The sequence below is a fragment of the Cupressus sempervirens genome, chromosome 3, assembly GCF_028749045.1.
Source record: "Cupressus sempervirens isolate cs-2001-9-10 chromosome 3, ASM2874904v1, whole genome shotgun sequence".
Lineage (NCBI taxonomy): Eukaryota > Viridiplantae > Streptophyta > Pinopsida > Cupressales > Cupressaceae > Cupressus > Cupressus sempervirens.
Window position 1 is genome coordinate 101,801,663 of NC_143120.1, and position 144,179 is coordinate 101,945,841.

Genomic DNA, 144,179 nt, shown 5'->3' on the forward strand with positions numbered 1-144,179 from the left:
ATTATTTATGATGTATACACTTTGTGTTAGGATAGTTAAAACTGTATGTTAGACCATGTACTATTTTTTTACTACTTCTTATCATGATTGTGTATGTAGTACATATATTACTATGTTTCACCATGTTTTAAGTATATCCAAACCATTTTCTTTATTTTGACATAGTTTATTCATGAACATATGACACATTTTGTAAGTATATATGCAAGATGAACAATAATTTTAACTATCTATAGAGAATTATTGGATAAATATCACATCAAATTTATGCATTGAGATTCATACAAATAAAATTGACCTACTAGATTAAAAAATTTATTGATAACGTACCTAACAATGTATCATAAGTGATCTTAATGTGTTGTTTGGTAATGTAAGACTCATTATCACCTAATAAGACCTATTATGTGGTAGTAAACATATGAATACCTATAATAACCTATAACAGACATAATGACCTATTAGGACTCCCATGTCCCCTTAAGACACACATGTATGGATAACGTACCTAACAATGTATCATAAGTGATTTTAATGTGTTGTTTGGTAATGTAAGATATAATCAATACAATGAATACAATGAGTAATGATCTTTAAATTATCATGTGCAAGTGACTTGTTTTTAATATTACAATCAATAGTAATTTGAAACTTCAAACAAACATTAATTTAAACATGCTTGAATGTAAAAGTAATGGAACAAAATAGGAGGTCATTACTTAAATTGAAATTAATTTATAATTTATCAATTGCACATACCTTTAACTTTCAAATAGAAGTAAACTCTCATTTTTGAATTAGTTTGTACAACATATTTCACAATATATGTAAGACAATGTCAATGATATATTTATAGTTCAGTGAACTCATTTGAAACTTAAAATTGGTTGAACACATCTCTTCAAATAAGGTCCTGTAAAATAAAAATGTAAAACAAAAATACACATGTTAATAAACACATAAATTAATAGTCAAGGTATCTGAACTATGTAAATATATGTGTAATTTGTATGTACTTACTATGTGAAATTGCACAAGATGTTGATGTTCGATCCACTTTACCATTTAAATTTGCATAAATTGTAATTGAGACCTAAATAAGAGGTATATAAGTTCTCTGAATTGGTATTGACAACACAAACATACATGTAATTAAATTATATAAGTACATATATATAAAAATAATACAATAATGAAAAAACTTACATGTGTTTGATTTAAATGTAGTCATCCCACTGTACCATATGCATCCTCTCTCTTTTGCAATGCATCTATGATTGTCTCATGCTTGTCCATTGAAATTGTCCATAATACCTTATTGGTAGGTCTCCCTTTGTATCTTTCTAATTTGATATTTGTTGCCACAACCAAATGAGAATACTGTAAAATCTTCTTTTCGGTTTGGTAGTCTTCAAATGCTGGCAAACCATTTCTTCTTGTTAGGTATCTACGTAGCCAGATGCTAGCTACAACAATAGACCCGATTGGATACTCAAAATCATCATCGTCTACTTGATGACATGTCAATTTTTTTTTAGGTTCCACACATCTAGCTAGCCAATACTCAGTCTGTTCATCATTATCACTAGGTGCAATAACAACATAAATATGTCCTACAAGATAAGATAAAGTATATAAACACTTTAATAACATGAGTGTACATATTAAAGTTATATAAATTGAAGCATGAGATCACAAAAAATTCTAATTAAATTGTGCATGCTAGGTTCTATGAGGTTTGAAATACGATCATAGTCTTCTGATGCAAAAGTAACATTCTAGCCTTCATTTACTATATCATCTTCAAAATGCATGTTAGTAGGTGCTAACGATCTTTGTTGCCAATCTTCAACCCATTCACCTACAAGACAAAATTGACAAAAACAAGCAATCTCCCTAATCCATATAGTCCAAGTGTTAGAATCTAAACTCCTAAATGAATGCCATTTAGTTGAACCACTAATTGTATCACAATCATATCTTGAAGGGATATTATTTTCTTCAACTAGGTAGAAGAAATGTTTGATTGTAGAGTTTTGACTTGATCCCGTGTATAAATATTTGTTACACCATTCGACAATCTCATGTGCATTTTTGAATTTAGCTTTTTTCTCAAATTTTAATTTCTCTCTACTAAGGGCTCTCTTCATACATGCACCAACACCATCATGTTCTCCTTTACCATGTCCAGCTTCAAAAAAAATTCACACTTGTTGGATGTTAGTTTGCTTATGTGTCCTACTCAACCAATAGAACATTCTAGCATTCTTGAATTGTGCTGTACAATTATTTGACCATATCCAATGTTGTGTCATTTGAATTTGTCTCTCTTTTAAATTATCATAAAAGACCTTGAAACAATATTGGAAAAACTCAGATGAATGGAGTTTATTATCACTTAAATAAAAATGGTATACTCTCAATATTTTTTGATCCTCCTCTGTACTATTAGGTGCATGCCTATAAACTATATGAACATAAATTGTTACTTGCACTGAATTGTAATATTGTGGTTGTACCTCTTCTTGCAGTGTAAGTGTGTAGTTCTCTGCAAAGTCAACAACTGAAAGTATAGTACCAATTGGAAATGTATTCTTACATATGTGAAATTGTCCATCAAGCCATCTAGAATATTGAGAGTGTTTAACATGTTTTGGTATGATCACACTCTTAGACTCATCCATAAATGCATGACAACTAAATTTATCTGTAACTAGATCACACCTTCTTACAATCTTCCCATCCTTCAATGGATATTCAATAGTTTTGAATCTTTTTACCTCAACTAATTGTTGTCCAAAATTAGTCAAAGCATTTTCATGCAAACATTCATCTAACAAAGAAAGATTGCCGCACATATCACATGTACTAGAAAGACATGCATTGAAAAGAAAGTATTGATCATTAGGTGGCTTACAAAACAAAGCTATTATGAAATCTTTTATAGTTTGAGGTGGTATTTTTATACCACATTCTTGCAACATTTCTTTACTATGCATGGTACCACGTATAGATTGAAATACATCATAATGGTAACAAAATTAAATATGAGTTTTACAACAACATGTGATTCTTTCCTTGCTAATCCTTACATACCATGGTTTACACTTTTCAAAAGATCTTTGACTAATGGTAATATTTAATACCTTACCATCTACAATTTTTTTAAACAATTCAGTTTGAGTCATGTCCAAAAGGTGTTTAGGATGTGGATCACATATTTTTGACCCAATTCTCAATTTAAGAACATCTTTTGAATTAGGTGATACTCTTGTATTATCATGCCAAAAATTTTCAATCAAACTTTTGATTTCACTAGTAAGTTTTATATCACATCTTGAGATTCTACCACTAGAAGTCCATAAAATATTTGTTGGATCACATTCAAAGTTAACCCTTCTCTTTATAGCTCTTTCTAAAGTCTTACGATTCACATTAAGATATCCACTTATGTTGGAAATCAATCTTTTATCAGATGTTGATTTGTTAACTAAAGCTACTGTTATTGCTCGTCATGCTGCATTCTTATCTTTAGACTAACTTCCCTTTTCAATAACATCAAAGGCACTAGCAACAGTGGATACAACTTTCTTTAAAGACTCATTTTTATTGTTGGGTTTTGCATACATTCCCAACCTTCTCATTAATTTTCGCATTTTAGACATTTTAATTAGTTGCAACATTAGCTGACATTGAAACTCAAATTTCTTATTATAAAAAAAATGCCTATACAATCTATTAGCATGTGTCCTAATTTGTCTCCATGAAACCAATCCCTCAAGATTATCTAACACATCATTAGGAATATGAAAATTATGTTTAGACACTTTACTATCATCCTGACATGTTTGTTCAGTAGTTGGTGTTTCTATGTCTACATTCATGCAATTTTTATTTTTAGACACTTTACTATTTTCACTGTTATTTGGGATTTGAATATCATTTTCAAATTTTCTTGGTATTTCTTTCAAGGCAGGCATTTCAATTGGAGTATTTTGTGCATGATCGTTTGACAACTGCTTCTCATGAAGAAAATCTAAATTGTTTAAATCGTAACCCGCTTCTAAAAAATACCAATTTCATCATGAAAGAAAATTTGAGGGTTTGGAGACACACCTGTATTGAACACATGATTAGAATGTGCACCTAAATTTTCTTGTATTGGGTTCTCTTCTTTGACCTCTTCATCCATCATGGTATCCTCAATGTCTTTCTCCTTTGAAACATTGTTCAAGTCTCTAATTCTCTGTCTTCTCTCTTGTTGACGTTGTGCTTCATTCTCTTTATTTGCTGCAATCTCCTCATCTGTCAGAACTCTTGCTTTCTTCTTTCTTCGTTGTTTTGATCCCATGTTTACACCAATTTTGAATTTGAATCAGTAGCCTGCAAATTGTATAAGAGGAAAAGAAAATAGAATAAGCATGATGAAATTCTATGTTGCAGGTCGAAACTATTGTTCAATCATTTCAATCATTGAAATTGGGTCAGTGGGGCAGCTTTTGGGCCCCAACGGGTACATTAGAAATGGGTACCCGATTTCTTAAAAATTGGGCACCCATTTATAAATTTGGCACCTGATTCTTTAAAAATTAGGTACCCAATTTTAAAAAGAATCGGGTACCCAATTTTTAAAAAGTCGGGTATAATGGTTCAAAGCAATCGAGCACCCAATTTTTGAATTACAAATCAAGTGCCCGATTCGTGAGACACAAGGGAGAATTTGGTATGGCTCCTGACTTTTGCATGGGGTTTTGCCTTGAGGAAAGGCGTGGCATAGGCTTGGTCCCACTAAGCCATGCCTTTGTGATCCTTTTTTTTTTCTAAGGCATTTAATCAAAAATTTTTGGTATTGTCTTAATTTTTTTATAGTCATTCCTATTGAATTTTTTGACAAGACAAAAACCCATTATAGGTCTTACTGTTCTGATTTCAAAAATGTAAATTTATAGTGTTATTAGTTTATTATCTATTTTTTCATTATTTATTAATCAAAACTATCTCCTAAAAGTTAAAAAGTGACATTCACTAAAACTTTAATAACTTTTTTATTTTATAATTTTTCTTAAATTAATTTATATGTCATCAATCTACATACAATTCTTTTGATGTTTAAAAAAAAAAAATTGAAAAAAAGTGAGATTTTGATCAAATTATGTGGTCCGTACACGAGAGGTTCTAAAATTTACCTTTATAGCCAATTAATAATTAATAATAATAAATTATTAAATAAAAAATTAAGGAAAAATACTGTCATCAATCTTAGGTGTATTAGGTAACTCCCTTTAAAAGGATTTGCAAAAAATCATTTATTTGTGTCAAATTATGGTGTTCGTACATGAGCATGGTATGGTCCTGAAATAGGTATTTTGAAAAAATAGTTTTTAAAGATCCATAGAAAAAAAAAAATCTATCATATGGGTGCACAAATAAATTACATATTCAAAAACTAGATTCTGGACACTAAAATTTTTATTTATGGAGTTTTTTAATATTCAATCTCTAAATACCTCAAATTTTGACATCAATTGACAAAAAAATTCAAAAATAGGAAAACCACTTCCACTTTTTGGCCAAAAGTGAGACCCAACTTCTTGCACTGACCCATCTATTTCATTTCCTATTCCATCGTGGTGGCTATATTTGAGTTTTGGTCAAGCATTTATCGTGTGGTGGTGAGTTTTGTGCTATGAGCATTTTATCCATGTCATTTTGGCAAAATGTTGGATAGAAAGAATTAGAAAATACCCTAATGCACAATGGCCTACAAATATCCACTAACATATTTGATAAGAAGCTACATTAGGTTCCATTAACTCATTTTCAAGAGAATAATGAACTAGAACTTCAAAAACTTGATAGATTCATTGTGCAAAAATATATGGATATCTGGTAGCCAACAAATATTGACCAACCATTTTCTCCTATTTATAATTATAATTTACCCTTAAGAGATTGAAAATAGTTTTAAGATACAATTATCTATTATCTTTGGAAAAAAACCATTTGAATTGCAACAGATTTAGGAATGATGTACTTTCTGCACCTCCTCTCTATTTAGATAAGTCATTATCTTATCTATAATGCAGAGATGAATTTCATTTTTTTTTGCAAAGTCCGATGAGGAATAGTAACCAACCAAATTGAGGTGAAAAAATAGTGTCAAGCAAAATATATGTTAAAATACCTAATTAGGTTAGTTGCATTTAGATTATTTATGTCATCATATGTATCTCTTTTTAGCTACTTTGAGAAAAATTGTTTTTGGGCTTTGATAGATTTTTATTCCTATTTATTAAATAAGATGGAGTGCAAGGTTCCTTTTGAGTTTAAAGGATGAAAAACAATGTGGTGCTAAGAGTTTACCATGGTATGAATCTTCCCCTTATCTCTTGATGGCATTTCCTGAGTTGAAATGTCAACTAAGCATTCACCTAATGTGACATCATGTATATCCACTACATCTCCTCTATTAGTTGTTATATTGTTGTTCATGCCATTAAAAGCTTTTGACCATTTATCATGGCAGTATTCATTCAAATATCTTGAGTTTTTATAGACAGTTTGATTCATTAAGTATGAGCTATCTAATATTAAACCATGTGACCAGACATATTCTCCATTGTTTACACTTATCTCCAAATCTAGAATGGGATTCCCTATTTGCAAACATCAATTTTAGAGTCCACTATATCAATTTTACACAAAGTTGCATGCATATAGGTATAATTGAAACAAACTGGATGAATGATTCTACAGCTTCATAGATTCTTAAGAAAACAACTAGTGTAACCTTCTTTTTAAGTGCCAAATGGATTATCTAAGCTCATGACTGATGGGTTCTTAAAATGTACCACTCATGGCAGATGGTTCATTTATGCAATTCATGTTCATAGGTGATGTATTCTTGTGAATGATTAGTTATATGAATCATCTAATCTCAAAGAAAGATACCTAATTATAATGTATTACAAAAATTAGACCTGATTAGTAAGGCCATGCAGTTCAGAGTGCTTGGATATATACAATGAAAGAAGATAGGTGCATACAAGCAAAGCTCTCTCCTACTAAGTAAATGTCTACATCTTTTAGCTCAGGAAATTTCTCCAACCAACCAACAAGGAAATTCAAATTTTCTTGAGCTATAACATGATACATGTCATTGATTTGTTTTAAGCATATTTTTACAATCAATACTATCATACTGCTACTAGGTATGTACTCAAAACATGTAGTATAATAGCAAGGTGAAAATCACCCATACCAAATTTTGTATCATTGGAATTATTGCCTGCAATAGTATTGGAATATATGAATCCCAATCTAGCAGGACTCTCTACATACAACATGTTTCATTCTGCCCACAAAAAAATTATATATCAGCTACAAATTCTTGCTAGGAGAATAGAAGGTAAATGCAAAGCATTTTCAATGTCACTAGCAAAAGGCTAGACATAATAGTTATGCATTGAACCACACCAATTTCTTTTGCATCTACATTATATGTGAATGTTTTAATTGATTGAACCTATTAGATTGGAGAGATTGGTTCTAATTTGGATGCTTCCTCAGTTGTATTTCTAACATCAAGCATAAATCTCTATAACCAACCATTTATTTTGAAGAAAAACCTTACAATATGCTATACATAACCTTGATTATTATAGGCTATGGAACTTGCCTACACATTGGAACCATGAACTTTCAATTTACAATTCAAGCGTAAACATTAGAATCATGATTTCCAAAATGAAAATTCTATAGAAATGCATGAAAGACAACTTTGAAAAAGAAAAATTCAACAAAATTTCTTCAAAACCCTATTAAGGAGCAAGTAACCTACAGATACTATTGTGTTACTTCTTTGATACCTTTGACACTTTTACTTTTACATGTATGATAAGGTGTGGACAAGATTTTGAATAATGTCTACACCAAACTTGTTTTCATCAAGTAGCACATGGTAATGTGTAAATTTGCATGTACCCTACAATCAAATCATCAAATGAGAGATTCTTGCATCTTAAGAAACAAAATAAAACCTTTTTTATATAGGCATCAGCAAGAGTAATAATTTTATATGTGTATATGTATGTATATGTTATGGCGGAATGAAGATTGAATCAGAAAGAGTAAATATTTTCCCACCAAAAGGATTTCTATTTCATTCCAAATTCATACAGTACTATTCCAACCCCAGACTAGGTTGAAGATAATCAATTTATAGGTCACAACTCTTGGCCTTACAACTTCATCCTTCCATGTTTGATCAAAATAATGATCTAACTATTACAATTCCAGATTGCAAGAAAAATTTCAAAATTAATGCCAAACTTTATAATGTATAATTCATTTGATTTTTTTTGATTCCATATATACCAAAGAGATAGTAATATTTAATTATTTAATTATTGTCAATTATATAAAACATACTACTAATGCTTGTGTGGTAATATTTTTTATAATTTTATAGCTTGAATATTTACTTCTGAAGAAAGTCCACACCTAACAATATGGGCCCAAAACAAAATAAGGTGAAAATTTATATATTTTAGTCTCAATTCAAAAGAAATGGTAATGGAACATGTTATTGTCCTTGCAAAAAATGAAAGGGCTTAAGGAATCAAAGAATTCTAATCACAATAGCTAAGAGACTTGTAGGCAACATGATCACATTGAAGGAGGAAAGGATTATCGTCCTTTGGTTAATGTGAATTTTGAACTAGTAGAACATGGAGGTGTGAATATCAAAGAAGAAGGTAATGCTCCCATGGAATAAGATGATCATGAGGCAGAGAACACAATTGAAGATGTTGGTATTGGTGCAACTGATAATAAGCTAGAGAATAGGATTGAAGAAGATGTTACTGGTACAACTAATGAAGATGATGATAGTCATGCATCTAATGATGATGATGAAGATAACCTTGATATCCCTATAATTGAAAAGGCATACGATCCCTGGTACTAAGGATCCCAAACAACACTTCTTTTTGTTGTATTATTACTGGTAAACTTCAAGGTTGTGAATGGTATATCCAATGTAGCAATGTCATGTATGCTAAGTTATAGTTTCATTTTTGTCATCTTCTATGTTAGCGTACCATTAATGTTCTATATATTAATATCAATTTTTTCCCATAGCTTGATAGGTGAGTGTTTCAAACATTCTACCTCACTCTTACCGAGAATTATCAACCATTAGGAAAGATATTGGAATGGAGTATCAAACAATACATACATGTCCCAATGATCATATTATATATCATAAACAACATGAATTTGCAGAAAAATTCCCTAATTGTCACATAGTAGATATTGATTAGATAAAATAACAAAAAATGGGTCTCACAATGTTCTTCGGTACATTTCCATTATTCCACATTTGCAATGATTATTTAGGTGTACTAGCTTGGAAAAATTTATGGATTACCATGCATGCAATAGAAGTCAAGATGACATTATGTGAATTCCTATGGATGGTTCTACATTTAAGGACATAGAAGATAGGTGGCCAATTTTTAAACAAGAACCTCATAATCTGAAGCTTTCATTGGTACTAGGCGGTGTCAATCCATTTGGAGAAATGAGATTTGTTTGCTCAGTCTGACTTGCTTTTTTTATTAACAATAATGTTCCTCCTTGGATGTCTATAAAGAGGGAGCACATACTGTTATAAATTATTGTACCAGGTATTTTTCCATTTAATAGTCATGTAACTTAATTTATATACATAGTATCAAAATGGTCATAATACTTATGTTTTGTTAATGTTCATTCAACTAGTTAAGTACTAAGTGAAAGATATGAATGTATATATTGAACCCTTTCTTGTTGAGTTGTTGGAGTTATAGAATGGGGTCACTATGTATGACATCTCTAGACTAATTGTGAAAGACAATTTAAATGCTATGCAATTCTTATATGGACTATAAATGATGTCCCTAGACTAACACATTTTTGTGGTATGTAAAACTATTAATACATATTTTTCACTGTATGTTTAAGTTGCATGTGATAATTGTAAATATGAATCTTATAGTACATGTGTAATCCAATTATACACAATCTTGTAGGTCTTTAGACAAAGAGAAATTTTGCACGTCCAATTTGAGGTCCAAAGATGAAATATCACCATTCAAAAAGTTTAGGAAAGTAGATGTTCAATGAGCATAAACACTTTCTCCACAAAAATCATAAGTATCAAAATTCTAGAAAACATCTTTTAAATGGGAAAGAAGAGACAACATCAAAGTCACAAAGAATGACACCTCACATGTGGAAGTTAGAGTACAATAGAATGAATCATCAAGGATTATCATTCTATTTGATGCAGGCTTTTGTATGAAATTTAAATTTAGATACTGTCTCTTTTTACTAATGATATAATTGATGTTTGTGAAGGTCATCAAGTCATCGATGAGAAACTTCTAAAAGGACTTAAAAGCTATCCTAGACAATTTAGTAGGTTGTCGTACTACAAGCACCTTCCAATCATGCATTTTTTTGATGCTATGCATATTGGAAAGAATTTAACAGACATCATGGAAAATATTGGATGGAAGGCATGACAAACAAAAAATGGTCAAAATTTGCAATGATAGTGATGAATACAATCATGCATTGAAGTTTTTTGTTGAATCAAATAGAGATGGAAACTAGATTAATACGAGTGCCATTCCTTGGTTATTAAAGCAACAACAAATTGATGCCATATATGAAGCCATAAAAAAAACAAAATTTCCCATAGGATTTGCTACAAATATAAGCATTCTAATATCAAAGAAAGGTGATTTTGGTTTAGAGTTGAAAATGCATGATTGATATACCTTCCTCAAGGTAAGTCATGTTCTTCTATATTTACAAAAAGATTGTAAAACATCACGCACTTTTGATTGTTCTATTTTATAATATATTGAAAAGATCATTTTATTATTACTCTAGTACATTCTACCTCTATCTCCCCCACACAACTTTGACAACATGAGTGTCAAACATGTTATATATGATCTTGAGAAATACATGAGGTTAGAAGTGTTATTTGTTAGATTTGTGTATACAAGTTTTATCAGTCTTGTTAATATATTTTTACATGATGAATATCTTCTAGGTGGTTGTCATCTAAAGAAATTGATAAAAAAGAAATAAAGAAATGGAAGAGAAAAATTTCTCAGCTTTTGTGCGAGATGCAAAAGTGTCTAACTTCAACTTTTTTCAATGCACAAGAACACTACCTCATACATAATAGGTCAAATTTGATTGTTGAGAGGAACTTAAAATTTTTGAAGGGCTTGGTTCGATAAAGAGTATGTCCTTAGGGTTCCATCATCAAGGGATATATGGTCTACTAGACCATGGTTTACATTAGTGAATATCTTCCCAAATTAGCACCAAAGATGCATTTAGATCGCATTTGGGATCCCAAATCCATTAATAGATTCAAATGGGAGTACTTGATGGGGAAAGGTAGATTGAGGAAAGTGAGAGGCAATTATAAGATGTTATTGTAGTTAATTAATTCTTATCCATCATCAATATAAGTTGTTTCTAATTGGTCCATTTATTTTATAAAGTTTCTCATGAGTGGGATGCACTTCATTTGTATATTACAAACAATATTGATTGGATGATTCTATGGATTGAATGATCTCAAAAAAATAGTCACTCATTAACATGGGAAGGTGTTGGTTCATTGGTTAAAGAAGATCATCGTAATGGAGATCCCAATGTTACGCCAATGGTAATTGATCTAGAAAATGGTTTAGAGGTAGAAAGGTATGTACAAGTTAATCTATCATGACTCAGTTGATTAATATCAACTCAAGGATAGATGCAGAATTTTGACATGTTTGAAAGATAATAAGTTAAGCACCACAAAGCTATGTACTACGATGGCCATAAATTTGCATAAAAAAGGTAGACAAGACTAAGAGAAATTGTGATTCTAGGATAACTACAATGTTTGAAGTCACCAATATTTTGTCTAGAAATGACATGCATCCTCAAAAATATGAAAATAGATATGGCATTTTATATCATATAATTGAGTGCGATATTAATTCCTTCAAACAAGTTCTATTCGGTGTCAATTAATGGTACAAGCTATGACTGAATCAAAATGATCCTAATAAAATTGTTATTGAACATGATAGTGGATTTACAATGATTAATACAAGGCCATTTGAGCCAGTTGAAAATGAGCCCTATTTTCTTCCAAGCCAATGTGAGCAAGTGTTTTACTTTGGCATTCCACATAAACTAGGTTGGTCATTTTTTGTTAGACACGATCCAAGAGGAAGACCGGTAAAGTATAATGTGATTGAAGAAGAAGATGAAGGAGGAGATGATGATGATGATGATGGTGAAGATGAAGGAGGAGATGATGATGCTAATGATGGTGAAGATGAAGAAGGAGATGATGATGATGGTGGTGGTGGTGGTGGTGGGGGAGAAAATGATGATGGTGGTGATGGTGATGGTGATGATGATGAGAATGACAATGGTCATTCTGACGATTTGGATGATGATGGCAATAATGATGATGTTCATGATAATGAGATGGACAAAGAAGGTGATCAATGACATGATCAATGGAAATATATTAGGTGTTGATTACTTATAATATATTTTTTGTAGAGGTAACTAATTGAAAAATATACAATGTTATGTTTTTTGCGATGTATACATATTGTTCATGTTATGTTCTATGCATAATTTATAGCATAAGTATAATGTAATTTTTAACTAACTTAAGACAAATGATTTACATATGAAGGAAAATATACCCCTTTAATGAGGATCATACAAAGTGTCATGGATTGGGAGGTATAAGTTTATTACATGCTTGCTTTCTCTTTGCCTTCAACATTAACTTTACGCAAACTTCATCAATATTAACCTTATTTTATATCCTGATATTTTGCTTCTTCAACTATATCTCTCATTTGATGAGCTCCAGGTACCACCAAATAGGTATCTATTAGCTTTGTCTTCCTCAAGTGAGGGAAATGCAGGAATAGAAGAGGATAGTGAGATATGTACCAGGTCTATGAAAGAGAGACAAACTAGAGGGCAAACGATTAGAAGAAAATTCAATAAGCACATGCAATTTTTCCTTTCTCAAGGGGCGTCATGATCTTATGATGATGAGATAAAGGGTGACATCAAGGTTCCCTTGAGGTACACACATCTTGAGAAATAATGGGTACCTAATGAATGACCTCCAATTAACAGTGATTTTTGTGTTAACGAGAGGATATATTGCCTAGCTCCATCATCATTACATGGTTTGGGCCTACTTTCCATGGAGGGCATAAAGGTTAGTTATAACAAGGTTGTTGAATTGATGGAGTATGTAGGACCTTGTTACAATTACAAAAATTGGATGTGATTAGTTTAATATAAAAAAAGTATGCGTAGTTATGCACTATCAACAAATTATGTACAATGGAAATAAAATGATCAAAGTAAAAGACTTGATGTGTACATTTATGGAAGGCCAAAAGAAACAAGGAAAATTGTAGGTTTTATAAATAGTATGCATCCTAGGTCAACTAATAAGCGACCCAATTGCATTTTCAAAGCACGTGAGGGAAATCATATTTTTGTATGGGTAATAAAATCAATAAGTTTAGGGGAAGAGTTTCTAATAGATTACAATTTGAATCACATAGATACAAAGAAAGTTACTATCATGGGACTTATAAGTACTATATATGTAAAATTTAAACTAATTACTTCCAATTAGAACTCTAATATACAATATACCATTTTAATAATAAGTTTTTTTGCTAAGTGGGCTATTCCTTTGATTATTTTGATGTTTTTATATATATTCCTTGTCATAGGGTGATACAGCCAAGCCATCAAATGATAGAGGTTGGGATGTTTCTCCCACCCCTTCTCTAGTGCAAGTAAACCTTCTGTGCAAAAGTTAATGCAATTGTAATTTTACAAAATGTCAAATTATTATGTTACTTTCATGAAGGTTTTGAACTTGTTTTGATTTTTTTTCTCATATTTTTTGTCACAATTTGATTCTTAGGAAAAGGGAAAGGAACAAATTGCACAACAACAATTACTTGCTGATATAGAAGCCACTATATTATGTGATGATGACATGAAATATAGCAGTGATCCTATTAGCTTGTGTAGAAAGACCCTAAAGAATGTCAATTTGCAAATTATTGGGCTTGTGTTGGATCCACATCCAACAAAAGAAAAAGAGGCCACAAAAATTAATTGTGTCGTAGAGCACACTGCCTAGAAGTAAGCAACAATGAGTCTTTTGCTAGGACAATAGTTCAATAAAGGTTTATGTTTTATACTAGTTTATAGATCATGAACCACAATATGTATGTTCTGTTATAGGATTTTTTGAGACCACAGGGTACCAATGTACATCCTACAGGTATGTGATTTCAATAATCAATCATCAGAAGGGACATTATTTTCTTCATGATTATTATTGATAGTTTTATATTACTGTTGTCATATTCACTCTTCTCCTTTACTTAACTAGTTGTATTCATTCTTTGATACTTAAGAGTTATGCAATCCAAATTCCATATGCCTACTTCTACGAGGTTGGCTAGCAATCTGAGATTGTCGACTATAGGATTGGAAATAAGGAGTATGAAAATGTCCACACCTGTTGCAAGTAGAGCTAGTAAATCCTAGCTTTGCTACAATTTTTTATGTGTTAAATATGATAATATTTGTACTTTATTGTTCATTTGAGTATATTATGACATTGATTAACTTTTTTATGTGACAAGTGTTAGAATTCTTTTAGAATAACTGAGAGGGGGGGCAAATCAGTTATCCAAGGTCCAATTATGTCCAATAAAACTATTTCTTCAAATCTTTAATGACATATAACTGAAATTATCATGCATGCAATTAAACATTAAACAACCATGAAAGAAAACATGCATCACCATATAAGACAAAGGATTTTGGTGACCCAAAAACCCTCTAGGAATAAGAAGATAAAACTGGGGTGGGGATGACACCCACAAAATAACTGCACAATTGATTTCAACCACTTCTGATGGTTTTCCCTGTTAAAGGCCTGCCCTGTTAAAGGCTTTACACACTATCAGATGTGACTCTATTAAAGGATTTCTACACCCTATTAGGAGTATGCCTTGTTAGAGGACTTAAGAACATTCAACATAGAATGTCACCTTGTTAAAGGATTTAAATAGAGCTGTTAGGCCCACCCAAGTCCATGGGATTTATAGTCACCTTCTCAAAAGAATGTTTTATCCCTTTCTAAGGATCTCCTATCCTTCTCTTGAGGATCTCTTATTCTTTTCCTAGGGATCTTCTATCCTTTTGCTGAGGCTTATACACCAAGCTCTTAAGCTAACCTAGCAATCTAGGATTTCAATGTCTAATACAATGATAAGAAAGTATTAGAGAGGTTTTGACTTGATAAAGATTGCAACTCTAACCTTGCAGATTTCAGATCACTCTTCAGTTCTTTTCTTTTTGCTTGGATTTTCTTCCTTGTAGTGCTAACAACTTTTTCACCCTTCAAGATCTGACTCCTTGAGTTCTTCCACTCGTTATGCCAATGCACTCCATGGTCACCTGAACAACTCAGAGTCTTGACGCTCTATACTTACTCCTCACTGTGTCCTCCTTCACACTAGCCTTCTCTTGGCTTCGACCACACTTGTGACCAACTCCCTCTCTCTCACTATTTTATTTGCTCTCTGACCTGTACCTCCTTATAAAGAAGTTTTTTCCTACATTTTTCACTCAAGTCTTCTCACTCATCAATTTGAACTGATCTTTGAGAAAATGATATTGTTTTCCCTCCTAATTATTTCTTCTAGAAACTTCATGATAGATCCATCAATATTCACCTTGAATTGGTTTGCATGGTTTACATAAAATTTAGTGAAATCTACTCCTCATCCTTATCATCCAGCTAATTCTAAAAATTTGATGTAACAAACATATCGCTTCTGATCTGGTGAATCTTTGACTTAACAAATAATGCAGCAACTCAGCATCATTGGTTTACTCATGCTCGACACCTTCTATGTTACTCGGCTTCTATTATATTTACTGATGCTCGACTCCTAAACAATCCTGTGTTACTTAGCACTTGAATGATCTTTCTCGACACACTGAAGTTGAACTTGCTTGGATTTAGTTGAGAATTTTCTCGGCACCAACTAGCTTGCTCAGCTCTCACAAATGACTTAGTTAAACCTTCCATTTTGAGTGTATCTGATTGTGTTCATTCCCTATGTCTTAGAGTATGTCATCAATACACTATATCATCAATGGCTTAGCTGATCCTTATACTTCATTTCAACATCATAACTTCAACCTTTCTCTAGGTGATCTAGTTACATCTTATTGATTGCCACCTCCTTGTCAATCAACCAATTGATAGTATTTGGATCACTTAAACACTTGTAATTCCTGCAAGTAGCAAGTTTGACATCAATGAAAAAAAAATGATTGAAAAAATTCTTTACCAGTTCCATTATTCTTCATTCATGATCTTTTCAATCATTTCCAACAACTTCCGTCTTTGGCATTGATGGCAAAACAAACTGATCAATTCATTGAGTTGATCAGCTTAGTTACCACCAAAATTACATACATTTTATGTTTGGTATATAACCCCCTCTTTTGCTGATACAAACTAAATCCTTTGTTTTGCTTCTCCCTCTTACATTTCATTGATCAGTTTCTCATATCTCCCTCTTTGACATAAATGCCAAAGATGTAGCATCTTCATGTTTTTTCCCTCTATCACCATGCTTGTGACTGATCTGTAATTGTTGTTCCTATTGTCATCCTCTACATCATTCTTCTAATATTTCAATAATCTACTCTTTTTGATGTAGGGAAACTTCTTTGTTGCTTTAGACTGCTTGAGTTAGGGGCATTACCCCCAACTTGCCTCTAAGATATTCATAAGGATCCTTGGGCAATGGTTTGGTGAAGATATCTACAATTTGTTCTTTTGTGTGAATGTACTCCATCTTCACTTGTTTGTCTTCCACCAATTCTCTGACATAGTGATATTTGATTGCAATATGCTTGGTTTTTGCATGCAATACTAGATTCTTGGATATGTTTATAGCACTTGTATTATCACAATATAGTATCACAGGTTTTGTTACCTTTTCTTTCATTCCTTTCAATAGATGTTTAAGCCACACAATGTTTGTGCAATTGACTGCTGCTGCCACATATTTTTCTTTTGTAGTGGATTGAGATGTGCATGTTTTTTTCTTGCTAATCCAAGTAACTAGCCTTTTACCTAAGAATAATGCTCCTCCACTTGTCCTTTTCTTGTCATCAATGTTGCCTCCCCAATCTACGTCTGTGTATGCATTGAGCTCAAACTTCTCATTATTTTTGTAGTATATGCCAAAATCATCAGTACCTTTGAGATACCTCATTATCCTTTTTACTGCCATGAGATGATTTTCTTTAGGATTAGCAGAGAATATAGCCACTATTCCAACTGCTAATGCTATGTCTGGTTTGCTATGTACAACATATTGTAGTTTTCCAGTCATGGATCTATACATTATTTGATTGACTTCAGCTGATTCATCATTTTTGGACAGCTTATGTCCTATTGCCATTGATGTGCTGATAGGTTTGGAGTCTTCTAATCCAAAATTCTTGAGTATCTCCTTGATGTACTTTGATTGTGTCACAAATATGCCATGTTTTAGTTGATGTACTTGCAATCCTACAAAGAACTTAATTTCTCCAAACATAGACATCTCAAACTCATGTTTCATTTTGTTAGCAAAAATTTTACAAAGCACTTCCTTTCCTCCAAAAACTATATCATCCACAAAGATTTTAGATACAAGGATATCCTTACCTTCTTCTGGTTTGATGTACATGTTGTTGTTATCATCAGTTCTTTCAAATCCTATTTGCACTAGATACATCTGAAGTCTCTCATACCAAGCTCTAGGGGCTTGCTTTAATCCATATAGAGCCTTATGCAATTTGCATACTTTGTTTTTGTTATTTTCATCAAAAAAACCTTCTGGTTGCTCTATGTAGACTTCTTCTTCAAGTATACCATTCAGAAATGCTGACTTAACATCCATTTTATAGACTTTAAATCCTTTGAAGGTTGCATACGCCAGTAAGGTCCTTACTCCTTCCATTTTGGCAACTAGAGCAAAAGTTTCTCCATAGTCTATTCCTTCTTCTTGTGCATACCCTTTACAAACTATTCTTTCCTTATTCCTTCTAATGTCACCATTCTTATCTAACTTGTTTCTAAACACCCACTTAGTTCCAATCACATTCTTCTTAGCTGGTCTTGAGACTAAGGTCCATGTCTTGTTCTTTTCAATTGGTTTTATTTCTTCTTTCATAGCATTATACCAGTCATCATCTTTTATGGCTTCACTTACTACTTTTGGTTCCATTTTTCTTAGCAGACATGTCTCACTTCTAAGTCTATTCCTTGTCATTGGTCTTGCCTTTTTATTTCTAATAATTTGATCTAGAGGATGATGTCTTCTCACATACTTTGCCAATATTGGTTCTTTCCTTGTTTGCATATTGTCTCTTTCAAAATCTAAATCTTCATGTATATTTTCATCAGATATTTCTTCATTTCCTTCATGTTGATAGTTCTCAAAATTTGAATGAACATTCTCTGCATTCTACAGCTTGGCTTCTGAATGTGTCTGCTATTTGGCATTCACTGTATGTGACTCAACAAATACTGGATTTTTTTGTTGATTGTCATTTTGAGTTGCAATTTTGCCAATATTAGGCATACCTTCATAAAATTATACAAAGGTCTTGTGTTCTTCTTCTTTCCTGGTGTCCTCAATACTTTGAACTTCTGCAAGCTCATCAAATTTCACATTTGTGCTTTCTACTACTTTGTTAGTGTTAACATTCAAGCACTTATAAGCTTTGCTTCTAATAGAATAACCAAGATATGTGCCTACCTCACTCTTTGCATCACACTTTCCATTTCTAGACTCTTTATATATATAGCATTTGCATCCAAATATTTTGGAATGTTTTACAGTAGGAGAGTGCCCATACCACAATTCAAAAGGTGTTCCATTTTTACCTTTCTTGACTTGAACTTTGTTGGGTGTGTAGACTGTAGTACTTACAGCTTCTCTCTAGTACTTGAGTGCAAAAATTTTCTCCATCATTAAGGTTCTGGCATAGTCAATAACTGATCTATTGCTTCTTTCTGCTATACCATTCTTAGGTGGAGTCCTAGGTGCTGATGTCTGCCTTTTGATTCCTCTTTCATTGCAAAACTCTTCAAATGTGAATTCACCTCCTCTATTAGATCTGAGACATTTTAGGCTCTTCCCAGTCTCTTTCTCTACTCTGGCCAAGTAACATTTGAACATTTGAAATGCATCTGATTTTAGTTTCAGGAACATGACTGTCATCATCCTTGAATATTTATCTATAAATAGCATTATGTATATGTCACCTTTGTAACTTTTCACTTCAATATGACCACACAAGTTAGTATGAACTAGCTCTAATACTTCATTATAAGTATAAGCCTTTCTTTTGAAAGTGTATTTGGTCATCTTCCCTAGTTGGCATTGTTTACACATGGTGTTATAAGGTTTCTTCAACTTTGGTAGACCTCCAACTTTCTTCAATTTGTTGATGCTTATTAGATTGTCAAAATTTACATGACATAGCCTCTTGTGCCATAACCATATATAATTAGTTTGAATAATGAGACAAGAAGCATCTTCCATGTCTAGGTAGAACAAATTACTCCTAGTCTGGTCACCTTTTCCTATTAGACTTCCTTCAGAATCATAGATCTTGGCAACTCTATTTTCAAATTCAACCTTACATCCTATGTTGCCTAACTGTGAGACACTTAATAGGTTATAATTCAAGCCTTCAACATAGTATGCATTATCACATGATATCTTTTTAGTAAGCTTGATACTACCTTTCCCTTTGATATGAAATGGTGCATTGCTACCAAATCTAACACTATTTCCTTCATATTGAGTAAAGGTAATGAACTTACTTTTGTCTCTAGTCATGTGATGAGAGCATCTGTTGTCTATGATCCATTTGTCATTCTTGTTCATGCAGGTTACCAGGGTAGTTGCTTCATCTTCATTTGATTCATCTTTCATAGCCACATAGACTACTCTATCATCATTCTCATCATAGTCTTCTTAAAAAATGTAGCATCTTTTTCCTTTTCCTCTATAGTCCTTGTTGTCTTCTTTCTTGTTCTTGAGGTTGCCTCCATCCTTGTAATTTTTCTTTTGTATGCATCTAGCTGCAGTGTGACCAACTTCATTACAATTGAAACAAATGATTGGCAGCTTACCTTTGAATTTGCCTCTTCCTCTGTGAAATATTCTTGCTATTAATGCCTCCAATTTTTCTACATCATCTTCATCAATGCTGTTGTCACTAGATACATACTTTCCTTTTCCCCTCTTTTTCTTTGTTTGCACCTCATCATTGTCTTTTATTGTCATCTTGGCTTCAAATGTAGATTCAAAGTTTTCTGGCTTGTAGTTGTCAATGTTGGATAGCTCAAAGGTAGTGAGTCTTCCAATTATTCCTTCAAATGACAATGTGTTGCCTGGTACACACCTTAGCTCTTGGATGGTTGATACTCTTATAGCATAGATAGAAAGAAAGGTTCTCAAGTATTTTCTACATACTATTTCTTCTGATAACTATCCTCCTAGGCATCTTATGGCACTTACCACTTCTTTCATCCTTGCATTGTATTGAGTAACATTCTCTCCTTCCATTTTCATATAATCAAAATTTCCTCTTAGAATCTCTCTTTTGGCTCTCTCGACATTATCATCTCCTCCATAGATTTTTGATAATGTTTCCCACATCTAATGTGTAGTACCACATCCTTTGATGTCATCGTACTCGACATAGCTTAGTGCTGAAGCAATATCTAACATTACTTGATTGTGCTCCTTCTTGCTCATGTGTTCTGTAGTGAGGGGTCTTGCAGGATCTACATGATCAACTATGATTTAGGTCTATGCATAGTCACCTATTGATCCAAGGTGTAACTTCATCAGACTTTTCCATGCAACAAAGTTGTCTTTGTTTAGCTTGGGAACTTCTCTCTTGGACATCTTGATCTTTTTGCTGCTAGTACCTTGAAACAAATCAGTAGTGTGCTCTAATACCAATTGTTAGAATTCTTTTAGAATGACTAAGAGGGGGGGTGAATCAGTTATCCAAGGTCCAATGATGTCCAATACAACTTTTTCTTCAAATCTTTTATGACATATAACTAAAATTATCATGCATGCAATTAAACATTAAACAACCATGAAAGAAAACATGCATCACCATTTAACACAAAGGATTTTGGTGACCCAAAAACCCTCTAAGAATAAGAAGGTAAAATTGGGGTGGGGATGACACCCACAAAATAACTGTGCAATTGATTTCAACCACTTATGATGGTTTTCCCTGTTAAAGGCCTGCCTTGTTAAAGGCCTACCTTGTTAAAGGCTTTACACACTATCAGATGTGACCCTATTAAAGGATTTCTACACCCTATTAGGAGTGTGCCTTGTTAGAGGACTTAAGAACATTCAACATAGAATGTCACCCCATTAAGGGATTTACATAGAGCTATTAGGCCCACTTAAGTCTATGGGATTTACAGTCACCTTCTCAAAAGAATCTTTTATCCCTCTCTAAGGATCTCCTATCCTTCTCCTGAGGATATCTTATCATTTTCCTAGGGATCTTCTATCCTTTTCCCAAGGCTTATCCACCTAGTTGTTAAGCTAACCTATCAATGTAGGATTTCAATGTCTAATACAATGATAGGAAAGTATTTGAGAGATTTCAACCTGATAAAGATTGCAACTCTAATCTTGCAGATTTTAGATCACTCTTTAGTTCTTTTCTTTTTGCTTGGCTTTTCTTCCTTGCAGTGCTAACAGCTTGTTCACCCTTCAAGATCTATCTCCTTGAGTTCTTCCACTCATTATGCCAATGCACTCCATGGTCACCTAAACAACTTAGAGTCTTGATGCTCTATGCTTACTCCTCATTGTGTCCTCCTTCACACTAGCCTTCTCTTGGCTTCGACCACACTTGTGACCAACTCCCTCTCTCTCATTGTTTTATTTGATCTCTGACCTGTAACTCCTTATAAAGAATTTTTTTTCTACATTTCCTATTCAAGTCTTCCCACTCATCAATTTGAATTGATCTTTGAGAAAATGATATTGTTTTCCCTCCTAATTGTTTCTTCTAGAAACTTCATGATAGATCCATTAGTATTCACCTTGAATTGGTTTACATGGTTTACATAAAATTCTATGACATCTACTCATCATCCTTATCATCCAACTAATTCAAAAATTTTGATGTAACAAACTTACTACTGATCTGGTGAATCTTTGACTTAACAAATAATGCAACAACTTGACATCATCGATTTACTGATGTTCAGCTCCTAAAAAATCTTGTGTCACTTGGTACCTAAATGATCTTGCTTGGCACCTGAAGGATTTTCTCGGCACACACTAAAGTTGAACCTGCTCAACTTCAACTGAGAATTTGATCGGAACTAACTAGCTGCAACACTTGTCATTCCTGCAAGTAGCAAGTTTGACATCAATGAAAAAAAAATGATTGAAAACAGTCTTTACCAGTTCCATTATTCTTCATTCATGATCTTTTCAATCATTTCCAACTACACCTTTGATTATTGTGATGATAGAACTTATACCAGTACTGCTGATAATTTACTAGCCTTTCCTTTAGAAACCCATGCTACTTGTATTGAATCATTAGAGGCATCATTATTGATGGCTAAGAAAGATATGATCCCCTTAAAATTGCCTAAGCTTCTAGGTACTTGAAAATTGTAATTATTTAGAGTGTAATTATACTTTACTTATTCATAACTCATTTTTGAGTAATGATGTGGTAAATACTTTGTAGGAAACGATCTTTCTTATGAAACTTTTTATGATTTAACATTGAATATATTTATGCCCACATTATGTAAATGGTACGTGTTGAAATCTGATTGAAAAGAGATCATTGAAGAAGCAAAATTATTTTTAAAGTATGTTTTCAATCATTATTTTTTTATTGATGTCAAACCTACTATTTGTTGGAATGAAAATTGCTTATAAGATCCAAGTACTATCACTTAGTTGATTGATGAAGAGGATTTAATCAACAAGATGTAACAAAAGCACCTAAGGGAAAGGTTAAGTTATGGTTTTGTAATGAAGTTCAAGGATTAGTTAAGACGGTGGTAGAATGATGTATTGACAATATACTTGTACATATGGAGGTTGGCTACACTAGGAAACTCTAGAAGAAAAAGTTGTAACAAAATTGTCCACAAAGCTTGACTAAATTCATTAGTGGGTGTTGAGCAAGTTAGTCCATGCTGAGCATATTTCTAGTTGGAGCCGAGAAAATGAAAAATTTAGTGTGTGTTGCGTGAAATATCAGGAGTCGAGAAATTTCATGTGCTGAGCAAGAAGTAGATGTCAAGTAAGAAACATGTGTCGAGCACCAGTAAAACTTAGTTGATGTTGAGTGAATCCATAGTAGATGCTAAGTAACATAGTATGTGCTGAGCATTAGAAAATCAATAGTGCCAAGCAGCTGAATTATTTGAAAAGTCAAAAGATCACTAGATCTAAGCCGACAAGTTTGTTATCTTGAATTTTGTGAACCAAGTGGAAGATAAGGATGATGAGCTGGTGGCACAGAATTCTAGGTGAACCATTTTTAGGTAAATTCATGTGGATTTTTCATGAATTTTTTAGATGGAACAAGATAAGGGGTAGATACATTGTATCCTACCTAATCCATTCTGAACCCTAAAAATTAAAGAGTGGGAAAGTATTCCAGACTTCTATTTAAGGAGTCATAGATCATAAAGTAGAAGGTTGGTCAGGGAGAGTATATGGTGTCGAGGTGAAGGCATTTTGAAGGTGGAATAGAGTACATAGACTTTTCTTCGATAGATGTCCACTGAAGTGATTAAAATAGCACAATGAGCATGGAGACTGAAGGGGACAAAGATTGAAAGGAGGAAAAGTTGTCAAAGCTATAGTGACTAAATGCCAGGCAAATTGGAGAACTGAATAAAGATCTAAAATCTGCAAGTTATGTTCTGAGTTGTATCAGATCAAAAGCCCTTATAGTTACTCTCTAGAAATTGTATCAGTTAGGGATAAATCCCATGAACTGAGGTTGGTTTAACAACCATGTTGTAAATCCTTTAACAGGGTGACATTCCAAGTAAATGTTCTGAAGTCCTTTAACTAGGCTCACTTCTAACAGAGTGGTTAAAATCCCTTAACTAGGTCACATTTAACATGGTAGGCCTTTCATAGGGCATCACTTTAGAAGAGTGAAAAAGGAGTAGCATGTTACTAGTGGTTTTTCCTATATTGGGTTTCCACGTAAATCACTGTGTTATGTGTTGATCTTTCATGTCTTATTCCTGCATGTTGATTTTTCAGTAATCTATTGTGTTGAATGTTTAGCTTGGATGCATGGTTAGCTTAATGGGCTTACCATACTTAGTGAAAAAGTTTTATTAGGACATATGGACCTTGAATGACTAATTCACCCCCACCCCCACTCTCAATTATTCTAAAGCATTTTGAATAGTACGTAGCTTGATATAATTGGTTGGTAGATTTTTTCGTTCATTGTGGAACTAATTTTTTTATGTAAAAATTTTTTGTTTTGTTTTAAGCTGGATTGGCCAAGCCACCAAATTAAAAAATCATCTCATAAAAAATATGGAGGAGTTCTTTGGTCAAAATATTTTGAATAGAGCCCAACTTCTAAATTTATTTTCCAAACATCTAAAGGCTATATGAGACTAGTATAGAAGGGATATAAAGCTCAACCCAAAGTATGAGAATCCTCCTATGGTGCCATAGTTGGAGTAGAATGAAATCATTAAAGATGCAAAAGAGAAGAGACTAAGGGATAAATGAATTAACCCACCACCTGGAAAAAAATAGGTATGTGTCTCATAAACTATAGTCTCTCATCTATTCCATCTTTCCAAGAGAATCTTCAACATCTCATGAATGCATACCAACCTTCAAACACACATGCACACCAAAATGAGGTCTCTATCACATTTTTTTTCAAGAATGCTGATTTTTTTGTTTTTTCTTGCAATAATAGTTAACATGTTGATTTGTGGTCAACTCTTCACAAGGAGCAATGCTTATGATTCAAACCCATAAGATAACTATCAAGACAACCAAAAAAAAATTAACACCTTCCCTAATCCTCATATAATGGGAATCATACAATCAATGTATTCTTTATTTTGAATTTGCATAGTATTTACTATCTAACAGTGAGAAGTGAGGCCTTTTACCATTACATGTTATTTAAAAGAAGGTTAGTGCATTGTCCTAAAAGAAGTGTCATGATGAACATATGTAAATACAAGGATTTGGAGACATTTGGAGTTAGAAAATAGTGTGGTGATAGAAATGCCTATCCTAGAGCTTCTCCAACATCCCAAGGAGGTTCTTGATCATTTTTTATGCCCTTTCACATGACCCATAGGCATGTTTGAGGAACGTTGCAGTAGTCAAAGGTATGGAGTGAGGGAAAAAGAAGTAGATTCATTGAGAAAAGTGTATAATTGCCGAAATTTCATAGTAGTGCTAGAATATAACATAGGAGTGAAAGATCATGTATCATAGCTAGTCATTAAGGCATGGAATAATATCATGATGATTTCATACTAAGAAAGGAAAATTGAGCCATTACTTTCTTTCTTTTTACAATTTACATCTTTAATTCATTTGTGGATTTATATTTAGTCTAACATATTTCTAGAAGTGTGATTGTGGATTTATATAATCTAACATATTTCTAACATATTTCAAATTTTACATATGCAAGTTGTAGGACACATCGAAGGAAACACAAGCTAGGAAAGAGAAGGTTGGTCAACACCATCTTCGCTCTAGTGGATATATGAAAATTCACTCATACCTTGTAAGTAGCAATAAATGAAATTTCATATCAATTTTTTAATATAAAATTACAAATAAGAAATACAATAATTATTGATGATATTATGCAAAAAATGTAGGGCATTAAATTTAATCTAGTGCGCATAGAAGAGGACAAACAAATTGGCTTCAAGCAAGGCTATAAAGCAGTGATTATTTTCCACCGTACAAATTCTAGTGGCCAAACAGGTGTAGAATATTCTAGTGTAGCAGTTGACACATAGGTAAATAGGCCACATGGATAATAATAGTAATTGAGAACTTCATGACAAATAATCTATTTGATTCTTATTTTGAACAATGATTTATAACAATGCATGCATGAGATTTCACTGCAGCCTACTACTCTCGACACAAATCTTAATCATGATGACGAAGGGATGGAGCCTACACATGACGAAGACCTCAATGTGCATCATAATGATATAGGTACATATTTAATTTCTATTGAAAATTAATCATTTAATTATTAATAAAATTTGAAATCTTAAATTGCAATTGGTGTAACCTTTATGTGATAATTTTTGAGTATGTATAGCATGATGTTAGTGTTGAGTATGTTTAGGTTGGGCCTGAATAGAATATGACTGTAGATGATGTGGCACTATTAGGTAAAAAAAATCCCTGTTATGTTCTTTAAAAATATGAAATATATATAACATTAAAAAAAAGTTTAGAATTAAACCCATTTATTTCTTATTGTAGGGGCACATCAACCTTATCCTCAACAAAAGAAGCGAAGCCTCATGTCATAAGATCATAACCACAAGAGCCATAGGATGCCAAAGATAGTTAGGATGTTTCTATTAGCCTTTATCTTCAAAAAAAGAAAAAAGAAAAGAAGAAATTAATGTTAAAAACCTTGTTTGATGATGAATGTGTTGATGGATATTGATGAATGTTGCTTATTAATGGATTTTTATGATGATGAATGATTCTTATTAATGGATTTTTATGAATGGTGCCCATTGATAATGAATATTGATGGATTTTTATGAATGTTGATGAATTTTATGTCATGTTATTGAATATTGTTATGTGATTATAATGATTGACGTGTTTACGAATTATTGATGAATGTTTATAGGTATTAATGAATTATATGTCATGTTAATGAATGTTATGTGAATATAATGATTTATGTGTTCACAAATTATTGATGAATGTTTATATGCATTAATTAATTATATGTTGTGTTAATGTATGTTATGTGATTATAATGATCAATGCTATACTTCTAAAATGAATGAATGAAATACTTACTTAGAGAGAATATGAAAGAATTCTCGAAACCAAGTGAAGCTCAAACTAAACTTGTTAAAAGAATTTTAGTTACAACTTGTTTTTTTATCATGTCATTATTGTCTCTCACATGCATTATTTTCATTATTATTTATCATGGGATGCTCAAACTTTGAAGTCTCCAACATGGTACTTACTTTTAGTGGGTGAACATAGCAGGTTCCAAGTGAATGCCTTAAAATGCCCTTAACATAAGTACTATGAATTACAACATGCTTCTTTCTCTATAAATTGTATGCAGATTATGAGTTATTATTGATTACCAATTGCTTCTCTGGTAGAAATGGACAACATCTTTCTTTCTCTATAAGTCGTATGTAGACATGGAGCTACTCTTGCAAGAGATTGTATATCACACTTGTCCACTAAGGAGGAGAAAGTATTTGATTTTCAATATTAAGGTTTATTAATCTTCTAAGTTTACTAGCTTTAGGTTTCTTGTACTATCTTTCTTACTGTCAACATCTAATAGCAATAGTTTCTTAAGACGGGGAATGTTGGAATATCACAATAGTAATAGTTTTTTTTCCTTTGATCTCTTGCATCCTAATGATGGATCATGTAGTGTGATCTTAGATGGTTTTTTTGTTTTTTTTGTTTTGGTAAGATCTATGTAGGGGACAATACCCTTTACATATATTATTGAGAAAATGATTACATCAAAAGAAAGAGCATACTCTCCAATATAGAACCACTTCAACAAAAAAAACCCATCCTACTACCTTAATGAAATAGATAACCTATCCCATTTCCAATAGAGATAAGCCTTTTCTGACACTTCTAATGGAAACAAGTTCACGTTCGAAGAACAAAAAGCCTTAGATTTGCTCATGTTGAACTCCTCTACCACACATATCTAAAACATCTTGTAAGCTTTTTTCATCAACTTTTTCTTAATTGCCTCTTCCTTAAAAAACAAACTTAGAATCCCTCCACCTGATAATCTTGTATCAATCAGATCAATTGCAATAGATACCTCCATATAAATATCTTCTACCAACATTCTATGAATCATACCATTAACACACATTGGGTGACCAAACACTTGGAAAATAGTTCAAAAAAGATCAAAAATTAGTTTCCCATCATGCACATGCCCAACCAACCAATAATCCGCCCCCAGTCGATCAATAATGGTAACTTTCTCTTGATCATTAGCTTGGTTAAAGTCTCACAATTTTCTCCTCTGGAGCCTCTGCCAAGTCTACAACCTACATACTTTTTCACCTTATCCCTAAAAATTCCACTAGATCAATGCAAAAGAAAGAGAGGAATTCCTTCAAAAAGGAAACAAACTGACCATCACTAGCTCTTAAGCCAAGATTAAATAAGGTATTTGGTTAAAATTGTTGCTGGGAAGCTGAAACCTTCTAGAAAAGTAGTGGACCAAAACTAAAAAAGCACTAAGTTCATGAGAAATACTCCTTTTAGCCTATGATGTGACTTCTTTGACATTAACCTATACCCTTTCTCATGAAGGTATGGATATCTTCTACAATAATCACCTACAAGAACATTGGCAAGAGATCTACATAATCAAATGTTTTCAACTCTTTGATTTCAATCACCAGATTTTCCAGTTTGTCTGTCGCTTTAGTCCCTTCTTGATATACAAGCTATATTTGGACTTCTCCAATAGATCTCAAATGCTCCTCAATTCACAGAATCCACTCAGCCAATCACCATGCTGGAATTAGAGAATCATCTCATGTCTGCAACCATGTCTAAAATCTTCCATTAATCAATTGAACAACTTCTTTAAGCATGGTCACATCAATATCTCCATTGAGGAGTAGAAGAATCATATTTTCTAACATTATATGTGTTACCACATATCTTTCTTGATCATTATATAACAAAACCTCCTTTACTTTTAATAAGGTTTTGGTCTCAACCTTCCCCAAGTTTGTTCAAAAAGAAAACATGAAGAATTTTTTTTTCATTCAAATCTTACAGATACATCATCCTCAATATCCAATTTTATATTTGATTAGAAATATAGGAATGGTCTCTCAACATGTGAAAAATTTAAACAATAATCATAAAGCATATCAATTATTGAACAAATAATTGTGAAGAACAATAGAATTTTTCTTACTATTTCTTTATTTAAAAAAAGACACTCTATAGGTCATTGATAGTTCAATTGATACTGCAGTTGAGAGTATCACAAATCCATCACAACATATCTCCATGTAGTCGATCATTTGACACCTACCACTGTCGATGATGCAAACTACCTACCGAACCATCTTACATATGCATCGATAGTTTGACATTCTAAACAAGTTGTTTGGGGCCACCATGGGACAATGATGGCAATAATTTTTGATAGTTTTGTTTGTTGATATATCAAAACTCTTCTTGGCTATCAAACTTTTGACTTTGGTTTAGGGATAATGATGGCAATAATTTCCAACGATTTTGTCTGTCGATATATCGACACTTATCTTGGCTATCGAACGTTCAACTTTAGTTTAGCGATGGTAGTTTTTGAAGTTTTGTAGTTGTAATTTTTGACATAAAAGTGTCAAAAAATAGGTCAAATTTACTAGTGACTGGCTTTGGAATTCTCATTCTATTTTTCATTTTAACTTTGAATTCTTCAAAGTAGTTGTCCATTACTACTTCAAAATTCTCTCCTAGCCTATTGATTAGGTCACTTAGTTGCTCCATAGTAGTCCTATCCCTATCCCATCCAACTATTCTAATGGTAGGAAAATAATTTTTTACATAGAAAAAATATGCAAACTAATTGGGAACCAAACTTACAAGAGGTGTTCTTTTCTTTTCTCACTGCCTCTAGGTTCTATGAAGTTAGTGTACTTGTAACTCAACAAGATCACATAAATGATCCTTCTTCACAATTTTGTAGCCTAAATCAACTGCAACACAGGGCACGTTGTTCAATTTGCTTAATTGATAGAATTTGTGTACAATCACACAAAAAACAAATTCAATTAATGGGTCCTCAATGTCATCAATTGACATACCACAACCATTCCACTTCTCCTTGGTCAAATTTTCAATCTAATTCTTTGTTCTACTCCTTATGCTCTTTGGTCGATCCAATTTAGGGTACCCAGTAACCCTATGAATGATTGCTTTGTTAAATTTTGATCAGCCCACCTTCCAAAAAAAATTAATATCATGAACTTGGTTGAGCACAATCTTGATCTATTCAACCTTGAAAACTTTAGGAAATCCTAGGGAATAGGTAAGCCCTTTCTCTGTAATGATGTTGAATTTTTCCTTTAGGTTTCCATCAATGTATAGCTTCTCATATACTGCTCGAATCTTGAAATCTTCAATTTCTCCAACTTTGCATTAATAACATGATATTAAATCTCGAATTGTCAAAACTTTGGGTGAAATTGATGATAATGCTCTAATATCATCAACAATGTTATCAATGTTAACTAAATTTATCAAGTTGGGTGGGGGACTTTGATCATTCCTAATGATTTGAAAACTACTATCCTTCACCATTTCACTTCTAGATACCATTTTGACCTAGGATTTAAAAATAAAAATTCACAAAAATCTTCATTGAATATTTTACTTAGCACTAAGAGTGATACTTACTTTGCTTCATAAATTTGTTGATAATCTTCTGAGATTCTTTGCTTTGTTCGCTAAAATCACTTTGATTGCCTAGAAATCTTCTCTTGATCTCTTTGATTTATTGGTTAGTGAAAATGAATCACCAAATTTGATAAATATGTTGAATCTTACATTTTTAGGTCTCTAGTTAATGACTTCATACTTAGTTGTTGTGTGACAGCTAGCTCGACCTTCACGTTAGCTTGGTTAAGGCTACTCAATCAGTCATAACCAACTCACTCAGTCAGTATGTTACCTTCCTTAGTCACTCAGTCTATACTTCAAGGCTCAGTCAATATAGACTATACCACTAATGCTTAGTACATTATGATTCTCAATTTTTAATAGTTCTTAATGCATCTTTATTTATGCAGATATGACTTTTCATCACTTCTATTCTAGGAACAAATGTAAAATATAGCCTTGAGTATATAGTTCCTACATACCTTTTTTTTTTTAGTGATATGTGATGTGATGACCTAATCCATCAAATTGGGTCATCACATTTTCCTCTACTCTACTACTTCTAGCTCTTACTATCTCAACCCGTGTTTTCTTTCCTTCATGTTTGTCATTTCCATTACCTGGTCTTGGTGCTGGTGTTCTGGTTTTGTAGTTCCTGCTGATGTGTCCAATTTTGAGACAACTAAAACATACTATCTCTCCATTTAACCATTTTTTGTAGTTTCCTCTGAAATCTTTTTTGATGCAATTCTCTGGAATATGTCCATACTATCCACAATAGTGACAACTATACCATGTATTGTAATCCCAATTGTAGGAATTGCATTTCCTTGTTGTATGTGTTTGTTTTTCAAGTGACCAATTTGACTTCTTCTTAAGTCTATACTCATGAGCTCTATGTCCTTTCTTTTGAAAATTATAGCAGTGACCTTGAAATTTAAATACATTTCTAGTTGCATCATTGTTCTTTGATTTAAATTCATGTGCTTGATGTTCTTTTTTCTTGCAATTAAAACAATTACCACTTGGTTTAGATTTACGAATTTTCTTACCATTTCTAATTTTTTAGATGTTGGATATATGACCAATTTTCCTATAGTAATGACATGTAGGTTTTCCTTTTGATTTTAGATTCCATTTTTCTCCACTTTTGGATGTTTCTTCTTCTTCAATTGATGAAGATTTCTTGTTGTATCCAAGTCTAGAGGTGTCTTTTGTTCTAGGTGACTTCATCATGCCTTCAAAGTGCTTAATTTCTTCATTTGGTTTTTTCATTCTCTCCACGAGTTCCTTTCCATGCCTTAACTCAATTTTCAATTGCTCATTTTGTAGCCTTAGTTTTGTGATCTCCACATCTTTTTTGTTTGCTTCCTGACTTGCAATTAGTAATTGATCTATCATGTCTAGCTAGTCATTTGTAAGCTTCTATACTTCAAATGATCTCTCTTCAAGTCTACTAGACATATTCCTTTTCTCTTCTTTAGCCATGAGCTTTCTTTCTTCTTTTATTCAATTGCTACACAAAGTGCAACTAGTTGAATTTCTTGTTTAGTCTTGAGATCATTTACTTCTTTCACTAGGGAACTATCCTTCTCTAGCAACTCTATCATTGCTGCATCATTGTTACCAGTCTTTCCACTGTCTAGTTGCCCTTTAATGTCAACTTCTTTGTATTGAGTGTCATTTAGTTGAATATCTATCTTTCTCCTTCTCTTTAGGGTTTTCCTTAACTCCTCTTTTGCTACTTCTAACTGTAGCAACACAATCTAGATTTCAATCATATGATTATCAATTCTTTTTCTCATCTTATACACTTCCATGTAAATGATGTGAACCTCTCAAGTTGTTAGGATTCTTGAAAACATAATTGAGCTCTAATACCCATAGTTGGAATATGTATTTGGGAAACAAGATAATCGAGATCTTGAACTTCTAACTCCAAAATTAATTTCATTTATTTATACCTAATTCATCTCATATATCTCTCATTAAAACTGAAATGTTGAAACATGAATGAAATACATCACATCCATAAAGAGTTCAACACATAACACAATAATTTGGTTACCCAGAAACACTTCAAGATGAAGGTAAAACTGGGGATGGAGATGAAACCCATTAATCTTCACTATTGCAACAATAAAGTTAACCTATTCGGGTTGTAATGGTTGATCATAAAATATTATCTACACTATTAAAAGCTTAAGAGACTACTTGGTATCACCTTGTTAAAGGATTTTACACTCAGACTGAAGTAAGGACTCTATTAGGAGGTTTACATAGGTCTATTAGGACCACTCTATTAAGATAGTTACCCTGTCTCAATTAAGATTAATTGATTAAGTACCTAACCCTTAGTTTTCTCTACAAGCTTATCTTGGGTCTCCTCTATGCTATAAAAATGATCTGATCTTCTAATTTGATAACTCTATTCAGTGCTTTACTACTTTCATTTCTCTCTGTCTTCTTTACTTTTAGACTTTTCCTTCACTCCTTCATATGCACATAAAGATACTTGTCCTTATCTTTTCTTCCTTCTTTGTTCCTCAACACCTTTGATTCTAGTGTTAGAATCCTCCTTAAATAGACATTTTGTGAAGGTTCTAGATCTTGATCAATGACTTACACTTCACCATATTTTTTCATCTCTTTACATTTTTTTGATTGGTTAAATTGCATGCCTAGGGATCATTACCTTCTATAATGATGCATGATCAACATCTTATTTGGCTCTTCAAATATTAAATGTCATAGAAAATTTATCCAAAATAGTTTACACATGAGTTTGTGCCATTGCAAACTCTCATATCAAAACTAAACTACTCAGCACTTGAATGTTCTAAGGCTTAGTCATGTATAAACCTTCATTCTATTACTAAGCCTCTATATAATTTTTTTCTTGGGTCTTAATAAATTTTCAACATACTCAGTCTCTACTATATTTATCAACTCGTTCATATCCTCAATCACTACTGAATACTCAATAATCACTATCCTGTTCATTATAATCTTTGTGTGCTCAACCTTTACTAGATAACTTGGTCATAGTGATGACCTTGTAATATTTCCTAGTAAATGAATAAATTTTTGCACACTAATAGATAACATAGGCTTAGATATCAACAATAACATAACAACCAACAAGCTAACATGACTTTGATAATGACAATAAATTGATCAATAATGAATAGATTAACAATTGTTGGGACTCGATAATGACTGCATCTATACAATAATTGGTAGAATAAACACAAAAGGGAAAGATAATATGTCAACCTAGGATGCTTGTGCATTAGACAACTAGGGTTGAAAGAAATGATTCTCCTAAATCATTGAGATGGTACAACCCAAGTTGAATCCAACTCAGATTGAGAAATCCATGTAGCATATTCAACTAGTTTGTTCTTCCACTTCACCAAATATTCATAGTAATATTTTCAAGTTGTTCTTTTACTAACTCGCTAATCCAATTTCTATTCAACCTTTTCAATCTATGTCTTAGGATAATCATCAGGTGCAACAACTTCATTATTTGACTCATGATACTCATACAAATTAGCAACATTTAATGTAGGAGATATATCAATATCATCGAGTTACTCAACTTCATATGCACTACCACTATCAAACTTCCTCAAGATATTGCAAGGCCCAAAATTCTTCAATTTTGGCTTAGTATATGTTCCAACAGGAAATCAGCCTCTCTTCAAATGATCCACTACTTCATCACCAATTTCAAAAAGAAGATGTCTCCTAAGCTTATCATCATTCTACTTATACTTTTGATTACTTTGTTTCAACTTCAACTTCACTTCCTCATCCAAAGACTTGATAAAACCAACAAATTCTTCCTCTTCAATAGTTCTCTTCTCTTCACCAATAACATCCTTCAAATTTGATAGTCCTCTAGGCTACATTTGAGTAACAATCTTAAAAGGTACTTTTCTTGTACTCCCACTCACATAATTATTAAATGCAAACTCAACTTGTACCAATACCATATCAAAAATACTTGGTTTATCTCCAACTAAACATCTCAGAAAATTACCCTATCTTCTATTTGCAACCTCTTTCTTTCCACCAGTCTATGGATGGAATGTAGAACTAAACTTCAACTTAGTATCCATCTTCTTCCATAGAGTCCTCCATAAATAACCAATAAACTTATTGTTTTCATCAAAAATAATAATATTTGGTAATCCATGTAATCTATAATTCTCTTTGAAGAAAATATTAGCAACATGCACAATATTTGATGTCTTCTTACATGGTTTGAAATGTTTCATTTTAGAAAATCTATCCATAAAAAAAGAAACTAGAATCATAACCTCTTTTTTTCTTAGGTAATTCAAGAACAAAATCCATACAAATGCCACTCCAATATTTCTCAAGAATAGAAATAGGTATATACAATCTAGTATTCTGACTCACTCCCTTTGCAACTTGACAAACTCCACAAGTCCTTACAAAATTTTGAACATCCTTATACATTTGTGGCCAATAATACTTATCTTTAAGAATATACAATGTCTTTTCAATTCCAAAATGTCTAGCCAAACCACCATAATACTTTTCCTTAATTAAATTAACACTCAAAGAACTTCTCGATATACACAACTGAATTCCTTTGAACAACATACCTTCTTGAATAAAATACTCATCAAACTTACTCATTTAATCTTCTAGACTCATTTCTTTTCAATTTCTCCATGACTCATAAAATTTAGGGTCAGTATCATACAATTCTTTCATTTCATAAAAACCAAGAACTTCAATCTTCATCTCAATTAACAAAGATCATCTTCTGATAAATGCATCTATAACTCGGTTAGTGACTTTACTTTTATTCTTGATCACAAATGTGAAAATTTGCAAGTACTCAAATCATTTCACATGTCTCTGATTCGACTTATGTTGATTTCCCAAATACGATAAATCTTTATGATCCATATACAAAACAAACTCCTTAGGAATCAAATAATGTTTGCACTTCTTCAAGGCTTGAACAATAGTATAAAACTATTGATCATACACATAATAATTTATTTTAGCATCATTCAACTTCTCAATAAAGAAATCAACATATTTACCTTCTGGAGTCAACACAAATCCTATTGCATTTCCACTTGCATCACATTCCACTTGAAATATGTTTTTGAAATCAAGTAAAGCCAATACATGTAACTCAAAAACCTTTTGTTTGAAAGTCCCAAAACTCTTATCATCGCCATGTGTCCACTTAAAATTATTTGTATTGCCTCTCGTTGCCTTAGTCATAGCATTATAAATAGAACTGAAATTATCTATAAACTTTCTGTAGGAACTAGCCAAACCATGAAATGATCTTACTTCACCTACATTCTTAGGTGCAGGCCACTCCAAAATTGCTTTAACCTTCTCAAGATTCATTTTGGAACCATTAGCTGAAATCACAAATCCCAAATACATAATTTTATCTTGCATAAAAGAACACTTTTTCAAATTAATCAGCAAGTTTTCCTCTTTTAGTCTTTGCAATACTTGTCTAACATGCTCAAGATGTTCTTCCTTAGTCTTACTAAATATCATAATATCAGCCATGTAAAAAATCACAAAATTACCCAAAAATCTCATGAGAACTTCATTCATCAACTTCATTAAAGTACTAGGTGCATTAGCCAAACCAAAAGGAATAACTAACCTTTCATATAAACCTTTTTTTTTTATCTTGAAAGTAGTTGTCCATTCATCACCCTCTTTGATTCTAATTTGATGACAACTACTCTTCAAATCAATCTTGGTAAAGTACTTTTGTTCACTCAAATAATCCATTATGTCATCCATCATTGGCATAGGAAACCTATTTTTCACTATGATCTTTTTAATTTCTCTAGAATTAGTACACATTCTCCATTCTTCATTCTTCTTAGGTATCAATATAAAAGGTACATCACATAGACTCAAACTTTTTTTGATCAAACCTTTCAAGAGTAATTCTTGCAATTGTCTATTAAGTTCTTCATTTTTTAGAGGTAGCAATGACACAGTGCAAGGTAGGAGAATCCCCAAAGGAGATGTCCTATCTCCCAACAAATAACCCCACAGTGGAAAAAAAACAACAATGCAAGATTTGATACCAATTCATAAAATTAATTCATTAAATAACTATTACATGAAATGTGTTTGGTTGTAAGGTCTTTTGAGTTATGGCCAAATACAATAGCAATTACAATAACAATTTTGCAAGATCCATCAAGATCCAACCCCAAAACCTAAGCTAGTCTAGATCCACACTCTGGTAGAAGCCTTCAAGGAAGATCTAAACTTGTGCTCGCAAGGCTACCAAGCAATCTCCTTGTTTCCCAAGCCTCGGGTACTAGGTCTTCTCCAAGCTAGATAATTATGTCTCTAGACTCTACACAACTCTCTACTTATAGTAAACCAAGCCACAAGTTGGCCTAGTCAAATTATATTAATAAAATACACCCACATTAATTACACCCTCAAGGTACAAGTTATCTTGCCTACAAATATTAAATAAATGACATAAAATTAAATATATAGGACAAGCCCCAAGTTTACAATGCATAACTAACTCATAATACCACATAATAATATGTGCACTTAGACATAGGTCCACATGCCAACCAACTATCTTATTCCAAGAGCATACACACCAACTCTCTTGGATCAAAACACACAAATACAATCTTCAAAGCTCTACCAGTAAATAGGAACACATTACCAACAACCACTAAAATGGCTCCAAATCTAAGATGATAACTTCAAAATCCATGCACACGTAGGAGAAGGTTTCCTTATATGGCTCAAACACATCCCCAATCTTACAAACCATAAGTTCCACAAATTCCAAGCTTGATGCTACTACATCAGTCAATCTATAGGGTTCTTTGTTTAGTAAGGTAGCTCTAGGAATCAAGTCCATAAAATGACTTATACTTCTTACTGTGGTAAACCATCAAGTATATCTTCAGAAATAACATCCTTGTAATCATTTAAAAACCTTTTAATTTATGCCAATACTCAGCTAATACTGCCAGTTTCTACTACTCAACTACTATCTATTGCTCAGTCATTACTACCACAAATCAGTCCTCAGAATTATAGAAAAATAGACTTGGTTATTTTTCCTTAACCATGCAAATTCTTATAGTACTACAATTTATCTCACTAGGAAACTCAATCAAATGCATCAGTTTATCCACAACTCCATTTGTCCAAATGGTATATTGATTCAACCTTCCATCATACACAACACTTTTATCAAATTTCCAAGGTCTACCCAAAAAAATATGACAATAATCCATAGGCATAATAGCACATAAAATTTCATCATAGTAATAACCAATCTTTAATTACAGAACACATTGTTCACTTACCAATTTCTTATGCTCATCCCCAATATAGGAAACATGATGGGGTTTAAGATGCTTTGGCCTCTATAATTGTAAATTTGTGACTAACTCCCCTGATGCCAAATTTGTGGAACTTCCATTATTAGTGATCACTTTGCAACACTTTCCAGCTATCTTACATTTTGTCTTGAAAAGACTTCTCCTATGAACAAGTTCTTTATCCTCTATTTTCTCACTTTACAAACTTCTTCTAAACATCAAATTTTATCCAACCTTAGGTTCACTCTAAGGATTCATAGATTGACCTTGTATTATAGAATTCATGCTACCACTTTCATTTTCACCAGAGCATCTACATTTCAATGATCTATGTCCATCTTTACCACATCTAAAATAAATACCTTAGAAACCACCTCTAGAATAAGAATTAAATCTCCCTTGGTAAAAACTAGTACCTCCTTGGTAAGAATTGTCTCCTTTCCATTTGGTATTTCCTTTGTCATGATTTTTCCACTCATATTTTCCCTTATCTTGCACAAAATTGTCAGATTTGCCACCTTCTCCATAAGATCTACCTCTTCTTTCAAGGCATATTGATATGCTTCTTCCACATTTTCTAATTTCATAGAAATTATCTCATCTTGAATTCCAGATCTCAATCTATTTAGATACTTCACAACTTTATCAACCTCTTCATCTACATGTTGAGATCTGATGTCCAATATATAGAATTCCTTAGTATACTCTTTTACAATCATGTCCTTTTGTCTCAAAATATTTATCTTTCTCAATAAGCTAACTTGGTAATCAGAAGGAATGAACTTCATCTTCACCTTGTTCACCATTTTCATCTAGGCCTCAATCTTCTCTATCTATCAATTTCCAAATGTTCCCACTACAGTGAGGCATGACATTTAAACCTAGTGACTACGATCTTCACCTTCTATTATCAGGAGTGCCTTCAAACTCAAACAACATCTCCATATTAGAGATATAATCCAATACAAAATTGGTGTCCAATTTTCCATCATAAGGAACTGATAGGCTAACACTATGGAAAATGAATATGAAACAATTGACAATTTATGATGAAGTTTTAACTTGGTCTAATCATTTCAATCTAGGGGTGTAATCTTGTGAAAGGTGTTTGGATAATATTTCATCAAGGTATGTAGGTTATGAGATGAGAAATTATGGATGTAAATAAAGCACCCAAAAAAAACTTGCAGCAAATCAAAGTGATTTTGATGACATGACTATCACTTCTAACAACAGAAACCAAAACACTCAACTCTTAAAGTAAACTATTCTAAAAATTGGAATAAAACATGAAGGTGAAATCAAGATCACAAACTTCCAAAAAATAAATAACACACTAAAATATGGTATTTAAAAGAATTATTATTTCCAACCAACCAACATATGAAAAAGAAATGGATTTGAAGACTCTCTCTAATAAATAATTTGCCCAAATATTCTAGTCTCAATTAACAATTTTGTTCCTCATTGAATCTTATTAATTTAAAATATAATTATGATTAGACATATCAACCGTTTCATATTTTTTAGAACTTAAGAGATAATTCAATCATATTTGTGTTATGATGATCTACTAGATACATGAGACATGTCACACAAAATACAAACTCTAACTAATTCAAGATATAAAATAATCTCACCAAACATTCCAAGAGTGGGCCCTTCCTCTGGTCTGCAAGGTGAGTGAAGAGAAAGATGTATGTCTACATTGGGATGATCTATAGAGCTATTATTTCATTCCTTAGATGAAAAAATGGAGAATAGTAATATATTTTATTCTACATTACACTGCTTATATATACGTAGAGCTTACAACACATAAAGACCAGAATAGAGATAACTTAAAACAAAACAAAAAAGTTAACATACAACCTTATTTATAGGTTGTAAATAGTTAAAAATAAAATACAAGGAATGGTGGTTATTCATGCCAATCTATTTTTTTGTCTTGTTGTTATAATTACAAATTATTAGGAGAAAAGATAGGAGATTGATGCTCCAAACCACCAATCAAGCAAGCCATTTTTTAGTATAGTCAAAAAATGATATAGTGATGCTAAATTTTGTACATCTTTCACCATGAACTCCAAATGATATGGTTTGAATATAATGATTTGTATTTTAGCATCAACTTGGCTATTAGGAGGTCATGGTTCAAACCTGATATCTATATTTAGTTAATGAGAATAGAATTCCTTATCCTTCTATAGAATAAAATGCTTCTATTATAATAGAATACATAAGGGTATTTCATCTTGACAAGTTTCCTAGCATCCCCATCACAAGTGTATCCATGTAAATTTTTACAAAAATAGTACATGTAGAACCATGGCATAGATATAGTATACATACATCACTCATATCAACAAGAATGGTTGGTATTGGGCCAATCCTATTTAGATATTCTACCATGTAAATCTCTTTGATGTCCTCTCCATGTGTTCATGTATTATGGATGATAACCACATCAAATGGGTCTCTATGTAAAGAAGAAACAATAGACAATACAAAGTAAGCCTTGCAGCCTTCCTCTTTAATAATATAATCATCACTAACTAATATTTCCTTGGAAGTAAGTGGAATACATTTCAAAGTTGGTGGAGCTTTGTATTATTGAAATAGCTATAAGAATATACATAGTAGGTGAGATGAAAAGCCATAATGTATAATCAACATGTTAGATAAATAAAATCTCATCCATTTATTCACATATTCCATGTAATAACTAGATTAAATATGACTCATATATATTAGATCCTATGCAACATAAAATAGTAAAATGGGATGAATCCAAATAGAAATGGAATGGGGAAGTGAGTGTGAAACTAAATGAAATGGATTAAATATTGCATTAAATAGGTTGTAAATGGGTCTCACTAGGAACCAATTCCAAAGTAGGCTTTGAATGTGCCAAAGATAATACTATCAACAATCTTTCCTTATCTTGATCTTCCTCAAGTTCTGGATTAGGGCTTGGTGCTATTGCTCCATCATTACTCACAGCATCAAGATATGATCCTCTCCTCTAGATTATCTCCACAATATCTAATCTAGCTGCAATTTATCTCAACATGTATATAATAGTAGTGTTAACATTACCTTTATCACAAACCATCTTTACAAATAGGTTCCTACAAGATCATAACCCTCTAAAAGTTATAGATCAAATCTATAGATATTCCACCATATAACCAAATACAACTTAAGGTTCTACATGATCCAATCTCCACAAGGACAAACCTAGCTTTGATACCACCTAGTGCAAGAAGAGATCAAAAAGCTAGGGTTAGTGGTTTGCTTAACTATCCAATCACTGTGTTGAGAAACACAATGGAAGAAAACAACATAGAGATCAACATGAAGGAGAGAATGAACTTTAAAATGCTTTATTAATTCATCAAGTTATTGTCATACAAGCCCAAATATAAGGCCTTCTAGGTTATGACCAACAAAGACAACTTAAAAATTCATGATCCAACTTCAAATTCTCTATTCCAAAAATATTTGCTTTCAACTGTCTAAGCCATTTTCAAAACTATGCCTAAACATCCCAATTTATACTTGCCAAATTTTTTTACAGAAGATTATAGATTTTTATATAATAGAATGGCTGACCTTAAAATAGTTTTATATACTAATTTTCCATGAGCATCCAATATAGAAGTTTACGTTTTATAGTGAAAATCTAATCAATTCACTTCAAAAGAATTTATACCTATAAAATTCAAAATATATCAAATCAATAGTCATTAGAAAGATCATTTTTGAGTACTTGTATCATGCAAAATGACATGTCCTCAATGTTCCATCTGAACATATTAATTGAGCCTGGAAGACATGAAAACAACTGGAAATATTATAGCATATGTAATGGACTTCTATTTTGATAGTTTTGATACAAAAAAACTCTCTATCAAAAGTACTTCCATACTTTTGATCAAAATGACTTTCAGATAGTTTTGGTTGAAACTATCTAGCTTGGTTAAGCCATGGTTAAATGGAACCTACATAGTTTTTATTGAAACTTTAGTTGTCCTATTTTATTTTTTCTTTAAATTTTTGCTTGCCGTTGAAATAATCATTCATTTATTTAAAATTTTAATCAAAATAAATTTTACATTTTTACACTTTAATTGGAAGGAAATATATTCATCTTGTGTTTTTTTGTATTTGTGATGGGAGATAAATATAAAAGAGCATTTAAGTCTACACAAAGAGGAATGAAGAAACAAGAAGATGAAAATCATTAAAAAAGTTTAGTGGGATACTATTGGAATAGGCAAGGAACACATTTGCAATCCTTTTTCCTATACATTTTTAATGTATAGTGTATTTAATCTTGTTCTAGAGCAATGCATATATAGCTAGGATTAGGGTTTACTAAATTAGGATTATGGTAAATATGAAATTTGAGTACTATTAACTTAGGTGTCACCATGTTTGGAGTTAGAATTTGTCATTTTAAATATCTATATGTCTAATTTATGTGAATTAAATGACCTATTTTCTAGAGTTATGGATAGTGGTCCATTTAATTTATTTTAGGGTAAAAATAATTTGGTTAAAAGTGTTAAGTTTCTAGGCTCAATTTAGTATATAATTAAAGTTAAGATTCAAAATTGTGTAATGGTCCTAAAATAATTACAAATTCAAACATGTATATATGTAGAATTTAGTCAACAAGGAAAACTTCCCAAGGTTGGATAAGGTTCATCCCAAGCTCGAATAGGTACATATACATCTCTCATGTAAGTATAATCTCTCTCTAGATTTATATATAGGAAAGATTTATCACTTTAATTTTTAGTTTTGGAGACCTTCCCCCTTGCAAGACTTTGATCTTATTTTTTTATCATACGTTAAGTAGTATATGATGAAAATGTTGGACAAGAGAAAATTGAAGTTGAAGCAATGGATATTGAAGAATGGTCATTACAAGGTCAAATAAACTATGTTTATGAGGCTCTTGAGTTCAAATTAAAAGTTAAATTTATTTAATATTTGTAGATGTTGTGATTTAGATAAAATTATATATTTCAAGTTATGAATGAGAATGTCAATCTAGGTGAAAGATTGAAGATAAAAATTAATCATAGAAACATAGAGCATTTAATTGAAATGGATTTGAAAAAATTGAGAGAATATTCTAGTTGGCCTAAACATGCTATGAAGAGGAAATTGAATAAAAATTCCATGGAAATAATTGTACAATCTAAGAATCTTGATATAAAGGAGAAAACTCAATTATTAACAATTTCACTTTTTATAGATGAACTAAAAGAGCCATTGAAATTATTCGATATAGATATAAGTATGAAAATGAGGAGGACTTCTACACTACAAAAAGATATTGTTGAAAGTATTAAAGGATTGCATTCCATTGGAAAAATGAGATCTTTGGATCAATCCATTTCTCGAAGAATGATACTAACATCTATTTTAAATAAGAAAATGTCCCAAAATAGACAGATCTCTTCACTTTCATCACATATCAGGTATACTAAGAAGATACTATCACATTATTTCAAAAGGAGAAACAATTTGGATGATAGTATATTAGAAGGAAATTGAGGACTAATTTGTAGAGCTCCTCAATCCAATAGGGTAGGAGAATAGTTAAGAGCTTGATTATTAAATTTTAGATTGATAATATTTGTCCTTCATAAAATAGAAGAGGTGTCATCAACTTGAGGATTGTGCCTAAGGAATACTTCGAACATAGAAAACATTGGCTGGATTTCATAAAACATGAATTGTGTCTCTCATTTTGTAATTTAAATACTAACACAAAGATTGGACTAAAACTACCTTGCTTAGTTAAGCCATGGTTAAATGGAACCTACATAGTTTTGATCAAAACTTTAGTCATCTTATTTGATTTTTTCTTTATTTTTTTGCCTGTCATATAAATAATCACTCATCTATTTCAATTTATAATCAAAATAAATCCTAGATAATTCACACTTAAATTGGGAGGAAATATATTTAGGTTGTAATTTCTTGAAGTTGTGATCTGAGAGACAAATAAAAGAGAAAAAATGTTTCCACAAAAATGAATGAAGGAATGCGAAGATGAAAATTACGAAAAAAATTTGCGGGATACTATAGGAGGCGAGGTACACATGCACAATCTTTTTTCCTATATATATTTTTATTTATAGTGATTAATCTTTGATGCAGGGGGGGATGAGATAACTAGTGCCAAAGGAACACCCAACTATTCAAACCACCTATGAGAGTAAACATAGTGAAAAAAAAAACATAGATAACAACAAACTCAAGAGATAGAGGAACAAAATGCCTTCATAGATTCATCAAAATATCAATTACATGCCCAATTGTAAGGCCTTCTAGGCTACAACCAACATTCCAATTCAAATTCAATCCAAAAAGATCAAACTTTGCTATTCATTTTGCTCCTGCTCCTCCTACCTTCTTACTCTAACTTCAATACCCTAAGACTCTACTAAAGACCCATTTAAATGCAGGCATGACCACAAGTTGGCCTATTGTAAATACCAACTATAAGAATTTGGCTTAGGCCAAAATTCACCCAAGAACTAAAGAAATCAACACAAACACATAGTAGTCCAAAATAGATAGAGTATGATCAGAATGATGATATTCATTCAATAACTGGTTGAGAGTACACTAGGAGTGCCTGAATATAGAGGCCTCAGGAGAGCTTCTAGAATGCATAGAAGTTAGCATCATGATATGTCATACAACCAGGCACATGTCCACCAGATATGGGTTATCCTCCATTGAGCATGAGATTAAGTTGGATGATATGAGGATAAGCCTACAATGGTGTAGCACACAAATTAGTGGTGTAGACAACATGTACTAAATGAGGAGTGCGGATAACTGTGTTGTCAACATGACAACTCAGTGAATGATGCATACTTCTGTGTTGTAGAAACCATGTGCATAATTAAAGTTGTGTAACTCAATGAGAGTTTACAAACTCCTAAGTCTCTCACCTAAAATAATAATAAAATAATGCAAAATAACTAAATAATGCATTAACCTAAGTAAACTTAAGTAAGTGTAATAAGTAAATACTTATTTACACAAACACCCCCCTTAAGCACAACTTAGGGGAATGCCCTTAAGCTTACAAAATCTAGGATGAAATGCAATATGGGTCCCATCTACTAGGCCATGTTAGGTACCCATGTACATAATGATATGCAATCTCCCATAAAGTGGGGAAAGAGGGAAACCCTCATGGGAAAATCCCTCCCCCAAAAAGAGAGATAAAGGGATGCATGGATGGATGGAGTAATCAAGACCCCCCCATTACGACATACATCCAATATATACATAAGAGAATGATGAGAAGAGGAAGAGAGATTGGATGGGCTCTGCCCCCGCCCCCCCCCCCCCCCCCAAAGAAGAATGCCGAACAGTGATTGCTCCGATGAAGAAATTGATCCAACACTGCAGAATGTTGTTCCTCCCCTTAGGAAGAAACAATGCCAAGGGTAAAAATGAGATACTTTCGCTGTGTGTGGAAAGAATCTCATGGATAAGTGATGTCTCAGAAACCTACTCAACTAACTGAAGAACCTATCCCAAAGAACTGTCTATCTCTGCAACTAATGAATAACCTTGTTGCAACTGCTGATCATAAGTATCCACAATCAATTCAACCTATGAGGATTGATCATGTAGAGAATGAACAAGAGAGTCTGGAACCCTCATGACAACTGAAGAAGGTATTTCTACATCAAGAAGAAGAGGTAGATCATCAATACTATCCCCCAAATTTGTCACTGAACCTATATCTGGAAGACTGGATGTACCCTTTTGTTTTGGACCTATCACTGTGGCTATGTATGCATGTGGACTGAACCGATGAAGTGACCTCTCATTGTAACTATCAATAGAACCCCACATATCTGAATCTATTGAAGCACTATCGCTGAAATCACTATCAGTATCCACACTATATGATGAGCAAAGAGGAGTAGAGGAAAAGCTGGGAGAACTTTCCTCAAAATGTACATCCTTCTCCACAAAAATTTGATGAGTCTTTGCATCTAGAAGTCTGTATGCCTTCACATTGTCTTCATAACCAATGAAGGTACAAGGCTGAGAAGACTGTGCCTTGCATCCCTTGGAAGATATCTTTGCCCATGCAGGACAACCGAAGACTCTGAAGTGTGTCACAATAGGTTTTCTGTCACACCATGCCTCAAATGGAGTTTTTCCATCTAAGGCTGGATGAGGAGAATGATTAAGAATGTGAGTGGCACTAGAGATTTCTTTGACTTCTAATGATGGATCAAGAGACTTGGCATGAATCATGCAACTTGCCATAGACTTAAGAGTTCGGATCCTCAATGCTGCAACATATATCTTATGCAGACTAAATGTTGAAGGAGTTTGAAGATCAATTCCCTCATGTCTACAAAAATCCTTAAGTCTTCTGTTCACATCCATGCTTCCATTATCCATGCAGAGTAATTTGATGGCTTTCCTAGATTTCCGCTCAACATGAGCCTTGAAGGCTAGAAATGTGTCCAACACTTCATTCTTGTTATATAGAAAGTAGACCCAAGTGAACCTTGAAAAGTCATCAACAAAGGTAAGTATGTAGCAACCCTGACTGAATGCAAAAGGACCTGCTAATACCATGTGAACCATTTTTAGAACACCTGTTGCTCTTGAAGACTTCCCTCTCTATAACTTCCCCTCTGGATGCATATCCACTGAATCTCTTGAACATTCACCCTTAGAAAAGTTGATTTGAGGTAGACCTTTCACCATTTAGTATGTGCAAAGTTGTTGAAAATAGAAGTAGTCAAGATGGCCATACCGCTCATGCCATAATTGCATGTTTGAATTGGATTGTGATAACAAGGCCTTTGAAGAAGACTTGGGTACAAAATGAGAGAAAGCATACAACCTCTTGTGATCATTCACTTTCCCCACTGCAACAAAGGAATTATCTTTAAGACTGTGCACTTTAACTAAGTCTGGAAGGAACTCAACTCTATGTCCATCTCTGAGGTGAGTGATTTGGTAGATTGAGAGGAGATTCGAACTTAGGTTTGGAACATAGAGAACCTCTTAAAACTCTCCATTTTGCATCTCCATGTTACCTTTTCCTTCAACTTCCATTTTACTATCATTCCCCATGAAGATGTGCAGTACCTTTGAGTGATTGAATGAAGAACAATCCTCCTTTAAAGAACCCATGTGATATGAGGCACCTGAGTCAAATATCCATTCCTTTGAAGATTTTGCATTTTCCATGAATGCCTGCCCTTTGCCCTTTGAATCTGAAGATGACCCTTTATCCTTGTAAGTATTAGGCAATGGAACATTATGTTTCTTCATGATGTTGGTTAGTTCATCAATCTTTTTGAGATAACACTCATGCTCTTCATGACCCATTTTCTTGCAATAAGAAAACTTCTTCTTCTCCTTATTATTGTCTCCTTTCTTGTTGGAATTCAAGGACTTGCCTTGTTGATTTGATTGTGGTGATGTCTTTTCTGCATCCTCAAATTTGATCTTCCATTTCTTCTTACCCTTTCCTTTGTTTGAAGATTTTGCAGTTGAATTTTGAGAACCCTCATTGTTGGCCACCAATGCTTTGGATAGAGGTGATTGGAGAATCCCCATTGATTTCAACTTCTTTTCTTCATCATCCAATAGTTTAGCATATTCATCAAAAGTGACTTTCTTGTAGGCAGACCCTAAGGTAGTCTTTGAGGTGTTAAAAGAAGATACAAATGTGGAATATTCTAATGGCAACTTGTTATGAATGAGATAGATCAGTCTGTCATCTTTTATAGAACTCCCACAATCAGTAAGCTTTTTCCTTAATTCATTCACCTTGATGATGAACTCCTGTATTGAGTCAAATGACTTAGGATCTAAGGAAACAAGTTCATCTTCAATTTTGAACACATCCTCTTCAAACACTTTACCATATACGTTTTTTAGGGTATCCCAAGCTTCCTTGGATGTAGTACATTTCTTGATTTGATACATGATTTTATCATCTACCTCCAAACATATATCACCTAGGGCTTTCCTATCCATGGCTACCCAATTAGAAATTTCACTTATTGATACATTATCACCTGTTGTTTTAGGAAGAGTACCATCTACATATTGTGAAACTCCATTATGCATTAAGTGATACAACATTTTGATTGAACACAAAACATAGTTATGAGGAGTTAATTTAGGAAACTTAAAGTCACCCATAATGCAGAAAATGAAAGAAAAGTGCAGAAAAGAGAGAACACAACACCAAGAACACCCCCCCATTTCACTAAATCAAGAAACTCCCCCAAAATAGATGCTTTGGGCACTTTGTTAGTAGTGCAATTACAATGGGCCACTTGCCAATTTTAGCCTTCGTGGACTTCTAATTTTGCTTGTTACAACTTCTTAATAGAGTACAAATCTGAAACTTTACAATGTGCTACAATACTGAAGCATTACAAAGGAAAGAAAGGCCCTATGCTAAAAGTGACACTTTTGTACACACAACACTATAATTTGATGCCAGATCTAGAAAGTAGATTAAAAAATGCACTTTCAAAAAAATGGAACCCATTTTTGACTCCAGATGTGCCCGTACAGAGCATTTGAAGTTGCAAAATGCAGGATTATCCAGGTATAGTCACCAAAAAATGAAAATTTTGAACAATTCGTACACCAAAACAAGAAAATAGTTGCACCACTAAAAAATTTAGAAAATTCTACCCAATTTCAAAAAAAAATAACACCTAATTTGGAGTCCAGATGTGCGAGTTATGGCCTCTTGAAGTCGGACAGCAAAAACAAAAATAAAACTGGAGAGGGGTTGCATTAGTGAAATGTGAGGTTAAATTTAACGGTCATATAGTCGTTGCAGTAGTTGTAAATTGGCCTAGAATGATGCCTAGATGGATGTCAACACATGGTAGCCTTGTATGATGTCAGCACAACATCATGTTGATGTCACTATGTACGTAAATTTACAAACTCTGGCAAAAAAATGATGTCACCACGTAATCGCTAACTGGGCAGCTGGTGTGTCAGATTTGACTATGCATGCACTGTATTGGTAGACAGTACTGGTAGAGATGCACTAGCAATTTCCATTATGGCAGTGGTTGGGACCTGCATGTCTGATAGCTATTTTTGCGTGGCCTGCTATGTGTGTGTTGTCTCGCGTGTCTGCAGTTGAAGCAAACTAGAGTTGATTACAGGGGTAGCTAGATTCCTTTTGCCTACCAGAGATAGAAAATTGGATCAGATTTCTTGTATGCCGATGCCAGTTTGTTTGATAATAGTCCCACATTCATGGGATCAGTGCTCTATGCGCTATTTTTAAGTATGTTGCTGCAGAGCTAAAGCAATAAGCTTGCCTACCAGTGAAGGAAATTGGATGTGCCGGCGATGTATTGAGGTCATCGCCAGTAGTTAGGTGGTTTTTCGAAAAGGTGTTAACTCGTAGCAAGTATGTTCTCCCATGGGTTTGTTTAATGCGGATTTAGATGCAATAGCCCGTAGATTAATACCAAGCAAATAAATTAATCCAAAAAATTCCACCAACCATACAAAGCCGAGCCGGGGTGTCACTGCCTGGTTAGGCAAAAAAATTCTTTTCTCTGCATAATTTCAAAAAAAAAAAAGAAAATATGGAGGTTCAAAAATAAATTGCAGAGTAGATCTGAAAAAATAAATAATTAGATCAAATAAAATGATCATACTCGAATTGAAAATCGGGCCTCCATGTTCTGATTTGCAAAATTGTATTGCCTCACGATCAACTTTCACCCAACATAGGCAAATTTATAGTTAATCTTTACCAAATTGACACTCTAGACACAACGGTGAGGTCAAATCTGGCTCTAGACACTCCTAATTTCTGCGAATCCTTCGCATTTATGTTGAGGTGCTAAAACATGAATGGTCTCAAAAAGCTACGTGATGAGAATCTCCCTTAGCTTTGATACTATGTAAGAATTTGGCTTAGGCCAGAATTCACCCAAGAACTAAAGAACTCAACACAAGCACATACTAGACCAAAATAGACAAAGTATGATTAGAATGACAATATTAATTCAATAACTGGTTGAGAGTACACTAGGAGTGCCTGAATATAAAGGACTTAGGAGAGCTTCTAGAATTTGCATAGAAGTTAGCATCATGATATGTCATACAACTAGGCACATGTCCATCAGATATGGGTTATCCTCCATTGAGCACGAGATTAAGTGCGGTGATGTGAGGATAAGCCTACAATGGTGTAGCACACAAATCAGTGGTGTAGACAACATGTGCTAAATGAGGAGTGCAGATAACTATGTTGTCAACATGACAACTCAGTGAATGATGCATACTCCTGTGTTGTAGACATCATGTGCATAATTAGAGTTGCGTAACTCAATGAGAGTTCACAAACTCCTAAGTTTTTCACCTAAAATAATAATAAAATAATGCAAAATAATTAAATAATGCATTAACCTAAGTAAACTTAAGTAAGTGTAATAAGTAATACTTATTTACACCAACACCAACGATTAGGTCCTCATATTAAATACTAAAATAAGCCATGACAAGTTAGCTCTTAACAAAAACCTATCACAAAATTAAATCCAAAGGTCAGCTCCAACAAGAAACCACACATAGATAACTCGACAAATGAAGGACCAAGTAAAATGCTTCAACTCGGCAAACTCAGACACACTTGGCATCCAAACAAGCTCGGTAGCCAAAGGAACTAAAAACCCAAATGAACTTGGTGGCCAAATGAAATTGGCACCTAAATGAACTCGGTAGCCAAAGGGAATTCGACACCCAAATGAACTTAGTAGCCAAGGGTAGCTCAACAACTAAAGAAGACTTGATGACCAAAGGAGAGATCAGTAACCAAAGAATGCTCAACAACCACAGGATAGCTTGGTAGCTACTATGAACTTGACAAACATAGAAAAATAAACAATGCAAGATATTGCAACTTGGCAGTAACTAAGAAACTAGGTAAACATGCATGATAGTCATGCAACCTAGGATGCTCCTACATCAAACAACCAAGGTTTTAAGAAATGATGTTCCTAAATCATTGAGATGTCACAACCCAAGCTGAATCCAACTCAAATTGGGAAATCCTTGTAGCATCTTCAACTATTCTATTTTTCCACTTTAGCAAATACTCAAAGTAATGTTTTTCTCTTGTGCTCTTACCAACTCTCTAATATGGTACCTATTCAACTTCTTCAAACTACTTCTTAGGATAATCATCTAATACAACAACTTCATCTAACTCGTAGTTTTTTTACAAATCAACAACATTGAATATAGAAGATATATCCATGTAATCAGGTAACTCAATTTCATAAGCATTTCCACTGTCAAGCTTCTTCTAGATCTTACAAGGTCCAAACTTCTTCATCGTCAACTTACTATATGTTCCAATAGGAAATTTGTCTTTCTTCAAATGAACCATCACCTCATCACCAACTTCAAAAACATGATGTCTCCTAGACTTATTATCATTCTCCTTATACTTCAAATTACTTTGTTCTAACTTCATCTTTACTTTCTTATGTAAAAACTCCTTAAAATCAGCAAACTCTTCTCCTGCATCACTTCTCTTTTCATCACCAACAATATCCCTTAAATTTGATACTCCTCTAGGCTTCATTCTAGTAACAATCTCAAAAGGTGTCTTCCCTATAGTCCTTTTCATAGAATTATTATATGAAAACTTATCTTGTGCTAATATCATCTCCCAATTATGTGATTCATTTCCAACTAAGCATCTCAACAAATAACCCAAGCTTCTATTCACATCATCTATCTATCCATCTATTTGTGGATAGGAAGTAGAACTAAGCTTCAACTCAATACCTATTTTCTTCCACAAAGTCTTCCAAAAATAACCAACAAACTTACTACCTCTATCATAAATAATACTTTTTTGAAATCCATGCAATCTAACAATATCTTTGAATAAAATCTCAACAATATTCTCTACATCTGATGTCTTCTTATAGGGTATGAAATGGTCCATCTTAGAAAATCTATTCACAAAAACAAATTTAGAATCATACCCCTTCATTTTTTAGGGAATCCAAGAACAAAATCCATACTGATGTCACTCCAAGGTTTATCAGGAACAGAAATAGGTGTATACAATCTAGTATTCTAACTTACTCCTTTTGCAACTTGACAAACTCCACAACTATTTACAAACTTATAAACATCCTTATACATCTAAGGCCAATAATACTTCACTTTTAACAAACTTAGTGTCTTATCAATTCCAAAATATCCAACCAATCCAACACTATGCTTTTCCTTAATCAAATTCAATCTCATAGAACTCTTAGGAATACACAACTAAATACCCTTAAACAACATGCCTTCTTGTATAAAATATTCATCAAACTTACTTGGTTGTTCTATCAAACTAGGTGCTCTGCACTCTCTCCACATCTCAAAAAATTTAGGATCAGTACCATACAACTCCTTCATCTCATCAAAGCCAAGAATTTAAACCTTCATCTTGATCAGTGAAATTTTTTTTTACTCAATGCATCAACAACTAGATTAGTGGCTCCACTTTTATGCTTGATCAAAAATATGAAACTCTACAAATACTCAACCCACATCATATGTTTTTGATTCAATTTATGTTAAATTATCAAGTATTGTAAATCGTTATGATTATTATACAACATAGATTATATAGGAATCAAATAATGTCTCCACTTCTTCAATGCTTGAACAATAGCATAAAACTCTTGATCATACACAAAATAATTCCTTTTAGCATCATTCAAGTTTTCACTAAAGAAAGCAATAGGTTTACCTTCTTGAATTAATATAGATCCTATTGCACTACCACTTGCATCACATTAAATGTGAAATACCTTATTCAAATTAGGAAAAGCTAATATAGGTAGCTCAACATCCTTTTTTTTTCAAAGTCTCAAAACTATTATCAGCTCCATGTCTCCATTTGAATTCCTTTTTATCACCTCTCATTGTCTCAAACATAACATTACAAATATAACTAAAATTCCTTATAAACTTCCTATAAAAACTAGCCAAACCATGAAATGATCTTACCACACCCACATTCTCAAGTGTAGGCCACTACAAAATTGATTTTAACCTTCTTAGGATCCATCTTCAAACCATCAGCTGAAATCAGAAATCCCAAATACACAATCTCCTCTTGCATAAAAGAACACTTCTTTAGATTAATCATCCACTTTTCCTCTCTCAATATCTATAATGCTTGTCTAACATGCTCAAGATTTTCTTCCTTAGTCTTACTAAATATTAGAATATCATCCAAATAAATAATCACAAACTTACCCAACAATCTCTTTAGAACTTCATTTATCAACCTCATGAAAGTACTAGGCACATTAGTGAAACCAAAAGGCATAACCAACCATTCATACAAACCATGTTTTCTTTTGAAAGTATTCTTCCATTCATCACCTTTTCTGATTCTAATCTGATGATAGCCACTCTTCAAACCAATCTTGGTAGAATACTTTTCTCTACTCAAACAATCCATTATGCCATCTATCCTCAACATAGGAAACCTTTATCTCACTCTGATATTGTTAATAGCTCTGAAATCAATACACATTATCCATTCTCCATTCTTCTTAGGTGCTAATATAGTAGGTACAACACATGGACTCAAAATTTCTCTAATCAAACCTTGCTACAGAAACTCACGTGCTTGTCTGTTAAGTTCTTCACTTTCAATAGGTATTAATCTATATGGTTCTTTATTTGGAAAACTAGTCCTAAGAATTAGATCCATGCAATGACTTATATTTCTCATTAGTAGTAAACCATCAGGTATATCCTCTACAACAATATCTTTATACTCCAACAATTTTGTAATTCCCACTGGCACTCAGTCAATATTACCAATTTTGGTTGTCTCTCGGTCTCCACTAGCTTTTGTCACTCGGTCACTATTGACTAACACTTGGTCAACACTATGTTCTACTACTTAGATGCTACTAGCACAACTCGATCTCCTAGGGATTATGTAAAAAAAAAATTGATTCGTCTTCATTTCCTTTTCAAATTGCTTTCCATTAACCATGCAAATTCTCATAGTAGTACACTTATCCTCATTTGGACTTTCAATCAAAGGAAGAAATTTTTTTTTTCCTATTCACCCAAAGAGAATATTGATTAAATCTTCCATCATGTATAGCATATCTATCATATTTCCAAGGTCTACCCAATAGAATATGACAACAATCTATAGGCATAATATCACACAAAACTTCATCAAAATAATGTCCAATCTTGAACTTCACAATACATTGTTCACTTATTAAAATCTTATGCTCATTTTTTATCATGAAATACAAGAGGGTTTAGGATGCTCCAACCTCTACAACTACAAATTTGTAATGAATTCTTCTGATGCCAAATTTGTAGAACTCCCATTATCAATGATCACCTTGCAACATTTTTGAGTCATCTTACATCTAGTCTTGAAAAGATCTCTTCTTAGGATAGGTTCCTCATCACTTCCATTATTATAGAAGGTTCTTCTCACCATCAAATTTTCTCTTGCCTCAAGTCTAGTAGGTGAACCCTTAGTGTCTCCTTGAACCACAACATTTATGTTACCTTTTCCACTTTTAGAGGAACTAGATTCAAAGGATTTATTCCCTTCTTTACCACATCTGAAACAATTACCATGCAGAGCACCTCAAGAATAAGAATGATCTCTTCCTCAATAAGAATTGGTACCTCCTTGGTAAGAATCAACTCCTTTCTACTTGATCTTTCTTTATCATCATTCTTCCATTCATAGTTTCCCTTCTCTTGTATAGAATTGTCAGATCTGCCACCTTGTCCATAAGATCTACATCTACCTCTCTAGAATCTACCATCTCTTTGTCTTTGTTCATGCTTCTTTGTCAAGATCTCATCATCTTTCAAGGCATATTGATATGCTTCCTCCACACTTTCTAATTTCAAAAAACTTATCTCATCTTGAATTTCAAATTTTAATTCAATTTTGTACCTTGCAATTTTCTCAACATCATCATCCACATGTCCAGATCTAATGTCTAATCTATAGGATTCATCAGTAAGCTCCTTTATAGTCATGTCTCTTTGTCTCAAATTTTGTATCTTTCTCAACAAACTAACTTGTTAATTTGTAGGAAGGAACTTGTGTTGGAAGCATGAGTGTTGATGATATTCCTATGGGGGAGTGTTCTAGAAACATGATTAGATCATTATCACAATGATATGTTACATTCATGACAATCATTGTCATTGATGTCAACATGGTAGTTTTCTATGGTATCTAATAGAAGAATAGTGGTAAAGATCAAGTTGGTATAGATAGGTCATTGAGTACTTTCAGTAGTGAGGTTAAAGGGAGACTATACTATGTGTCTAGTATACATAGCTAACCTCGGAAGCATACGATATTAAGTTTGGAAGAAGTTATACAAGTTTTGATGATCATTGTTTTGAGATAGAGTTTATAGAGGCATATTATGGTAAATTTGTTATATCTCTTTTCAAAGTTGTTATTTTAAGAAGCTGAAGTTAAAGATGTGAAGAAGCCATGTTGATGATGATGTGGCTAATCTTTGTCATCATAATGTTATGTGTATGAAAAGTTATTCAAGTTCCAAGGAGAAAGATTAATGTTATCATTAAGTGTAACATGTTCTTAATGTGGTCCTATAATAATTAATTGAGAAGGTGTAACAGTCAACTTAAGAAATTGTTTTATGGATTTAGTATAAAGGAAGAGCATTTTCCTTTATCATATATGGAAGAATTTGAATGATTGTAAGCAGCACAAAGAACAGAATACGAAGTTAAGTAGAGTAGAGTGAAGGTGAAGGAAATTTCATAGCCGAGGTTTTATTATGTGATCCAAAGTTTGATACTTGAATTTGAGCTTCATGACCTAGTCTACAAGGTTTGACAGTGATTCGTCTGGTTGACAAGGTGGAGGAAAGAAGTTAAAGTACAGTACATACAATTATTTTGTAAGGAATAGTTGAGAAATTAGTTGGGTAGTGGGTTCAGTGGTCTTACCCTAGAAGGTGTTTAGAGAGTCGGTCCTTCTATCTTCTACAACTCCTAATAGGGTTGACACAACTCCTAACAAGGTTGGAATCTTATAACAAGGATTCAAAGTCTCCTAGAAGTGATGAATATGTAATAAATGTTGTAATAGACTCCTAATAGGGTCCATCCTCTAACAAGGAATATTTATATTAGTACATCATCTTGTGGGCATTATTCTCACTAGGGCTTTCCCTCTGATCAAGGGTTTCCCTAGCTAACATATCTGGTGTAATTATCTATGTGCATCTTGTTATGGTTTCTATTTAATTTGGTTGAATGGATAAGATTGTTTAAGGTAGATAAATTTTTTAATTATTGGATAACTAATTCACCCACCACCTCCCTCTTAGTCATCAAATTTGTGTAAAGAATAGAGCATTGAGTTTTTAGATTGGAGTATGTAAACACCAAAGAGTATGTATACCAACAAGAGGTATACCAACAATAGTAAAGATCAAGTTGGTATCGATAGGTTGTTTATTAATCTTAGTAGCGAGGTTAAAGGGAGATTATACTATGTGTATAGTATACACAGCTAACCTTGGAAGCATCAGATAGTAAGTCTAGAAGAAGTTATGCAAGTTTTAGTGAAGATTATTTTAAGATAGAGTTTACAGAGGCATATTCTGGTAAACTTGTTATATCTCTTAGTAGATTTGTTATTCTGAGAAGCCAAAGTTAAAGATGTGAAGAAACCATGTTGGTGATGACCTGGCTAAGCTCTCTCATCATAATGTTACATGTACAGAAAGTTATTCAACTTGCAAGGTGAAAGATTAATTTTATCACTAAGTGTAATGTGTTCTTAATGTGGTCCTATAATAATTAATTGAGAAGGTGTAATAGCTGACTTAGGAAATTGTTTTATGGATTTGGTATAAAAGAAGGACGTTTTCCTTTATCATGTATGGAAGAATGCAAATGATTGTAAGCAACAGAAAGTGAGGAATATGAAGTTAAGCAGAGCAGAGCGAAGGTGAAGGAAACTTCATTGCCAACATTTTATTGTGTGGATTGAAGTTTGATACTTAGATCTAAGGTTCATGACCTAGTCTACAAGGTTTGATAGTGATTGGTCTAATTGACAGGATAGAGGAAAGAAGTTAAAGTATAGTACATACAATTATTCTACAAGGAATAGTTGAGAGATTAGTTGGACAATAAGTTCAGTGGTCTTACCCTAGAAGCTATTTGGATAGTGGGTCTTTCTATCTTCTACAACTCCTAATAGGGTTGGAATCTTCTAACAAGGATTCAAAGTCTCCTAATAGGTACTCATATGTACTAAATGTTGTAATAGACTCCTAACAAGGCCCATCGTTTAACAAGGAATATTTATATTAGTACATCATCTTGTGGGCATCATTCCCACTAGGGTTTTCCCTCTAATCAAAGGTTTCCCTAGTAACATATTTGGTGTAATTGTCTATGTGCATCTTGTTATGGTTGTTGTTTACTTTGGTTGAATGGGTAAGATTGTTTAAGGTAGATAAATGTTTTAATTACTAGATAATTGACTCACCCCCCCACCTCCATTATCTTGGTGGACTATTGTTTCTAACAACTTGTTCTTCACCTTGTTCACCATCTTCAACCAAGTCCTGATCTTCACCTTTCCTCTCCTTTGTCCATTAGTTTACAAATGCTCCCACCATAGTGAGGCATGTCCTTTTAACCTCGTAACTACAATCTTCACCATCCTATTATCAGGGGTGTTTTCATACTCATAGAACTTCTCCATTTTAGAGATCTAATCCAACACGACATTGGTATTCAATTTTCCATCATAAGGAACAACTTACCAATAGATTTTGAATGTGCCCTAGAAAATACTATCAACAACCTTGACTAATCTTGATCTTTTTCAAGTTCTAGATTAGGGTTTGGTGGGGCTTTTTTATCATCACTCACATCATCAAGATGCACTCATCTCCTCTAAGCTATCTCCACAACATCTAATCTAGGTACAATTTGTCTCAATGTATCTAACACATCATTGTTAGAATTTCTTGTACCTCAAATCATATATACAATTAGGTTCCTACAAGATCGTAAACCTCTACAAGTTGTAGGTCAAATCTTAGATCTGTTACCCCAAAAACCAAATCAACTCAAGGTTCTACATGATCCAATCTCCATAAGGATGAACCTCGAGCTCTAATACCACTTAACGTAAGGAGAGATGAGATAACTAGGGCCAAAGGCACACCCAACTATTCAAACCACCTATGAGGGTAAACACAGTGAAAAAAACCTCAAATAAAAACAAACTCGAGAGATAGTGGAAAAAATGCCTTCATAGATTCATCAAAATATCAATTACATGCCCAACTATAAGGCCTTCTAGGTTACAACCAACATTACAATTCAGATTCAGTCTAAAAAGATCAAACTTTGCTATTCAACTTTCTCTTTCTCCTCCTACCTTCTTACTCTAACTTCAATACCTTCAAACTCTACTAAAGACCCCTTTAAATATAGGCATGACCACAAGTTGGCCTATTTCAAATACCAACAATTAGGTTCTCATATTAAATACTAAAACAAGCCACAATTCATTTCTCAGCAAACACCTTTCACCAAATTAAATGCGAAGGCTGCTTCCAAAAAGAAACCACACACAAACAACTCAGCAAATGAAGGACCAAGTAAAATGCTACAACATGGAAAACTCAACAACTCTCGGTAACCAAATGAAAATTGGCATCCAAACAATCTTGGTAGCCAAAGGAACTCGACACCCAAACAAACTCGGTAGCCAAAGGGAACTCAATAGCCATACAAACTTGATAGCCAAAGGGAATTCAACAACTAAAGAAGACTCAGTGACCAAAGGAGAGCTTGGTAACCAAAGAATGCTTGGCAACCATGGGATAACTCGACAACAACTGTGAACTCAAAAAGCATAGAAAAGTCAACAATGCAAGACATTGCAATTTGATAGTAACTAAGAAATTAACTTAGTAAACATGTAGGATAGCCATGCAACCTAAGATGCTCCCACATCAATCTTATTCTAGATTAATGTATATATAGCTAGGCTTTGGGTTTATTAAATTAGGAATATGAAAAATATGAAATTTGGGTACTATTTACTTAGGTATCACCATGATTAGAGTTAAAAGTTATCATTTTAAATGTATATGTCTAATTTTATGTGAATTAAACAAAAAATGAGAATGTCATTCTAGGTGAAAGATTGAAGATAAACACTAATCATAGAAACATAGATCATTTAATTGAAATGGATGTGGAAAATTAAGAGAATATTCTAGTAAACCTACACATACTACAAAGAGAAAATTGAATAAAAAGTCCATGGAAATAATTGCACAATTCGAGAACCTTGATATAGTGGATAAAACTCAATTATTATTAATTTCAATTATTAAAAATAAACTAAAAGAGCCATTGAAACTATTGGGTATAGATACAAGTATGAAAAAGAGGAGGACTTCTAAACTACAAAAAAAATATTGTTGAATTTGTAAAAGGATTGTATTCCATTGGAAAAAAAGATCTACTGATAAATCTATTGCATGAAGAATGATACTAACATCAAATTTTAATAAGAAAATGTCCCAAAATAGACACATCTCTTAACTTTCATCTCATATCAGTTATAGTCACAAGATAGCACCATCTTATTTGAAAAGAAGAAATAATTTGGATGATAGTACATTGAGAAGGAAGTTGGGCACTAATGTGTAGAGCTCCTCAATCTAACAGGGATTGAGAAACATCTAAGAACTTGATTTTTAAATTTTGGATTGATAATATTTGTCCTTCACCAAATAGAAAAGGTCTTGAATCAAGTAGAGGATTGGGCCTAAGGAATACTTGCAACATGAAAAATATTGGTTGGACTTCATACAACATGAATTGTATCTCTCATTTTGAAATTTAAATCCTAACACAAATATTGGAATGAAACTATATGGCTCAGTTAAGCAATGGTTAAATGGAACCTACATAGTTTTGATCACAACTTTAGTCATCCTATTTGATTTTTCCTCTAAAAAAAATTCTTTCCATATAAATAATCATTCATTTATTTCAATTTATAATCAAAATAAATCACACAAAACTCACACTTCAATCATGAGGAAATATATTTAGGTTATATTTTTTGAATTTGCAATTAGACATAAAAATAAAAGAGTGAGTAGGTCTAGACAAAAACACAATGAAGGAACAAGAAGATGAAAATTGCTGAAATTGTTTAGCAAGATACTATAGGAGTAGGAAAGGTACACATGTGAAATTATTTTTCCTATACATTTTTTTTTATAGTTTATTTAATCTTATTCTAGAGTAATTTATATATAGTTAAGACTAGGGTTTACTAAATTGGGAATATGGTAAATATGAAATTTGGGTACTATTAACTGATGATCTCTGAGCCTATGTTGTCAATTAGTGTCCAAAAACTTAGTCATTTACTAGGAAAGATTACAAGGTCATCAATATGACCAAGTTATCTAGTAATGGTTGAGCATACCATGCTTATAATGAGCAGAATAGAGATTTTCAAGAATTTAATAGAGATTGAGTAGATATATGTGTCAAAAAAAAGTAAGATTCGAGTATTCAATGATGATGGAGCATATTGAAGGTTATCATGTGCCATGAAAAGAGACATGTTGAAGCCAAGCATCAACATAAAGGTTTATGCAAGATCGAGCATCAGAGTATTCAAGTGTTGAGTAGTTCAATTTTGATATTATAGTTTGTAATTGCACGAACCCGCATGTAATAAACCATTTTTGCCAACTTGTACATGATATTTAATATTTGTATAGGTAGATCAGATGTTGATCACACATCATTGTAGAAGGTTATGATCCCTAGGAGTGTGATTCAGCCAATCAGAAAAAAGGATGTAAATAGAAAAAGATGATAAAGTTTAAGTCATCAATCAAGATCTAGAAACTTCTTAGGAAATATATTTAAAGGATCATTCTAACCCTAAAATAAAGAGTTTTTGAGAAGAAGAAAACTATTGTGAGCATATGTTGAAATGCATAAGAGTGTATGCACATATGAAGGAGTGAAGGTGAACTTCAAAGAGGACCATGGAAAGAGAAATGAGAGTAGTGAAAGATTGAATAGAGTTATTAGATCAAGAGATCAAATAAGAGATATAGAAAAAAGGAGACCCAAGATCATCTTGTAGAGAAAATTGAGGGTTGGGTACTGAATCAATTATTTTATAACTAAGACAAGATAAATCTCTTAACAAAGTGGTCCTAATAGGCCTTTGTAAATCTCCTAACAGAGTCCTTACTTTATTTTGAGTTCAAAATCCTTTAACAAGGTAAGACTTAATAGCCTTTTAAGCTTTTAATAGGGAAGACCGCTCACAAGGTATATCATATCTTATGATCAAACATTGTAACCCTAACATGTTAACTTTATTGTTGCAACAGTGAAGATTTGTGGGTTTCATCCCCACACCTATTTTACCTTCATCTTGAAGTTTTCCTAGGTAACCAAATCATTGTTTTATGTGTTGAACATTGTATGGATATGATGTATTTCATTTATATTTCATCATTTCAGTTTGAAATGATAGATCTAATATATGTGATGAATTGGATATGGATTTAAGAAATTGGTTTTGAATTCAAAGTTAAAGATCCTAATTCACCCCCACCTCCCGACCCCCCAGTATCTTATTTCACATATACTTATTCCAAAAATTTGTATTAGAGCTCAGTTCTCTTGTGAGGAAACCTAATAGCTTGAGAAGATAAGATTATGGAGATGGAAGTATATATGAAAGATAAGATTATTGAGAATCATATGATTGAAATCTAAATTGTGTTACAATAATTAGAAGCAATAACAGAGGAGTTAAGGAAATCCCTAAAGAAAACAAGAGAGTTAGATATTCAACTAAATGGCACTCAATTCATAGAATTTGATACTGAAGGATTATTGGATAGTGGAAAGAGTGAAAATAATGATGAAGCAACGACAAAATTGCTAGAAAGGAATAGTACCCTAGTGAAAGAAGTAAAAGATCTCAAGATAGAACAAGAAATTCAATCAATTACACTATGTGAAGCAACTAAACAAAGGAAGAAAGAAATGGAAGACAAGCTCGTGGCTAAAGAAGACAAAAGAGAGATAGCTAGCAGACTTGAAGAAACATCATTTGAAATTTAGAAGCTTCCAAATAATTAGTTTGATATGATAAATCAATCAATAACTACAAATTGGGAAACAAATATAAAGGATTTGGAGATAAAAAATCTAAGGTTACAGAATGAGCAATTGAAAAATGAGTTAAGGTGTTAAAAGGAGCTCATGGAAAAAATGAACAAACCAAATGAAGAAATCAAGAATTTTGAAGACATGATGAAGTCACCTAGAGAAAAGGACACCTCTAGACTTGGATACAACAAGCAATGTTCATCTACTGAAGAAGGAGAATCATCCAAAAGTGGAAAATAAAGAAATAAAAAATCAAAAGGAATACCTACATGTAATTACTATGGGAAGATTGGACACAAAACCAATATTTGTAGGAGCAAAAATGGTAAGAAAATTCCTAAACCTAAATCAAGTGGTAATTGTGTTAATTGAAAAAAGATAGAACATCAAGCACATGAATGTAGATCAAAGAACAATGAATCAACCAAAAAGAAACCTAGATTCCAAGGTCATTTTTATAATTGTCAAAAGAATCGACATATAACTCATGAGTGCAGACTTAAGAAAAGGTCACATTGGTCACTTGAAACAAAAACTCATATGGTAAGGAAAGGTAATTCCTACAATTGGAATTAGAACACGTAGTACAATTGTCACTATTGTGGAGAAGTTAGGAACATTCTAGAGAATTGCATCAAGATAAATTTTAGAGGAAATTAAAAAAAAAGTCTAAATTGGGAGTTAGTATATTTCATTTGTCTCAAAGTTGGACACATCAATAAAAAATGCAAAACCAAGATACAAACACCAGTACTAGAGAATGCAAATGAAAAATCTATAGAAAAGAAGACATGGATAGAGATAGTGAGAGCTGGAAGCAACATAGTAGAGGACATTGTGATCAGCCAATCTAATGGATCAAGTGATCATAACATATCTCATTAAATAAAGAAGGTATGTAGGAACTGTATACCCAATGTTATATCTTATATTAGTTCCTAGCATAAATGTGATGAAGACTTAATATCTACATAAATGAGGATGCATTAATAATTGTTAGAAATGAAAAGTCATCATGTACCAAGCACTAATGACATAGTTTATATTCACTAAGATTTGTAATATAGACTGAGTGAATAGGCTATGACCGAGCAAGTAACCTAGACTGAGCTAGTTGTCACACACCAACTAAGTACAAAGGCATTAATTGCATACCTAAAATGAAAGATAAAAAGGTATTTATTAAATTTGGTAATTGTTTTTTTAGTTACCATGCAATCAAAGAGCCCACAAGAAGATTTAAGGTGATCAAAGAGATTTTAGTGACTAGAGAAGAGAATCTCAACAATCTATCAGTGAACTTGTGAAGTGAATAAAGTATTGCCCTTAGTGCTGAGTGAAATATTTAGCAAAAATATGTGTTTATAAACCCTAGTTTGAAATAACATCTAGAAATGAAATGATAAAGTATAGAAGTGCACAAATCATAAGGAATGATCAAATCCCTGCACCAAATTTTAGAAATATAGTTAAGATTGGAACCCCTATTGATGCTATTGGAGCCTTGTCATCAATTCTGACTGTTCAAGACATTAGATCATGTTATCAATGTAAGATTGCAGAGATTAGAGATTTTGAAATTAGAGAAGAATTTGAAAATCTATGCATTGATGGAATTCTAAAAGATGAATTCAAGATTATTGTTGACAAAGGGTTAACCCATGCCCTATGATTCCCTAAAGTTTTCAAGATCGAATGGATCAAGATTATGCTCAACCAAGTTAACAAATATGAAAATTTGGTTGGAAAGTGGGCCAACCAAGATCAACAAGGCAATCATTCAAAGGGTAATTAGGTACCCTACATCAGATTGACCTAAGAGCATAAGGAGTGGAACCAAGAATGAGATTAAAAACCTGACCAAGGAAAAATGGAATGATCGTGGAATATCAATAGATAGCATTGAGGATTCATTAATTGAATTTGTTGTTCATGTGATTTCACACAAGTTCTATCAATCTAGTAGATTGAACAATGTGTTGTGCATAGCAGTTGATTTGGGCTACAAAATTGTGAAAAAATATGATCATGTCAAACTACAACTACATCAACTCATAGAGAACCTAGAAGAAGAGAGAAAAGAGAAGAATTTTTTTTGTAAGTTTAGTTCCTTATTAGTTTGTATGTTTTTCTATGTACAGAATTATTTTCCTACCATTATAACTATTGTATGGGATATGAATAGAACTGCTATGGAGAAACTAAGTTACTTAATAGAAAGATTGGGAGAGAATTTTGAGGCAGTTATGGATAATTAGTTAGAAGAATTCAAAGTTAAAATGAAGAAAAAAATGAGGATTTTGAAGTTAGTTGTAGATAAATTTTATGATGAAATATATTTTATTGTGGACATAGAATTGTGTATGTACAAGAAGTGTTATCAAGGGTACTATGGCTAAGGCCAATTCCCTATGAGGTAAATGTAGATGATGTAACGAAAGAAGTTACTACACTATTGGTATAAGAAATTGATACTAGTGTGGAGTAGTTTGGTACATGCAAGACTCTTATTGCTGAGCTAACTACAACATCTGGTACACCTAAAGTAGGAAAGAAAAGGAAGAAAAAATTTTTTGAGGTTAAAAAGATAAAACAAGAAGGGTCTAGACAACCCTTAGAGGTTGAGGAAGGAAAAGGCAAAGAGCTTGCATCTGTAAATCCAAAGGCCACAAAATAGAAAAACATTATAATAACTGAACCTAAGGTAAAGGTTGACATTGATAAAAATATGAAAGAAATGGTGACACCACAAACACAAAAGGGAAAGGTGATCATTGCTAGAAAGAGTTAAGCACAACCCCCTATCAATTTGGTAACAAGAAGTCCATCAGTGAAAAGAAAAAAGTTAGTAGAACAAGCTAAGTCAAGGAATATATTGATCAATGCACAAGAGGAAGAGGAAGACAAAGAAAAGACCAAGTCTGATTAGAATAGAAAAATTTAGATAGTTAAGAGACTCCCTCTAATGATTATGGATCAAGTATGTAAAAAATTAGTAGAATTAGAAAATATTTTGAGACTCAAAGGTTAACAATATGATTCTTTGAGTAATGATGATCAAGTTAAACTTGAAACCATCATGATTGATATGATGATCAAGTTCAAGTGTACAACCCTAGAGTTAGGAACTAGATTTCTATTGGGATTGTATAATATAGTGGATGCAATTTGGAAATGGGCATTGTCCATTGAGAAAAAAATAAGAGAAACAATGTTGGCACAAGTTATGCCAAATTTAGGGAAGACACACATGTCTATAGCCATTAAAGATTTTATTAAGAATTTTATGCCAATGGATAGGACATACAAAGTTTTGAAGAATAAAGCTTATGAAGTTGAGCAAGACAATATAAGAATTTGGAAATAAGCATTTTAAGTGCTTAATCCAATAGTAGAGGTGAGGGAAGGCCAAGATGCTATTAAATTTGAGTATGAATATCAAAAAGAAATGGCCAAGTTAATAGAGGAGATTCAACAACTTTTCAGTGGGTATTAACAAAAGGACACTATATCAACTGAGGATGCAAATGACAACCCTTCACCCAATCCAAATGTATTGACTAAAGAGGAAATTTAAGGTTTAATGAAGGACTCAAGTAAACTCTGTAAAAAACCAATTTTGTTATAGATAATCAAGAATATCTAAAGCTTCAAGTCAAGAAGATTGATGATGTTACTCTCACATTAGTTATAGAGAATACAAGTTTTGAGCAACTTGGTAAGGCATTAATTATATATACGCCAACAACTTGTATGCCTATTTTGCAAAATCTTTCAAATTTTGAGAAAGATTCAAGCACACAATCAATAGAAGATGTAGTTACACAAAAAGAGAAAGAGGCTACTCAAGCTCTTATTCAATTGCTAATGCAAAGGTTGTAGAACCTAGCATTGTGACACCTATTCAACAAGTTATTTCTATACTAGTGCAACAACCAAAGTTGAGATCTAGTGAAAAGGGAAAACAATTGCAATTATCACTACCAAGTGATACACCCTCAAGATCTCAGGATATGACTCAAGTAGATGAGGAAGATAGTGAGTCATTTAACCTTGATTAGGTATTTACATTGCCTAAATATGATTTGAAAAATCCTATACTAAGAAAAATGTAACAATTGCAAATCATGTTGAGTCATAAGGAAAAACAAGAATAGCTGAAAAGAGATTAGAAGAAAGATAGATACTAAATACTATCAAGGATATTTCTAGAAATGCATTTGGCATAAATGATATAAATAATCAACATACAATTTTGGATTGGCTAGTATATATGATAGAATTCAGACAAATGATATAGAGAGAAATGAAAAGTAATTGCAATGGTCTGAAAAGAGAATGGGCCATAAAGTATTACAGAAAGTCTCATAGGAACTTGTACAAAGAAAAGCTAAGCTTTCTACATCTATTACACAATTGATTTCTTTTTTAAGACTATTAGCTCTTTATGTGTGAAATTGCATGATATAGATTTATTTATAGTAGATATTTACTTGCTCACTAGAGCTATTACATGCTAAGATAAGGGAAAATGTTATTACATTGGGCAAGTTTAACCTTGGCATCTCTTTTTGTACATCTTGATATTTAGCTTCAAGTATCTTGAAAAATTTTCTAAATAATCACCAACAGCCTTGATACCAATTGTTAGAATGATTTAGAATAATTGAGAGAGGGGTGAATCAATTGTCCATAGGTCCAGTTCTACCAATTGAACTTTAAAACACTTCAAATATCTTACATGTAAACATTCAATAGCTCGGTGTCTATAGAAAGTAACTAGTAACATAAACTTGTAGTCCACTATCCTAATTTTAACAAAATTGCATAATGTAAAACATTAACAATGAAACATCTCAAATGACATATACACAAGTATGACACTAGGATTTAACATAGAAACCAAACTTGGGAAAAACCACCAAGGAGTTAAGATATGCAATTGGCATAATTTATGTCAATTATAGGTTCCATGTCTCATATTGAGTTCATTTCTCATTGAATCCTAAGTTTCTATTTAGAGCCATGCACATAGATGTGAAAATAATTAGTTAAACACTTGTAGATTTAATATAATGAATGAATAATTAGTGTGTTGTGCTATTGAAGATTCTACTTGATTGATTTCATATATGGGCCTTGAATAAGATTGCACTGCCTAGACCCTTGCAAAGAACCGATGAAAGGCTCATGTTGGACCATTACCAGTTTGGCATCCAGTTAAAGCCACATATTATTCTAGTATTTTCTAATGAGGATAGTAATCACAAAAAGTCTAAACCATTATTTATGTCATCAAGTCACCTTGTCTTGTAGACTATTAGTGAATGTAGAAAAACTTGTAGCCTATTTAAGAACATCAAGTTCCTCCAGGTTCTTCCCCATCTTTCTGTACTATAGCAATAGATCACTTGTGTTCAAGCTTATTTTTCAAATGAAAACATTGATAAAGGTTAATGTGAATCATTTCTACTTATGGCATGGGAATTTTCTTTATCTACGAGTTATGACTTGTTAGTATGATCATGCTCTTGATAATGTCTCTATTGTTATTACAAATTATGGTTATGTTGTTGTTTTTTCGATTTATTGATTCTTGTGATGGTGTTCTCACATATCAGTGATAGACTAATTGTTCAAAAAAGATTGATACAAGTATGCAAGTGTGTTTCAATCATTGTTTTGTCACTAATTTCAAACTAGTGTTCATTGGTAAGACAATTTCTTATATGATTTGAGTGCTGTCATGTATTTGATTGATGAAGAGGATTTGATCAAATGAGGTAGCAATAAAACTTAGAGGAAAGATTGAGTTATGGTAAAGAAAAGAAGTACAAGGATCAGTTAAGACAATGATATTATAATGCATTGATTATCTACTTGAGGTTACAAAGGTTGGATATATTGATTAAATCTAGAAGAAAAAGAAATAAGAATTAAGTCTTCCGAGCTTGACCAAGTGGACATTAGGTGTTGACCAAAGTTAGTGCAAGCCAAGAAGAAAATTAGCTGGAGCTGAGTAAACTCAAAGATCAATATATGTCGTGTGATATAGTGTAAGCCAAGTAAATTTTAGTTGATGTCAAGCACCAAAAAAATTTAGTTCGTGCCGAGTGTTTTGATAGTGGATGTTGAGAAATGTAGTTTGTGCCAAGTATCAAAAATAAGTTAATGCCAAGTGTCAACATTATGAGAAAGATCATGAATCAATGAATCTAAGCTGACAAGTTTGATTTCTTGGATTGTGTGAACCATAAGAAAGACAAGCTTGATGAGCTGGTGGCATAGAATTCAAGATAAACTATATTTAGGTGAATTCAAAGAGGATTGAAGGAGAAGTTTCTAGAGGGACTAAAATAAAAAGGAGGGTAGATTCATTGAATCCTACCTAATCCTACCTAACCCTATAATGTACAATGGAGGATGAATGGAAAAGGATCTAAATTCTCTTTATAAGGGAATACAAGGCATGAAACAACAATTGGCATAATGCAGAATCTAAGAAAGACAAGGAGTCTAGGGTTGTTGTTTCATATGATGGTTGAACTATAGAGTCTACATTGGCATGCAATGTAAGAAGACTTAAGAGGATGAATGCTTGAAGGGTGAACAAGCTATCAGAGCTAAAGTGAATGAAAGGGCCATACAGAATGGAGGACTAAATAGAGATCTATAATCTGCCATACTCTCAAATAATTGTATCAATTTAGGTAAATCCTTTGGATTAAGGTTGACCTAATAGTTATTTTTAATCCTTTAACCGAGTAACATTCCAAGTGAATGATCAAAAATCTTCTAACAAGGCTCACTTCTAATAAGGTGATTAAAATCCTTTAACCAAGTCACATTTAATAGTGTGCATTGTAACCTTTAATAGGGTTGACCTTTTAGAGGGCATCACTTGACAGGAGTGAGAATTAGTAGCATGTTATTGGTAGTTTTTCCCAAATAGGGTTTCCATGTAAATCATTGTGTCAAATAGGTTGTTGAATCTTTTATCTTTCATACTTACATTTCAGCAAAGTTGATTTAACAGTAGCCTACAAGTTTAAGTGATTGCATAATCTAATGGATTCGTGCATGATGAAAATGTTTTATGGATATGGGTTCACTAAGCTATGAAAAGTTTTATTTGTACATCTAGACCGACCCACTTCAAAATAATTGTCTTAGTTCTTATTTATATTCCTTATGACAACTGTGTTACTATAGGTGATTGGAAAAATCAAATTTCAATTAGGGAGACCAACTTCAAGTATAATTATCTTTCCTTCTTAATGGGATGTTGTTATGATTGAGGTTTTCTCGTAGTGCCCACAATGTTGGGACCATCATTTTATCATTGTCCTTTGTTATGGAGAAGAAATTCATAGTTAGTGACCAATCCCTCCCAAAATTTCAAATGCATTCCCTTGTTTGAATTTTGGGAAGCTCCTAAAATATGGTTGCAGCATAAATGTAGTGGCTATAAACTCCAAACCTTGTAAGCTTAATTTGAAATTTCCCAAAATATTTTGAAATTTTGTAAAAAAAAATATGGAAAAATTATCTTCATGAAAAATCCTGATAGAGATTAAGTTTTCAAGATGTTGTTTTAGAATACAAGATATTACCAAGCAGATGTCTTAGAATATATGAGATTATTGTTAATGTTGACCAAATGTTGTATAATTGTCATTGTCTTTTTTAATAGAATTTCTAAGAATTTGAATCATTCTATGCTATAAATGACAAGACATGTATCACATTGAACACATAAGGATTTGATTCTTGTGTTGTTGATTGGTAAATGTAAACAACCTCTTCCACTATAAAAATGTAGGATAGCCAAAACAGGTTTTTAATGAATTGTATTTGATTGGAAACTAGCAAAGAGTAAAGTATAATAAATTATAAAATGAGAAATAAGTTGAGACTAAAAATCTTAATTTGTGCCTTAAATTTTTAAATTTTTCCATTTAATAGCATGACAATGTATCCAAGATTTTAATTATCAATTTGTAAGGACCAAAGAGTGGTAATGGTTCGAATGTTGTGAATGTTGATAATGTATTAATGGTATTTCCTTACCATCAATGACTCAGAGAGTAGAGTGGTTACCTAACTCATGACCTCTTATTCTTGAAATATATTGGTTACATTTTGGAATGTTGAATAACATTCAAAAAATAGGTTAAACTTAGTTACTCTCTCCTCTACTCACTAGTATCAAGAGCCGAGATTCATGCAATTGAAATATAGACATGTTGAGTTCAAATAAAAATATTAACTTTCAACATATCGTTCTTGTATGATATACATTAGAGTTAGGAGTGAATGCAAATTTTGTTGAAACCTAAATGCATAGTGAGAATGTGGTTGAAATTTAGTCACAATACATCCTTAGTGCAAGTAGATCTATTCACTAATTCACCTTATTGTATAGTTTAGGAACATATATTGGAAAGAACTCTATGTTACAGGGCATTTTAGAGTGCATGCATTGAGATCTACTATAAAAATCTATGGGCCATACCTTTGAAATGTGTTGATATTAAATACTTTAATGGTAACAATGTGTGGTAATGTCTATGATAGGGCACCATGATGAAATCTAGATTTATGTTATAATGTATATTAAAATCCACAGTTCATTGTGATTTCAAATGAATGTATTAAGGCAATTTTTGTAGTTTTATGGTTTCTTTTGCCCAAATCCATGACTATGTGAAGATAGAAATGGGATAAATTCTAAACCTAAGCTACTCCTTAAGTTAAGTGAATCATTATATGTTCATGCAAACATGTCTTAGTTATGTCTATATGGGGAGAGTGCATTGAAATTAGTGAAAAATATAATATTACTATTTTCCTAAAATATATGGTTAACTTGTATGTAGTTGAGTGCATTCATTGTGTTAAAATGAAAAATTGATATAATTGCAGGTTGTCCTAAGTGTTTTTTTCTTAATCCTTTCTAGGATGGATGTAATGTGGTTAAAAGGGAGAGTTAGAGATGGACAAATTACATTTTTTTTCTCTCAACCCGCAAGATTCTAATAAGATGCATTCATTATATTTTGCTTCTCTTTAAAATTAAATCTAGAAAATAAGTTCTTGGCCAAGCAATTTAATTCTTTACTGCATTTATTATTTTGTTGTACTTGAATTTCATATGAGTAGATATGCTTACTTTTACTATTTCATTTGAGTAAATATGCATATAATATTGCATATGAGTAGAGATGTTTCAGTTATTTCACTACACATGTGTAGATGTCTATTGTTATATTTTATTTTCTCTTCCACTATTCAATAGTAGGATACTAGGAACATGTATCATATGTTTCATGGCTACACCGAATCCATTTGATCCATCTTGTTCTAGGGAAACTAGGCTTCTCATGCAAGGGTCAGAGTGTTCTTCATGTTAGGAAGAACCCCAGGGGAGTAAACACTCTGTGGTTGGTGTCATAAAAGAATTTGGGCCACCCTCGCATCTTAGATATCAAATGGATGACATCTAAAGGATTTTGATACCTGGCCACATAGATGGACACATGTTGAGGTTTTATGTATGTCCATTTCTTATCGAATTGTAAAATCATATTTGGATGATCATTCTTATGTAATTATATAAATGGATAATGTATCTTAATGATCTCAATTTAATTGATTTTAGAACATCTAGATAAATTCAATAAAAGTTATTTTTTGAATACATAAACTCAATATTTTGCAGTTAGCTAAAGAATTAGATGGAGATTTTCTCTTTTTAAAAAACATAGTAGTTGGTAGATATTTTCCTTATTGTTTATATATGAGATTTTTTCGTCTCATATTTGGATGTATCCTCTTAGTCAACTCTTTATCTTTATAGCTCTTAGTGAAGTATAAGATTTTCTCTTTAAGCATGTACTATATTAAAATACAAGTGAGAACCTTTCTTTTTAAATAAAATAAATTGTTAGATCGACATTTCCTTCAAATTTTCTCAGTTGTAGCATAAGAGCTTGAATTTCATTAAATCACATCACATGGCTAGTAAAGATGCCAATAAATTTTATTGTATATTATTGAAGGATTTGACATGGGAGTCAAAATTTATTCTTTGGACATTATTCATTTTTATACTTATTTTCCTACAATAATGAATGTTGAGGTAATCTATTCTATTAGCATGTCCATTTTTGGTTCTCATTCCTTGGCAAACTAAAAACAAACTAGCCAAATAATAGAATGGTTATTGAATAAGATGTTTACACTTGTTTGAACATATAGTGATTGATATGTATTTTGGAGGGGTGTTGAAAGTAGCCTCATTGGGGAAGGGTGGCTAATTGAAAAGATATGTGTACTTTCTCTTACTACCTATTAGTGTTATGTATTTCATACTACTAAATTTGCTTGGCCAAGCTTTTTTAATGCATATGTTTGAAATGCATGGTTAATATTTTATTTATTCTTCCCACATCCATGTTTAGTTTCTACTTAGGCACATGCTTTCATAGTAGATTAGTTGCATGGTTACACCAAACCCATCTAATCAATTTGTCCCGAGTTGCTAGATTCCTCAGACAGGTTCAAAGAGTTCTTGGTGTTAACATGAACCTTTGGGGAGCTAGCCATTCTCTAGTAAGGCTATAGAAGCACCTGAGCTACACTCCCATCTTGTGATAAGGGCTTCTGAGATAGGGATATGTGTAGATGGACAGAGCTCTAATAACATATTACTCTTATGTATTTTGTTATTTCATGATCTTCTACCCTTGTAATGTACTCACTGTATAATTTTTGATGTGTAGGTTAAAATTTTTCTATAGTGATTTTTGATGTATGAAAAAATTGATATAAGTATATATTGTGTATTCTTTTTATCTTAATGAAGATGAAATGAAGGTCAGCTTCTCAAATATATTATTTATTTGTTTAGTCATATGATGACAAATTGTGCTTGACACTTTGGTCAATACTTGACATTTGAGATGTAAATGTTATTATATCTCTCTATTGTGACATGTAGGTCAAAATATTACATCTATTTATTTATTTATGGAAAAGAAAATTAATTTTATTGGCTCAACAAACATATTCTCAAAAGTTGACTTTTCAAATTGACTATTTTCATAGTTTTTTGGGTTAATTGTTCATGTGGCATTCTATGTGAATGTCAGTCTTTATATGTAGTATCATTGTTGTGTTTAACACTAGGGCCTATGGTCCAACATTTTCTAAGGTTGTATGGTTTAATTTGGTGCAGGTGTAATCTAATACAATGTACTCTCATAGAGGTAATAGGGCTAGAGACAACAATGTTCCAAACAATGAGCCTAAGAATCAAATATTGGATCAAATTGTAACTCTCCTTAGTCAACAAAGTCAGCATATGGATAATATGAAAAATGAAATATGTTAAGGAAGAAGTGAGGAAGAGAGAGGAGGATGAACATATAGATACCTTGCGTAGACTTGGGGAAGAACAAAAGAAGAGGGAAGAGGATCAATTATTGGAGGCCCAAAGGAAACTTGAGGAAGGTAGGAGGAATGAAGAACAATAAAAGGAGGAAGTTGATCATAGATTTTTTGAGTTAGTTCATGATAGGATCTAGATTGCAACAAAATATGAGTAAGGATCTCAAGAAGGTCACTCTTTCTATTTTCAAAGGTAAGAATTTAGGAGAAGATGTAGAGACATGGATAACTCCTATGGAAACATATTTCCTTGTCTAAAATTTTACAAGAAAATCGAGGGCAATGTAGGCTATTTTTAGCTAGTTAGAGAAGCATCCATTTGGTTGGAGAATGTGATGGTTGAGAATAAGATAAAATGTGGTGAGATATCATTGGAGGATTTCCTACCAAATTGACAATAGGAGTGAGGAAAATTGACAAAATTTAGTAAAGAATTCCAACCAAAATTCTTAGAATGAGAATTGGCATTATAATAGGAACATGAATAATAGGGTTAGACTTAAGGGAAGGTAGGGAACTCATGATGGTTTCTTCATCTGTGGGGATAATCATTTTTCTTTATTTGTCTGCAACATTCATATTATAGAGAAGGGAAGAAGATATAAATAGATGGTCTAGGATCTAGGGACAATGAACATGGAGCCTATTTACATCGATGATTAGCATTCTTGTGAGAAAACAAAGGTGCACATTGATCTTCTCTTATATGTTTTTAGAAGATATTTTATGTTTTCATACATGCATAAAAATATGTATTTGTGATGTGATTTTTTTCTATTGTGGATGTTCTTGTGACATCAGGATGATATCTTTCCCTAGTGGGGAAGGGTTTCTCAACTCACTTACTGTGATTCCTTTTATGTAGGAAGTCATCAATGTACTTTGACTTAGTCAACTAGGTTAATGGACCTCAGTTGGAATTTCACATGTTGTTAGCATGAAGTCAATATGTGATATGTTGTCCAAGGTAGACTCTAGTATAAGTGTAGTTTGACTATGTGAGTATATGATTTGATATTCATGAGTCTTTCTTTTTTCCTTATATGTGTTCTTTAAGAGAGAATACTTGATCTATCTTTGCCTTAAGAAAGGAGACTTGTTCTATCTATAAGAGAGAAGATGAGTCTTTCTTTTGTCTTAGACTTGTTATGTTGATGTGTGATTGATTATGACCATTATGTCTTTTTCATTTACCATGTTAGATTGATACATAATAATAATGATGGTGTTCTATTTAAATGATGCATTATGTTTTATTTAAGTACTTTATGGTGTCATTATATTTAATGATGATTTGATATGGAACAATGTTATAATTGATGCATATATTATGATGTTATGTTATGTTTATCACTTTTGATGATTTCATGAACTTGATTAGGGTGGTATATTATGTTACTCTTTGTAATGATCACTAATATAAATGAAATGTTTTAATGTACATGTGATGTATTTATTTGAGCATTTTGATGATACTAACTCGTTTATTGGTTGCGAGTGTTTGAGTTTTTGCAAGGATGAAGGTGAGATTGTGGTTGAGATAGAGGAGGCTAACTCCTTAGTAGGGTTGGGTTTGGATCCTTTGGTGTTCACACACACTTTAGAATTATTGTGTGCATCATTTTGCATATGGCTTTACTTTGTCTTTAACTATTAAAAAGAAGATTAAACTACTATCTGATTTTTGAAGATTTTATGAGGATTTATGATTCATTTAGTAAATCTTTATTGTATTTTTAAAATGTTATCTTTTATTACTATTATATATATATATATATAGTTAACTAATGTGCGAAAGGAAATTATGCATTTAATTGGCATTAATCAAATATCTAACCATTGTGTGAGAACTCTATTTTTTCATTAAAATTTTGGAAAGGCTAAACTCCTTTTTGCATGAGTGTAATCATGGAAAGCTAATTGTCATTTATGAGTTAGTTTGTTTATTTTCCATTTGTTAGGGGGAGACTTCATCTCCTTTCTAACAACACCATCTAGAGTTGATTCCTTAACCGATGGGAATGAAATTTTTCTCATAAATTCATGCTTAATACTATGTGAGTAGTTGCAGAAGTGTGGTAGTATTTGGGGATATTTATTTAAAGAAAATAACTATTATGGATCATTTGTGCCATAACTGGAGATGAAGCTTGGAAAGTTTTTTTTGACATTGATTTGTTCTAGCTTTTTTGTCAATAGACCTACATGGAAGGGGATTGTCTTTTAAACCCTTCTTATCATGTGGGAACCTATGAACATACAAGGCTCTATTGTTTTATCAAGAGCATTTGGAAAGCTTAGGAAGCTGTCAAGCCTTGGCTTCGCTGGTCTGGTGATGGGTTTCAGAATGGAATGTCTTTGAATCAACAAAACATTCGGTGGTCTCCTCTATTTTCCACCCATGGTATCCCTTTGGCCAAGACTCAAGGTGCTTGTGCTCTACATTTTTTTTAATGTGGCATCGAGATCCCTAAGGACCTCTTTTCCATGGTCACTATGAACCTCCTATCATTGGAAGATATGCAAGTTTAGTTTTATCTTGCCCATTTAGATTGACAGAATTTTGATCTATTGGTTGCTGCAATTCTAGATCATTTACTTCACAAGGTAGGTAGTAAGTCTATTCATCCTTGGTGGATTGACTAGAAATGGTATTCTACCGCTCCCTTCACTTGCTATAAACCTAGCTTGGGATATCGATGGCTTTATCCCCATCTATTAATGGTGGATACTCTTTACTAGTGCTAGCATTTGTAGTCTTCTCTCTCTCAGTGGAGAAAGTGTTTTGAAACTATTTGGAATGCCATTATGGAGCCCAAGATTGCCCACTTTTCTTGGTGTTTAGTTTTTCAAGGTCTTCCCCTTGGGCCTCAGCTCAAGCATATTGGGGTTCTGGATCCTCGATGACCTTTCCACGGGTAGCCAAAGACTTTTTTGCATATCTTTTGGTTCTGTAGATGTGTTCAATAGTATTGGCACTGGATTCATGACTTTTTTCAGCCCTTTCCACCATAACCCTTTTCTTGGCATATGGTTCTTTTGGGTGATTCCCCCAGGTTTCCCAAGAAGTTTACCCAAATTTGGAATACCTTCAATTTGTAGATTTTGTTTACTTTATAGAAAGATAGGAATGTTGTTATTTTCACTCATACTTTTCTTGACATAAATGTCACTATGTACACTAAAGCATGCACTTGTAATAATGTAATGATGTAGATTCAAGTACAAGCCAACAAGGTGGCTCTAGAGGTAGCCCACCTCAAGAGCTACTTAACCACTAGGGTAATGCTCCTTGTATGATTGCTAGAGTACCACCTGATGTCTCTACTTATGCTACTGCACCCAAGGGCTGCCACCAAGGGCATAGCTCTTCAGGTCATTGCTCGCACATGCCTCGCTCATAGGCTTCCTGTCACTAGTCTCCCAATGGTGGCAATGGTGGTTTGCATCGCCACTTGGTTTCTCTCCCCTAAGGTGGCACAGACTGGTCTCTGGGCCCAGTGGCTCCCTTGGCTGGTGCTTGGTATATTGTACCTAGATTTGGCTCATTCGCCTAGATTTGGCCATCTTGCCTCTGAGGATTGATAAAAAGGATGAAACTAAGGCCCTTGAAGATTTTGTTGATGGCTGGATTTTTCCTAGCCTGCCTACCAATCCTAGGGATTACTAGGGATTTCATAATTGGGATGAACCACCACCCTCAGTTGGGACTTCTTGGGCAGCCTGACGATGTCTCTGATAAGTTTTTTTTTTAATGAATAGTTGTTGATTTCAGCTAAGGCCGTGTGAACTTTCATGGGGTGATCTTGTATCCCCTGACCATTTTTTGTGAATTGTAGCTTAGTGTATTATTTATTAATAGAAAAGGACTATTCATAATTAAAAAAATCATTTTTGGGTATTCATCATGGAAGAGAAAGGAGAAAACACTTTTCTTGGTTTTTCTAAAGGTTTGGAATTTGGGAGTAGGGTAGAAAGCTTTTTATGGAATTAGCATAGAAAACCACAAAGTATAGTTGAAACATCTACAGGAGCTAGTGGTGAAGATTTTTATTAAATAAGAGAAATAAAATAGCATTAAGTAGAGTACATCTAAAGAGAGAAATCATAGTCAACCTCACAATGGTAGATAGCTTGTTCCACCAATAAAAATGAATCATTATTTTTGGTCTTTTAATCTCTAGCTCTCGCTCTCAAATCTATGAGATAGAAAAATTCAAATTTGCATATCTTAATGAGTTAATTTTCTTTACATTTTAAAGTTTTTAAAAGAGAAAAAAATGTCTTGAAGGTTCTAAACACTTTGGTGTTATTAGGTTTCTAGGTTGGACAACTACTTGGTGGCTGTCATCCTTGGTTTATAGCATAAAACCATGTTTCAAAATTATTAAGAAATGAACTAAAGCCTTTTTTTTAAGGAAAATTAAAAAGAAAATAGCATATGACACATTGTGATTTGATTAGAATAATCTCTTTTAGCATTGAATGGCGTTGTATTTTTTCTTTTGATGAGAGTTGACATCTACTTGTTTTCTAAATTGTATTATTTTACTTGTACCCTATGAGAAGTAATTATTTACCTTGATGAAATGCAATGCAACATGATAGAGGCCAAAACTTGTAGGCAATATTAGTACTACTAACTTATTTTATTTAAATTCATAGTTATAAAGAGTAGTTGTGGCCACTCTTAATATCACACACTAAGCTTTGACTACTTAGGTGGATGTGAGCCTAGTTCTACTTACCCTTTCAGTCCTATTTAGTTTTGTACAATTTTCTATCAGTTGTTCTATTCTCATTAAGAATTGATGTTGAATGAATTTGGCTATCATAGGAAGCCTTTTTTGCTCATTTGACGAGTGCAGTGTTTTTTCGTGCTTGTGCGACATTGCAAGTCAAATCAATGGGAGAAATTTTGGTGCAATGTTATGCAGGCTGAAAAATTTTGTGCATTTTTGGGCATCGTAGGTACTCACATCAAATGAGTTTGGGCATCATAGGAAGCCTTCTTTTCTCATTTGACATGTCTTGTTCATTTGATGCGCATGACAGTGCAAAAGACCTACAAGGTCTGATAAAATAGGAAAACATCTTGTAGTGCAATATCACAGCATCAAATTCCCTCTTCGTGGCAAGCCTTGCGATGATGCACAAACACAAAAGTGCACTATGGCTTGCAAGAAAATTTTCTCTTTCTTGAAACTGACCAGTGATGTCGCACTAAGGCTGAAAACACACAACACAATATTGTGGCATGAAAATATCTTGTTGAACATAGACATGTGATGTCACACAAAGAATGAAAAACATACAACAAATTTTATTTTTTATGCACATTGAATGAGCAAAACATGTCAAATGAAACAAGAAGCTTCCTACAACACCTAAACTCATTCAATGCATGAAAATGCACAACAGTTTCATCTTGCACAACATCACACCAAGAAAGCTCCTCTATTCTATTTGACCTTTGATCATGCATAACCACAATAATGCACTGCAGTTTCAACCTGTGAATTTTGAATGAGCAAGAAAGTGTTCCTTCAATAAGCTAACTCATTCGATGTAGCTCCTAGAATGCCTGAAAATGCACAAAATATTCATGCACCCAAGAATATTGAGAATACATAACTTTTCCTAGTCCAACACAAACAAAACTTAGCCTATGAAAGTTGTCTCTAATAAATTATCAACAATAGGTTAAAGGGTGACAAAAAATGTGAGAAGGAAACAAAATCTTTTTGCAATGGTGTGAAAGCCTTTCTAGCCACACTTAATAGTTATCATGCATTTGTGGGCATCATAGAAGTTGGTCTAATGAGTTTGGCATGTTATAGGAAGTCCTATTTTCTAATTTGACTTATATAGGTAGAAAAAATTGAGCATTTTTATTTGGTAAAATTTATCACACATTGAACATAAAAATTCAGCCATTTTGATAAAATGTTGGGTATGGGAGGTATCAAATGGTTCAATGAAAAGATGGTAATAGCTAAATTATTTTTGGTTAAGTATATCTCTTAAGCTTCTATAATCACTCCTAGAAGTACCTTGGCTTCCCAATGTGGCTTGCCTAAGTAAATTTTTATATCATTTTCAACAAACCATTTTTTCTCTAATATCCTAAAAATAGATATTCTGCTACAATAGTGTGCCTATCATGTCCCCTTTTCAAATAATTAAAAAATAATAATATTTGCTAAGGCAGGTAGGCCCAAGAAAGTGAAGTTTCGGAAAAAGGGAGTTAATCTTTGGAAACCGTTGGACTAATAAATGAAAATTATTATTAAAATATGTTTCATTAACCTCTCTTGGACGTGAGTTATGGTGGGCTGATTCCAGAACTTGATTTTTGCTCATTCTTTGTTATTCTTCAGAGGCTGCCAACCTGTGGAGGAGACCCAAGAACGGGAGTTTGTAGGTCTCCAGGGAGATCCAAAAATGGGATTTTGCAAGTTTCCAAGAAGGCTAAGGATAGGAGTTTGAATCCATTCCATGTGCATGCTCATATAGAGTTTGCCTTTGTGCTGAACAGTGCAGATTTGTTGGTTTTCAGGTGTGTTTTTTGTATGAGTTTGGTGTTTACAGTTGAGTATTTCATATCAGTTTTGGTTGCTTCTGTATTTCAGACTTTAAGGTGTTAAAATAGAGCTGAATATATGTATTGGAATGTTATTAAACTTTTGAGATAGATTATTAGTGTTTTTGTGGTGTTTCCGGACATTTTTGTGTTAATTTCAGGAGCCCGACGAACATAGTTTTTGTCCTACATTTGTGAACTATTTTGTAAATGCTATACGGATCTGAAAATGTCAATTTGTAGGCTATTATGCTGCTGAAATTTCTATAAAAATTTCCATTTTTAGATTTATTAATAATTTGTGAAGTTGTGAAGCTTTTGGCACTATTTTCAGCATACCCGATTTGGGGTTTCTTGAGAAATTTGGTGGATCTTTGTGATATTAGTTGTTTGATTTTAAAGATCTGATTTGAGGCTTGAAATATCATATAAAATCAGTAAAGGGACATTTCAGTAGTATCAGAGCCATGATCTTGCCAGCCTGAGGGTTTGTAGAAGCTTGCATGTCAGTTTTGACAACTACCCAGATCTTGCATGTCATAATTTATGATTGCATGTTGCTTCTGATCAGCTGCATGTCAAAATTTATGGTTGCATGCTACTTCTAATCATTTTCATGTTAGTTCTTAGTGAATTTGGTGGTTGTAGAAGTTTGCATGTCAGTTTTGACAACTACCCAGATCTTGCATGTCAGTTTTGACAACTACCCAAATCTTGCATTTCATAATTTATGATTGCATGTTGCTTCTAATCAGCTGCATGTCAAAATTTATGGTTGCATGCTACTTCTAATCATTTTCATGTTAGTTCTTGGTGAATTTGGTGGTTGCATGTTGCTTCTAATCAGTTGCATGTCAAAATCTATGGTTGCATGCTACTTCTAATCATTTGCATGTTAATTCTTGGTGTTTGAAGAAGTTATATCCTATTGGGGTTACACTCTACTTTATCCAGAATGGACAGGTATAGTACAGAGTCTCAGAGGACACGATCTTGGACAATTGATATCTAGAGTCAAAATAGTAGAAAGGATGGTTATTTAGACATTCGAGATAAACTTATGAAAATAAGCCATGACATGTCTGAACAGTTGATTGAGCACCACCGTATAATAAATGACATGTCCAACCCAACTAAGGTGGATAAGTTGACTGGATTTCTATTTGGCAGATTTTCTCATAGGGCAGATGACACAATTACCAAGAACTTGCATGAAGAGTTTGAGAAACTAGCTTATAGCCAGGCAGAGGTCTCAGATTCTACTCTGCCACAGGAGGTGGTGGGAAAGGATATTATACAGATTGATAGTAACGGTCAACTTGATACTCAAATTAAGACAATTGTTTATAGGTCGTCAAAGGGTGATGCCATAGGTATTAAGGATGGTATAGTTACAACAGGCAGTGACTACAGTGTAGTGGGTTCAGATGATGATTATGAGGATGTTGTTGTGTAGGATGGTGAGACACCTGGTAGAGATGAGCAGACATTGAGCATTAATGACTTTGTTGAGAAAGAGTACCAGGCACAGTTAGATGCTTCATCACATGAGGTTGAGGCTGGTAGTACTTCACATGATTTGTCCACCCAACTGAAGGTGAACAAAGATAGTATTGTGACTTCATTGTTTCATCATGACAGGTATGTGGAGTTAGTTGGTATTGGTCATATTACTTAGGTGAGGAGTTTGCTTGAGTTACCAGTTGATTCTAGTTTACGGATATGGACTCGAGATTTTTATATTGGCGTTTGGGATTCATTTGACTAGAGATCTTTAACACTTTTTGGTAGCAGTGTTTGTTTGGGTGCTATCATGGATTTGATTAGCAGAGTACACGATGTTGTCTTTTCTTGTGCCAGTATCTTGTTTGATGTTGGTATTAGTTTTTATACACCGATGTTGGGCTTTGTTCATATATCCAGTCGACCATACTTGCTGGAATGTGTTGATGATATTTCATATTTGGCAGTGTGTATAGATGAGTCCCAGGATCATATTGGCATTGATGACATCTAGGAGGATGCAGTGGGCAGTTTTGAAGACTTAGTTTCCTTGGGTATAGAGGATTTGAACAAAAATGCTAATGTTTTTGATACTACATATGTTGATATGAGCTTTAGATTTGATTCATAGGATATGGATGGTAATACTCTAGAGACTAGTAACTTTGAGGATAGTCCTTTAGACAGTGCATCAGAGGAGGTTTGTAGGAGACAGTCAAGCCAGTGTCATCATGTGTCTAATCAGTTGAGAGTTAGTGGCCGAGACATTGCTATCACTTGCCAGCATTTCGATGCTGCTCGTCAGTTGTTAGCAGTTTATGGATGGGGTTCTCCTACTAGTGATGAGCAAGAAGACATTTATCTTTCCTTGATAGAGATCCACTCTTTATGGGAAGCTATTTGGATTTTTAGACAGAATTATATGCAGTTGGTAGCTGACAGAGATTATCTTATGGAGTGGGGCAGTACATCATATGATGCATTTTTGGCCACGGAAGATGAGGTGAGTGAGCTTACTCAGCAGCTTGAGGTGACTTCTGAGATTCTTGAGAGTACACAGTTGGCTTTCAAGGAGTCACAATTTCATTTGGCTAAGGTGACCATGGAGTTAGAGCGACTACAATCTTTACCTAATTCTATACAGTCACAAGCCATGGTGTTTGGTGATCCGAGGATGTCCATGGCCGAGATTGTCAGAGACAGTGGAGATGGGGATGCATCCATCCTTGATACTAACATTGGCATATCAGGTTCATTTCCACTAGAGTCAGGTTCAGTTGAGTTGGGTGTTGTAGCAGATTTTTGTGGTATGCCTGACATGGTGGTGACCTCTAGCACTAATGGCACAAAGACTAGAGATGTATCAAAGATCATGTGTGATGTTGGTGAGTCGGCAGTTGGCATGGTTCCTGCTAGTAATACTACTCCCTTGGTGATATCTTTGGAGGTAGTAGTCAGTTCCAACATGGTTAATGATCAATTGCAGTTAGTTTCATCTAGATTACAGTCTAAGCCACTAACTGAGATTGGCGAATTCTATCAGCATTACACTATGAGGTACGCTCATCAATTTACCTTTGATGACCATGTTGATGAGATGATGATACAGAGAGGTACTTTGGTTCCTAGTGCTTATCATCAGTTATGGGACAGTTTGATACCTCAAGATGAGAGTTGTGATGGGTATGACATGGTGATAGGTTCTACAGTTGACAGCTTGATAATATGTGACTTAGAGCAGGAGTTTGGGAGTGATGCTTCAGTGGGTGTTGTTATTGAGTCTACTCCTTTGGCTATGACATCTCTTGACTTAGCTAGTGATCAGTCACAGTGGGTTGTATCACTTGTTCATGGTGAGCTGTTGACTGAGGTTGGTTTTTTTAATCAACATTATATTGCATGGTATGTACATCAATTAGCATTTGATCCTTGTTTTGAGGAGTTGATGGCAAGCAAATTTGGTTTGGATTCCATTTCTTACTCTTTATCTTGTAATGTCTTTTCACCATCAGCAGTGCATGGAAGTTATGGTTATGAGATAGTGGCCGGTGATTTGCAAAGTTATGTTGACTGCAGGAGTTGTACAGTGTGTGGATTCTCCATACTTGGTACAGTTTCATTCGAGAGCATTCACCATTGTTGCAGAGTTGGATTGTACATTCCATATAGGCCAGTGGGATGCGTTGATGGTATTTACTATGTTGGTAGTTTGATTTGTCCACTTTACTTGGGTTCTGATGTTCTAAGAGTTTGTGTCTCATGGGTTTTTGACTGTGGTAGTGGTGATTTTGGAGTTTGGTTGAGCTATAATTGTCAGTTTGATTATGGATTCCTCTTGGTCATATTGCAAAGGATATTGCAAGAGCATGTGTTAATTGGTAGTAGTATAGTTCATGACTACATTTGGGATCCAGGTGGATTGATTGGTTTATTGTTTAGCCATTGCTTGAGGACAAGCAATGTTTGGGAGGGGAGGACTTGTCATGTCCCCTTTTCAAATAATTAAAAAATAATAATCTTTGCTAAGGTAGGCAGGCCCAAGAAAGTGAAGTTTTGGAAAAAGGGGGTTAATCTTTGGAAACCGTTGGACTAATAAATGAAAATTATTATTAAAATATTTTTCATTAACCTCTCTTGGACGTGAGTTATGGTTATGCCCTCTTTTAAGGGGTTTGGAAGCATTTTGGGCTAATTTCAGAACTTGATTTTTGCTCATTCTTTGTTATTTTTCAGAGGCTGCCAAACCTGTGGAGGAGACCCAAGAATGAGAGTTTGCAGGTTTCCAGGGAGACCCAAAAATAGAAGTTTGCAAGTTTCCAAGAAGGCTAAGCATGGGAGTTTGAATCCATTCCATGTGCATGCTCATACAGAGTTTGCCTTTGTGCTGAACAGTGCAGATTTGTTGGTTTTCAGGTGTGTTTTTTGTATGAGTTTGCTGTTTACAGTTGAGTATTTCATATCAGTTTGGGTTGTTGCTGTATTTCAGACTTTAAGGTGTTAAAATAGAGCTGAATATATGTATTGGGACGTGATTAAACTTCTAAGATAGATTATTAGTGTTTTTGTGGTGTTTCCGGGCATTTTTGTGTTAATTTCGAGAGCCCGATGAGCATAATTTTTGTCCTACATTTATGAACTGTTGTGTAAAGGCTATACGGATCTAAAAATGTCATTTTGTAAGCTATTATGCTACTGAAATTTCTGTAAAAATGTCCATTTTCAGATTTATTAATAATTTGTGAAGTTGTGAAGCTTTTGGCACTATTTTCAGCATACCCGATTTGGAGTTTCTTGAGAAATTTGGTGGATCTTTGTGATATTAGTTGTTTGATTTTAAAGATCTGATTTGAGGCTTGAAATATCATATAAAATCAGTAAAGGGACATTTCAGTGCCAAGTAGTTGAGGTACCCAAATTTTGTATAGCTTACAATAATGATATTATGTAAATAATTATTCGAGGCATTATATTAGTTAGTCAAGTGTCTTGTCTATGCTTCCACATTTTTCTACATGTTTGTAGCATTGGAAAAAACCCTTCTTTTATCATGTGGTAGAAGTTTATGCCATATTCAAAAGATTCTGTTTTTGTATATGAAGGGATCCTAGTTAAGATTGTGACCTCTGGATCTACACTAACAAACACATTTTGGGCATATCCTACAATTGTAGTAGTAAAGACAACACCATATCAAACAATTCTTATGCCTTGCCTACACTTCCACATTTTGTGTGTGTATCTGCCAGTGCATTTCTAATAGAAAGGACAAACGTTGATGCACTCTCTTCGAAAGCTCCCATTATGATACAGGCCACTGCAAATGAAAAATGTTGGTTTAGGAAATCTTTTTGTTTGAGTCAAACTAGATTGAGAAAAAAAGATAGAAACAAGTTTGAAAATATTTGACTTTGTGTAGGATTAAGGCAAATAGAAAAGATAATTCCAAAGGGATAGGCTAATCTCCAAACAAAATGCACTAAAGACAAAACAAAGTCAAATTTTTATTTTTTCTAGATTCACAAAAACTTAGTGATTTTTATCCAAATTGTTTGTTGTTTTTGACTACAAACTATGCAGATCATGAAGATCAAATGCTGAAATTTTCACAAAAATCCATTATGTTTTTTATTTTTCAAAAATTGGTCAACTATAGAATTTGTAGATAGTCGCGTCCAATTCCAAATGACAAAGAAGACGGAGTTGAGGGGCCCACATGATCCACCTAACCCCAGTCAGCGCTTTGTGTGTGTGTTTAAGCCGTGGTGTTGGATTCTGGTTCACTCGACATGCTATGCTTGGTTTATAGAAAGCAAGTTTTGCTGCTGGTAAGCAGCGTCTCAAACCATTAGAATCTTATATGGTATCAGGCCTCAGAAAGTCAATAAAGAATAAAAAACAATGGGAGTCTAGAGTTTATTAAATTAAATTTGGGCATCGATATGATAGACACTGTCATAAAAGTGAAAAAAAAATTGAAACTTCAGCTTCAGCTGCACGACTACAGATATAGAGACTGTATTGTTTTTTTCTCTGCAGTAATTTTTTATGCTAAGTCTAGAACTATGGTGTGTAAGGTAAGAAGTAAGATCAGCAACAAGAGATTGTGAAATTATAGAGTATGAAATTGTTTGTAGTTAGATTTTGTTGGCAGCTGATGACCGCTCCAATTTAATCAATATATCTTTCCTAAGTTGTGTATTTACCAAGATGATTAGAATTTGTGTTTGGGGTCGCTGTGTTAGGGTATTGCAAGTTAGACTTTTATGAATTGAATTAAAATCACAGCTAGAAAATGTAATATCATTGCTTACATGTAAGATGAAGATGTCTGATTGAGTTTATTTTTAGAATTAATAAGAAGTCTGCTTTATTTTTTTCTCTATTTAGGCTATGTTTTTCCTTACTGTAAACTAGAATAGCATGCGGTACTTTATTTAAAAATAAACTGAGTTAAGAGGAATTTATCACTTAAATATTGTTGCACTTTCTATTGGAATATTAATGGAGTTAATTTCTTGAATGGAATTACTGTTCTTATTATGTATTAGAATGTTGTCTTTTACATTAAGATTGTCTCCATAATAATGTGTTTCCTTATTCTTTGAGAAATATTGTACTCTGAAAGATTTGAACAGGTCAATCTGTTTTCAATGCTCATTTACGAAGACATTAAGCTAACATGATCACGGATGTCTCGAAACGAGATTTACCTTATGTCCATCAGTATTTTATTATTATTATAATTATTATTATTTTGTTTTAATTTTTTTTTGGGATGTATTTAGAGATAAATTTTATAAAAGTTGTTTTTATGATAGCTGTTAGCTGAAGAATTAGATGGAGCTGCTTTTCTGATAGTTGTTGGCAGATATTTTTTATTGTTTATAAACAAAATTCATCATCTCTTATTCAGATGTATCCTCTCAGTAAAATCTTTACCTTTATAGTTCTTGGTAAGCTGTGACTATTTCTCTTGAAGCACGTACTATATGTAAATAGAAATTATGAGAACCTTTGCTTTGCAGAAGATAAATCATCAGGTTGGATATTTCCTTTAGATTTTCTCAGTTGTAGCATAAGACCTTGAATTTCATTAAAGCACATGGGTAGTAAAGAATTAGTAAATGTTATTATCTATTTTTAAATGATTTGACTTGGGAGTTAAAATTTCTTCTTTAGACATTATTCATTTTTATGCTTATTTTCTTACAATAATGAATGTTGAAGTAACATATGCTATTAGTATGCTCATTTTTAGTTTCTCATTTTTAGAGAGTTCAAAAGAGAAGTAACCAAATAATAGGATGGTCAATGAATAAGATGTTTGAACTTATTTGAAGGGGTGTTGAATGTGTTGAGAATTGTGTCTCAACCTTGAAAACTTTTTCCTGAAAATTCTAGAATTTTTTTGTGGTAATTTTTCACATGTTTATGAATTGGAAAAAGATGTATAAGTTGTTAAAAATGTGTCTTGTCCCTAGAACAATATAGGAGGGCTATTTTTAGAGTATAAACAACTCATTATATGACTTTTATGGGAATTTAAACTAGAGGACAAAATTATAGACGAAAATGTTATTTTTAGAGTTACAAATGACAAGTGGGTAACATGTGGCATGGTTGTTTTGCCCATGGTTTTGGCCCATGATTCTGTAAGACCACAAATGATTTCCAAGTTGTAAATCACTATAAAAGGAGGGCTCAAGGAGGTGTTTGAATCATCGAGTTCTATTTGTAAGACTAGGTGCTAGAAGGAGTATCTCTAAGTCCGAGTTTAAGTTGTGGTGATGTGCTCCTGTAAAAACTTGCATTGTAAGTGTATTGTAATCTTCTTGATTTGAGAATACATTGTGTGGGTTTTGAAGCGTGGGGTTTTTCCCCTGGAAGTGTTTCCTCGTGATAATCATTATATTATGCATTCATTGTTATTTTGATTATGTTATTATGCATTTCTTGAAATCTCTGCAATAGTTAGTTGAATTTGCATAATCGTCCTCTTAAAGATTAGTGTAGGAAGTGATTCCACACACCTGTGCTTCTTTATAGAATGTAGGCTCACCAAGGGAAGGGTAGTTAATTTGAAAGATGTGTTTACTTTCTTTTACTACCTACCAGAGTTATGTATTTCATATTGGTAAATTTTTTTGGCAAAGCTTGTTTAATGCATTTGTTTGAAATTCATGGTTAATTTTTTATTTCTTCTTGCCACATACATGTTAAGTTTCTACTTAAGCGCATGGTTTTATAATAGATTAGTCACATATATGCACCAGATCTGGATCTAATCCAACCATTTCGAGTTGCTAGGTTCCTCTGACAAGGCGGAGGAGTTCTTCATTCTAGGAAGAACCCTAGGGGAACTAACTACTCTATGGTTGAGTGGTAAAAGTGTCAAGGCCACACTCTCATCTCATGATAGAAGATCGATTCTAATCTAAGGGATTTGAAGATAGGGATTCATATAGATGAATAAAGGTCCAATAGCATACTACTTTTATGTAATTATGTTATTTCCTGATCATGAACTCATGTAATGGACTCATTCTGTAATGTTTGTTGTGTAGGTCAACATTTTTCTATATTGGTGAGTCCTGATGTATGACAAACTTGATATAAGTATATTTTCTATTCTCTTGATTTTAATGAGGTTGATATCAAGGTCAGATTCTTGGATATATTATTTAATTTTTTCAGTCATGCAATGACATGTTGTGCTCGACAGATTTGTCCATACTTGGCATTTGAGACGTAAATGTTATTACATCTTTATATTGTGATGTGTAGATCAAAAGCATGTTTAACTTATTTATTTAATTATGTAAATGAAAATTATTTTGTAAGACTAAAAAATATGTTGCCAAACTTTCACTTTTCAAATCAACCATTTCCCCATTTTTTTGAAGCAATTTCTTATGTGGCATTCTATGTGAATTTTAGTCCTTACACAAAGTGCAAGTCTACACAAAATGGACAAAAAAGGGGAAAAAATGATTGTACAACTAGCAAAATATAAAAATTCAACAAACAAAACAACTTTAACGATCAATTCTTCTGTCAAGTATGAAATCGCTTCTGTGCAATTATAATAATAATGGTATCTAAACTTTCTATGTTGATAGATTTTGGAGAAGATCCATTCCGTGAGTGTTAGAAGAGCATTATTAGCATCACAGAGTGCAAACAATGAAGGTTGAAGACGCTATCTAAGATTGAATCATAACCATTTGAGAAATGAGCAATTTCGGTAGGGAAATGTCTTAGATATCTAGTTGGCTTCTTTTATCTAGTTATGGTGTAAATATGAAATTTGGCCTTGTAACTTATTCGAATATGTTGGAGCCTTCTCATCAGTTTTAACGGGCAACAATGGTGATCTCTTTTGTTAATTTTATTCAAGCTATCTATTTAGGTATGTATATGAAGAAAATATATCATATGTAAAAACAAAAATAAATGCAAATATGGATGTGAACTATCATGAAACGTATGAATGCTAACCAAAAACTTATATAAGGATTCATACATATATTGTCATTCTCTAAGATGGAAAGGTGGATGCATCCACATTAATTGAGAAGTTGAGCAAGCATAATGAAAACTGACACTAAGTTGATAATGCACATTTATATATTTAGTTATGCACACACTGTCATGTCCCCTTTTCAAATAATTAAAAAATAATAATCTTTGCTAAGGCAGGCAGGCCCAAGAAAGTGAAGTTTCGGAAAAAGGGGGTTAATCTTTGGAAACCATTGGACTAATAAATGAAAATTATTATTAAAATATGTTTCATTAACCTCTCTTGGACATGAGTTACAGTTATGCCCTCTTTTAAGGGGTTTGGAGGCATTTTGGGCGGATTCCAGAACTTGATTTTGCTCATTCTTTGTTATTCTTCAGAGGCTGCCAAACCTATGGAGAAGGAGACCCAAGAACGAGAGTTTGCAGGTTTCCAAGGAGACCCAAAAATGGGAGTTTGTAAGTTTCTAGGAAGGCTAAGGACGGGAGTTTGAAGCCATTCCATGTGCATGCTCATACAGAGTTTGCCTTTGTGCTGAACAGTGTAGATTTGTGGGTTTTTGGGTGTGTTTTTTGCATGAGTTTGGTGGTTTTAGTTGAGCATTTCATATCAGTTTTGGTTGCTGCTGTATTTCAGACTTTAAGCTATTAAAATAGAGCTGAATATGTGTATTGGGATGTGATTAAACTTCTAAGATAGATTATTAGTGTTTGTGTGGTGTTTTCAGGCATTTTTGTGTTAATTTCGGGAGCCCGATGAGCATAGTTTTTGTCCTACATTTGAGAACTGTTGTGTAAAGGCTATATGGATCTGGAAATGTAATTTTGTAAGATGTTATGCTACTGAAATTTCTGTAAAAATTTCCACTTTCAGATTTATTAATAATAGGTGAAGCTGTGAAGCTTTTGGCACAATTTCTGGCATACCCGATTTGGGGTTTCTTGAGAAATTTGGTGGATCTTTGTGATATTAGTTGTTTGATCTTAAAGATCTAATTTGAAGCTTGAAATATCCTATAAAATTAGAGAAAGGGAAATTTGAGTGGTATCAGAGCTATGATCTTGCCAGCCTGAGGGTTTGTAGAAGTTTGCATGTCAGTTTTGACAACTACCCAAATCTTGCATGTCAAAATTTATGGTTACATGCTACTTCAAATCATTTTCATGTTAGTTCTGGGTGAATTTGGTGGTTGCATGTTGCTTCTAATCAGTTGCATGTCAAAAATTATGGTTGCATGCAACTAAGTGAAAGAGAAAAGGGATATTTGCAGCGAGAAAAGAATAAAGAAATTTTGATCAAACCTCCAATTGAAAGTAAAAGTACAAAATCCAAGGAAGGAAAAAGTATGGCTGATCCAGATGAGATGGCAAAGAAATTCTTCTAAGACATCCAAGGTATTTTTCATAATTACTAGTTGTTGTAGCTGCATATTGCAAGTAGTTTAAGTCTCATATTTGTATTGAATATTGCCAAATTAGTTGCACATTCATGTTAAGACAATCTGGAGTCTTTTTGTAAGCATTCTCTTTGATGCAAATCAAAACAAGTGTCCTTGTAGCAATCTAAAAAATTATATCAGTCATGTGACCCCTTGCTTGCAAAGTGTTTGACAAAATGTCAAACAACTGAAGTATAAAGATTCTTGGTGTTTGAAGAAGTTATAACATATTGGGGTTACACTCTACTTTATCTAGAATGGATAGGTATAGTACAAAATCTCAGAGGACACGATCTTAGACAATTGATATCTAGAGTCAAAACAGTAGAAAGGATGGTTATTTAGACATTCAAGATAAACTTAGAAAAATAAGCCATGACATGTCTGAATAGTTGGTTAAGCACCACCGTATGATGAATGACATGCTATCTGACCTAGCTAAGGTGGATAAGTTGACTAGATTTCTATTTGGCATTTTTTCTCATAGGGCAGATGACACAATTACCAAGAACTTGGATGAGGAGTTTGAAAAACTAGCTTATAGCCAGGTAGAGGTCTCAGATTCTACTCTGCCTAAGGAGGTAGTGAGAAAGGATATTATGGAGATTGATAGCAATGGTCAACTTGATACTCAAATTGAGACAATTGCATACAGATCATCAAAGGGTGATGCCACAGGTATTCAGGATGGTATAGTTACAATAGGCAGTGACTACAACGTAGTGGGTTCAGATGATGATCATGAGGATGTTGTTGTGCATGATGGTGAGATACTTGGTAGAGATGAGCAGACATTGAGCATTCATGAATTTGCTGAGAAAGATTACCAGGCACAGTTAGATGCTTTATCACATGAGGTTGAGGCTGGTAGTACTTCATATGATTTGTCTAGCTAGCTGAAAGTGAACAAAGACAATATTGTGACCTCATTATCTCATCATGACAGGTATGTGGAGTTAGTTGGTATTGGTCATATTACTCAGGTGAGGAGTTTGCTTGAGTTACCAGCTGATTCTAGTTTACAGATATGGACTCGAGATTGTTATATTGGTGTTTGGGATTCAATTGATTGGAGATCTTTAACACTTTTTGGTAGTAGTGTTTGTTTGGGTGCTATCATGGATTTGATTAGTAGATTGCATGGTGTTGTCTTTTCTTGTGCCAGTAGCTTGTCCAATATTGGTATTAGTTTTTATACACCGATGTTGGGCTTTGTTCATATATCTAGTCAACCATACTTGCTGGAATGTGTTGATGATCTTTCATATTTGGCAGTGTGTACAGAGGAGTCCCAAGATCATATTGGCACTGATGACATCCAGGAGGACGCAGTGGATAGTTTTGAAGACTTAGTTTTCTTGGCAGTTTCTTTTGGTATAGAGGAGTTGGACAACAGTGCTACAATTTTTGATACTCCATATGTTGATATGAGCTTTGGAGTTGATTCACAGGATATGGATGGTAATACTCTAGAGACTAGTAACTTTGGGGATACTCCTTTAGACAGTGCATCAGAGGAGGTTTGTAGGATACAGTCTAGCCAATGCCATCATGTGTCCCATCAATTGAGAGTTAGTGAGTGAGACATTGCTATCGCTTGCCAGCATTTCGATGCTGCTCGTCAGTCATTAGCAGTTTATGGATTGGGTTATTGTACTATTGATGAGAAGGGAGGTAGTTATCTTTCCTTGACAAAATTCCACTCTTTATGGGAGGCTATCTGGATTCTAGGAGAGGATTATATGCAGTTGGCACCCGACAGGGATTATCTTATGGAGTGGGGGAGTACAACATACGATGCATTATTCGCCAAGGAAGATGAGGTGAGTGAGCTTACTCAGCAGCTCGAGGTGACTTCTGAGATTCTTGAGAGAACATAGTTGGCTTTCAAGGAGTCACAGTTTCATTTGGCTAAGGTGACCATAGAGTTAGAGAAACTACAGTCTTTACCAGATTCTATACAGTCACAAGCTATGGTGTCTAGTGATCCCAGGATGTCCATGGACAAGATTGTCAAAGACAGTGGAGATGGGGATGCATCGATCCTTGATACTAACATTGGCATATCGGGTTTTTCCCCACTAGAGTCAGGTTCAGTTGAGTTGGGTGCTGCAACAGATTGTTGTGGTATGCCTGACATGGTTGTGACCTCTAGTACTAATGGCACGAAGACTAGAGATGATGTATCAAAGACCATGTGTGATGTTGGTGAGCCGACAGTTGGCATGGTTCCTGGTAGTAATACTACTCCCTTGGTGATTTCTTTAGAGGTAGTAGTCAGTTCCAACTTGGTTAGTGATCCATTGTAGTTAGTTACATCTGGATTGCAGTCTGAACCACTGACTGAGATTGGTGCATTCTATCAGCATTACACTGTGAGGTATGCTCATCAATTTACCTTTGATGACCATGTTGATGAGATGATGATACAGAGATGTACTTGGGTTCATAGTGCCCGTCATCAATTATGGGATGGTTTGATGCCTTGGGATGAGAGTTGTGATGGGCATGACATGGCAATAGGTTATGTAGTTGACAGCTTGATAATACATGACTTAGAGCAGGAGTTTGGGAGTGATGCTTCAGTAGTTGTTATTACTAATTCTACTCCTTTGGCTATGACATCTCCTGACTTAGCTGGTGGTCAGTCACAATGGGCTATATCACTTGTTCATGGAAAATTTGGTTTGGGTTCCATTTCTTGCCCTTTATCTTGTAATGTCTTTTCACCAGCAATAGTGCATGGGAGTTATGGTTATGACACAGTAGCCAGTGATTTGCAGAGTTGTGTTGACTGCAAGAGTTGTACAGTGTATGGATTCTCCATACTTGGTATAGTTTCATTCGAGAGAATTCACCATTGTTGCAGAGTTGGATTGTACATTCCATATAGGCCAGTGAGATGCGTTGATGGTATTTACTATGTTGGCAGTTTGATTTGTCCACTTTACTTGGGATCTGATGTTCTAAGAGTTTGTGTCTCATCGGTTTCTGACTGTGGCAGTGGTGATTTTGTAGTTTGGTTGAGCTATACTTGTCAGTTTGATTATGGATTCCTCTTGGTTATATTGCAGAGAATATTGCAGGAGCTTGTGTTAATTGGCAGTAGTATAGTTCATGACTACATTTGGGATCCAAGTGGATTGATTGGTTTATTTTTCAGCCATTTCTTGAGGAAAAGCAATATTTGGCAGGGGAGGACTTGTCATGTCTCCTTTTCAAATAATTAAAAATAATAATCTTTGCTAAGGCAGGCAAGCCGAAAAGGTGAAGTTTCAAAAAAAGGGGATAATCTTTGGAAGCTAATGGACTAATAAATGAAAATTATTATTAAAATATGTTTTATTAACCCCTCTTGGATGTGATTTATGGTTATGCCCTCTTTTAAGGGGTTTGGAGGCATTTTGGGCTCATTCCAGAACTTGATTTTTGTGCATTGCTTTGTTGTTCTTTAGAGGCTGCCAAATCTGTGAAGAAGGAGACCCAAGAATGGGTGTTTTTAGGTTTCTAGGAAGGCTATGAATGGGAGTTTGAATCTATTCCATGTGCATGCTCATGCAGAGTTTTCCTTTGTGCTGAACAGTGCAGATTTGTGAGTTTTCGGGTGTAATTTTTGTAAAAGTTTGGTGTTTTCGGTTGAGTATTTCATATTAGTTTGGATTTCTGCTGTATATCAGACTTTTAAATGTTAAAATAGAGCTGAACATATTTATTTGGATATGATTATACTTCTGTGATAGATTATTAAGTTTTTGTGGTGATTTCGAGCTATTTTGTGCTATTTTCGGTAGCCCGATGAGCATTGTCTTTGTCCTCCGTTTGGGAGCTATTGTGTGCATGTTATAAAGATCTGAAAATTTCATTTTATAGGCTTTTATGCTGATCAAATTTCTATAAAAATCTCCACTTTCAGATTTATTAATAATAGGTGAAGCTGTGAAGCTTTTGGCACTATTTCTAGCATACCCGATTTGGGGTTTATTGAGAAATTGGTGGATCTTTGAAATATTGGTTGTTTAATTTTAAAGATCTAATTTGAGGCTTCAAATATCATATAAAATTAGAGAAAGGGACATTTCAAGGTTCCCCTTGATTGCTTAACCTTGGTATGTGGATTTTGATCCATCTATTGAATCCTTTAACAAAATTCCTCTACAGGTAAAGTTGCCTAACCTTCTCCTCCATTTATGGCTAGATTCAATTCTGGAGGCCATGGGGGAGGCCCTAGGGGATTTTTTGTTGGTTGACTCTGCATCTTCTAATGTGTTACAAATTACGTATGCACACATCGTTGTGGAGATAGATGTCTCTAAGGGGCTTCTAGAAATGATTAATTTTTTCTCTCCCATTGGCTCTTGGAATGAACTTCTTGATTATCAAGGCATTCCTTTCAAATGTCAAAAATGCAAAAAAACTGACCACCTCATAGCCAGATTCTCCTCTAGAAAGGTTAGATTGAAAAAGTCACCTTATTAGTGGAAAGGGGTTTTGGATGATCATTACACTATTCAAAAATCTCCCTTTGTTGGGGATGGGTTGGATGATTCTTCTTAGGATTCTTTGGAGGAAAATTTTATTGTTGTTTTGCATGATTTAAATGTTTCCCCTATGGTGGTGACTAATACCATTGGCCATCCTTCGAAAGCTACTTATTTTGATCTGGTTAATGCTCTCCATGTGACCCTAGCTCTGGGGGGAGCTGTTACTCGACTTTCATGTGGTGGTGGTTCTTCTTCCCTGGCTACTAAAGATTTGGAGGATTCTTATCATGTTTCCCCTACTTTGGTTGCCAATTTTGTTGTCACTCCTTCGAATGCTGCTATTTTTTATTTAGCTGATGCTCCTCATGTGGCCCTAGGTCCGAGGGGTTGTTGCCCCTCTTTCACATGGTGGTGGTTCTTCTGTACTAGCTAGAAGGTATTTGGGGGATTCTTATGGTTTGGATGACTTTTCTTGGTAGAAGGCTACTTGGATGGTGGAGGATGGGTGGACAAAAGTAAAAGGAAAAATGGTCAAGCCCTCTTTTCCATCATTTCATATGTCTCTACATTCTCAAAAGACAAGGTCTAAAAGTAAATCTTGATGCTCAAATTTCTTATCTAACTGCTCGCCTGGTCTTTTTACTAGCTATCCCTTTTTGTTTTCATTATCCCATTCTCTTTGGCTTGTTGTTTTGTAGCTTGACATGGTTTGAGTTTAAATGTATTCTTTTGTAACCATAGGCTTTTAGGATCCTATTTAAAACTTGTTTAGGTCGTAGTAATGTACTGTGTTATCTGTGACACCACCCTGGTCACCTTATTTTGTCAGGTGACCTATTTCATCTTAGGGTTATTGTTTCTAAGTTTGAGCTTCATTGAAAATTAGAAGATTTGTAAAGGGTTTCAGGCACCCTTCAAAACCTATTTTCCTTATAAAAAACATGCTATCTATTTTGTATTGTTGTATTATGTTATATTAGGAGTTATTAAAATTAAGAATGAATTTTATTCTATGAAAAGGAGTAGACAACATGAATGTGAAGCAATTAGGAAATATTTTTTTCTAAAAGATTCAAAATAATGAGAGACATTGAGGTTAATGGAAGATTGATTCAAGTGTTAAATCTTCTCTATGAAATAATTTTGTAAAGAGTGATTGAAGTATTTGTATAAGAAGAAGAGAAGAGGTTTCATTGATGATGATAGAGGGTATTTACCTCATAGGGTAGGATTGTGTAGAATATATGCATGCAAACAAAAATGAAGCAATTATTATTTTTTAAAGTTTGTAAGGGAGAATATGTATTAGAGATAAGATATATCTACCTCTAATGATTTATCAAAGTAATTTGAATTTTCTAGTGATGGATGTCACAGGTGTTGTTGTTTATAAGACCATCACTAGTTAGCATAGGTTAACCTTGTAATAATGGCACCAAACGATCTATTCATCTTTTAATAGCAATGGCCTCATGTGTTGTGAACTTAATGGACCTTAATGGACCAGTGCTTGTTTCACCAATGAACAATATAGCTATTATAAAAAGATTGCAAGTATTAAAAGGAGTAGGTATTAGTTCTCCATTGGTATAGTAATTATCACACTAAATGTTGGCATGAAAGTTTTTCATAGATTAGATTTGAAAGTTGGACCTCCATTGGCCTCTACAACATGATATGGTTTTTATAATTTCATTGTTATGATTTGAGAAGGAAAGAATTGTAGCTATCCATAAATGTATATGATGGGATTCAAAATTGCATACATGATTTTGAGTAAAATTTGTGTCAAATTGAGCCCTTATAAGTTCTTTGGTTGTGTGCATAGTTGACTGTCATTTTGAGGTCTATAAGGTGTTTTATGTTTCTAACACTCTACATCAAATGTATGCATGCTTATTATGATGATAGGTTGTCATTCTGAATCATTTTGTGAAGCATCTTTTTAAACATTATTTAGATTTGCATTTTGCCAGTGTCAAACAACAATATGAAGCCTAGTTTGCAATTGAATATCTTGCACCTAGTTAATTTTCATGATTTTCCACTTTGGTAATATTTATTATGAATATTAGAGAACCTATGTTTCAATTTTCAAGTCATTTTGATATGTTTTGACTAGGTTTTGAATCCCTCAAAGTTGGCTCTTTACTGTTATCATGCTAGTGCATTTTGCTCAGAATTTTGGGAAGTCCTGTTTGACTAGTTATAACTTTGACCCAATTGACCAAAATGATAAAATTATTGTTTCATTGCATTCTAGGGGTTAAAAAATTATTATGCTCCAAATTTAAGCTTATGATGAATCTATTTGATTAGTTTTCAAACATGATTCAAAAAGTAAGTTATAAAGTTTTACTGGTATCTAAAGTGCAAATTAATTGGTAGCCATGTTTGAGATGTCATGACTCTGAATCCCTGTTAGATGAAACTAAATGGATTATACCATTATGTTCTACTCTTAAAATTCTTCAAGTGTGGTAGTTTTTAATTCTTGATTAATCTATTTTCACACTTTCTTAGGTCTATTCCGTTTGTGAAAATTGTTGTTTCGCCATAGTTCCTAGTTCTGCAAATCCAAGAAACCACCTTCCAACACTTTTTCAATGTGCCCTATTACACTTCATGAGCCCAAATCATATATTTATACTCTCCTCATGAAAATTAACTAAATCCCCAGCTTTTGTGGTCCCAAGTGTTTGTTTGACCTATTTTCAAAGCCAAAACCAAATGTGTTTTTTTTTTTTTTTTTTTTTTGGTTTTTTCTTACATGTTTGTTTGTAGGCAGTTTCAAGTGATAAAATTTGATGATCAATATCTTTTGACCTAGATGTCATCATGAGGTGAAATTAAAAAAGGTGAAATAATGTTAACCAAATAATAGATATATCAAATCTCAGGGCCCGATTGTTTGTTTCAGTTAGTTTTTAAAGCCAGTTCCAAAGGCTTCTAAGGTAGAAGATCATAGTTTATAGAAAGTAGTAGAATGAGTCTTAAATGATGATTTAGTGGTCAAATTATATTTTAATCAATGCCAGGATTTCATTGGATCAGTTTGAGGATGTCAAGTGTTTCAGTTTGAAAAAAATTTAGCCAGACCCACTTTGGGGCTTGACTTATACCATTTGACTAATAAGGCAATCAAAGAAATTTGAAGAAATTTAAAAGGGATTATAATTATTTAAATCATCATATTGTATCATCATTCTATATCAAGTAGATGTGTAAATACTATGAGAGAATAAATGAGGGAATTGAGCATATAGAGGAAGTCAAAAGATTCATATTTTAACATTGTTTCCAGCTCTTGAGATTTTTACCTAAAACCACCTCATTAGATAATGATTTATGAGCTTCTCCATTAGTGAAATGGGATTCAAGTAAAGGAAATGTTCACATATTGTTATAACCCAATCCAAAGTTCAAGAGCTTCTTTTGAAGATATAATGTGAATGCATCCTATTGGAAAGGTAAAGAAGCATCTTAATGTTAGCATGAATGTTGATGATACTACATTGAGGGAGTATCTTGAGCATTGGAGAGTATTGATATGTTGCATTCATGACTGCGTTTGTCATTGATGTCAACATAGCATTGTTTTTGTAAAGACTAGAAGAGTAGTAGATTGAGATCTTGATGGTATGCAGAATGGTTTGATTTTATGGTTATGCATAGTTATAGACATATATAGCATAGTATCCTAATGACATGGTTAAATGCATAGAGTCTAAGTTGATGGCATATGGAAGTTGTGCCTGATTTACAAAGAGTAGTTCAAAAAAAGGAGTCTTGGGAAAGTAGTTCAAGTGATGATTGATGTCTATCTTACATGCCAGATGTAATGAATTGATGCGAAGTCATGTAGTAATAGAGGACAATTGGATGATGACATCAATGAGTGCACAAGCCTTAGTATCACATGTTTGAGGCTTTGTATAGACTGTGAGCCAAAAGTTCTATTGTAATTAAAATTTATATAATTATCTTATTTTAATTAATTGGAAAAGCCTCAAGGCTGATTCAACGAATTATTACGAATATATGGTATATAGGAAAGATGTTTTCCTTCTTTGTAAAGTATGCATGTGTATTGTAATAATAATGCAATGTGTGAAAAGGATCAGAGTTCTTATTGAATGCGTGTAAGTGGTCCAAGGGATTATTAGATGTGAGATTCTAGATTTGGTTACAACATCTAAAGAAGTAGATGTCTGGTTGATAGGATAGAGATAAATGAAGGAAGTACATTCTAGTTCTATTATTCTACAAGGAATAATACAAAGATCATTCGCATAGTTGGTTTATTGGTCTTTCCCTTGAAGCTATTTAGGAAGTGGGTCTAGTTGTCTCCCTCAACTCCTAACATGGTCGCCACAACTCCTAATAGGTTTGGAATATCCTATCAGAGATTTGAAATCTCCTAACAGGGACTCATATGTACTAAATGTTATAAAAAAATCCTAACAAGGTCTAACCTCTAACAAGAAATATTTATATTAGTACACCATCTTGTGGGCACAATCCACTCTGGGATTTTTCATCTGATCAAGGGTTTCCCTAGTTAACATATCTGATGGTATTGTGTATGAGTATCTTATTGTGGTTTCAGTTTATATTACTCATATGGTTAATATTATTTAATATTGTTAATTTTGATATTAGTTGGATAATTGATTCACCCCTTGCACCTCTCAGTTATATCAGTGGACTATATAATCTAAAAATTGGTATCAGAGCTTAAGGTCCTTGAAGAATAAGCTTAAAAAATTTGGGAGATCAATGGTGAATATGTTCAGGAAGAATAGTCCAAGATTTGATAGGTCCAACTATGATAGTTGGAAGGAGAAGATGAAGACTCATTTGTTGTACATGGGTCCAAGATATTGGATCTTGACAAAAGTCAAAAGTCAATTGTCGAAGAAGAAAAGCTTAAAGGGTGCAATGAAGAAGAGAGAGATCTATTCATGTGTAATATGAGAGAAAGAGAAGACCTACTAAAAACACTTCCAAAGAATGAGCACCGTTAATTAAAGTCACTTGTAACATCTCATGAAATTTTGAAAGCTTTAGAATATACTTTTGAAGGTGATGATCATGAATACATAATGAGATTACAGAATTGGATATGTGCATTTCAAAATGCTGGAATTATGGAACATGAATTTGTAAGATGTTATATTGGCAAACTATTAAAAATGGTTGTATGTATTTGGTCTCATGGTGGAATGAAGAAATATGATGAAGTCATATGGAAGATCTTGAAAAGTTTGACACCACTATTCAAGCCAATAGTGCAGATGATTCAACTAGTGATGCCTTGCACTAAGAATTTCACTAAGGAAACATTACTTGGAAGATTGGAATTAGATAAAAAAATATATGAGATAGTCAAGTGAACTTGCAAGAATGGAAACAACCTTAAGTGCTCTAAACATTCAACCTAATTTGACAAGAAGTGTAAGCACCTGTGGATATTTGCTAGCAGCAATAGAGTTGATGAAGACAACAAGACTAAGGAAGGAATAACCCTTCTGGTGAGAAGAGAAAAAGATGATAAGAAAATATTTAAATGTTGGACTTGTAATGAATTTAGTCATTATGCATCTAAATGTCTTAAAGATAGAAAACATATAAAGGGAAGTTTAACCCTAGAAGAGATAGAGATAGAAATTTTTTATATGAAAATGAAGATGGAGAATATGATGAAAAAAGTCAAAGTGAAACTGATGATGAATTAGGATTTGTAGCTATCATGCACGATGATCTTGATAGAGAAATTAGAGAAGAAATAGCTCTAGTTACACAAGTGGAAAATAAGTCTAATTCAATAATTTATAGTGGTTGTTCGCATCACATGATTGGTGATATGAATAAGTTTGTTAAGTTCAAGAATCATGATGGAGGTATTGCTAGATTTGGTAACAATGCACCCTATCATATAACAAGAATTGGATCCATTACTCTTGATGGAAAAATTAGCACTAATGATGTCTATTTTGTTGATGCATTGAAGCATAACTTGTTGAGTGTTGGACACTTGGTGGACAAGGGTTATCTATTGTAGTTCACTGAGAAGACCTGCACTATCAAAGACATAGATGGTAAGATGATTAGAACTAGTACTAGATCCATAGGTAATTTATTTCAGTTGAATCCTACTAAGATGACATGTTTGGTAGCTAAAGTTGGTAACAATTGGTTGTGACATATAAGATTATTTCACATAATTTTTGATAATATTGTGAAGGTTAGTAACACTTTTGCAATTAGAGACTTGCCTAAGATTGTTAAGCCTACTAATGTTGTGTGTAAGAAATGTATTTTGGCTAAGAAAAAGAAAGTATCATTCCTTAGCAAGAAGTTCACTAATATAGAGAAGTTAGAGATCATTCACATAGATCTAAGTGGTCCTTCTAGATTAAGGGGATTCTATGGTGAAAGGTATTTTATGATTTTTGTTTATGATTTCACTAGAATGACATGGGTATAATTTCTTAAAGTGAAATCTGAAACTTTCAAGAAGTTTAAGATATTTCATAATAGAGTTGAGAATGAATTTAACATATTTTGTGAAGAAAATGGAATCAAAAGATAGCTATATGCACGTAGAAAACCTAAGCAAAATGGGATTTCTAAGAGAAGAAATAAGTCTATAGAAGTAGTAGCTAGAGCAATGTTATTTGAGAATGATGTTTTTTAAGACATTCTAGAGAGAAGTAGTTAATACAACAATATATACTCGAATAGAGTACAGATTAGAAAAGGTATACACAAGACACCTTATGAACTATGGTTTGGACATTCACCATTAGTCAAATATTTAACGATATTTGGGAGAAAATGTTATATTAGGAGAGACGATGACATTGGTAAGTTTGATCCAAGAAGTGATGAAGGTATATTTCTTGGCTACTCATTTAAAAGTAAGGCTTATAGATTTTTCAACTATAGAACTGAGAAAATAGTTAAGTTTGCAAATGTAAGGATTGATGAGAAGTTTAGAACTGAAAAAAAATGATATATTATAATTTAGATGAAGAAGAGAGTAACCCTAGAATTGTTAGACAGAGTGTTGAACTTTTGTTTAATGCTAACAATGACTTGCAGAATGATGTGCTAAATTTTAAGCATAGAGAATAACAATGTCTTGAACCTAGAGAAGAGATAAGATTTGAGATGTCAACTCCTACCCCTAATAGAAATCTGACAAGGAATCACCCTCTTGAGCAGATAAATGGAAGTAAAGACAAATGTGGTATGAAAAGGAACACAATAAATAAGGAGGTATCCTTGATATCTCAAGTTGAACCCATGGGTGTATATGTAGCAATCAACGATAATTATTGGATCCAAGAAATGGAGGAAGAATTGGATCAAATAGTAAAGAATGATACATGAAAGTTTCTTCCTAGACCAAAAGACAAGAATGTGATAGGAAAAAAATTGGTTTTTTGGAATAAGATGAATGAGCAAGGAGAAGTTGTGAGAAACAAGGTTAGAATTATTTGCAAAGGTTACTCATAGTAAGAAGGCATTGATTATGAGTAAACTCATACACCTATAGCAAGAATGGAAGCAATAAGGATGTTCCTGGCTTATGCAGTAAATAATAAATTCAAGGTTTATCGAATGGATAATAAATCTACCTTTCTAAATGGAGAACTAGAAGAAAAGGTTAAATTGAGTAGCTTGAAGGTTTTCCTTTATTAGAAGACAAAGGCATGGTATGAAAATTGAATAAATCTCTTTATTTTTTGAAGCAATTACTAAGAAGGTGGTATGTAAGGTTTGATAGTTACTTGGCAAAGCTTGGATTTAATAAAGGTATGACAGATAGTAACTTGCATTTGAGAGAAATTGAAGATGGTTTTTTGATCATTGTATTATTTTTTGACGACATAATTTTTGGAGTTAATGATGAAGCTAGTGATAAATTTGCTGATGAGATGAAGAGTTAATTTGAAATGAGCATGATAATAGAGATGAAGTTTTTCCTAGGTTTGTAAATTGTGCAAAATAATGATGGTATACTCACTTGCCAAGCTAAGTATCTAAAAGATTTGTTAAAAATGTTTGGTTTGGAAAGTTGTAAACTTATTGGCACACCTATGATAACTAGTCACAAGTTATCTAGCAAAGATGAGACACCTACAATTGGGCATAAGAAGTATAGATCAATAATTGGAGGTTTGTAATATCTGACTCACACCAAACCAAATATAGAAAATGTAGTTGGGATTGTAGCTATATTTCAAGCTAATCCTAAGGAATATTATTTTGCTACAGTAAAGAGAATAATTAGATATCTAAAAGGGACATCTAGTTGTAGAATTTGGTATGACAGATCAAGTGATTTTACTTTGTGCACATATATTGATGCTCATTGGGCAGGCATTATGGATAATAGAAATATTACCAATGGTGGGGCATTCTTTCTTGGAGGAAGATTGGTTTCTTAGTTAAGAAAGAAGCAAGGTTGCATCTCATAGAGCACTAGTGAGGTAGAGTATGTTACAACAACAAATAACTGTAATCAAGTTATATGGATGAAGAAAATGTTGAAGTATATCAAAATTGAGATTAAAGAACTTGTTATCATTTACTGTGATAACACAAGTATAGTGAGTATGTCTAAGAATCTCATATTGCATTCAAAGATAAAGCATATATCTATTAAGTATCATGTGCTAAGAGAGAAAGCAAAAAAAAAAAGAGATCAGATTGGAGTATGTAAGTACCAAGGATCAAATTGTAGATATATTTATAAAGCCTTTGCCTAAAGATAAATTTGAGTACTTGAGATGTATGGTTGTGCTTATGCCCCTACCTACTTCTGAATAGTTGATGCAAAGAGTGCATCAGTCTAGTAGTACAAAGCACTATTATCTCACTGGACTAAATGATGATGCTTCCTATATGGGGGAGTATCTAGTATGTACTAAGTCATTGAGGAATTTTGGTATTTGGTATTTGGTATTGAACAATGTCTTTGGACACTTAAGCTAGTTGATGACTCTGAACAACTAATTAACAATTGGTACATTGAGATTGGGATCTTTAATAGTGATGTCAATGGGGGAGGGAATATGCATGAAAAATAATTCCTAAAGCATAGGGGAGAATATGCATGAGATGAGGGCAGAAGAAACAATAGAGTTGTACTTGGTATTCTTGAAATGTAGATGTTTTTCATCTATGTTTCCATCAATGCCAAAGGGGAAGATTGTTAGCATGAATTTTGATGATACTACATTAGAGGAGTATCTTGAGTATTGGAAAGTATTGATATGTTTCATTCATGATTGTGTTTTTCGTTGATGTCAACATACTATTAATTGTTTAAAGACTGGTAGACTAGCGAACATAGATCTTGAGGGTACAGACAATGGTTTGAGTTTGATCATGCATAGAGATGGACATGTACATCACAATGTATTAATAGCATGGTTAAGTGCATAGAGTCTAAGTTGATGGCATATGGAAGTTATACATGATTTACAGAGAGCACTTCAAAAATAGAGTACTGGGAAAGTAGTTCCTAATGATTGATGTTTATCTTACATCCCAGATTTAATCAAGTAATGTGTAGTTAGGTAGCGATAGAGGATAGCCAAATGAAAATATTACTAAGTGTGTAGCAGACATGTGAAATTTGGTATAGACTATGAGCTGATAGTTCTATTGTAATTGTAATTTAATTAATTATCTTATTTTAATTAATTGGGAAAGCATCAAGGCGGACTCAAGGAATGATTATGAATATATGGTATAAAGTAAAGATGTTTTACTTGTTTGTAAAGTATGCATGTGTATTGTAATCATTGTGAAAAGTGTGAAAAGGAGTAGAGTACTTATTGAATGCATGTAAGTTATCCAAGGGATTATTGAATGTGAGATTTGAGATCTGGTTACAAGATCTGAAGGCGCAGAGGTCTGATTAACATGACAGAGATAAAGGAAGGAAGTGCATTTTAGTTCTATTATTCTATAAGGAATAATACAAAGATCATTTGGACAGTGGGTTCATTAGTCTTTCCCTTGAAACTATGTCTTCCTCAACTCCTAACATGGTTGGAATCTCGTAATAGGGACTCATATGTATTAAATGTTTTAATAGACTCCTAATAGGGTCTATCCTCTAATAAGGAATATTTATATTAGTACATCATCTTGTGGGTACCATCACCATTGGGATTTTATATCTGATCAAGAGTTTTCCTAGTTAGCATATTTGGTGTTATTGTATATGAGTATCTTGTTGTGGTTTTAGTTTACATTACTCATATGGTTAAATATTGTTTAAGATTGTTAATTGTGATATTAGTTGGATAATTGATTCACCCCCCTCTCAGTTATATCAGTGGACTATATATTCTAACACTTAGACCTATTTGATGAGGTTTTCAATTATGAAGTTTCTACAAAGGGAAATGAGGATTGCAATGAGGTTGAAGACATCAGCTATGTAATATAGGGTGTTCCAGTAGTTGATGTTACAAAAGTAGGTCTTTGAATGGAAAATAATTTCATATGTAGAAGAAGATATTATGCTTGCAAGGGATGGAAGAATTTTCAATGTACAAGGTGTAGAGGTATTGGAAAGGTCAAATTTTGTGGACTAAAATCTAGGCTTGTGGAACGATGAACAAGTTGGGGATCCTCGAGAAATTGGAAAAGAGTCTGATTTGTTTGTAAAAACCCCTACATATGTCTTTCCTCCTACATCTCATGATAGAGACACAAGCAGTATGAACTAGACATGGACTTCATTCCCCCAGTTATGATGGTGATGCTTTTGTGGAGTGCTCCAGAGATTTGTTTCCCACCAACTATGGTGATTGTTCAGTAGGAATTGAATCAATTAGAATAGAAAATTACCCCCCTCCAATTCCCTAATAGGGTGGTGATCAATATTACTTCCCTTATGGACATGTGCCTCCACCTATGATGTTGTTTGGGTATTTTGGGTCAGTTAGTGTTAGTGTATTGAGCTTACCCAATTTAATTGGTGTTAGAATTTTTGTTTGTTCTTGGTGCCAACTAATGTGTTCTTCCTTTTCCTTGTTAATGCTTTGTCTTTCCCTTGATGTTTTTTCCCTCCCTCCCCTTCCTCTCTCATTGGGATCCTTCAATATTGATCTATAGCCCCCATTATAGAGTTCTTGTTGGTCTGGTATTCATCATGTATCAACTAAATCAATGTACACACTAGTTGTACAATAGTTAACCAAAATATTTTGCTAGTTGTACAATCATTTTTTCCCTTTTTTGTCCATTTTGTGTAGACTTGCACTTTGTGTAAGGACTAAAATTCACATAGAATGCCACATAAGAAATTGCTTCAAAAAAATGCGAAAATGGTTGATTTGAAAAGTGAAAGTTTGGCAACATATTTTTAAGTCTTACAAAATAATTTTCATTTACATAATTAAATAAATAAGTTAAACATGATTTTTATCTACACATCGCAATATAAAGATGTAATAACATTTACGTCTCAAATGCCAAGTATGGACAAATCTGTCGAGCACAACATGCCATTGCATGACTGAAAAAATTAAATAATATATCCAAGAATCTAACCTTGACATCAACCTCATTAAAATCAAGAGAATAGAAAATATACTTATATCAAGTTTGTCATACATCAGGACTCACCAATATAGAAAAATGTTGACCTACACAACAAACATTACCGAATGAGTCCATTACATGAGTTCATGATCAAGAAATAACATAATTACATAAAAGTAATATGCTATTGGACCTTTATCCATCTATATGAATCTCTATCTTCAAATCCCTTAGATTAGAATCGATCTTCTATCATGAGATGAGAGTGTGGCCTTGACACTTTTACCACTCAACCATAGAGTAGTTAGTTCCCCTGGGGTTCTTCCTAGAATGAAGAACTCCTCCGCCTTGTCAGAGGAACCTAGCAACTCGAAATGGTTGGATTAGATCCAGATCTGGTGCATATATTGTTGGAAAATGAAGATGGTGTAACTGAGAGGGGAGGGGTGAATCAGTTACCACAAAAACATTTTCAAAAGTCCCAAAGATGCCTTAAACTTAGTTGTTGCTGCTACAAAAATCACTGCTTAAAACTTGATAGGTGTTTAGTTAATTTATGAAGCATTTACTTAAATAAGAAACTATGCAAAAGAAAGTAATCATTAACATAGTAGACACCAGATTTATGTGGAAACCCAATATGGGAAAAACCACCAGCAACTAGTCACCAATTTTCACTCTTCTGAAGTGAGCCCTGTTAGGAGCCAACCCTGTTAAAGGTTACAAAACACACTGTTAGGTGTGACCCTATTAGAGGATTTAATCACCCTGTTAGGAGTGGCCTTGTAAGAGGTCTTTTGAACAATTCAACTGAATTGCCACCCTGTTAAAGGATTTATGGAATGGCTGTTAAACCAACTCTGTTAGGAGATTTTGGAATCACTGTTACAATGGTTAGAAAGCAACAATGAATGATTTGAAAATACATGCAACTTATCTTGCTGAATACAGATCTCAGTTTCGCTCCACAAGATCCTTACTGATCAAATATATCTCTGCAGCTCCAAGATTTCCCTCTCCTCAATTCTACTTAGGCACACGCAAGTCTCTTCCTTGCACTTCCTTGCACTATTCGTATATTCATTTTCTCCTCTGCATTCCCACACTTTTCGCATCTTGAGCACCTCTTTATATACTATACATAATACTAGGTTGGCCCAACCAACTTGTTAAAACAATTCCAAAGTCGGCTTGCCCAACCAACTTGACGAAACATATTCCAAAGTCGGCTTGAACTAAAAAAAAAAATTCTTCACTGGCCGACGCTGCTCGGTCAATACAGAACAAAAACTTCCTTCCTGTGTTAACCGGCAGAACTCGGTAAAAACTACAATTACCGGGGAATTCGGTAAACCTGCCACTTCCTTTGGAAACCGACTGGACTCGGTAAAAGTTGTCTTCGACTACCGAGTGAGCTCGGTGAAAACTCGGCTTTCCTTAGCTTACCGTGCGAACTCGGTTAACACTAATCGTTCGCTAAAAAATCCTTTGATACCCGAGTGATCTCGGTAAGAACTAAATTTTCCTTAGCTTATCGTGCGAACTCGGTTAACACTAACCGTTCGCAACAAAATCCTTTGATACCCGAGTGATCTCGGTAATAACTAAACTTTCCTTAGCTTATCGAGTGAACTCGGTTAACACTAACTTACCATGTGATATATAGGAACGCTCGGTATACACTGCAAAAAGGCTTTTACTAACCGACTGAGCTCGATAGACTCTGTAAAGTGTTTTCCTGGTTGATAGAACTCGGTAGACTCTGTCTGATAACTAATATGAAATTTGTGTAACATCAAAGACAATACACAATTATTTAATTGTATCCAACAATCTCCCTCTTTGGCATTGATGGCAACACAACATGTCATAGCAGAAATGAAATTTGAAAGCAAGTCTATTGCAACACAACACAATTAACAATTCTCCCTCTAAGATAGAGAACTCTCCCTCTTACAGTAATCTCCCTCTATGAAGAAATTACTTAATCAAATTTTGGATTTTGGAAAAGATATGATAGTAAAACTCTTCCTCTTTGACAACACATGCCAAAGACCATCTAATTTCAAATGAATTTCATTGTACCTTTAGTACTGATTCATATGCAATATTTCCTTGATTTGCTGCATCAACTGATGATTGTTCAATTTTGTAAGAGCTGATGCATCACTAAAACTTATTTTAGTGAACTTCAGATAGGGGAATAACCCCTAACTTACCTCTGAGATACAAAAATGCATCCTTAGGTAAAGGCTTTGTGAATATGTTAGCAATCTGTTCCTTAGTATGTACATATTCCAATCTGATTTCCTTGTCCTGCACCAATTCTCTGACAAAGTGCTACTTGATTGCAATGTGCTTAGTCTTAGAATGCATTACTGGATTTTTAGATATATTGATTGCACTTGTGTTATCACAAAACATGACGACTGGTTTCTTGATTTCCATCTTCATGCCTTGTAGCAATTGCTTGAACCAAACAATATTAGAACAATTTACTGCTGCAGCAACATACTCTGCCTCTGCTGTTGATTGAACTGTACAATTTTGCTTTTTGCTTATCCAAGAAACCAACCTCTTTCCAAGAAAGAATGCACCTCCACTTGTGCTTTTTTTGTCGTCAAGGTTTCCTGCCCAATCAGCATCAGTAAACACTTTTAAGTCTAGGTTTCCTCCAAGTTTATACCATAATCCATAATCTTCAGTTCCTTTCAGATATCTCATTATTCTCTTGATTGCCATCATGTGATTTTCTCTTGGTTTGGCTGAAAATCTTGCCACAATTCCAACTGCAAGAGCAATATCTGGCCTAGTATGAACTACATATTGCAACTTTCCAATCATAGATCTGTACAATGTCTGATCTATTTCCTTTGAATCATCTTCTTTGGTAAGTTTTAGTCCAGTACACATGGGAGTTCCAACTGGTTTACAGTCTTTCATACCAAACTTTTGCAATATCTCTTTGATATATTTTGCTTGAGTGATGTAGATGCCATTCTTATTCTGCTGAATTTGAAGTCCCACAAAGAATTTGATTTCACTGAACATTGACATTTCAAATTCCTTGCTCATTTGTTCTGAAAATTCTTTGCAAAGATCATCATTCCCTGTAAAAATAGTATCATCTACAAATATTTCTACCAGGACAATCTTATTTTCTGGTCCTTCCTTGATATACAAACTACTGTTATCATTATTTTTTTGAAATCCAATTTGAATAAGATAGCTATGCAATCTTTCATACCATGCTCTAGGGGCTTGTTTCAGACCATATAATGCCTTGTGCAATTTGCAAACCATGTTCTTCTTATCTGGATCAATAAAACCTTTAGGTTGTTCAATGTAGACCTCTTCATCCAGTATACCATTTAGAAATGCTGACTTGACATCCATCTGATAAACTTTAAATCCTTTGTAGGCAGCATATGCTAGTAAGGTTCTAACACCTTCCAATCTAGCAACAGGAGCGAAGGTTTCTCCATAATCTATGCCTTCTTCTTGAGAATATCCTTTGCACACTAATCTAGCTTTGTTTCTTGATACTTTACCATTTTCATCCAACTTATTTCTGAAAACCCACTTTGTACCGATTACATTTTTGTCTTTAGGCCTGGGTATAAGAGTCCATGTTTTGTTTTTCTCTATCTGCTCTATTTCTTCATTCATTGCTTCAATCCAATTATCATTTTCTAATGCTTCTTTGATAGTTCTAGGTTCAAAATCAGCAAGTAAACAAGTACCTTTCAACTTACTTCTTGTGATGGTTCCATCAGATTTATTTCCAATGATCTGATCTGCTGAATGATGTCTCCGGACATATTTGGCTAGAACAGGTTCTTTTTCTTTTGGATGAATTTTGTCATTATCTTCTTGCATTTCTCCTCCTTGCTCATTTTGGTCTGGCTTGGTATCAACTGGCACGGTATGTACCTGCTCGGTTACCTCAGGCTCGATAATCTCTAACTCGGTATTTTCTGACTCGGTAGACGTTGGCTCGGTAGATGTTTCCTGCAACTCGGTTAGTGATGACTCGGTAGAAGAAGATTTCTGATTCTCAGATGCAGTTGATATTATATCCGAATAACTAAAGACAAATCTTTTGTAATCTTCTGGTTCTTTTCTGCTTTCTTCTTCAGTCTTTTCTGCAAATTCATCAACTTTCACATGTATACTTTCTATGACTTTGTGAGTAGATAAGTTTAAGCATCTATATGCTTTACTCTTACATGAGTATCCAAGAAATATACCTTCATCTCCTTTTACATCAAAATTTCCTTTTCTAGATTCTTTCAAGATATAACATTTGCTTCCAAATACTTTCAGATAACTTACATTGGGTTTATAGCCATACCATATTTCGTAGGGAGTTTTGAATGAGTCATTTTTTAACTATACTCGGTTTAAGGTATGAACTGCTGTACTAATAGCCTCCTTCCAGTATTTCATAGCAACATTATTTTCTATCATCAAGGTTCTTGCACAATCCATGATGGATCTGTTCCTTCTTTCAGCTATGCCATTTTGTTCAGGTGTACCTGGTGCTGAAACCTGTCTTTTGATTCCTCTTTCAATACAAAAGTTATTAAATTCATGTGAAATAAATTCACCACCTCTGTCTGACCTTAGGCATTTCAATCTTTTCCCTGTTTCTTTTTCTACTCTTGCCAAATACCATTTGAACTTTTCAAATGCTTCTGATTTGTTCCTTAGGTACATGATGGTCATCATTCTTGAATAATCATCAACGAAAAGAATAAAATATTTTTCACCAGTATAGCTTTCAGTTTCAATAGGTCCACATAAGTCAGTATGCACAATTTCTAATAAATTTTCAGACTGATAATTTTTGCTTTTGAAACTAGACTTACCCATCTTTCCAATTTGACAATTCTTGCATAAATCGACCTCTGGTTTCTTTAAATCAGGAATGCCTCTCACTTTCTTGAATTTGCTTATCTTCACCAGATTGTCAAAATTCACATGACATAATCTTTTATGCCATAACCAACTCTCTTCTATTTGAACAATAAAACATGAATGTTCATCAAGTTCAAGATAGAACAAGTTACCTTTAGTTTGAATACCAGATCCAATCAGCTTTCCTTTACCGTTCAGCAGTCTTGCTTTGCCTTGGATGAATTCTACTTTGAGTCCATTGTTGAGTAACTGTGCCACACTCAATAAATTGTGCTTTAGTCCTTCTACCCAATAAGCATTATCACATACAAGTTCCTGGGTTAGAGTGATTCTTCCTTTTCCTTTGATGCAACAAGGTTCATTGTTTTCAAATCTTACACTGCCACCATCATACTCTTCAAATTGATCAAACTTTGTTTTATCTCTAGTCATATGATGTGAGCAGCCACTATCAATGATCCATGTATCATTCTTACTTATGTGAGAGATGAGTGCCATTTTTTCATTGTCAGATTCCTCTTTTACATCAATGTAAACAATCTCATCCTCTTCTTCATCATTAGAATCATTAGAATCTTTAGCCATAAAACATGATTTCTTGTTTTTATCTTTAAATGATTTGAAATCTTTCTTACTGTTCCATTTATTATCTTTCTTTTCATCTTTATCTTTCTTGTTTGGACACCTTGCAGCAATATGACCGACTTCTTCACATGAAAAGCAGATTAGGGGTACTTTACCTCTGTATTTACCTCTTCCTCTTGAATATTTCTTTGCAAGTAGGGCTTCAATTACTTCAAGGTCACTGTCAGAGCTCTGATCTGATTGATCTTCACTTTCTGACTGAGATTCCTTCTTCTTTTTGCCTTTGTCCTTGAGTGAGAGCTTGGCTTCAAATGCAGACTCAATATTCTTTGCAGCTGGAACATAATTATCAAAATTATCTAATTCAAATGCTATCAATCTTCCAACTATGGCCTCTAGGTTTATCTTGTGATTGGCCTCACACCTTCTTTCTTGAATGGCTAATACCCTGATGGCATAAACTGGAAGTAGAGTTCTAAGAACTTTACTTATGACTGTCTCTTCACTGATACTTCCTCCAGAAGCTTTGATAGCACTGACACATGCTTTAATTCTTTCAACATATTTGGCAATATTTTCATCTTCTTTCATTTTCATCTGATCGAACTGTCCTCTCAGACTTTCAGCTTTGGCTCTTCTGACATTGTCATCTCCACCATAGATCTCTTTCAGTCTTTCCCACATTTCATAGGTAGTAGTGCAGTCCTTGACATCATCAAACTCTTCATAACTCAAGGCAGATGCAATATCAATCATCATAATGTTATGAGTCTTCTTTATAGCAATGTCATTGACTGATAATGTACCTGATGGTTCTACATATTTCTCATCAAGATATTTCAGACCAGTGTCACCAATGGAAGCTAGATGAAGTCTCATTAATCCCTGCCATGCTGAGAAGTTGTTTCGGTTAAGCCTTGGGATTTCCCTCTTATAAGACATCTTGATCTTTGGCTTAGATCTTGAAATCTTCTCCTGTAAGAACCAAAAGCTCTGATACCAATTGTTGGAAAATGAAGATGGTGTAACTGAGAGGGGAGAGGTGAATCAGTTATCACAAAAACATTTTCAAAAGTCCCAAAGATGCCTTAAACTTAGTTGCTGCTGCTACAAAAATAACTGCTTAAAACTTGATAGGTTTTTAGTTAATTTATGAAGCATTTACTGAAATAAGCAACTATGCAAAAGAAAGTAATCATTAACACAGTAGACACCAGATTTACATGGAAACCCAATATGGGAAAAACCACCAGCAACTAGTCACCAATTTTCACTCTACTGAAGTGAGCCCTGTTAGGAGCCAACCCTGTTAAAGGTTACAAAACACACTGTTAGGTGTGACCCTGTTAGAGGATTTAATCACCCTGTTAGGAGTGGCCTTGTAAGAGGTCTTTTAAACAATTCAACTGAATTGCCACCCTGTTAAAGGGATTTATGGAATGGCTGTTAAACCAACTCTGCTAGGAGATTTTGGAATCACTGTTACAATGGTTAGAAAGCAACAATGAATGATCTGAAAATACATGCAACTTATCTTGCTGAATACAGATCTCAGTTTCGCTCCACAAGATCCTTACTGATCAAATATATCTCTGCAGCTCCAAGATTTCCCTCTGCTCAATTCTACTTAGGCACACGCAAGTCTCTTCCTTGCACTTCCTTGCACTATTTGTATATTCATTTTCTCCTCTGCATTCCCACACTTTTCGCATCTTGAGCACCTCTTTATATACTATACATAATACTAGTTCGGCCCAACCAACTTGTTGAAACAATTCCAAAGTCGGCTTGCCCAACCAACTTGACGAAACATATTCCAAAGTCGGCTTGAACTAAAAAACAAAATTCTTCACTGGCCGACGCTGCTCGGTCAATATAGAACAAAAACTTCCTTCCTGTGTTAACTGGCAGAACTCGGTAAAAACTACAATTACCGGGGAATTCGGTAAACATGCCACTTCCTTTGGAAACCGACTGGACTCGGTAAAAGCTGTCTTCGACTACCGAGTGAGCTCGGTGAAAACTCGGCTTTCCTTAGCTTACCGTGCAAACTCGGTTAACACTAACCATTCGCTACAAAATCCTTTGATACCCGAGTGATCTCGGTAAGAACTAAACTTTCCTTTGCTTACCGTGCGAACTTGGTTAACACTAACCGTTCGCAACAAAATCCTTTGATACCCGAGTGATCTCGGTAAGAACTAAACTTTCCTTAGCTTACCGAGTGAACTCAGTTAACACTAACTTACCGTGTGATATACAGGAACGCTCGGTATACACTGCAAAAAGGCTTTTACTGACCGACTGAGCTCGGTAGACTCTGTAAACTGTTTTCCTGGTTGATAGAACTCGGTAGACTCTGTCTGATAACTGATATGACATTTGTGTAACATCAAAGACAATACACAATTATTTAATTGTATCCAACATATATGTGACTAATCTATTATAAAACCATGCACTTAAGTAGAAACTTAACATGTATGTGGCAAGAAGAAATAAAAAATTAACCATGAATTTCAAACAAATGCATTAAACAAGCTTTGCCAAACAAATTTACCAATATGAAATACATAACTCCGGTAGGTAGTAAAAGAAAGTAAACACATCTTTCAAATTAACTACCCTTCCCTTGGTGAGCCTACATTCTGTAAGGAAGCACAGGTGTGTGGAATCACTTCCTACACTAATCTTTAAGAGGACAATTATGCAAATTCAACTAACTATTGCAGAGATCTCAAAAAATGCATAATAACATAATCAAAATAATAATGAATGCATAATATAATGATTATCATGAGGAAACACTTCCAGGGGAAAAACCCCGCGCTTCAAAACCCACACAATGTATTGTCAAATCAAGAAGATTACAATACACTTACAATGCAAGTTCTTACAAGAGCACATCACCACAACTTAAACTCGAACTTAGAGATACTCCTTCTAGTACCCAGTCTTACAAATAGAACTCGATGATTCAAACACCTCCTCAAGCCCTCCTTTTATAGTGATTTACAACTTAGAAATCATTTGTGATCTTACAGAATCATGGGCCAAAACCCTGGGCAAAACAACCATGCCACATGTTACCCACTTCTCATTTGTAACTCTAAAAATAACATTTTCGTCTATAATTTTGTCCTCTAGTTTAGATCCCCATAAAAGTCATATAATGAGTTGTTTATACTCTAAAAATAGTCCTCCTATATTTTTCTAGGGACAAGACAAATTTTTAACAACTTATACATCTTTTTCCAACTCATAAACATGTGGAAAATTACCACAAACAAATTCTAGAATTTTCAGCAAAAAGTTTTCAAGGTTGAGACACAATTCTCAACACATTCAACACCCCTTCAAAATACATATAAATCACTATATGTTCAAATAAGTTCAAACATCTTATTCATTGACCATCTTATTATTTGGTTACTTCTCTTTGAACTCTCTAAAAATGAGAAACAAAAAATGAGCATACTAATACAATAGGTTACCTCAACATTCATTATTGTAAGAAAATAAGCATAAAAATGAATAATTTCTAAAGAAGAAATTTTTAACTCCCAAGTCAAATCATTCAAAAATAGATAATAACATTTACTAATTCTTTGTAACTACCCATGCGCTTTAATGAAATTCAAGGTCTTATGCTACAACTGAGAAAATCTAAAGGAAATATCCAATCTGATGATTTATCTTCTACAAAACAAAGGTTCTCATAATTTCTATTTACATATAGTACATGCTTCAAGAGAAATAGTCACAGCTTACCAAGAACTGTAAAGGTAAAGATTTTACTAAGAGGATACATCTGAATAAGAGATGACAAATTTTGTTTATAAGCAATAAGAAAAATATCTGCCAACAACTATCAAAAAAGCAGCTCCATCTAATTCTTCAGCTAACAGCTATCATAAAAACAACTTTTATAAAATTTATCTCTAAATACATCCCAAAAAAAAATTAAAACAAAATAATAATAATAGTAATAATAAAATACTGATGGACATAAGGTAAATCTCGTTTCGAGACATCCGTGATCATGTTAGCTTAATGTCTTCGTAAATGAGCATTGAAAACAGATTGACCTGTTCAAATCTTTCAGAGTACAATATTTCTCAAAGAAATAGAATAAGGAAACACATTATTATGGAGACAATCTTAATGTAAAAGACAACATTCTAATACATAATAAGAACAGTAATTCCATTCAAGAAATTAACTCCATTAATATTCCAATAGAAAGTGCAACAATATTTAAGTGATAAATTCCTCTTAACTCAGTTTATTTTTAAATAAAGTACCGCATGCTATTCTAGTTTATAGTAAGGAAAAGCATAGCCTAAATAGAGAAAAAAATAAAGCAGACTTCTTATTAATTCTAAAAATAAACTTAATCAGACATCTTCATCTTACATGTAAGCAATGATATTACATTTTCCAGCTGTGATTCTAATTCAATTCATAAAAGTCTAACTTGCAATACCCTAATACAGTGACCCCAAACACAAATTCTAATCATCTTGGTAAATACACAACTTAGGAAAAATATATTGATTAAATTGGAGCGGTCATCAGCTGCTAACAAACTACAAACAATTTCATACTCTATAATTTCATGACTACATTTGGGATCCAGGTGGATTGATTGGTTTATTGTTCAGCCATTGCTTGAGGACAAGCAATGTTTGGGAGGGAAGGACTTTTCATGTCCCCTTTTCAAATAATTAAAAAATAATAATCTTTGCTAAGGCAGGCAAGCCCAAGAAAGTGAAGTTTCGGAAAAAGGGGGTTAATCTTTGGAAACCATTGGACTAATAAATGAAAATTATTATTAAAATATGTTTCATTAACCTCTCTTGGACGTGAGTTACAGTTATGCCCTCTTTTAAGGGGTTTGGAGGCATTTTGGGCGGATTCCAGAACTTGATTTTGCTCATTCTTTGTTATTCTTCAGAGGCTGCCAAACCTGTGGAGAAGGAGACCCAAGAACAGGATTTTGCAGGTTTCTAGGGAGACCCAAGAATGGGAGTTTGCAGGTTTCTAGGAAGGCTAAGGATGGGAGTTTGAAGCCATTCCATGTGCATACTCATACAGACTTTTCCTTTGTGCTGAACAGTGTAGATTTGTGGGTTTTTGGGTGTGTTTTTTGCATGAGTTTGGTGTTTTTAGTTGAGCATTTCATATCAGTTTTGGTTGCTGCTATATTTCAGACTTTAAGCTGTTAAAATAGATCTGAATGTATGTATTGGGACGTGATTAAACTTCTGAGATAGTTTATTAGTGTTTTTGTGGTGATTTCGGGCTATTTTGTGCTATTTTCGGGAGCTCAATGAGCATTGTTTTTGTCCTCCATTTGGGAGCTATTGTGTGCATGTTATACAGATCTAGAAATGAAATTTTATAGGCTGTTATGCTGCTCAAATTTCTGTAAAAATTTCTACTTTCAGATTTATTAATAACAGGTGAAGCTGTGAAGCTTTTTGGCACTATTTTCGGCATACCCGATTTAGGGTTTCTTGAGAAATTTGGTGGATCTTTGTGATAGCAGTTGTTTGATTTTGAAAATCTGATTAGAGGTGTGAAATACCATATCAAATCAGAAAAGGGGACATTTCACACACATATTACGCCATTCTTGTTCCTAATATCGTGTAGCATGATCTTTTCTTGATATTAATTTTGTATTATCAATTGATAACATATTTGTATTATGGGGGGATTTTAGTTGAACTGGAAAGAGTAACTCCTCTTGCCACATAGGTAGGAGTCACTTCTTAGCCCCAACTCAACTTGTTTTATGGGATCTTATATTTAAAGACCATTTTTACCTTAGAGAGGGATTTTAAATTTCATTTCTTTTGGTATAATTTGGATAAAGTGGTTTTGAATTTTGAAATCATCATTTTTAGTGATTAATCTATTCAATTTTGAAGAGGAATCTATGTAACAAAATTTGGTTTCCTTATAGACCAACTTGACTTTGATCTTTGATTTCACGCATGTTAATTCTCCTACTTGCCAAATCTATTATGAAGTGTGTTTAACTTTTTTTCTATTTGAGCTCATTCAATTTTATTTGTATTGGAAATGTTGTAGTATTTACTTGCAATTTAGAATTACTAAGAATTATAAACTTGATAACATTGATCGTATGCACTCAAGAATGAAAGAATTATTCATTGACCTAGTTTGATTGCATCTTGAGCACCATATTTAACATCTCACTCATTAAAAGAATGACTATATTTCATTTATTGTCATGCATTACTTTCAAAACAAAAGTACAAAAGAATAAGTGTTCAAGATGAGCTTGTCTTGAGTAGGTGTAAATAACATGTTGGAAATGATTGAAAAGATTCTTGAATGAAGAATGATGAAATTGGTAAAGAATGCTTTCAATCATTATTTTTTCATTGATGTCAAACTTGCTAACTACAGGAATGACAATTGCTTAAGTGATCCAAATACTATCACTTAGTTGATTGACAAGGAGGAATTAATCAATAAGATGTAACTAGAACACCTAGAGAAAGGTTGAAGTTATGATATTGTAATGAAGTATAAGGATCAACCAAGCCATTGATGAAATAGTGTATTGATAACATACTCTAAGAAATAGAGGATGGACACACTGAGACACATCAAAGATGTAAGATTTAACTAAGTCATTTGTAAAGCCTGACTAAGTTTATTTGTGAGAGTTGAGAAAATTCTTAGTTGAAGCCGAGCAAGTTCAACTTTAGTGTGTGCCGAGCAATCCTTGGGGTGTCGAGTAACACAAGATTGTTCAAGTGTCAAGTAACTTAGGAAAAGACTTTGGGTGTTGAGCATTAGAAAAAGGTAATGGATGCCGAGAAAATTTCTTTAGGTGTCGAGCATCAGTAAATGTAGTAGAAGCCGAGTAACAAAGAAGAAGCCGAGCATTAGTAAACTAATGATGTCAAGTTGTTGCATTATTTGTTAAGTCAAAAGATTCACCAGATCAGTAATGATAATTTTGTTACATTGAATTTTGTGAATTAGTTAGATGATGAGGATGATGAGTAGATATCATAGAATTTAATGTAAACCATGCAAACCAATTTTGAGTGAATACTGATGGACTTATCATGAAGTTTATGGAAGAAACAATTAGGAGAGAAAATAATATCATTTTCTCAGATCAATTCAAATCAATGAGCAGGAAGATTTGAGCGAGAAATGAAGAATAGAACTTCTTTATAAGTAGTCAAAGGTCAGAGATCAAAGTAGAGAGGTGAGAGAGTGAGTTGATCATAAGTGTGGTCGTGTGAAGAAGCCAAGAGAAGGCTAGTGTGAAGTGTCAAGAAGAGGACATAGTGAGGACTAAGCATAGACCATCAAGAATTTGAGTTGATCAAGTGACCATAGAGGGCATTGGCATAATGAGTGGAAGAACTCAAGGAGACATATCTTGAAGGGTGGAAAAGCTGTTAGCACTGCAAGGAAGAAAAGCCAAGCAAAGAAAACAATTGGAAAGTGATCGAAAATCTGCAAGGTTAGAGTTGCAATCTTTATCATGTCAAAACCTTTCTAATACTTTCTTACCATTGTATTAGACATTGAAATACTACATTGCTAGGTTAGCTTAATAGCCAGGTGGATAAGCCTAAGGAAAAGGATAGAAGATCCCCTGGAGAAGGATAAGAGATCCTTAGGAGAAGGATAGGAGATCCTTAGAGAGGGATAACACTAGCTCTATGTAAATCCTTTAATAGGGTGGCATTCTAAGTTGAATTTTCTTAAGTCCTCTAATAGGGCACACTCCTAATCGGGTGTAGAAATCCGTTAATAGGGTCACATCTAACAATGTGTAAAGCCTTTATCAAGGCAGGCCTTTAATAGGGAAAACCATCAAAAGTGGTTGAAATCAATTGCGCAGTTATTTTGTGGGTGTCATCCCCACCTTAGTTTTACCTTTTTATTCCTGGAGGGTTTTTGGGTCACCAAAATCTCAAGTGTTACATGGTGATACATGTTTACTTTTCATGACTTTTTAATGTTTAATTGCATGCATGATAATTATAAGGAAGTAAAAAGGCTAGTACTTCTGATTCACCCTCATTTTATTTTAAAAAATTATATTGGACATTATTGGACCTTGAATAACTTATTCAACCCCCCTCTCAATTATTCTAAAATAATTCTAACAATTGGTATCAGAGCCCCCTATTGATTTGTTTCAAGGTACTAGCAATAGGAAGATCAAGATGTCCAAGAGAGAAGTTCCCAAGCTAAACAAAGATAACTTTGTTGCATGACAAAGTCTAATGAAACTGCACCTTGGATCAATAGGTGACTACACACAGACCTCAATCACAATTGATCATGTAGACCCTACAGGACCCCTCACTGTATAAGACATGAACAAGAAGAAGGAGCACAATCAAGCGATGTTAGAGTTTGCTTCAACACTAAGCTATGCCGAGTATGAAAACATCAAACGATATGGTATTGCACATCAGATGTGCGAAACATTATAAAAAATCTATGGAGGAGATGATAATGTCAAGAGAGCCAAAAGAGAGAGCCTAAGAGAAAATTTTGATGATATGAAAATGGAAGAAGGAGAGAATGCTGCTCAATACGGTGCAAGGATGAAAGAAGTGGTAAGTGCCATAAGAAGCCTAGGAGGACAGTTATCAGAAGAAATAGTATGTAGCAAATACTTGAGAACTTTGCTTCCTATCTATGCTATAAGAGTATCAGCCATCCAAGAACTAAGGTGTGTACCAAGCAACACAATTTCATTTGAAGGAATAATTGGAAGACTCACTGCCTTTGAGCTACCCAATTTTGACAATTACAAGCTAGAAAACTTTGAATCTGCATTCAAAGCCAAGACGAAAATAAAAGAAAACAAGAAGGTGCAAACAAAGAAAAAGAGTGGAAAAGGAAAGTATGTATCTAGTGACAGCAGCACTGATGAAGATGATATAGACCAATTGGAGGCATTACTAGCAAGAAGATTTCATAGAGAAAGAGGCAAATTCAAAGGTAAGATGCCAATCATTTGTTTCAATTGTAATGAAGATGGTCACATTGTAGCCAAATGCACACAAAAGAAAAATTACAAGGATGGAGGCAACCTCAAGAACAAGAAAGAGGACAACAAGCACTACAGAGTTAAAGGAAAAAGATGCTATATTGTTGAAGAAGACTCTGACGAGAATGATGATGAAGTAGTCTGTGTGGCTATGAAAGATGAATTAGATGAGGATGAAGCAACTGCCTTGGTAACCTACATGAACAAGAATAATGAATGGATCATAGATAGTGGATGCTCTCATCACATGTCTAGAGATAAAAGTAAGTTCATTACCTTTATTCAATATGAAGGAAATAGTGTTAGATTTGGTAACAATGCACCATGTCAAATCAAAGGGAAAGGTAGTATCATGCTTACTGAAAAGATATCATGTGATAATGCATGCTATGTTGAAGTTCTAAATTATAACTTGTTAAGTGTCTCACAATTAGGCAACATAGGATGCAAGGTTGAATTTTAAAATGGATTTTCCAAGATCTATGATTCTCAAAGAAGGCTAATAGAAAAAGGTGACCAGACCAGCAGTAATTTTTTCTACCTAGACATGAAAGATGCTTCTTGTCTCATTGTTCAAATTGATGATGTATGGTTATGGCACAAGAGGCTATGTCATGTAAATTTTGACAATCTGATAAGCATCAACAAAATGAAGAAATTCAGAGGTCTACCAAAGTTGAAGAAGCCTAATAACACCATGTGCAAATAATGCCAACTAGGGAAGATGACCAAGTCAACTTTCAAAAGCAAGGCTTATACTTCTAATGAAGTATTAGAGCTAGTTCATACTAACTTGTGTGGGCCTATTGAAGTGCATAGCTACAAAGGTGATAGATAAATAATGCTATTTGTAGATGACTATTCAAGGATGATGACAGTCATGTTCCTGAAACAAAAATCAGATGCATTCCAAATGTTCAAATGGTACATGACCAGAGTTGAGAAAGAGACTGGAAAGAGCCTAAAATGTCTCAGATCTGATAGAGGAGGTGAATTCACATCAAGAGAATTTGAAGAATTTTGCAATGAAAGAGGAATCAAAAGGTAGACATCAGCACCTAGGACCCCACCTCAAAATGGTATAACAGAAAGAAAGAATAGATCAGTTATTGACTGTGCCAGAACCTTAATGATGGAGAAAAATGTTGCACTCAAGTATTGGAGAGAAGATGTAAGTACTATAGTCTACACACTCAATAGAGTTGAAGTTAAGAAAGGTACAAATGCAACACCTTTTGAATTATGGTCTGGTCATTCTCCTAATGTAAAACATTTCAAAATATTTGGATGCAAATGCTATATATATAAAGAGTCTAGAAATGGAAAGTTTGATGCGAAGAGTGAGGAAGGCACATTTCTTGGTTATTCTACTAGAAGCAAAGCTTATAAGTGCTTGAATGTTAACACTAACAAAGTAGTAGAAAGCAAAAATGTGAAATTTGATGAGCTTGCAGAAGTTCAAAGTGTTGATAAGATCAAGAAAGTAGAAGAATACAAGACCTTTGTATACTTTTATGAAGGTATACCTAATAATGGTGAAGTTCCAACTCAGAATGACAATCAACAACAAAATCCAATATCTACTGAGTCACAAATAGTGAATGCCAAGCAACAGACACATTTAGAAGGTGAGCTACAAAATACAAAGAATGTTCATTTAGATTTTGAGAACCGTCAACATGAAGGAAATGAAGAAATATGTGATGAAAATACACATGAAGATTTAGATTCTGAAAGAGACAACATGCAGACAAGGAAAGAACTAGTATTGAGAAAGTATGTAAGAAGACATCATCTTGTATATCAAATTATTGGAAACAAATATTTAGGACCAATAACAAGGAATAGACTCAGAAGTGAGACGTGTTTGCTCAGCAAAATGGAACCAAAAATAGTAAGTGAAGCCATAAAAGATGATGACTGGTACAATGCTATGAAAGAAGAAATAGAACAAATTGAAAAGAACAAGACATGGACCTTAGTCTCAAGATCAACTGACAAGAATGTAGTTGGAACCAAGTGGGTGTTTAGAAACAAGTTAGATGAGAATGGTGAAATCACAAGGAACAAGGCAAGACTAGTTTGTAAAGGGTATGCACAAGAAGAAGGGCTAGACTATGGAGAAACTTTTGCTCCAGTTGCCAGCATGGAAGGAGTAAGGACCTTTCTGACATATTCAACCTTCAAAGGATTTAAATTCTATCAAATGGATGTTAAGTCCGCATTTCTGAATGATATACTTGAAGGGAAAGTCTACATAGAGCAACCAGAAGGACTTGTTGATGAAAATAACAAAAACAAGGAATGAAAATTGCATAAGGCTCTATATGGATTAAAACAAGCCCCTAGAGCTTGGTATGAGAGACTTCACAAGTATCTAGTGCAAATAGGATTTGAAAGAACTGACAATAACAGCAATGTGTACATCAAATTAGAAGAAGGTAAGGATATCCTTGTATCTAAAATCTTTGTGGATGACATAATTTTTGGATGAAAGGAAGCACTTTGCAAAAGCTTTGTTGACAAAATGAAACATGATTTTGAGATGTCTATGTTTGGAGAAATCAAGTTCTTTGTTGGATTGAAAGTACATCAACTAAAACATGGTATATTCATGACACAATCGAAGTACATCAAAGAGATACTCAAGAAATTTGGATTGGAAGACTCCAAACCTATCAACACACCAATGGCAACAAGACATAAGCTATCCAAAAATGATGAATTAGCTAAAGTCAATCAAACAATGTACAGATCCATGATTGGAAAACTAGAATATGTTGTACATAGAAGAAAAAACATAGCATTAGCAGTTGGAATAGTGGCTAAATTCTCTTCTAATCCTAGAGAAAATCATCTAATGGCAGTAAAAAGGATAATGAGGTATCTCAAAGGAATTGATGATTTTGGCCTATACTACAAAAAGAATGAGAAGTTTGAGCTCAATGCATACACAGATGCAGATTAGGGAGGCAACATTGATGATAGGAAAATCACAAGTGGAGGAGCATTATTCTTAGGTAAAAGGCTAGTTACTTGGACTAGCAAGAAACAAACATGCACATCTCAGTCTGCTACAGAAGTAGAATATGTGGCAGCAGCAATCAATTGCACAAACATTGTGTGGCTAAAATATCTATTGAAAGGAATGAAAGAAGAGGTAACCAAACCTGTGATATTGTATTGCGATAATACAAGTGCTATAAACATATCTAAGAATCTATTAATACATGGAAAAACAAAGCATATTGCAATCAAGTATCACTATGTCAGAGAATTGGTGGAAGACAAACAAGTGAAGATGGAGTACATTCACACAAAGGAACAAATTGCAGATATCTTCACCAAACCATTCCCCAAGGATACCTATGAATATCTTAGAGGAAAGTTGGGGGTAATGCCCCTAACTCAAGCAGTCTAAAGCAACAAAGAAGCTGCCCTACATTAATAGGAGTAGATCATTGAAATATTAGAGGAATGATGCAGAGGATGACAATAGGAATAGAAATTCTAGATCAGTCACAAGCATGGTGACAGAGGAAAAAGACATAAGATGCAAAGCTTACATCAAGCATGTTGAAGATGCAACACCTTTGGAATTTATGTCAAAGAGGGAGATTTATGAGAAACTAATCAATAAAAGGTAAGAGGGAGATGTATGAGAATGTATAAGATCATTAGTAGACCAAGAAAGAGAGATGAAAGAGGGAGATTCAGAAGATATAAGAAACTAATCAGCAAGTAGCTATGAAGGATCAGGAATACAGAGTAAGGATGCAACAGTCAAGAGGGAGAAGCATGTTGGGACTAAAAATTGCATGTTTCATTTTAAGACACATTTTGAAAATTTGAGAAATTAAGCCCTATAAAAGCTTTCTGATGCCTATGTACCTGACTACCAGTTTGAGCCCCATGAGGTGTTCAATGTTTCTAAAACCTTCCATTCAGCCCTCTACCTATTCCATGAAGATAAATAATCATTTTGAGATGTTTGGCAAAGTCCTATTTTGAGCCAATGTCAAACCTGCATTTTCACCGAAGTGTCAAATAGCAACAGGAGGCTATGTTTGCACCTGAATATCTAACACCCAAAACTGTGTCATGATTTTCCACTTTGAGAGTGTCTAGTGTCCATACTCAAGACCCTATGTTTCAAATTTTGAGTCATTTTGAGTCCGTTTGACTAGGTTTTGAATTCCCCAAAGTTGATAGTTTACTATTTTTCGTGCTTTTGCAAATTGCACACAATTTTGGGAAGCCCAATTTGATGTGATGTAACTTTTGACCAATTGACCCAAATACTAAAATTCCTTTTGCATTACATTGTAGATGTCAAAGACTTGTTATGTTTCAATTTTCAGCTTTTGACAAATCCGTTTGATCAGTTTTCAAACGTGATTCCAAATGGAATTTCTATTTTTCAATAGTATCTTAAAGTGTAGATTGATTGGAACCCCTATTCGGGATGTCATATCTCCTAGTCTGTGATAGGTGAGATCGAATGGATTGTACCCCTGTGTTTTCCTTCAAAAATACTTCAAGTGTGCTAGTTTTTAGGTCTTGACGAATCCATTTGCACACTTTTCCAAGTCAATTCCCTTCGCAAAAAATCACTTTCTGTCATTGCTCCTAGTTTGCAAAATCCAAGTAGCCTAATTCAACCGCTTTCCATTTGTGCCTAGTTATTCATCATGAGCCCAAATCGTAGATTCTTACTCACCTTATGACAGAGAATGGATGCCCCAGTTTTTGTCTTCCCAAGTGTCCATTTGCCTAGTTTTTGAGGCCAAATTTGAACCCAATTTATTACTTTCTAACATGTTCATTTGCAGGTGATTTTAAAGAGGCAACTTTGGAAGTCGATATCTTTTAACCATGATGTTTTCATGCAACGAGACTTTTTAGGCCTATTGAATGTGTCAGAGAGATGATATATCTTGAGTTTGAGAGCCCTTTTTGTTTGTTTAAATGCAAATCCACATTCATAGTGAGTTGTCTTAAGGAAAGGGGCTTTTGGAAGCCCCAAGCGTTGAAGTGGATCTCGTGGGCTGTGTGTGATGTGTCAGCTGGGTGTTAGAGCATAAATTTTAAACAAATCCACAAGAACGATGATGTGGCACTCAGAGCCAGATGCAACAAAATTTTGACACGTGGCCAAGATCGACAGGTTCTCGCTTCCCCGCATTATCAAGATGCAAGGAGGATAAAAAATGAGGGAAATCAAGTTGTTGACACGTGGTGATGCAAGCTCTGGGTGCAGTGACATGGCGGGGACATGCAAGTTCAGGCGAGCGCACAGGATCATGCCACGTGGCAGATCCAACGATATCTGCAATTCCACATTATGAAGATGCTCGATGGTTAAATATTGCAAGAATGCAGATAGTTGACACATGGTAACTGAGAAAACACGCAGGTGACATGGCAGGGCCAGAGGTGATGAGGTGACAAATTGGCTAGCCAATCAAGAGCTACCACGTGGTAGCCCGAGTGGCGCCCAGTGGGCCCAGAGAAGCATAGAAGGAAAAAAATGAAATGCAAAAATAGTAATTTTAATTATTATTTCCAAAAAATTTGATTTGCACATCATTGAAATTCAAAAAGGAATTTCTTCTAAAGTTCCAACTTTAATTTTTTTTAAAAAATTTCAAGAAATTAAAAAAATCAAAGTCCAGACCTGAACATTTCAACCAGAGGAGTATTTTTTCAAATTGACTTTCTGGGCATTTTCGGGAGGCTAGATATACACTCCAATATACTGTTGGAATTGGGAAGATCTAAATTTCCAAATATCAGCTCAGTTTTTGCACAGGTAGCAGTCTGTTCAAGCTATAAGGAGATTTGTCTTAGGTACCTAACTTGCAACTGAATTCAGGCATCAAAGCTTAGAACTGATTTCTAACGAGGTAATGACTTAAATATCAGTAAAAGGTAATGGAAATGCAACTAGGGTCGAATTTGATTAGATTTACTCAATAAAAAACTTATTTTTATCGGCATCTTCATGAGGCAAATCAAATATTTTGGCAAGTAAAGGGTTTCATCATTTGAACAGAGATATTTTGCAAGTCAATAACAAAAATGATGAAACAAGATCAGATCAGAATGGGAGATGGAAGGAAGAAGTTATTTAGTTACAAAGGATTGCATTTCAAATGGACACTTGTCACTTGAAGATCAGATTTGAGATTCTTTCCCTTGCTATATCTTTCTATTTTTCATTCTTTCTAGGGGTTCCAATTTTTTTTTACTGGGAGACCATTGTGGGTTGGAAATCTTCAGTCCTTCTAGGATACCACTGTGTTGGATCCAGATATGTGATTCCACCCTCATTCTTCAGCAAATTTCTCTCATGTGAAAAGCAAGTGTAAAGATAATACAAATATTTCTGATATGTTAGGTTGTTCCATGTTCTGATTTGAAGCATTTGATTGTATTTTTTCAAGGAAATGAATACATATGAACAGTAATTTCACTAGTTTCATTTTGGTTCTTGTCTCCTGTCTCAGTAATATGTAGTCTTATGTGGTTTTGGAACAAAGAGTTGAGATCAATTTGCTTCCCTTTTAGGTTGTATGTCTGATATATCTTGCTATTGGAACAAAGTGCCAAGTAAATGCTTGATGTGTTTGACATGATTGTTGGTTATCTTGAGAAGGATATTTCATAAGAATGAGATATGAATGAACACTAATGTCTGAATCACAAGGTGATTAGATAGATCTGAAGTCTAGGTATACAGAATATGTCCTGATGTCACAGATGTATGTTTTGAATTCATGAAATTGCCCAATGGATTAGGCACTGATCAATTATAGGATCATTTTTTTCATTGATGCATTTTTCGGACTTGTTGAACATCAACATCATTAATCAAACACTTTTCCCCTTTCATATTGAAGAGCTATAATAGAATTCCCTCACTCAGCTTAAGAAATTTCTAGATCTGCATTTAGCTACTGTAGATTGATGTTATTTCATGAGTTAATAGGATAAATAAGGTTTTTATCTACTTCATATTATATTTAGTGTATGCTTTGATAACTGGTACCATATAAAGAATCTATAGGTCCACCTGCCTAGCCTGAAGAAGAAGAAGGGTCATGTGTTATAGGTGGCCCGATATCTGAAATAGCATGTTGAAAATGGGAGTTAGTTGCCCCTAGATTTGTTATATTCTCATTGGGATAATTGAAAACCCTCCAACATTTTCAAACACTAACAAAATGGTGACTCTGCTAGGGAGATGAGATGGCAATCCATTTTGTTGAAAGGACAAGAGTCTCTGGTGGTCATTGAAAATTTCAGTCCTATTTTCAGTTGGGTTTTGCCCATCCAAGTCACCAACAAAATGGCAACTCTTCTAGGGAGTTGCATTCAAAAAGAACCAAAATCTCTGCCATGAAATAGATTGAATATAGCAAATTTAGAGCAAGATGTGTTCCTTTTCCTTGCTGAAGTTTCATGTTCCCCAGTTAAGCTTTGTTCATTATCAGCAGTATGTTGTAAAACTGGATGAAATTTTTTTTCTATGATTGTTATAGGTCTATCTTCAATTAGTTCAGTTTGCAAGTGTTGTTGAGAAAGTTTCAGAGTCAAGAATTGGTTCATAAAGTATATTTTCTTTTCAAGGTGTTAGTGATCTACAAGTTTCTCCTACATTGAAGGTATGGTTCAGATTTGTCAAGTGACAAATTATGTTTTATTTCTCACAAAGTGTGAGTGGCGACTCTCAAATCTCTATACCAGTTTGTTCCTAGTTGAATTCATTGCAAAATTTTGAAGGACTTTCAGTTGTATGGGTAGATCTGAAATTGTTGATAGATCTTGGAAAGAAAGTTTTAAATTCTTGGTAAGTTTTAAAGTGTTGTTTGCAATCTACTATTATAAAGAATTGAAATGTAAAAATTGATCACAGCAGTGGCTATTTTATTTCTCTTGTAAAGAGGTGGTGGCTCCACAAAGTTTGATCAGTGGTGTGAAGGAATTCCAGTCTTGCACCTATGCCAAATCAGTAGATCGAAGTTCAGCATCAGCATTGGAGGTATTTTGATTTTCATGCTTCTTTTCATGGAAGTCAAGTCTTTAAAAAGGTTGCCTCTATTCAGTGATTTTCAGAACTAGAAAGAAGAGGTAGAAATTTTTTTTTATAATGGAGTCAGATCTCAAATCTAAGATTAGTTTGCCAAATTCTGAGAGTTTAGAAAATGTGAATAATAACATTGCCATGTTGAATAGACTGGTCTACAAAAGGATTGTCAGTCTTATAAGAATTGAAGTAGGTAGTATTCAAGGTTTAAGTATCGAAGAATGTTATTTAAGGCTTAAGTCAGTAATTGGTAAGATGTCTTTTCATTGTAGACCTGAGGAATCTTCCCTACCTAGTGTTTTCCTTGATGTTCTAGTACCCGATTTAGTCAATTGGCCAGCACCTATAAGGTTACAAATAATTTTTCAAATCGAAAGATTCATTGAGGAGATTGAAAATGATGATTATGGATTTCATGCTATGTCTTCTAATGATAATGAGTGTGCTAAAGTCAAGGTATTAATGAATACAATGAGTCCATAGAGCAAGATAATCTGTCTTCTGAATGTGAAGAGGTGGATTAAAATGTTAATGAGTCAAGTAATAACACTCAGTATGAAAAAGATGGATATAAAAGGGAAGATAAATTTTGTTACAGTACATATGAAGTTGAAGAAAGTTGTAACAACAGTAGATCTAGTGATTGCCATGATAAGAAAGAATTTTGTAATAATGTTGATTTTCCATATCGTTACACTAAGGATCCTACTGTTGTAAGTTCTTCATGTTGTCTAGATGATAACCACAGCCAGGAGAACATTTGTGAGACAATCTTCTTGAGCCCCAATGAAATCTCAAAATTGTTGGCTTGTGAGTTTGAAAAGCAAGTATTTCTAAGGATCTTCATATGTTCTCTCATAATACTTTCTCATTCAGTCAAATCAATTCCCCAAAGTTTGATGTGGAAAAAGAGGTACAATCTAAACAATCTTTGTTAGATTTTGGAGGTGTATATAACAAAACCTCAAACATTTTTCCACATGACGATTTGTTGGATGTAGAGAATGTTAATGAAGGGAAGGTTAATGCTATTTTAGATTCTTTTTATGTTGATCTTGTTGAACATTGTTTTGATGTTTCATATGATGATGAGGAAAACAGTGAAGGTTGTTAATTAGATTATAGATTTTCTTCATGTGCTGATAAGTCTTGTAAAGATAATTTCAAGGTTTATTCTAACATTCAGTTAGAGGAAGAAAATAATAATGATCAGCATAGCTTGGATCAACACTTTCAGAATGAATTTTCATGTATGAGGACTAATCAATGTTTTGAGTGTGAAGAGGTTTCAGTGAAGGATGAATCTGATTTAGTGAATGATACAATTGCAAGTAGGCAACAATCGGATTCCAAACACTCTTTGTAGCCGGAGACACAAGGTGAGTTACAAGTTTTTGGTGTTTGCAACTTGGTGAATGATGTAGATTATCAAGTTTTTGTATTTTTGATCAGCATGCATGAATCATTGTTGGATTTTGATTGTCAGTTCAGTTTGTGTAGTCATGAGCATGCTGATGCTTTTTCTCATAGTGAGCATGAAGATGAAATGGTCTTTGAATTTTATATGTACTATGAGAATGAAGGAAGTTGTTTTGTTTTTCCAAGTTATTTGTTTCAGTATGCTAATCTGATTGGTGAAACAAATGATAATGAGAATTTTAGTTTACCTCTGGGGAATGTAAATGAAAATAAGGTTTATGATAGAGGTAAGGAGTTTTGAAACTTACTGGTGGTCCGAGGCCATCACTTGTACATAGTAGAGTAGTTTCCCTGATTTCAATAAAGTTGTTCGAGAGAATTTTCATTGTTCAGGTGTGTGGTTTCCTTCTTCCAGAGATCTCAAATCTTGCCATGCCCAAAAGAGACATGCATCCCCAGATAGAGCCACTGTTGGGACTAAAACTTGCATGTTTCATTTTTAGTCACATTTTGAAAATTTAAGAAATTAAGCCCTATAAAAGCTTTCTAATGCCTATGTACCTGACTGTTAGTTTGAGCCCCATGAGCCCGATAAATAATCATTTTGAGTTGTTTGGCGAAGTCCTGTTTTGAGCCAATGTCAAACCTGCATTTTCAACTAAGTGTCAAATAGCGACAAGAGGCTATGTTTGCACCTAAATATCTCACACCTAGAATTGTGTCATGATTTTCCACTTTGGGAGTGCCTAGTGTCCATACTTGAGAGCCTATGTTTCATATTTTCAGTCGTTTTGAGTCCGTTTGACTAGGTTTTGAATTCCCCAAAGTTGATAGTTTACTATTTTCGTGCTTTTGCAAATTGCACACAATTCTGGGAAGCCCAATTTGACGTGATGTAACTTTTGACCAGTTGACCCAAATGCTAAAATTCATTTTGCATTGCATTGTAGATGTTAGATACTTGTTATGTTTCAATTTTTAGCTCTTTACAAATTCGCTTGATCAGTTTTCAAACGTGATTCCAAATGGAATTTCTATTTTTCAATGGTATCTTAAAGTGCAGATTGATTGGAACCCTTGTTTGGGATGTCATATCTCCTGGTCTGTGATAGGTGAGATTGAATGGATTGTACCCCTGTGTTTTCCTCCAAAAATACTTCAATTGTGCCAGTTTTTAGGTCTTGACGAATCCATTTGCACACTTTTCCAAGTCGATTCCCTTCGCAAAAAATCACTTTCTGTCATTGCTCCTAGTTTGCAAAATCCAAGTAGCCTAATTTGATCCCTCATCATTTGTGCCTAGTTATTCATCATGATCCCAAATCGCAAATTCATACTCATCTCATGACAAAGAACCGATGCCCTAGTTTTTGTCTTCCCAAGTGTCCATTTGCCTAGTTTTCGAGGCCAAATCTAAACCCAATTTATTACTTTCTAACATGTTCATCTGCAGGTGATTTTAAAGAGGCAACTTTGGAGGTTGATATCTTTTAACCCTGATGTTTTCATGCAACGAGACTTTCCAGGCCTATTGAATGCGTCAGAGAGATTATATATCTTGAGTTTTAGAGCTCTACCAAATGTTTATGTTAGTTTTTAAAGCCAGGCAATAGGCCTCCTGACACAATTTTCACAGTGGTACAGAGGTGATTCAAAATGAGTTTTTTAATGGTGATTTTGTGATCAAATTGGTTTCCAGTTAGTTCAAAAGGGTCGATAGATCAGTTTGCTAGTCAATTGTTTGAAAAAAAAAAAAAATTTAGTCGGACCCACTTTGGGACCCGACTAATCTCCATCAGATTGATAAGATATTGGGAGTAAGTTGCAATGGAAACAATATGGCTTATGTAAGAGGAAGCCCTACACCATAAAATGGTTATGAATTAAACAAGCAACAAATTGTTTATTCTGCTAAGATATAGTATGCAAATACTACAAGAAATACAATGCAAATGTTCACCGAGTCATCCATTTTTCTGAGTGAAAAGGAAACAAATGAATATGAGCTAGCTCAAAGAAAGGTGCTAAACTTCATCAATGCATCCAGCTCTGAGGAAATCGTATTTACTCGTAATGCAATAGAGGCAATCAATTTGGTTGCATATTCATGGGGTCTTACAAATATGAAGGAATGAGATGAGTATAATAGTTCCGTGGCAATTTGTTGCTAAGAAGACGTGATCCATTCTAAAATTTTTGAATTCAAATCAAGAGGAAGTCCCCAATCTAGAACAATTAAAGAAACTTATATGCAAGAAGACAAAAATTATGGTCATACATCAAGTCTCTAATACTCTTGGATGGTATTGTTCTCGGCATGGAGAAACCCAACGCATAACAAGGACAGAGTAGCCATGTTCTAGCAAATAAAAAATCCAAAATGAAAGCCTCCTGCTGTCAAAAGATTAAAAAGCCACCAAATAGCAAGAGAAAGTCATCCATTAGAAACAAAAGCCCCACACTTAAACATGTCATTGAAGTAGAACAAGGCCGTAAGTAAAAGAAAAATGTAGTCAAAGAAGTCATGAAGAGCCAACGTTAACGCAATTAGAAGGGAGCCATTGGTTCCAAAATGAAGAATCTTCCAAGTGAAGCCGCCCGGGCTGGAGAATGTAAGCATGTGTGCATAAAACACTACTCCACAGGATATGGAATCTCTTCAGTCAACGTTGAATAGAATAAGGAATGCAAGCTCAGCAGAGGAGTATGATGACAAAATATACCAAATGCAATACCCTATTGAGCATGAGAGTGTGTGTCTATGGGAGGAAAAGAAATTATTGTGTAATATCAAACAGATGAAGATATCTCAGGATGAAATATTTTCAAACACAGGTCTCATTCTAAACTTGAAGAGGCATTTGAAATTATAGATACAATTCAAGAATGCATTCAGGTTCTGGATCAGGAATTGGATTCTCTGAAAAGGTAGTGCCACAAGTTTTGACCACGCACGTTTTGAAATCAAAACATAATATGGAACAATGCAGAGAAAGTCCACATTAGCATCGAGGAAGATGGTAAATGAGACAGACCAAGGAAAAATAGAGAGACCCAACACCAAGTTAGACGTAGGCATAAGGCATGTTGAGGAGTCGAATGGCTCATAGAGAAATTTTAAAAAAAAATTAGAACTTAAGGTAACATGAGTAGAACAGGGGTAGACCCTGCACTAAACAAAGAAGGCACCTTGAAAACTATAGCTATCTACACCAGCAAAGGAACCTTAGGCCACATTAAAGGGAAGAAAAAAAAATCCATGCAAAGATAAAGACACGCAGTAAGGAAGAACCCGATGCTATAAAGAGCCAATGCAGCATAACAGGGGAGCACATGAGTAGAAGAAAAGTGCATGAAAAAGCTATTCAAGGCCATTATCCCACGTTGTCCATGGGAGGCCCTTTTTGTTTGTTTAAATGCATATCCACATTCATAGTGAGTTGTCTTAAGAAAAGGGGCTTTTGGAAGTGCCAGGCGTTGAAGTGGATCTCGTGGTCTGTGTGTGATGTGTCAGTTGGGAATTAGAGCATAAATTTTAAATGAATCCACAAGCACAATGATGTGGCACTCAGAGCCAGATGCAATGAAATTTTGACACATGGCCAAAATGGGAGTTAACTGCCCCTACATGGTCACATTCTCATTAGGGTAATTGGAAATGGGTAACGTTTTCAAACACCAACAAAGCAGAACAAAGGATTCAGTTTGTATTAGCAAAAGAGGGAGACATGATACAAAAAAGAAGATATGTAATGACAACAAGTTTTCTGTTTGGTATATAATTTTGGTGGTAACTAAGTTGATCAACTTAGTCAATTGATCAATTTAGTTTTTCCATCAATGCCAAAGAGGGGGATTGTTGGAAATGATTGAAAAGATCCTTGAATGAAGAATGATGGAATTGGTAAAGAATGCTTTCAATCATTGTTTTGTCATTGATGTCAAACTTGCTAACTATAGGAATGACAATTTCTTAAGTGATCCAAATACTACCACTTAGCTGATTGACAAGGAGGAGTTAATCAACAAGATGTAACTAGAACACCTAGAGAAAGGTTGAAGTTATGATGTTGTAATGAAGTATAAGGATTAGCCAAGCCATTGATGAAATAGTCTAATTATAATATACTATAAGAAATAGAGGATGGACACATTGAGACACATCAAAGATGTAAGGTTTAACTAAGTCATTTGTAAAGCCTGACTAAGTTTATTTGTGAGAGTCAAGCAAATTCTTTGAATTATTTCACATTCGAGTTGTTATCAAGCATAATAAGGTTGATACATTATTCAATATGGGCTCCCAAGTTAATTTGATATCTGAGGAAGTTGTTAAAAAGCTTAACTTGACTACAACACCTCATCCAAAACCATACCCTCTTGGATGGGTTTGCGATGATGCACAGTTACAGGTAACTAAACAATGCAAGTTAAGATTTGCTATCACTGCAAACTTTGTAGATGAGGTAGAAGCTGATGTAGTCCCTTTAGATATATGTGGTCTTGTACTTGGGAGTCCCTATTTGTTTGATCATCAAGCTATCTTTTATAAGGGGGAAAATAAATATCATTTTTTTAAAGACAAGATTGAATACATTTTACGGGCACATAAGGTTGAGACTAATATGGCATTAGTCAATGCTGGTCAAATGAAAAGGTTAGTCAACTCTAGTTTCTCGGCATTTAACTCCCCAAAATATTTTGGTAAGTCAAAATTTACATCCAACTTAATTCGAGGCTTATGTCCTCCTTTGAAAATATTAGAAGACTCAGAATGGGTAGAAGAATGAGAAGAGGGGGAAGAAGGAGAAGAGGGAGAAGAAGGAGAAGGAGGTGTCTTTGGTGGATCACGATCAGCACCTTTCTTTTTCCCTTTGTCCTTTCAAGCTGCACGTCTTTGCATCTTCTCTTCTCTTTCTCGTACCAAAACTTCTACCATTGTCTGCAAATTCTGAAGAGTCTTCTGAATACTCTTGTCTTGAAAAGCTTGCCCACCTTTGTCTGCCATTTCTGATGATGGTTTAGTCCTTCATTTTCCAATCTCAGGAATGTATTCCTCAAGCTTTCCTTCACCTTTCTCAATCCTGGATCCTGTTAGCATTGAAATCTGCAATACTAGTCCAACAAAGGCTCTGATACCAAATTTGATCTGATTAGGATCTAGGACTATTACAGAGGAATGTTAATTTATTACATAGAATTAATTTAAAACTTTTAACGAATCAAATTAACGTAAATGAAATAAGAGAACAACAAAATTAAGCTAATAAAAGAGACAATGAGAGAAAGAAGACACAAATAATTTGATCTCGGAGTTCATCCGTATGGACTACGTCTTCGGGTCCAGCTCCAATAGGGGGATTGATCCGATTATCTCCAAAAATCAGGTACAAATGTTTACAAAGTCATTCCTTTCAAGTACAACAACATCACGCTATTTCAAAGTACAGGAATAACCACATAAAAAATCTCCCTTACTCTCAGCACTTCGACATTCTCTCCTTTTTCTGAATGCCCCAAGAGTCTCCTAAACCCCCTTTTTATACATGAAATTAGCCAAAATAAGGCTATAACAAAATGATGTAATATTAGACCCTTCAATTAATTCCTCCCTTCGAATTAACCTTTAGCCATTCTTGAAAGATTTGGCTTATGTTAATTTTGGGGTCAAAATAGATAATAACCTTATTTTACTAAGGTTAGGCCATCGGTTTAAAGGATAAAATAAAACTGCGCTAAATATATATTAAAGCGCCAAAATAGCGCATTAGCAGTTGAGTATTTTAGAAGAGGCACCAGTCGGGGGTTCCAACCTCGTCGATGGCTTCCTTTCTCTCCAATTTCTAGCGGGAAGGGATTATATATAAACTACACCTCATATATTTCAAAAGCAACGAATGCTCCAATGGTCATCGATGGAGTCTTAGTGCCAGGAGGTCATGGGTTCAACCCACCCGACCATCAGCTATATTTTTGAATGGCATTTTTAAAAAAAAATTTAAATATATATATATTTAATGCCACACCACCTTGGACTTCAATCGGGTGCCATTTTCATATACAATCTTCGTTTTTGACAAAACGAACGTCGTTGGAGAGCTCTTGACGAGACCTTCAATTTGATGCCGAATTTGACCAAATTTGGAGAGTTTGATTTTTTTTTTTGCCTTTTTAATAGCCTCTGTACCTGAATTTGACCAACCTTTGATTGGTCATAACTTTTGTGTACAGACTCCTTTCTCGCCCGTTCAAATTGCGTTGGGTCCAGAATTTTAAGGAGTTTAATTTGATGCTGATTGTTGGAGTTTTGGAGATACTTCAATTTTGATGAAAGTATCCCCCGGATCATTCTTAGTTGAAGCTGAGAAAGTTCAACTTTATTATGTGCCAAGCAATCCTTGGGGTGCTGAGTAACACAGGATTGTTCAAGTGCCAAGTAATACAGGATTTTTCAAATGCTGAGTAACATAAGATTGTTCAAGTGCCAAGTAACACAAGATTGTTGAAGTGGCGAGTAACTCAGGAAAAGACTTCGGGTGTCAAACATCAAAAAAAGGTAATGTATGCCAAGAAAATTTCTTTAGGTGCCAAGCATCAGTAAATGTAGTAGAAGTCAAGTAACACAAAAGAAGCCGAGCATCAGTAACCAATGACGCCGAGTTGCTGCATTATTTGTTAAGTCAAAAGATTTTCCAAATCACTAATGATAATTTTGTTACATTGAATTTTGTGAATTAGTTGGATGATGAGGATGATGAGTAGATGTCACAAAATTTCATGTAAACCATGCAAACCAATTTTGAACGAATATTGATGGACTTATCATGAAGTTTCTGGAAGAAACAATTAGGAGGGAAAACAATATCATTTTCTCAAATCAATTCAAATTGATGAGCCTAAAGATTTGAGCAAGAAATGAAGAATAGAGCTTCTTTATAAGGAGTCATAGGTTAGAGATCAAAGTAGAGAGGTGAGAGAGTGAGTTGGTTATAAGTGTGGTCATGTGAAGAAACCAAGAGAAGGCTAGTGTGAAGTGTCAAGAAGAGGACACGATGAGGAGTAAGCATTGGCATAACAAGTGGAAGAACTCAAGGAGATAGATCGTGAAGGGTGGACAAGTTGTTAGCACTGCAAGGAAGAAAAGAAAAACAAATAAAATAACTAAAGAGTGATATGAAATCTGTAAAGTTAGAGTTGCAAACTTTATTAGGTCAAAACCTTTCTAATACTTTCTTACCATTGTATTAGACATTGAAATCCTACATTGCTAGGTTTTCTTAACAATTAGGTGGATAAGCCTAAGGAAAAGGATAGAAGATCCCTAGGAGAAGGATAAGAGATCCTTAGGAGAAGGATAGGAGATCCTTAGAGAGGGATAAAAGATCCCTTTGAGAAGGTGACTATAAATCCCATGGAATTGGGTGGGCCTAATAGCTCTATGTAAATCCTTTAACAGGGTGGCATTCTAAGTTGAATGTTCTTAAGTCCTCTAACAAGGCATACTCCTAATAGGGTGTAGAAATCCTTTAATAGGGTCACATCTGATAGTGTGTAAAGCCTTTAACAGGGCAAGTCTTTAATAGGGAAAACCATCAGAAGTAGTTGAAATCAATTGCATAGTTATTTTGTGGGTGTCATCCCCACCCCAGTTTTACCTTCTTATTCTTGGAGAGTTTGTGGGTCACCAAAATCTCAAGTGTTATGTGGTGATGCATGTTTACTTTTCATGATTGTTTAATGTTTAATTGCATGCATGATAATTATAAGGAAGTAAAAAGGCTAATACTTCTAATTCACCCTCATTTTATTTAAAAAAATTGTGTTGGACATTATTGGACGTTGAATAACTAATTCACCCCCCCTCTCAGTTATTCTAAAAGAATTCTAACATAACATATGTCTGATTGTGCATCACGTGAAATAATAAGAAAGGTAAGCATGAACAAAACCCATGACTGATAAGTATATTGTTTTCATGTCAAACATGGTTTTTCTTTCATCTAAACATCATTAAATGTCAGTGGTGGATTCTATAAGTAAGGTTTCCTTATGTTACATGAAATGGAAAACAATATGCACTAAAAGGGATTTTTATGCAAAGAGAAGTATGGTATGTCAGTTCAACCCAGTTGTATCTTTGTAAGCATCTGTTATTAGTTAGTATTGAATTGGATATGTTTGATCAATTCTCTTGCATCTTTGTATAACCTTAATCTTCTATCTACCTAGAATGGGAAAAGCTTATTAGAAGTGAAGAATAATTACAAGTGTGGAATAATTCTACTACTAAAATAAAAAAAATTATATCGATAAGATTTAGTTAGATTGTTAAATTGTCATATAAATCATTATAAAATTTGTAATAGTTTAACTTAAACTAAAATCCACACAATTTAAAATAGATCAAAACATTTTTAATCAACCTCCCACATATTTTAGGCATACTATAAGAATTTTCCTAAGGGAAAAATTCACCCAAGAACTAAGAACTCAAACACAAGCACAACCGTAGACCAAAAATGGATATGATCAATTAATCAGAGTATGTTTGAATACATTGCTCTATTCAGAATGTGATGTTAAACACGCTAGGAGTGCCTGTATATAAAGGCCTCTTAGGAAGCACCTAGAATGTCTCTAGAAACAACTAGAAGATAAGACAACTAAGCACCTTATCCAACATTCTAGATGAATGGATAAGAATGACTAAGTGCCATATGTGTGTAGAAAATTCCTTTTTTGTAGACAACGTGTGCTTAAAAGAGGTGCGGACCCCTATGGTGTCATCAAGACAACTCACAAGAGTGCACAAACTCCTAAGTGTCTCACAAATAAAATCATGCAAATTAATAACTAATGCATTAACCTATGTAAACTTAAGTAAGTGTAATAAATAAATACTTATTTACACCAACACCCCCCCTTAATTGCAACTTAGGGGAATGCCCTTAAGTTCAAAAAACTAGGATGAAATGCATAATGGGTCCCGGCTACTAGGCCATGTTAGGTACCCATGTACATAATGAAGATGAAAATCTCTCATAAAGCAGGGCAAGAGGGAAAACCTCATGGGAAAAACCCTCCCCCAAAAAGAGAGATAAGGATGCATTGATGAATGGAGTAATCAAGACCCCCCCATTATGACATACATCCATGTATATACAAGAAAGAATGGAGAAGGAAAAAACCTCCTATGAGGAAAAAGTCCCCCCCAAAAAAGAGAAGAAGGAGACGAGGTAGTCCCCCCCCTTAAAAGTAGTATGTCTATCAGTGAGAAATACTCTGATGTAGAAGCTAATCCATGACCTCTGTATGATGTTCCTCCCCTTTAGAAGAAACAAAGCCAAGGGTACCTATGAGATGCGTCCCCTAGATGGAGAAGGAATATCTATGATGACTGGTATCTCTAAAACCTATTTAAAAGTGCCTGTATCGATACTGATGATGGCTTCCTCCAAAACTGTTGAAGAGAAGAGTAGATCGAACAAGGAAGGAGGTAGAACTTGTCTTAGGAAACCAAAATTCTTCTCAACTAATCAAGATACCTCTTGCAAATGTCGTAAAGAAAAATCCACAATCACACCAATCTGGAAGGATTGATCATGTAGAGCATGGAGTTGAGGGTCAGAGTATGCCCTTACAACAACTGTAGAAGACTCCTCAGCAAAGAGAATTGAGAATTCATCATAAAAGTCTCCCATATCTACTGTGTGTGACTCCAAGAACAGAACTGAAATGTCTAGCAAGAAATCATCACCTGGAAGACCATGAGTACCCTATAGTGCTGAAGTACATGAATCTGTCACTACGAAAAAGGATGAAATATCTACCTCAAAAAGAAGATGAATGTCATCAAGAATATCTCTCACATCTTCAATGTGAAACTCCATGAACAACTGTGCAATGTTTGAAAGGAAGTCTTCGAATGAAGGTAGAGTAGGAAGACATAAAGTATGCTACTGCACTAATTCCAAAGCATTTGTGGCTAGAACTGGATCAGTAGGAGCAACAGGAGCTAGAGGTGTGATCTCATTTGAGGTTGAAGAAACCATAGTTGGAGTGACTAGATGTAGAAAGTCCACTAGAGATGGAGGACCACATGGATCTCCATATGCTTCCCAAATGGACCACCAAATATCACAAGAAAAATGTGCCAATCTAAGAGGACCAAAAGATTCCCTACTCATACTTTTATGTAAAAATTTATTAAGGTTAATAATATATGTCTGATCAAAATATGGCATTGAATAGAGATAAGGAAGTAATCTTGGATGTTCTCTTAGATGGTCAATTATCAAAGTCCTCCATTTGTAATAGTTCCTTGTTGTCAGTTGTGGTCTAATACCAAACTGACAAATCTGACAAGACTCCATGAGATCAATCAAAGAAACCTCCAAAAAATCAAAGAACCCCCCCTAAAAAAGATGCTATTGGCACTTGTAAGCCACTTGCCAATTTAGGGCCTATTTCTGAAAGTAGTATTTCTATCTACAAAACCTATAATGTGATTTTGGATATGGAAAGTAGATTAAAAAAAATGCACTTTTAGAAAAAAAAAAACCTGATTTGGAGTTTGGATGAGCTCGTACCAAGCATTTTAAGTAGCAAAATTTGAGATTTTGGAGTTGCAAAAAAATTTCAAAAATAGAGATCTCAAACCACCTGCACCAATGTGTAGATCACGAAATCCTAGCCAAAAGAAAAAAATTGCTCGCAAAAAGGAGTCCATATGAGGAAGATATCATTGTTTTAAAATCGTTCCTACTGTTATTTTTTCTGAATCGTCGTTGCACCTCCAAAAAACAAATGGCTCTAGATTTTGCCTCAGATGTTCGATTTGGATGAAACAAAATTCAATTTGGGGGTTTTTGGACCTTCTAAATGTGATGCAAATATCAGATTTGCACTAACAAGCTTTAATCTTCACTTGCAAAAAATCTCTCCTATGGCCCCATCTCTAAAAATATTTCAAAAAATAATGCAAATCCAAAAGAAATAGTAGAGATGCAGATGAAAAAAAATATACATCTGAAAATTAAATATATAGATCTGAAATGATCATACCAATTTTGCAAATTGGTCCTTTGGGTGCCGGTTTACAAAAAAAATTTGCCTCACAATCAACTTTGGCCTAGGGTAGGCAGCTTTGTAGCCAATTTTCACTGAATCAACATTCTGGATGCAATGGTGAGGTTAGATCTAAAGCTAGAGACTGCTAATTTTTGTAGCACTCAGAGTCAGGCTACGCTGATGAAGCAAGATGATGGTCTCAAATGGCTATGTGATGAGAAAATCTCCAAGTTTCTTTGATACCATGCAAGAATTTGCCTAAGGGAAAAATTCACCCAGGAACTAAGAACTCAAACACAAGCACAACTATAGACCAAAAATGGATATGATCAATTAATTAGAGTATGTCTGAATACATTGCGCTATTTAGAATGTGATATTAAACACACTAGAAGTGCTTGTATATAAAGCCCTCTTAGGAAGCACCTAGAATGTCTCTAGAAACAACTAGAAGATAAAACAACTAAGCACCTTATCCAACATTCTAGATGAATGGATAAGAATGACTAAGTGTCATATGTGTGTAGAAAATTTCTATTTTGTAGACAACATGTGCTTAAAAGAGGTGCGGACCCCTATGGTGTCATCAAGACAACTCACAAGAGTGCACAAACTCCTAAGTGTCTCACAAATAAAATAATGCAAATTAACAACTAATGCATTAACCTAAGTAAACTTAAGTAAGTGTAATAAGTAAATACTTATTTACACCAACACATACCCATTGCACACCAAGATGCAACTGCTAATCAATTTTTTGTCATACATAGATATCTTATATAAGATACACAATTTAAGGTAATACTTTCAATTAATGAGTACAAAATAAAAACAAGAAGAAAATCCATATGCATCCAATATTGAGAAGTGAAGGGAAGGGAATCTTTCAGGGGAAGAGGAAGGAGAATAAAAAAACTTTACTAAAATTTATATTTTTAGAACACTTTGATCAAGAGTGAAAGTAATCTCATCCATGATCTTGAAGCATTGAAAGTGACATCTTTATTTGACACACAATATTCCAATATTAATTACAAACCCAATTCCAAAACTCAACCCAAATCCCACTTCCCACCACAAGTCATCCCACTCATCATTTACAACTTCAGTATTAGTATAATTTGGAGAAGAACAAGATGAATAGTATATGATGATCTAATGTCCACAAAAACATACATTTTTTAATAATAATCCACCATTAAATGTAAGAAACTAATTCACTACTAGTATTGTACTAGATAAATTATTATACGATACATTGAAATAACTCAAATATGTAAGAAGTGGTAGCCCTCTAGGAATATTGACTCTAGTAATTTTATTTCTTGAGATATCAATTGAGTCTAATTT